At 40.1% G+C, this 144179-nt stretch overlaps 1 protein-coding gene across 1 annotated transcript; it reads right to left on the reverse strand.

Moving 5' to 3' along the window:
- Window positions 1–26229: 26229 nt before the first annotated feature.
- Window positions 26230–88630, reverse strand: LOC126176580 (uncharacterized). The gene is made up of 5 exons (XM_049923742.1): window positions 88476–88630; window positions 70502–71535; window positions 70330–70415; window positions 26399–26572; window positions 26230–26343 (listed from the first exon to the last, which is right to left on the reverse strand). The coding sequence occupies exons 1-5, from the start codon at window positions 88526–88528 to the stop codon at window positions 26230–26232; spliced, it is 1461 nt and encodes a 486-aa protein (XP_049779699.1). The 5' UTR covers window positions 88529–88630.
- Between the last annotated feature and the right edge of the window lie 55549 nt (window positions 88631–144179).

Below are 144179 nucleotides of genomic sequence, written 5' to 3' on the forward strand. Positions count from 1 at the left end.
CGGATATTCAGAGCATAGAACACATGATGTAGTCAGCCACTAGCAACATCACTGTTAAGTAACATGACCACACAAATAGGAAAAGGTAATGGTTTAAATCAATATACATAGTGTTGATTCAAGAAATAAAAAGCTTTAACGTATAATATTGGTCTCTAAGATTAATAAGCTGCAAGAGAAGCTAAGCTTCCACACATAATGTTGATCTTTTTTGCGCGTGTTACACTTTTAAGACACATCACACAAATGTGCCAGTAAATTTTTAATGATGACATAAATGTCTGATCATCTGGGCTCAAATTATTCTAAATGGTCATCCTCAAAGAGTTGATTTTTGAATGAGAATCAAACGCTCTGTGATTTAATAAATTCATCGTACACTCTCACACAGAGTTCATCTTGCAAAAAAGGAAATTTACTTTGAAAGTAACACTTTTCAAACAACCATTTGTAATATTTTCCCACGACCTGTTAGAAATAGGTTCATTTCAGCAGTTGCCAAAGAGTACCAGATTACAGGCATCACTGCACTTGCGCAGCTATGATGATGCAGGAAGCCCATACATTTGTATGTGTAAAACATTAAAAGATCTTACATTATGTCATAAAAGAAACAAGACATTAGAGGATACTCCAAGAGCATGGGAATTTTGTGAACCATACTAAAATGCATAATTCGGCTTAAAGTACACATTCGGATGCCCAGATTAAGATGTAAATTTTCCTGGAGCCCCAGTAATGTATTATCTCATGTTATTTATTATGGCATAATGCCATACATGCTAGAAGATGAAAATGTGCACTTGAAATGTAGCGAACAGTTGAAACTAGCCAATAGTGTGGAATTAAATACTTTGTTTCAAATAAATTAACTGCCTCAGCAGAAAAGATTAATAAAAGCCAAATTTCTTTAACAAACTGACAAAAATAAATTCATTGTTCTGCAAGGCGATTAATGCTTGACTGTCAGAAAAGTGGAAATAAAATAAAATCTGAAACTAATAACATATTTTAGCCTTCTGTAATTATGTGAATGTATTTTAATTCACTTGATAGCTCTCGGCCACAGCAATCTGTTTTGTATTCATTTGATGTGAGAGCAATAAACGAAGAGGAAACAGCAAAATCACTTAATGTGAACATAGGTCACGTGGACTACCACCTCCCCACTACAACTCAGACTGCTCTGTGCATCAGATCCGGATTTATGATGTTTCTGAACCGGGGCAATATTAGATAGTGGCACTCCCCCTCTCTTCAGCATTTGAGATAGGACACCAAAAATTAAAAAAAAAAATAAAAATCAACTTTTCAAAAGTATCTTCATTTTGTAGTGCACACCTTTATGAAAAGTCTGATACACAAAACATATATGTTCCAGGGAACTTAAGACATGTTATGTGGTCTTGAGTGTGCCAATGCAGTGCCACGCCTTTTTACACAGCACTCTTCCACCGCACGTCTCTGTATTTTGCTCTGTGGAATTCAAATGTGTAATATTTTGTAATGAGTGCTATCAAACTGTATTCAGGACAGTGGAAATTAAAATGCCCTGTGCAATTAATACTGGATGGGATTATTTGTAACCAGCAGGACAAGAACTCTTCAGAAAATCTGCAGTCTTTATTGCCTATTAGCGCAAAAACTTGCTGTTTTGTGTGACATAAAATGAAATATAGGATACACGAAACCAGTAAAGACAAGAGACAAGCAAGACAGTACACATTTATTCAGTACTTAAGTCCTAGCATTTTCTTCTCTGTAATCTTGTCACAGCTTTATCTGGTTAACTTTTCTTTCTGGGAAAGAATCTATTACCACATCAAAGTTTGTCAAATGCTTTGCTTCATGAAAAAAAATGAAATGTCACTGTCTAATACTAAAAAAGCTGTTAATACAAATAGTACCCAATACTGATGTGGTTTCTCAATCCGATTACGTGTATTTTGTCTCTGTCTGCTAGATAAAATGAAATAAGCCTGCCTAATATTGCAGCAAATATTGCACACCAAATAAACGAGACTGTTTTGGCACTAATGATCATTTTTATAACACGACAGAATGTAATTCATGAAGTACCAATATCAAATGCCTTTTAGGCCTACTACAAGCAAAAAGTTTTATGTTAGGAAATAGTTTCACATTTTATTCATACATTCTAGTTTCTGAAGCATGAAATCGAAAAGTAGGAGTATGAATTTTTTATATAAATTTGGAATCATCATATTCTTCCATAATTTGTGAGAGTCCCCATTTCCTCTCCTTCCTCATTCTAACAAACAATCTTGTCATCACTAATTCTGTAACTATTCCTGCCAGTATCAATACTTATTCTCTGGTTAACTTCACTAACACTGCCATAACCACCAGTTTAGTTATCCCGAGTTTATTCTCCGGTTAGGCATTATTACATGTTCGTACAATGTGTTTTCCATGCTACTTCCAGAATAGAATTTTAGCAACTGCTAGCCGGGGACTTTATAACTGGCCCTTAGTAGTGTAGCAGTCTGGCCAAAAATTTTGTCAAAATTTCATTTTCTTGGATACACGGAGAAGATCGTACGTAATCTTTGTTACTTGTTATTCCTGTTAGCCATTTATTTCCACTCTGGTAGTCTAAATCTATGGATTTTGCTAGTTATTATAACAACGCTGATCATTTTAAAACCCAGATAACCACATAAACAGCGATTGGCATGCACCCATTTGGCTTTATTCGGCTCAGCTCATATAGCCCCGTCCCCTTTTGTATGCTGGAAAGTCTATTTCTAGATGCGATGGGGAGTCCCCTGGCAGAGACATCACATACACTATGCACACATTCAAAAATCAACTTATGATTCATTCAGAAATCAACTTAGAATTTGTTCAAAAATGTTCATCGGAGGCATATTGCATAGTCTTCCTAAAGCCTACGACACATTTTGCTGTTGGCAGACACTTGTATGAGCACGCTTGTATGAGAACTGTGTTTTGTTGTTGTATATGGCGCATTTCCTTTGCAACTTAAGTTTTATTCATTTATTTTTTCCCCCCTCTCTCATTCATGTTTTATTGCTGCAGTATTATTCTGCAGTAGCGAGATACAGCAATATCCTTTGTGAAACTATTGGTTCTTACCAATCAAAGTTACAAAAATTTAACTGAAAACTAAAACAATGAAAAATTCCTGGAATTCTAAAAAATTCCCAGGTTTTTCGCAGTTTTCTCCCAGATAAAAAATTCCCGGGTTTTTCCCAGATCTCCCGGTTGTCCCAGGTCATATACACCCTGAACTAGAAAAAAGGGGACAGCCCAATAATAAAACAGACCAAAAAATGTAACATCCATTGTAAATCATCACATGTATGGAACATGACTTAGCAAGGTCAATATTACCATTAATTTTTATCACTTTTGACACTGGTTTTATCCCCTGTTCGTTCATTTTACCCATATACCCTTGCCTTGTTGCCTAAAAAGTCACATATTGTCACATGCTTGAGAGTTATTTAGCCTATCAGCATACCACAGATTGTTCATATTCTATCATGCCCTTAAATGAAGTATTGTAAGCACTTGGACCAGTCAGTACAGATTTTCTATATCATCATTGATACCGTCAGTTTACTTGCTTATACACCATTGGCACCTGCACCGCACCACACTTCCAAACCTCTGGCATGACAGTCTATTCAGTGGTGGTTGGCATTCTTACTGTGGGACTGCCCGGTGGTGGACAGTGTTGGTTCTCGGCTTCTGCTTACTGTCCCGTCCACCTGGACGTTACATGCAATGGCTGGAGCTCATGCACTGACTGGCCCCACTGCATGTTATGTGTTACCAAATACAATAAGTACAACATGCAGTGACTGGAGCTCTTGCACTGACTTCCCTGAACACATGTTACGTGTTACCAAATACAATAAGTAAGCCGCCTTGTTCCAGCAATTTGCTATTTTGGTTTTTAAACATGTATTGCATTATATTGCTTCTCTCCTCTCCTTTGTGTGTTACAGTTTTGTACACATGGATATGGGCTTTTAATATCTCGAAACTGGTCTTAGTTTTAATAATTAGTACAACTGAATCAGATCTCTTTAAATTAATAATCATGCCTCTCAGTTGTGAATGTCCTTTGAACCAAATCTTGTGTAATATGTATTGTTATATTTACATATCTAATTATTTTCATTGTGAAAGAGAATGCTCCATATTGTGATTCACATATTATGTATTGTCATTTTATTTTACAATTCATACAGTCTCATTTACTGTTCTGATATCTGTCAAAATTAATTGTATTTCTTTAATTTTCTGTATTTAATGATCATGTCATTGTAGCAAAATGTATGTAAGGGCTATTCAGAACCAATGCTGCGCACCTATTTCTGCTCAATGTTTTGAGGTGGCCTCTGTGCCAGTCTGATTCGTAAATAGGGATCAATTCTTAGAGGCAGCCTCTGTACAGCACCATAGCTTCTCTTATTGCTGGAATGACTTCAACACAGAAATAAACTATGTTGAAAAACACAATGATGTGGGCATTACTATTTGGTCAGACTTTGTTATATTAGGACTTCAACTTATTTCTTTTCTACAGCAACAACCAAAAGAGGAAACATTTTAACATAAATTATATGTTTTATTAAAATCTTATTCTCTCTAAGTGAATGTTACATTATGTATAATAACAAACTGAAGAACAGTTCCAGTTGAAAAATAAACTCATTGGTTTACTGCTTTAAAAGGTATCTTACTAACTATACAGCTTCCAGTGCCTTACAAATGGAGTTTTTTATACTGTTATTCATCCCATTCATCCAAATCATCTATCCACTCTGGGAGCCAAGGAAAATCTGGATTCTCCCAGAATCCTTCAGGAAGCTGATCATTTGGTATATATTCTCCTCTTGAAGGAAGGCACAGTGTGACAATATCAAAAATAGTCTGAGGTGGCACTTCATAAAAGGGAGGCTTAGGTTTCTCATCTTGTTGTGAAGGCATAATTTTAAATATATTACCTGCTCCCTTTTCAGTTTCTTTTGTTCTAGTGCTATCCACTGTGGTTTCATAGCATTTCTTTGTTGCATCTGGTACTGCTAAGATAGAAATGCTTTCTCCTTGTGACTGTGATTGATATTTCTGTGTTGGTGGTAACTGAGAAAAGCATTTTCCTGTCTCACTTGTCTGAGGTGCAGATCTGCTCAGTGAAGAGACATTATTTGGTGTTGACATATCACAGTTTCTCTGGCAAGATGTATGCTGAGTGTCAAATCCTGAATCTCCCAGTTGATTGTGATGGCTACAGGAAGGTAGTAAACCATCAAGTTTGTCTATCATGGGATCATAATTATTACTATAGACTTCTGTTTCATTATTATTTAAATACTTCTGATTTTCTGTTCTTTTTTGTTGTTCCACTAAAGTATTATTTTCTTTTCTTGAAGTTTTGGTGCCTTGACTAAATTCTTCAGAAGATAGTTCTTGATTGTCTGTAGGCTCCTTGTGTTGTCCAGTGTCACATAGTACGGCTGGAGATATCAAAATCTGCTGTAAATTTTGCAACTGATGTGAACTGGAAAATAGAACAGAACTGCTGTGTAATGCTGGAATACTGTCCTTTGCAGGTTCCACAGGGTGAGTAGTTTTTGCAGATTCAACTAAAACTACTGAAGCTGTGTCAACAGAATTCTTGTTACAATCATCTTCTGGCAATACAACTGCTGAAATTTTTTGTTTAGTATTATTAATCAGAATTGTTTCATTTTCTCTAGTTATGGCTTTATTGTTACTTAATGAGTCCCCATATTTCTGTAATATTATTAATTCTTTTGCATTAGATGAAGGTAGATGATGATGCCCAGCATCACCAGTTCTTCCTGTACCATCTTCACAGAAATTCTCCACTGTAACTGCCTGCCAAGAAGCAGAATTTTCTTGAGAAGTGTTGAGAATTATTTTATTTAAGGATACCTTCCTCTCAGGAAAGGCTGTTTGTATAATTTCATAAACAGTCTGTGACTGTTTCGTATCAAACACAGCACTTGTGTCACTGGTTCCAGTTCCTACACACTTACTTGTAGGTATGTTACTTGATTTATTCCTTTCAAATGTGACATGTTGTTGTTTCCCATTAACTGCTACAGATGTGGAGATTATTGAGAAATTATCTGAGTTGGAAACTTCTATATCATCCATTGGATGATCACTGTTCTCACTTTCACTGGTTTGAGTAGAGATGTTCTTGAAGAGATGTCTGCTTGTTGATGCCATAGATAATCTAGTGGTGCCCTGACTACCTCTTATTCTTTGCAGTTTTCTTGAACCAGTCTCATGAGAAAATGATGATTCAGTACCATGTGGTTTTGGATGAGAGAACTTCACTATTTCTTCATCATCAGATGATGACACATGCACTGCTTTACCAGCTATGGGTCTGTCACATGGCATCTCACAGAATTTCCCAGATCTCCTCTGTTGATAATGGGCATTGTTTGATATTTTATGACCTAAGGCATGACTCTTCTTATTGGTGGTAACATCAAGTCCTTCTACTTCATCACTAGTGGGAGAGTAAAATTCGGAAGAAGATGGATCAACAGTTGAAAAACTTGTTTGGCTGTTGCTGGTGGATGAATACTGCAGTAGGGAGCTGGAAAAAAAGAACAAGAAAGGGAAGAAATATTAATTAGTACAGACAGACAAATAACATATTCTTGTCATTAGATGAAACTCTGTTGAGATTAAAAGTTATATGAAGACTAGTGAGACAAGTAAAGTGGAACCAGTAAGAAAATAACATAACTAAAAGATGTTTGATGCGTAGGTAGATCATAAATAACTGAAAATGTTAATCCAAGGTAGTTTCATAAATAGAAGCTGGCCAATGGACATAAAGAGACAGTTGCAGTCCATCATTACTCACCATTTTGTTATTTTACAAATGTTTTATAATAATCATAATGAAAATAATTTTGTCATGCAAGTTCATAACCACCATCTTTCTGGCACTACTCTTTAACAAATATTATATCTATTATCTAACACCACAAAATATTAGATCCACCCAAACACCAGTCACCAGAATTCATCTCTGTTCTGACACCACCAACACTCCCTGCAGTCATCTTTTCCTTGCTCCAAAGTTCCATAAACCCAACTACACTGGTGTTCTTACTGGTTGCTCACTGTGGAGCATGCTGCCACAGAAAGTCTGCTGCCTTGGCTGTCTAGCATCTCCAACCAGTTATCAGTAACCTCCATTCCCACATCTAATATGATAATCACTTCCACCACCACCACCACCACCACCACCACCACCACCACAAGCGTGTTTTTGTCCCATTACCACTCGACTTTTTGACTGTCACTGTGGATGGCACATCTGTATACTATTATTTCCCATTTGTATTTTCTTGCTGTCATGGAACACGGTTTTCCCAGCATCCTTTTAACTTAGACCTACCACCATCCTCTTATTCTACTTGCCTAATCGCATTATGTTTGTAATTATTCTCCTTTGAAAATCAACTGTCATCAGTACACGCTTACATACAAGACACATTCTTGTGCCAACTTGTTCATGGACTACTTAGAGCAGGATTTTCCACCCTGAACCAAGCAAGACAGTGCAGTGGTCAGTGCACTGGACTCCATTTTAGGAGGATGATGGTTTAAATTCCTGTCCAGCTATCCAAATTTAGATTTTCCTTAATTTCTCTAAATCACTCCGTGCAAATGAAAAAAGGGCACAGCTGATTTCCTTCCCCATCCTTTCATCCTTTCCCTTGTGCTCTGCCTCTGATAAGCACACTGTCGACAGGACATTAAACTCTAATCCCCCTTCCCTTCCCAGCTTGAGTGCTTCCCCTCCCCTCCCGTCCCCCTCCCAATTTATTTAATTGAATAGATAAAAAATCTACTCGCCAAGCGGCGGCAGGACACGCACATAAAAGACTGTTGCAATTTGCAAGCTTTCAAAGCCAGTGGCTGCTTCTTCAGGCAGAAGTGTTGAAGGAAAAGGAAGAAGGGTGAAGGAAAAGGACTGGAGAGGTCTAGGAAAATGAGCAGATTTTTGGGGAAAGTCACCCTGAACTGCTGGTCAGTGGAGACTTACCATACGGGATGGGAAGGAAAGACTGATTGTTGGGGACTGCAGTCAGAGCCTTTCATCTGGTAAATGGTGTCCATCTGCTTGCTTAGTCTTTGAGGTGTTAACAAGCTACTCATATTATGTTCAACAATTTTTGTTATTATTGGCACTGTCAAAAGTAGCCAAAATAATAAGAATCAACAAGGTAATTGTGTATCTGTTACCCTAATGCTTGAGTTTGCTGTATTTGTAAGATATTATATTACGTCTACAACTTTCCTTCAGCCATTTTGCAATAGGCGACAGTAGCGGCAAGTGGGGTTCAGGTGGTTGGTCATAGGTGTAATACAATAAGCTTAGGCATCTGTAAACGTAATGCCATAAAAATATTAGTCAATTTGTGATTGCATCATATGGTTATTCTTGATTAAGTATGTCGGCATACGTTCCCATTTCTCGCCATTTGTGGGAAGTTTTAATTTTCTGCTTTAACCTGAAGAAATCTGCAGCTGTCGCTCTTAAAATGCTGGGTAAGACGAATGGTGAGGGAACTATTAGTGGAAGAACATGCAGAGAATGTTTTCAGTGCCTTAAGAATGGTGATTTTGATGTCAAAGACCAGCAAGTCGGTGGAAGACAGAACGTTTTCGTTGCTACTGAAACAAAGACAGTCACAGGACATCATTATCAAAAGCAATTGATGTGTTCGAGTCCAGCACTGAAACACAAACGACCGCACTACAGCGATAGACATGTAAAGGTAATTTTGCAGCAGTTCAGTGCTTGACTCCATGTCGCAAAACCCGTCAAAATATACATGGAAACGCTGAAACGAGAAGTCCTATCCTTCCCGTCGTATTCTCCACACATTGCTTTCTGATTACCACCTTTTTTGATCAGAGGCATACAGTCTGGCTGACCAGCACTTTGGATCATCTGAACAAGTGCAAAATTGAATTGATTCATGGATCCCCACAAAAGATGCCCAGTTCTTCCACAACGGGATTTGTATGCTGTCCAAAAGATGGGAGAATGTAGTTGCCAGTGATGGGCAATACTATGAATCATAATTTTTTTGTAAATTTTTCACAATAAGGTCCCGAACTTCAAGAAAAAATGGCAGAAGTAAAGTTGTAGACCTAGTGTGTTTACTGTGCTTATAAGCCAGGGGTTGCCTTTCACTTATTTTACATACTTATAAGGTTCATTTTACCACTAGAGTTTGCATCAATTTTAAGTCACCATATATTGAAAGATCATTAGAACCAGTCTGACCAGCTGCAGTACACATACTGTCTGTTAAATATATTATATTAGCATGGGTGATATATTATAGTCACTTTATATCTTTCTAACATATTTAGTCATTACTCTGCAGTGCAACACTAGCCAATTCTCTTGTCCCTTATTTGGTGTGATCCTCAAGAAGTGAGATTTTTTGGAAACTGGGATAAGTTCACTAACAAAGATTGCTGCCACACCAATGAATTTGCAGTTGACTGCTGTCTTTTACACTGTTTGAGTGCAAGTAATTGCATGTGCATCAGGGTGAAACAAGAAGTAACAGCTGCACTGTACATGCAGTTGCTAAATGAGCTCCATTTTTTCAGCAATGTAGATATGGTATACTGTAATGGAACATGTTGTTATGGCTTAAATTCAGTATAACAGCAAGCAAAACAGCAGATGATAGGAAGTAAAGATAATTGGAAGTGTTCTATCTATAGATATATCCATACAAATTATAAAATGTACGTGTGTATGTTGCACATCTCCTCCTACATCACTGAACCAACTTCAACCAAATTTTGTACACATATCCCTTACTATCAGCTAACAGTTGCCATGAGGATAAGAAACACCTATTTATCATAGTTCAGGAGACATGACATCACAAACACTGAGATGTGTGAAAAACTGCCCCATCATGCATGAAGTTTTAATACACTTATTCTTAACTACTAATACACTGCTGCAGTCGAGTCAACATAAGGAAATCCTTAACACCTGGCAGCACTGTTGACAGCTTTAAACTGCGAATTACAAATAGCTGTAGACAAAGACAACAAACATCTATAGAGATATGAAGAGGCATTGCCATAGAGACATTTATGAAATCCTGCTGCAGACATGTGAAGCAGTTGCGCCCAGCATACAGAAACCGTCCAGAATACTGTACTTGTACATTTATGCACATTTCTTCATATAAGTGTTTCATAATTGCAAATGTGTTTTCACAAACACATGGAAAGGGAGATTTTTTCAATATTATACTACAAACACAATTCGCTTTTTGTTTTTGTTTTTAATAGAAAATTGGCAAAATGAATACCTCGGCAATGCCAGGTTTGCCACCTAGTACACTATAAACATGGGTCCTCTGAAACCACTGGATCAATTTCAACCAAACTTGGTACTCATAACATTTATTATCCGGAAAAAAGCACCATTGGGGTGAGAACCATCTTCCTCCCATTGGAATGGAATGACATAGGAGCTGGACAGAGAGAGGGCAGAGGAGGAGACGGGCAGAGAGAGAAGGCAGGAGGAGATAGACACAGAAAAAGGGGAGGGGGAGATCGACAGATAGAGGGGCAGAGGAGATGGATGGACAGAGGTGAGGTGGAAAGGAGATGGTCAGAGAGAGGGGGCCAGGAGGAGATGGACAGGGAGAGGGGGAGGAAGAGAAAACTATTATTTTGAGTCTCATGTATATGGCAGTGAGAGCTAGTAAAGTTGCACTGTACCACTCCAGAGAGTTTGTTGAAAACAACTATGAGAGTGTAAAGTAAACAATTTTTTCTCTGGTGAATACATCCACACAAGAAATATTTATTATTAACATAGCCAACCTGTTTATTATTATGTTGTTAATGTGAGATACCACTTCAGTTCATCATGCAAAATATGAAATGATTGTCAATGTTGAGCCACATATATAACAGAAAATACATAATACTATCAAGTGAAATAATGTACATTACTTACACAATATATTTATAAATGCAACACAAATCTTTTAATTATTGGAAATACATAAATAAAATTCAAAGGAATATTTTATCAACTAAATGACATAAATCTACGTGAGCATACTTTATCTTGGCATCTAAACTCTTTAGTTGTAAATTGATGGAACGTTGAAGACTTTGGGGCAGTAGCATTGTTTATTTGGTCATTGAAAACTTCAGTTATCAAACAATACTGTGTGCTGTAGAGCATTGTAATAGCTATGGTTGAATTCTGTTTTGTAAATTTACATATAAGTTGTAGTATTACTGAATATACCACTGTATAAGACAATTTCCATTTCAGTTTCATGCACACAAAAATATTTAAATATTTGTTAGCCTAGTATGTCATCTGTCCTTTCATACACACTTGCAATGATTCAAGGAAGATACGGCATCTGTAGTGCCTGAGGGCGATCAAGCTCTCTCTCTTTCCACCACTCCTCTGTCAATGACACATTTGCCAGATTGGACAATGGTAGAAACATAGTTACAACAAGTGTTAGCATGAACAGAATTATAAAGTTATGCTACAGCTATATTATGAACATATATGCCACAATCAGATGGACGGACAATGGTAAAGGGAAAAAAATCACTGTTTCAAAAAAGAAACTATATATTAAATTTTTGGAGCTGTAGGACTCTTAGGAGGCAATATCTAACAGTTTCAGAGCAATATGTCTATAGCTTCTGTGAATGGTGTGCTCTGCTGCTCGTGATGAATACCATCACCACTTTCTGACATGCTAAATTCCAGTTCATTGCTCTTGATCCAGAGTTTTTAAGATATTGAATTAAAGCAAGTGTGTGCCTATTTCTTATGAATGAGGAAATGAAAAAATCCGTGAGGATGGCAACACACTATTAACATCACTTAGTAGAGTTCTATGGTTAGAACATGAATATTTTTGGCACACCTTCTATAAATATGTGTATAATGAAATTGACATATTTCATTAATGCTATTTACCAATGAAACCACATTTTCATGGGATGCAATCACTAGCAATTAATTATACTATTTACTCATGAAGGTACAACTGCTTGTGATGAAATAAAGAATAATTAGCCTTGCTGTCTACAGAAGAATTCTGGGACACAATGTACACAAATTCCCAAGTTTGTGTGGAAGCACAAGAATATTTTAAATCTATGGTGCAGAATGATCAGTGATACATTAATTGGTCCTTTTATTTGTGGGAATCAAATGATGTGCTACAGCTACCTGCATTTCTTTTTAAAAACGCTTTCCTCAGAAACCCCAGGACACTACACTAGCCATACAGCACCCAAAGTTCTTCCAGTATAATCAATTTCTTCTGCATAATGAAACCATTCTGCATCCTACCATACATGTAAGCCAGTATAAAAACTAATTTTTCATTTTTGGTGGGTTGATTGTAGTAATACCATTATCTGATCACAAGATCTTCGGATATAACACCATTATATTATTGTTTATATGGTTCGGAGGGAACAGAAGTATAAAAGAAAAGTATACAAAAGAAATGTAGTGATGCATTAAAACAAGCAATGCAACATGTTCCCCCGCCTCCTGAGAGTACAAAAGTATACTGAAATTGATGGTGCAATTACTCTAAATGTTTTGTGAACTGCTCTAAATTTATATTATCGTTTGCAAACATCTAACAAAATAGTGTAGTTTTGTAAACTCACAAATAAATAATAATAACTGAAATGTAATAAAGAATTAAATAAAACCATTTTGTTGTGACAATAAAAATTAAAAGAATGAATACTGGAAGCTACTGTAGAGCATATCTCTAAATACACTTTTTTTGTTCTAATGACCTTTTCTTTCACCTTCAAAAATACTGACATCACTTCCAAGACACCCTATGAACCAGACACTTGTAGGGAGAATCCAAGATGCTTTTCATTCAGATTCTTCATATTTCACACAATATTGAAATATATTTCACAGGCTTTCAATGGTAAACTGTAGTCTCCATTCTCAAGCAGTCCAGAAAAACAGCAGCTCAAACTGGTTTTGAATTTTAATGTGAAATGATTAGCATTGTCCTGCTTTGTATTAGTAACATTAATTTAATTGGCTCACATTTTGTTCTTACAATATTTTAATTTAACCCTGGTGACGCCTTCCTCATAATCATTTTCAAAATATTATTATTCAATAGTTTATCTGCATTGTTTGTAAACTAAATCCAGTTATTGCAGAAGTTCATCGCAATATCTTTCAGACTTCACCCTGAAGGAATGTACCACCTCGTTTCAGTGGTAGGTATGCAGACAGTAATTACAGATCAATTATTTGTCCTAGATAACTTGTAATGTTTTGTGAAAAACATATATTGAATTTCATGGCACAGAACTCAAATGTATAAAATCACAGGGTATTATTATAAAGCAACATCAACCCTTTGAGCTCATTTTATTAGCTGAACATTTTAGAATTCTGTATTGAGTACTTAACACAAACCAACTTACTTATTAATTGTGGACTCTTGCATAGCCTTTGAGACCTGTGAAACCAGCCAGTCGCACATTCGCTGAATCTCTTGCAGTTCTTTTTGCTGTAACAATTATTGTTTTGTCAGTTTATCCTTAGCTAATAAGTATGAGTAAAATGGAAAACCATACCAATCACAACAACATGAAATGTCATTCTGTTATTTGTTTCCATAAAAATTGTCCATAAATTTCATACATTTGACTTCAGCATGTGACCAAATGCTTCATTATCACAGAAATTGAGCCACTGCTTAGAAATGAAAGACCACATGGCTACCTCATTATTGGAAGTGGTTTTAGTGTAAAATTAAAGTCATAATACCCTGTGAACTTGGAAATATCACAGAGCATTTGTAATTTTTATGTCAGCTATTTTATGCCTACCTTATCAAGAGCTCATATGGAAACCCAGTTCTAAGCAAAGAAGGAAAAGCAGAAAGGTGGAAGGAGTATATAGAGGGTCTATAGAAGGGTGATGTTCTTGAGGACAATATTATAGAAATGGAAGAGAATGTGGATGAAGATGAAATAGGAGATACGATAGTGTGTGAAGAGTTTGACAGAGCACTGAAAGACCTGAGTCGAAACAAGGCCCTGGGAGTAGACAACATTCCATTGGAACTACTGAGGGCCTTGGGAGAGCCAGTCCTGTCAAAACTCTACCATCTGGTGAGCAAGATGTATGAGACAGACGAAATACCCTCAGACTTCAAGAAGAATATAATAATTCCAATCCCAAAGAAAGCAGGTGTTGACAGATGTGAAAATTACCGAACTATCAGTTTAATAAGTCACAGCTGCAAAATACTAACGCGAATTCTTTACAGATGAATGGAAAAACTGGTAGAAGCCGACCTCGGGGAAGATCAGTTCGGATTCCATAGAAATATGGGAACACGTGAGGCAATACTGACCCTACTACTTATCTTAGAAAATAGATTAAGGAAAGGCAAACCTATGTTTCTAGCATTTGTGGACTTAGAGAAAGCTTTTGACAATGTTGACTGGAATACTCTGTTTCAAATTCTAAGGGTGGCAGGGGTAAAATACAGGGAGCAAAAAGCTATTTACAATTTGTACAGAAACCAGATGGCAGTTATAAGAGTCGAGGGGCATGAAAGGGAAGCAGCGGTTGGGAAGGGAGTGAGACAGGGTTGTAGCTTCTCCCCGATGTTATTCAATCTGTATATTGAGCAAGCAGTAAAGGAAACAAAAGAAAAATACAGAGTAGGTATTAAAATCCATGGAGAATAAATAAAAACTTTGAGGTTCGCCGATGACATTGTAATTCTGTCAGAGACAGCAAAGGACTTGCAAGAGCAAGTTGAATGGAATGGACAGTGTCTTGAAAGGAGGATATAAGATGAACATCAACAAAAGCAAAATGAGGATAATGGAATGTAGTCGAATTAAGTCAGGTGATGCTGAGGGAATTAGATTAGGAAATGAGACACTTAAAGTAGTAAAGAAGTTTTGCTATTTGGGGAGCAAAATAACTGATGATGGTTGAAGTAGAGAGAATATAAAATGTAGACTGGCAATGGCAAGGAAAGCATTTATGAAGAAGAGAAATTTGTTAACATTGAGTATAGATTTAAGTGTCAGGAAGTCGTTTCTGAAAGTATTTGTATGGAGTGTAGCCATGTATGGAAGTGAAACATGGACGATAAATAGTTTGGACGAGAAGAGAATAGAAGCTTTCGAAATGTGGTGCTACAGAAGAATGCTGAAGATTAGATGGGTAGATCACATAACTAATGAGGAGGTATTGAATAGAATTGGGGAGAAGAGGAGTTTGTGGCACAACTTGACAAGAAGAAGGGACCGGTTGGTAGGACATGTTCTGAGGCAACAAGGGATCACAAATTTAGCATTGGAGGGCAGTGTGGAGGGTAAAAATCATAGAGGGGGACCAAGAGATGAATACACTAAGCAGATTCAGAAGGATGTAGGTTTCAGTAAGTATTGGGAGATGAAGAAGCTTGCACAGGATATAGTAGCATGGAGAGCTGCATCAAACCAGTCTCAGGACTGAAGACCACAACAACAACATTTTAACAGTCTGGTGGATATTTAGTTATGTACTCCTTCTGTCAGAAAATTCCCAGGATAGGTTTTTTTTTATTTCTGAGTTTGCAATACTAAAAAGGAACAAATGTTGTTTCTTATGTCACATGGTATGTGTGCATACTTGAAATGACCTCACCCATGCACAAACTCAGTAGGTGAATTTCAAGAAGTCATGTTTTTGAGTGACATAAAAGGTTTCGTGAAAGCAAAGATTCAGTGCAAGACAATCCCAGAGCTGGTCATCCGTCTACAGCACATACTGATACAGACGTGGAGCATGTAAGGCAGTTACTACAAGAAGACCACCATGTAACTGTGTGTGCAATATCAGAAGAACTTAATTTGAATCATGAAATGTGTCATAAGATTTTACATGATGATTTAGCAAAACAAAAACTTAATGCAAAACTTGTCCTTCTCACATTAACAGACAAACAGAATGAAGAAAGACAAACAAATTTCTGCTGAACTAATGGACTGAGACATGCATTATGTTATATTTCTGTTTAAGATTATTGCTGCAGATGAAAGTTGGTGTTACCAGTATGATCCTCACATGAGGTGTCAAAGTGTTGTTTGGCAGAGTCCTAGATCACCAGCCTCGAAAAAAGTCAAACGACAAACTTCAAGAACAAATACAATGTTGAGCTCATACTTTGACTGTAAGGGATTAGTTCACCTGAGAATGTTCCTCCAGGTCAAACAGTGAATCAAACTCTTTACATCCAACTCTTGAAATGTTTGGGACAAGCAGTTCAATGTCACCATCCTGATTTGCGGCATTCTCAGGACTGATTCTCACTGCATGACAATGAAAGACCCCACACTGCTTTATCTGTTACTGAGTATCTGCCCAGGTATTCTGTTATTACCATCCCACATTCACCATATTTGTCCAGCCTCCCACCTTGTGCTTTTCTTTTTCTTCTTCTTCTTCTTCTTCTGTGAGTGAAAAGATGACTGGAAGAAAAGTTTCAACATCCAACAAGCTGTGACAAATGAGCTTGCAAGCATTGCAGTTGAAAATTTCCCTGCTTATTTCCAAGACCTCCAGAAATATTGGCAATTGTGTATAAATACCTGAGGAGACTACTACATTAGGAGCTAGGATTGTTAACTGGTATGTGTAATTTTTTATTTTAAAAAAAAAACCTGTCCTGGGGCTTTTCTGACAAAGGGAGTATTTACATGTTCTGTTAGATCATTATTGCAATCTCTTGCTATAATGTGGGAAAGTCATTTTACAACTTCTGATTTTCTTAGTGGATAATAAGTCAACATATTGACAATTTACATGATTGTCTTTTACATTAACATTCACAGATTAGGCCTTAAGGCCATTCCATCTGGCCAACTACTGCCTACAAGGCAGTACAGAGAACAGTCTTGACTGTGGGACATGTGGTCTGTATGTTGCTAATCTCTCCACCTATTACTGCCAGACGATGAATCCTGATGATGCCGCTGCTTCTTTATTCAAGCAGCTTCTTCTTTGCCTTTACAAGGCTGAGTGGAATCTGGGGCTTCTCATACCAAAAGCAGTGACGCAAACCATTCAGCTATTGAGGCAGTCTTTTTTTCTTTTTTTCCCCCTAACTTTTGAATGCATAATAGTGTGTGTGTGTGTGTGTGTGTGTGTGTGTGTGTGTGTGTGTGTGTGTCTGTTCACTGCTTTGTAATACCAATACACTGCACCAGCCAAAATTCAGCCCCACTGTGAATGCTGTTCTCAAACATGGGATGAGTTGGTTGACATTCATATGCAGCTGGAAATCACCATGACTACTGTCAAACGATTGGCAGCTGCTGCAAATCGGTGTGTTGGAATAGCTCCTGAGAGTCATGTATCCATGATACCTGCACCCTCACGTACTATCCTCTCGTGTGGGTCCTGTCTCCTCTGCAGAAAGTACAGGATCTGTCATTACCCCTCCACGTGTCTGTGAGTGGCATGTCAATGGTAGATCTAGGTGTCCTGCACAGGGTGGACAGGGGCCAGGTAGGACTCGGGGTGTTGTACCTATCCCCCTAACCAACAAGTTCGAGGTGCTGTCTTTCACTAAAACTGAAACTGAGCCAGTGCGACCTACTTCATCTGTTTTGGGGAAACCTAGTTTGTCCGGTGTCAGGAGAAGGCAAATGCAAATATGTAGGGGTCTATTAATCGTTGGCAGTTCAAATATATGGTGAATGATGGTACCCCTTAGGGAAATGGCATCACGGGACAGGAAAGGACACCAGGTGCACTCAGTGTGCATGCCTGGGTGCCTCATTCAACATGCTGAAGAGGCCATTCTGACAGCTGTTGAGGGAACAGGATGCATCCAACTGCAGATTTTGGCACAAATGGCTCTGAGGATGTTCTTGGGTCATTCCAGCAACTGACAGAGAAGGTTGAGAAGACTAGCCTTGCATGTGGAGGTTCAACAAAGCTCACAATTTGCAGCAGTGTTCCCAGAACTGATCGTGGCCCTTTGCTTCTAAATCAGGTGGAAAGACTGAACCAGAGACTTTGTAGTTTCTGTCACAAGATAGGCTGCAACTTCCTGGACTTGCGCCGTAGGGTTGAGAGCTGTAGGGTCCCCCTAAACAGGTCAGGTGTGCACTACACATCAGAGGCTGCAAGTAGTTGACTGTGTGGGGGATGCACACAAGAGCTTTTTAGATTAGGCGACTCTCCATCCGATGCAGATGATGATAGCTGTAGGAAGCCCAGAGGTATCAGTGTAAGTTCCAAAGAAATGCCTCCAACAGGTGAGAGTATTAAAATCCTAATGGTAAACTGCCAAAGCATTTGCAACAAAGTGCCAGAGTTTGAAGCGTTCATGAAAAGCAGTGAAGCTCACATAATATTAGGTACAGAAAACTGGTTGAAACCTGAAATTGATAGCAGTGGGATTTTTAGGGAAAATTTAAGTGTGTGTCGGAAGGATAGGCAAATGGGAAATGGAGGTGGTGTATTTTTCGCAGTAGATGAGAAACTCAAAGCTGCATGTGAAATTGTTTGGGCAAGTTTCAGTATCAGCGGTGGGTATAGCATTATAACTGGATCCTTCTATCACTCACTAGACTCATCTCCCGACGTAACCAAAAACTTCAGAGAAAATCAGTTCACTTGTACATAAGTTCCCCAATCATATTGTAATCATTGACGGCAACTTTAATCATCCAACAATTAATTTGGAAAATACAGTTTTGTTAGGGGTGGGCGTGATAAGACATCCTGTGAAACTTTATTACTAAATGCCTTCTCTGAAATATACCTGAAACAGACAGTACTGGCAACAAACAAACTTGAGGATGTCCACATCGAAACTGATATCAAGTACCATGATGTGGTTGTGGCAACAGTGATTACCAAAGTGCAAAGGACAACCAAAACAACTTCCAAAGAAACAGAGATGACTGCATAATAAGTGTAATTGCTGAATGAAACGCATTTGGCTGTCAAGAGAGCAATGTGTGATGCCTTCAATGATTACCATAGCAGAATATTGCCAAATGACATTTCACGTGTAAAGGCTGTTAGTGGCACCAAAGTTGGTGTCCAGTCCCTAGTGAATGAGACAGGAAGTTAAACTGAGGGCAACACAACAAAATCTGAAATGATTAACTCCATTTTTACACGTTCATTTCTAAAAGAAAATCTAGGAGAACTGGCCCAATTTAATTTTCTTACCAGTGAAAAGATGAGTACAATAAGTGTTAGTGCCAATGGTGTTAAAAAGCAGCTAAAATTGAAAGCTCCAAGGCCCGGTGGAATTCCTGTCAGATTCTCTACTGAATTTGCAGCTGAATTAGACCCTCTTCTAACTGTAATCTGTCATAGAACCCTCAAACAAAATGACTGTGGCCAGAAGTCGGAAAGAAAGTACCAGTTACACCTGCTTACAAGAAGGGTAGTAGAAGTGATCCAAAAAACTACTGTCCAATATCCTTGATGCTAATTTGTTGTAGAATCTTAGAACATATTCTGAGAACAAACATAATGGGGGATCTCGAACAGAACAATCTCCTCCATGCCAACCAGCAAGGATTCCAAAAACATTGATCATGTGAAACCCACCTCACACTTTTCTTTCATGCCATACTGAAAGCTTTGGATGAAGCAGTCGGGTAGATACAGTGTTTCTTGATTTCTGAAAAGCAATTGACTCAGTGCCTCACCTATGCTTATGTCAAAAGTACAATTATATGTTGTATCAAATGAAATTTGTGACTTGATTGAGAACTTTTTGGTAGGAAGGACGCAGAATGTTATCTTGGATGGAGAGTTATCAAGGGTGTGGTTCAGGGAAGTGTGATGGGATGCTCACTGTTCAAGTTATATATTAATGATCTTGCAGAGAATATTAACAGTAAAATTTTTTGCAGATGATGCAGTTACCTACAATGAAGTACTATCTGAAAGAAACTGCATAGTTATTCAGTCAGATCTTATAAGATTTCAACGTGGCACAGTGATTGGCAGCTTGTTCTAAATGTTCAGGAATGTTAAATTATGCACTTCACAAATCAAAAAAAAAAGTAATATCCTATGACTATAACACCAATGAGTCACTATTGGAATCAATCAACTCACACAAATACCTGGGGTAACACTTTGTAGGGATATAAAATGGAATAATTACATAAGTTCAGTTGTGGGTGAAGCAGGTTTATTGGTAGAATACTGGGGAAATGCAATCTGTTACAGTGTAAAGTCAAGCACCGGCACACCAGTCAGGAACGAGAGAGCAGAGAGGGCTGTGAAGAAAACTTCAGCCAATTGCACGCTGACCAACCACTGTCCAGGATGACAACGTGACAGCAGCGGCCTCTATGCGAAGAGAACATAAGCACCGCATCCGACTGGTCACAGCCCAGTTCTACAAGAAACTTCAAGACCAGCAACCCGAATAGAAGTGTCAAAGCTCATTACCTTGCTCATACATTCTATGTAGCTCAATCTTAGAATCGTTATACTGGAGAACATTGATTATTTTGCATGTCGCCCACTGCTTACAACACAGCTATGTATTTCTCAAAGTTAAGAATTATCATTTACTTTTCATAATACAACTCATTAATATGATTTGTTTGAACTGTTTCTCTAGCGATCTGAAAGCAAGTTTCCTAGACACCCCAAATTTGATGAGTAGGCAGCATTCAACATTTGACGACGAGTTACAAGAAGAACCCAGTGCCTGTTGGCCATGGATTTTCCTTTGTGTATTGCTGGCACCTTAATTCTGCCTTGACTTTCTTCTTTTTTTTTTCAGTGGTGTGTGTACTTGCTCTAACAGTGTCTCTTATAGTGTTTTTTGCTAATCGGTGTTTTCAGGTGGGCGTTGCAGAAATTTTCTTTGCTTGTGTGCTTATTTTTATTGCTTGCCTTGTCTGTTTATTGCATTTCTCTCTCCTCCCAACCCACCTATTCCACCCCCTGCTCAGAAGCCACAGCTGGAAGTGATAGATGCAACTCAGCTAACACAGATGCTTCAATTTCAGACGTAACAAATAACAGTGCTGCTAAACACGGTACAGCATCTCCTGGTGAACCTATCTACCAAAACTGTGCAACAAGTGATGATGGTAGCTCCAAGTGCTATACCGCCTTATCGCCAGTTTAATGACAAAGGCGAAAATTGGCTTGAGTGGTTGAAACAGTTTGACACCCACGTAATTGCTCACTGCATACCAGGTACTGTGAAACTACATTACTTTCTGTCAACAGTAGGAAGCGCAGTGTTTTGCCTCATTCAGAAATTGTTTTCTAATGCCACACCAGGTCAACTTTCCTATGATCAGGTAGTAGATTCGCTAACTAACTATTATGACCAAAAAGTGAATGTGGTGGCAGCTAGGTAACAAGTCTTTAATTGCAGGAAAAAATCAGAACAAACTTATTGCCAATGGGTAACGGACTTGCAGAGCATGACACAGAATTGCAAATTCAAATGTGCTTGTGGTGCTTTATATTCAGATGTTATGTCGTGTGATACAACTGTGTACAATGTAACTGATGTCAGACTTAGAGAACAGGTTTTGAAACACTCCAATCCATCGTTCCAACGTGAAGTGCAAATACTAGATCAGTATGATTCAGATGCCATGTCGGCTGATAAATTTGAGCAGTCATCAATTTGTCGGGTCGAGTGGTCCCTTACTTACAACCAGCTCAGTTGACAGCAGCAGCTTGCATGCGCCACACCACATAAACAGTTCTTCACACCACATCAGCAGCTCTCTAAACAGGCGAATGGAATTAAGTCATGCCCTAGGTGCTACTCATGGCACAAATGCCAAGACTTCCTGTCCAGACAGGCACAGTGTTACGCTTGTGGCAAGAAAGGTCACATACAATCCATATGTTTGCAATGGAACAAATACAAGAATTGTGCCCACTCACAAAATTCTAGTCACAAGGTACGTCATCAATGTAGTGTATTCAAAGACTACTGCAGGCATTAGCAAAACTAGCAAGCTAAGTTTCTTCAGCCCTATGCCAGTCCAACAAACTTTTTGTACATTTGCATATTAGTGGAAAACATGTGAAATTCCAGTTGGACACAGGTGCCTCTGTTACACTGCTGAATTGTAACACATGTGAACTGTCAGGCTCCCCATGTCTGTCTAAAACTAGCACGCACCTGACAGCTTATAATGGACAAGACAATCCCATTCTCAGAAAATATACTTTGCCTGCCATGTATGTCTTACATAGTTGAACTGTGACTTTCACTGTACTAAACCACGTGACTGTGCAAACATATTTGGACTTGATTCATTTTATTTGTTTGGCTTCAAAATTTAGGACAATGTTTTGTCAGTGACTGCATCCAGTGCAAGAGACAGAGTAGCTAGCTTGCTGAAAGAATTTGCTGAACCCTTTTCTGAAGGTTTAGGCAAGGCTAAAAAGTTTGTTGTGCATGAAAGACAACGCTCAGTTGAAATTTTGCCAGGCCAGAACTGTTCCCATCGCCTTACGGGACAAAGTGGCGGCTGAACTTAAAGAATTGCAAGACAGTGGAGCTATTGTGCCCATACAAGCTGATCAATGGGTGGGCAAGTTTTACTCCCCAAACCTTCAGGTCACTATCACCTCTGTGTTGACTTTAAGTCTACAGTCAACCCACAAACTGTGATTGATACTTATCCATTGCCACACACAGAGAATCTCATGGACAAATTAGGCGCTGTTCGCTACTTTTCAAAAATTGGTTTGCGCGACACATATCTTCAAATACCACTCGATGAAGAATCTCAAAAAGTGTGTGCTGTGAACACTCATTTGGGCTTGTTTAAATATTTGCGCTTGGCTTTTGGCAGTGGTTCCACACGTGCCATTTCCAACGGTATTTGGAACAGCTGACTGTTCAAACGCCAAACTGTTCAAACTATTTGGACGATATTGTTGTAACAGGTTGTACACCTGAAGAAGACATTGCAAATTTGTGTGCTTTGTTTCGTGTGTTATCTGGTGTAGGACTAAAGTGTAGACTGGACAAGTGTGATTTTTTTAAATGTGTGTTGCAGTATCTTGGTCATGTCATAAACACTCAAGGTGTACACCCTCTTCAGTCACATTTGTTAGCCATACGCAACCTGCCAGTTCCTGGCAATGTCACAGAATTGCAGTCAGTCTTAGGGAAAATGAACTATCATGTTCGGTTTATACCGAATGCTGCTCAAATCGCAGCTCCATTGCATTACTTACATTACAAGAATGTTCCCTTTGTTTGGACAGACGAGTGCCAAGAAGCTTTTCAAAAAATCAAAGGTGCATTGCTCAGTGATTGATGCTTGTTTCACTCTGATCTGGACAAACTGGTTGTGTTGCAAGTTGACTTTTTCTTACGGAATCAGTGCAGTTGCACAGTTTTCATGATCTATTGCTTTCACATCAAAAGTGTTGTCCAAACTCAGTGTGACTATTCACAAATAGAAAAAGAGGCATTGCCTTTTGTGTATGATGTCACCAAATGCCACCACTATTTGTATGGCAGAAAATTCTACTTAGTAACAGATCACAAGCCTTTGCAGTCCTTTTACCTGACAAAGCCGGTTCCTTAATGAACTGCCCAAAAATTGCAAAGATGGGCTCTGTTATTGTCTCAATACCAATATGAGATTGTGTATCATCCAACAGTTCAACATGGTAATGGGGACACACTTTCATGTCTTCTGATTGGCCCTGATACAGACTTTGACACTTCTGCTGCATCTTGTTATCACATCTGAATTGCTTCAATCCTTTCATTTGAACTATAGGAAAAATGCTCAGGCCACGTACGCTGATTCAGATTTGAACATTTTGCTAAAATACATTTGCACATCTTGGCCTCACTCATTGCATCGCATAAAGAACCCTGTAGTGAGCTGATACTTCGCCCATCATCATAGCCTTGTTATACAGTAAGGTGTGATTCTTATTCAAAATGACAGCAGACAGTCATGTGTGTTGATCCCCAAACCTTTGCAAAAAGAAATGTAGCAGTTGCATCAGCACAGACACTGAGAAAATTGTTCATATGAAACAGTTAGGCAGGGATAGAACGGATGACGTCACAGTGTCACACATGTGCAGAAAATCAGTGTGTTCCAGCACAAAAATTCACTGCTTGGCCTAAGTCACAATCACTGTAGCAACACATGCACGTAGACTTTGTGGGACCTTTTTGGAACACTCATTGATTGATTGTGGTAGACTCTTATAGAAAGTTTCCTTTTGCTGTGCCAATGAACTCAACAAAGTCACATAGCACAATTCAGGTGTTGTCCTCTATTTCTTGTCTTGAAGCTTTACCTGAAGTCATAGTATCAGACAACGGCCCTCAGTTCATGACCAATGAATTTGAAACATTCTGTGAACGCAACGGCATACGGCACCTAACTAGTGCACCGTTCAGTCCACAGTCAAACAGTGAAGTGGAACATTTTCTCAGAACCTTCAAGCAACAGATGGTCAAACTACACAGCGCACACACCAGGGATCAAGCATTGCAACTATTTTTCACCTCTTATTGTTCACATCCATGATATGGACTATAGCCGGTGGAATTGCTTTACGGCCACAGCCTTTGGACATTGCTCCACCTGATATACCCCCTCACCTCCACTGATGGAAAGCCGCAAGTATTGCTTTAGCCACATGATATTGTGTTTTCAGGGTTTTTAGTGGCAGCAAATGCTGGATTTGAGGGAAATCTTTCATCGACTTGGCACAACCATGTATCTCATTTCAGGCCCAGTTGAATTGCAGTGCCGACATCACAATCAAATTCACCACTGTCATGTGCACAGTGATCCTTCTGTAACCCTTACCCCAGATTCACAAATCCCGAGAACAGCACAGCAACAGCAACTGCCAGAGGGTGTCATCACGACACCACAGGAGGACGCTATGGAGACAGAGCCTTTGCCTACTCCCCCTCCTCTCGTCCTACCGATGAAGATGTACCCGCCCACGTCGCAGCAGCCGACGTCTTCTACATCTGGTTATGGGCCTCAGGAGGTGGACGCGTACCCTTCTTGTCATTTTCCAGGGGCCATTTCCACCAGAGTGAAGGCCAGATGGCAGGGTATGACTGGAAGCCTATGTCCCCTGCGGCCACAGCTTCCAGTCCATCGCAGTGTCCCCACTCTTGTCTCCCCTGCCGTTGTTGAGCTCACTATACGGTGACAGTCCATTGCTTTGGGGAGGGGAGGACTGTTGCAGCATAAAGTCAAGCGCTGGCACGCCAGTCGGGAATGAGAGAGCAGAGAGGGCTATGAAGAATAAGTCAGCTAGTTGCACGCTGACCAAACTCTCTCCAGGATAAAAACACGACAGCAGCGGCCTCTATGCGAAGAGAACATAAGCATCGCACCCGATTGGTCACAGCCCAGTTCTATGAGAAGCTTCAAGACCAGCGACCTGAATAGAAGTGTCACAGCTCATTACCATGCTTGTACATTCCATGTAGTTCAATCTTGGAATTGTTGTACTGAAGAACATTGATTGGTTTGCATGTCACCCAGTGATTGCGACACATTTATGTATTTCTCAAAGTTAAGTATTATCATTTAATTTTCATAATAAATATTCATTTACAGATTTACAATCTAAACTTTATACTAGCATTCGGAGTTCCTGACCTTACTCCATGTGACTTTGCCTCATTTCCATAAGCAAAGATTAAGTAGGAATTACATTCTTGTTTCTATGGATGAATATTTTCTATAACTATTTAATAGTGAATGTGCTCAGTTGGCAGAAGATATTGCAACTGTGATAATTTCATCACAACAGGTGTCTAAAAGAGAGTGGCAGAAACGCTAAAATAGAATAGCAACAGCTCTATTTAAGCATCCTTGAGACACATATTTATACTCACTGTCTTATTACCTTTATTTTCTGGAGTCAGTCCATATTGCTGGCAAACATCACTGCTGCCACAGTCTTTTTTTTTATTAGAATGAGAAAACTTTAATTGGTGCTGTTGCAAGGTCAAATGGTATTGAACAGTACAGGTGTACACTATATGAAACACAATGAGGACTTACTGTAAAAGTATCCCTGTGCTTGTAGTGTAACCTAGATACCATAGTGCTGGTTTATTTCACAGATTTTATTAACAGAAATAACACAGTACTGTTTTTGCTACTAACATCAACACAGAGGCTGTGCACTTTCAATTTTGTAGCATATTCATCAAACTGTGTAAGTGCCTGTATATACCAAAACTGGAACAAAATCTTAATGTTACTATAGAATTATTCTTACCTTAATAGCTGACTTGGTCTCAGAAAGCAAAGTTGTGCATAATTCCTTTGCTGCTTTTGCTTCCACAAGAATTCTTCTCATTCGTGCTACGGTCATCTGACAGCTACCAGAGACCCACAGGACTAATTCTTCTTTCAGGTCAGTTACTCTATTTTTGACTCTCTGCTGCAAAGACTTGAAAACCATATCTAGTCAGAAATATTCCTTTCCAAAAATTATGTAAGTAAACCAAAAACATGAGAAAGAATTTTGTAATACCACTTGATATTTTCCGTGCATATTTTTCAAGTTTAAAATATTGGAATTATAGGAACAAGCTCACAAGAGGTACCCAAACAGATGAAGGAATATAACTTCTTATAATGAATACTGTGGCACTGGTTGGTGCAGAGGTTCTGTGTCTGATTCTCAGTGAGCATCATAAATGTTTCTAAAATGTTGTGGTTTACTAAGCTTCAGAAGTTCAAATACCCATTGGTATAAAATCTGAAATCTTGCACCAATCTCTCACCTATATGTGTTACTGTACATTCTGTGTTAAATATTTATGAGCAAATAATACTTGCTTAACTGAGCTTTGACACTGGCATCTTGAAAAGCGGACTGAATGAATCCAGTATTTATTGACAATACTAGATTGTCAAATCTTCAATACAGGGTGTTCAAAACAAAGTGTCAAATACTTTTAAAAGTGGTAGTACTCATCAAAACAAGAAAAATAAGTCCAATAAACCATGGGTCCAGAAACACATAGTTTTAGAGACAAACAAGTTTATAGGAAGGGCTGCACAACGCTTGATTGTAGATATAGCACAGTCGTTCCACTGGTGCTTCGTCAGATGTGTCGACTGGGTATTATGATGTCTTACTCACAGTATTTTACCTAACATTAGGTGGTCTGTGGTCAGTTGTGTGGTTCGAGTTGTGTTATAAGCTATGTTAGTTTTCAGATGTTTGTCTGCCTTATTGTTCATTACTGTCCACCCTAGGTACATAGGTGTTTTGCCTTCTTCCAAGCATGGATTGGCTTATGTGTTTACTGTTACTGTGCTACTTGTGTGTACAAATAGTGTACTACATTTACAATTTGTCTCTTCCACCACTTCTTAGCAATGGAAACTTTCTATTCAACAAGTGAAACGGTGGATATGATATTCTGCTATGGTTCAGCAAATGGACATAGCCTACGAGACTGTGCCATCTATGCTGAAAAATGTCGATAGCACAGAGTGCCCTCTGATAAGCTGTTCGGCAGACATTTCCAGCATCCAAGGGACGTAAGTATCCATGCACTTCAGAAGACTGACAGTGGAAGCCCTGTAACACTTATATCGATTATAAGTAGGTAGTATTATGTAACTGTGTATCTGCAATTATGGAGTGTGTATTCTTTGTTATTTAAAGTCCTTGATGTATGACAGGAAAATTAGAGTTTTGTAATGAATATATGAAAAAAGCAAAATGATTTGTTAAAATCATAAATTATTATAATACGTGTATGTTCAAAAAAAGAAAATCTTTATTGAAAGCTGGTTCATGCATAGGGCACTTGTATTCGTAATATATAAAAGATGTAGGGAAGTCCTTCCGTAATGGAAGTGGCATAGCACGATGTAAAAGGTGGTTTTGGTGGTAGAACTGAGCAGCTCCTTGGTGTGAACAGTATGCAGTATGTGGCTAGCCGTAGCACGTTACACTTTGGCGCTGCTAAGAGAGGCAATTGGAAGCTGCTTTACAATGGATTTGCCTCAGATGTGGATCTGGCTAGTATTTGGTATTCTTGAATCGTGAAAATCCGACGCCAAGAAGAGATTTTATAGAGCATTCGAACATCAAGAGCCCTGGGTACAGTTAGCCGTCATGTCGCTTTCCACCAATCTTTGTCAGTGCTTCACTAACTTCGTACATTCAGTAATGTATATGGACATGGACTACTTAATTTGTGTGTGGTTTGAATAATAATCACAAAAATAAATTTGTGTCCAGAACCATATTTTCTATCCTGATCACGAACCTATGCAGGGTCCTCGTCCTCACCTAAGTGGTTGGGTGGGAGGGGGGGGGGGGGGGGCTTGGTGCTTGGTTATGGGGACACTTGAAGGAATTTGTCAACACCATGCCAGTCAATGATGTGCAGATGCTACAGGGTTGCATCTTCAATGCGTGCCAGCAGGTATAACAACATATGGTATACTTCAAACAGTGCATCATTCCTTACACTGGAAGGCAGAGGGGTGCACTGTCATGAGTGGTCACAACAATGAACACCCCATGTGAACACGTGTTTATTGCAGAAAATATGTATTTCCACTTCCCACATTTACTGGACTTATTTTTCTTGTTTCGATGAGTACTGCCACTTTTTTTTAACACCCTGTATATTGAAATGAATCCCACATCATCAATAATACTACCAATACTGCCAGTCGGCTACACAATTTTAGAAATTTAAAATATCAGACACCCAAAAGGAAGTGTGTGCCACAATTATATTAGATGTAGCTGTTAAAAAAAAGAAATTATATCTATACTGCAATGATATGTTTAGGTAATTAATTTAACAAATATTTTTTGTGATAATGCTGATGAGGGTGACATGTAATTCACAGGCCTCTTAGTAGTCACTACATATAAATGGCATACTTTTCGAAGTACAAGCCCTTGTCTACACTGCTGTGTAATTTGTTTTGTTGTTGTTGTTGTTGTTGCAGTGCTCTTCAGTCCAAAGACTGGTTTGTTGCAGCTCTACATTTTACTCTGTCCTGTGCAAGCTTCTTCATCTTTGAATAACTACTGCAACCCACATACTTCTGAATGTGCTTACTGTATTCATCACTTGGTTTTCCTCTACAATTTTTATCCCCACATTTCCCTCGAATACTAAATTAGTGATTCCTTGATGTGTCAGAATGTGTCCTATCAACCAATCCCATCTTTTAGTCAGGTTGCACCACAAAGTTCTCCCCAATTCTATTCATTCTCATCATTAATGATATGAATATTATAGAGGGAAACATTCCACATGGGAAAAATATATCTAAAAACAACGATGATGTGACTTACCAAACAAAAGTGCTGGCAGGTCAATAGACACACAAACAAACACAAACATACACACAAAATTCAAGCTTTCGCAACCAACGGTTGCTTTGTCAGGAAAGAGGGAAGGAGAGGGAAAGACGAAAGGATGTGGGTTTTAAGGGAAAGGGTAAGGAGTCATTCCAATCCCGGGAGCAGAAAGACTTACCTTAGGGGGAAAAAAGGACAGGTATACACTCGCACACACACACATATCCATCCGCCCATACACAGACACAAGCAGACATTTGTAAAGGCCCAAATTGCCTTTACAAATGTCTGCTTGTGACCAATTTAAGGCATGCATAATTTGAGATATCTTGGCGTCCTTCTGCTCAGCAGAGAGATTCTGGTGTGCAGCAAGACAGTCACTATCTTCATCAGTCTTGATGGTACTGCACAGGGTTTCTTGAGAGACAGTCGGCATCTTTGTGTTTTCTTCCACTTTTGTACACTGTGGTAATGTCATACTCTTGAATACATAATGCTCACCTGGCAAGTTGTCCTGTTGGATCCTTAAGACCTGTCAACCAACAAAGTGAATGATGGTCTGTAACACCTCTGAATGGCCTTCCATGGAGATACTGTCGAAATTTGCACATGATCCAGATCACAGCAAGACATTCTCTTTCTGTAATTGCTGTAATTGAATAGTTTCTCTTGGCTTTTGCAAGTGTCCTAGAAGCATAGGCTATAACCTTCTCTTTTCCATCCGAAATTTGCAACAGAACATCACCGATCCCATACCTACTGGCATCTGTGTGTAGTCCTGTAGGTTCTCTCTCATCATACACACCAAGTACAGAGTCAGTTGTCAGAGCTCTTCATACCACATCGAAAGAATCTTGTTGAGCACCACCCCAGATAAATATAGCATCAGCTTTCAACAACTCTTGGAGTGGCCTGGCTTTGATACACAGTCTTTGATAAAATGACGGTAATAAGAACGTAATCTGAGGAAGCTTCTCACATCTCTAATACTTTTAGGAATAGGTCACCTTTTCTGGGTCTGGCCACACACCTTCGTTTGACACAAGGTGTCCAAGTATTTTGATTTCTTTTGCTCCAAAGAGACGCTTTCTTGGATTAAGTTTCAGTCCGCCTTGTTGGAGACACTTAAGAATGGCCCTCAGTCTTTTTATATGTTCATCAAATGTCTCTGAGAACACTATAATGTCATTTAAATAACAAAGACACATCGTCCACTTCAGGTGCCTTAGTAGATTATCCATCATCTGTTCAAAAGTTGCTGGTGCATTACACAAACCAAACGGCATTACCTTAAACTCATACAGGCCCTTAGGCCTGATGAATGCAGTTTCCTCATAATCAGTCTCATCAACTTTGATTTGCCAGTATCCTGAGTACATGTCCATGGTTGAGAAAACCTTAGACCCCAACAGACAATCTAATGTATTGTCAATTCATGGAAGAGGGTAAATGTCCTTTTCAGTTAAGCTTTCTGTAATCAACACAAAAGCGCCAACTGCCATCCATCTTCCTGACGAGGACCACCTGTGACGATCATGGGCTCTGTGAAGGCTGAATGGTGTCATTCTTCATCATTTTCTCTACCTCGTCACGAATTATTTGATGTTCCGTTGCTGACACACAGTATTCTTTTTGACTTATTGGTTGATGGTCTCCAGTGCTAATCCGGTGCTTCACCATCGATTTGTCCAATTTTCTCTTCACCTTTTGGATTGAAGGATTCAGAGAACTCTTGAAGAATGGCAAGTAGCTTCTTGTGTTGTTCCCTAGTCAGATCTGGTGATAGTTGAGCTAAAAGATCTTGTCTCATAGTGGTAGCACTAATTTTGCCCACAGACTCAGCATGGGAAGTTTCAATGATGCTCAGCTGTCCTTCAATTAATGGCTCAGCATTTGTTACACACATGCAGCTTGGAAGAATCTGCGGTTCTCAGCAACAGGTTACTATCCACAATTCACCAAATCCATTCTTAAATGAGACGACAGAGGCTGGGAAGTTATTCTTCAGTGGTATGCTTCTCTTACATTCCACTACAAGATCCATGGGTTGATGTATGGCATGACACGTGACAGTTACCTTTCTAGCACTGACTGCAGGAATGATCACTTCATCCAGCACACATAATCTCCACACACTGGGATGTGCATCTTCCTGTCCACAGAATCTCATCTCGTCTAGCGTAATCTTCGAGCAACCACAATCTATAATTGCCTGAGAAGCTTTCAAAAAGTCCCATCTGAGAATGACATCATGACTACATTCTTGTAAGACAATGAAGTCTAAGCGCTGTGTATGGCCACTTATACCCACACAAATGGTACATCTTCCTGTAGGTTTTACATATTTCTCATTAGCCACCTTCAGGAGAGATGTTTTGTTGTCGATGAATATGGTTTTCTCGACTTTTTCACTGTTTTAAAGGGAAATGAAAGACGAGAGATTGGGTTCAATGTCTGTTCCACTTCCTTCCTTATGACGTCTTGAAGCATCTCGGTTTTTTGCTTACCATGCAATCCAAGTGCCTTCTGAACTTCCTCTCTCACTATCTGACGAAGAACACTTGTGAAATCAGTTTCTTCCTCCATCACAGACATTGATACGACATTTGGAAGCCGTTCAAACTTGTTGCGTGTAATTCTTTTTTGATGTTTTGTCTCGATATATCGGCACCTGTCAAAACCTCCTTCAGGAGTAGGGCTTGATACATGTTCTCAGCAACACCCTTCATGAGATGTGCAACCTTATCTTCCTCCTTCTTTCTAGGATCCAGTATTTTACTCAGCTCCAAGACATCTTGAATGTAGGATGATGTAGTTTCTCCTGGACACTGCGCCCTGCACTTTAATTTATCTTCCGCCTTGCATTTCTGTCATCGTATGTCGCCGAAATACTTGCACAGTTCCACCTGGAATACTTCCCAGTTTGTGAACTCTTCCTCGTTGTTATCATACCATTGCTTGGCAGTGCCCTCCAAGTAGAAAAATATGTTAGCCAAACACACGGTGTCATCCCATTTGTTAAATTTGGCTATACGCTCATATACCTTCAGCCACTTGTTTGGATCTTCGCCATCATCACCAGAGAACCTGGAAGGATGTCTCATGTGGTGGCACACAGTTGCTGTCATTGTATCATCCTCTTTTTCTTCTGTCTCCGATAGATTGCGATCTGTTGAATATAGCTCAAACTCGGGTTTATCGCTATGTAAATGACAGCTCTGTCATGCCCTGATGGGAACCACTGTGTCGTTGATAATGTGCACTATCACAAGTTTCACTACCCAGTGTCTCTACCAGAATAATGTCATGAAGAAGAAGTTGTAATTAGATGAAGGACGAACACTAACTTTACTCGAAAAAGGTTTATACAGCACTTGCTCATACAAGAGCGCGGAGTGAACTGCCTCCGGCCAGAACACATACAGTATATATACAGCTACAGAACATTCCAGTACAATGATTCTTGACATTTGTGGATACTTCTAGAATGTACTCAAACCAAATATAGAAATTAAAACTGTACAGTCCAGGTGAGTTTTGAGCTCATGACCCTCCATGCAACAGTTTAGTATCATAACCACTATGCCATGGTGCTATTCAGCTTCTCCTGCAACAATATTATGAACAAGAATGACTGCTTACATGCCTCTGGACATATTGTAATTATAATATTGCTAAGGCTTCTGTGGCCACTTGTTGACAAACTGCCTGTTGGCTTCTGTCTCTGGTTCTTCAGACGACATTTGTCTGCTGATTATACTGGCATTTTGCCAGCATGAGTAGCTGGCATTGTCAAAACTTCAATGCTGGTGGCGGACTGGAGTCAAACTCATGGATGCAGATTATATGCACCTGGTCACGAATGTCCTATGGTTCTTCTGTGGGCATTTCCAGTGTGGTTCTACCATTGTTACAAACTGTAGTCATTCGCTGCAGCACAGAAATTCAGGAATCATTCACCATGAGGCTTTTTTTCTTTCTTCTTGAAACTATTCTCATGTTTGTGTATTTCTATAGCTTCTCTGAATAAGATCTTCTCTACAACAAGATCTTCCATATCGGCGAATTTTACTATGTGGCCAGTCTCTCTCCTCTACATCAAGAACTTCTGTATCGGTAAATTTTACTACCTGGTCGGTCTTACACAGAGTGTGCTCTGCCACAGCCAATTTCTCCACCTGCCCCAACCTGCAACGCCACTTATGTTCAGTGATCCCAGTGTTGATTGATCATTCAGTCATTCTGAAATGCACGTCTAACCATGTAGATGGTATGTAGTACATTCCCAACATTGGAAGTGGGTCCATTTTCTCCTTTGCCAGTCACAGATACTCTTTGATTTTTTAATCAGTTTATAAATAATCTTTACACTGTGTTCACACAATATATGGCTGATTATATCTGTCACTCTGGGGATGCATGGCAGAAAGGCTGTACCTGACATTTCTTTTTCCGATGCTGTCGGGTGTTTGATTCTGTGACACTTCTTATGCAACTAGTGAAGTACCCGTTGCTCCTCAGAACTCTTCCCAGGTGTTGCATCTCACGTCCATGGTGCTGTGGCTAACACATTCATCTTGCTCACATTACAAGCATATTAACGATGCCTCTTTTCTGGCTCAGGTGGTGATCTCACAGATTGTGTAAGTATACCCGCTACGTTCCATGTTTGCCCCATTCCTCATCATTCTTGTGATCTAGAAAGGCTAGTTGTTGGTCTTTTCCTACTTCCATGGCTATTTTTATGTTGGCACAGAGACTGTTTGGCTCTCTTAGGAAGTCACAGTGGTCAACTTCACTAAACAACAATTGAATAAAGAGGAAGAGTCTGTCCTTTAAATAGGAGGGAATTTTGCTATCATCCCAAGAACTATACCTATGGGGGACATCATTGCTAATACCGAAGTGACCATTCAGACCCTTCTTTGTGAAAGAGATCAGAAAATACACACTGAAACTGCCAGGATACTGCACCGAGAAAAACCACCAGCTTGCAAGCCAAAGAAAGAAGATTCACAAACTATCATTTGTCTGAATGCTGACAAGAGCATTTGGTACTGCCTGCCGATAACGAAAATGGTGACCATCATAACAAATATCAAACATTATGGGCAAAATATCGGGGACCTATTAGATCCGATGACATAAGAAAACTAAGTGCAGATCCAATGCAATGGATCATCTGGAACACAAATTGGTTCTTGACTGATATACAGAGGAACCTATGCAAAACAGAAGGCCTACCACCTCAGCTGTATGGATTACCAAATATTCATAAGAATAGTGTTCCATTAAGACCAATTATTAGCGCTCCTGGCTCACCGATGTATGAAATGGAAAAACATTTGGCCTCTTTGCTTCAGCCACACATGGGAAAGACTGATACATACGTAAAGAACTCAGGACATTTCACTGAGAAGCTGTAGAAACTAAAACTTGGACCAGATGACAGCCTGGTCAGCGTTAATGTTGTTTCTTTGTTTACCAAATTACCACTCAGTGACTCTCTGGAGTGCATCAGTTTCATTTTTGCGCATGACATCACTAAGATGCATATCTCACCACAAGCTATTTCATACGGAATGGCGCCTTCTATGAACAGATGGAATGCATCCCCGTGAGTAGTCCACTTAGTCCATTGGTGGCCAGCTGCTTCATGGAAAATATTGAAGCACAGGCACTGGACTTGGCACCTTGTTAACCTAAGGTTTGGTACACTATTATCTAAAGGACAGTTGCTACTCATCAAATAGCAGAAATGCTGAGTCGCAGATAGGCACAACAAACAAACTGTCAGAAAATGAGCTTTTGGCCAACAAGGGCTTTGTTGGAAATAGAACATACACACACGCACTCACGCAAATCCAACTCACACACACATGACTGCAGTCTCTGGCTGCTGAGGCCACACTTTAAGCAGCTGCACATGTGGGAGATGCAACTAAGTGGTGGGAGTAAGGAGGAGGCTGGGGCAGCGATGAGGAGGGATAGCAGAGTAGGGGTGGGGGGCCGGTAAAGTGCTAAGTGCTGCTTGTGGGAGAATACTGGGATAAGGTGGAGAGAGGGTAGGGCAGCTATGTGCAATGAGGAGGTTAGACGAAGGGCAGGAAGCAGGGTGGGGGGGAGGGGGGGGTTATTAGCGGAAAAGGAGCGAGGCAAAAAGACTGTTGGTGCATCGGTGGAACAGAGAACTGTGTAGTGCTGGAATGGGTACAGGGAAGAAGCTAGAGTGTAGGAACAAAGAATAATGAAGGTTGAGGCTAGGAGGGTTACAGGAACATAGGATATATTGCAGGGAGAGTGCCCACCTGTGCAATTCAGAAAAGGTGGTATTGGTGTGAAGGATCCACATGGTACAGACTGTGAAACAGTCATTGAAATGAAGAACATTGCATTGGGCTGCATAGTCTGCAATGGGGTGGTCCAGCTGTTTGTTGGCCACAGCTTGTCGGTGCCCATTCATGTGGACAGACAGCTTGTTGGTTGTCATGCCTACATAGAATGCAGCAGAGTGGTTGCAGCTTAGCTTGTAGATCTCACAACTGGTTTCACAGGTAGCCCTGCCTTTGATTGGGTAGGTGATGGGGTGACTGGAATGGAGTAGTTGGTGGTGGGAGGATGTACGGGACAGGTCTTGCATCTAGGTCTACTACATGGATATGAACAATATAGCAAGAGGCTGGGAGCAGGAGTTGTGAGGAGTGGAGGGGGGGGGGGGGGGTGACAAGGAGGAGGGGTGTAGGGGGGGGGGGGGGGGAAGGATATTGTGTAGGTTCAGTAGGTTGCAGAATACCACTGTGGGTAGGGTGAGAGGGATAGTGGGTAGGACAATCTCATTTCAGGGCATGACGAGAAGTAATCGAAACCCTGCTGGAGAATGTGATTCAGTTGCTCCAGTCCTGGGTGGTAATGAATCACAAGGGGAATGCTCCTCTGTGACTGGACGATGACCTTGGGAGGTTGTGTGTGACTGGACAGATAAGGCACATGAGACCTGTTTTGTACAAGGCTGGGAGGGTAATTAAGGTCTGTGAAGCCCTCACTGAGACACTTGGTGTATTTTGCTCATCGCTACAGATGTGATGGCCGTGGGTGGCTGGGATGTATGGAAGGGACTTCTTGGAATGGAATATGCAGCAACTGTTGATGTGAGGGTATTTCTGTTGGTTGATAGTTTTGATATGGGTGGAAGTACTGATGTAGCCATCTTTGAGCTGGAGGTCAACATCAAAGAAGATGGTTTATTGGGTTGAGTAGGACCTGGTGAAGCGATTGGGGGAGAAAGTGTTGAGATTCTGGGGGAATGTGGCTTCAACCCATATGACGAAGATGTCATTAGTGAATATGAAACACGCAAGAGTTTTGGGATTCTGGGTGTTAGGAATGTTATTGTAAACAGAGAGACATCAATAGTGACAAGCATGGTACCATGTGGTAAAGGAGCAGGAACTGTGGGGAGTCGGTGGAGGAAATGGTTGTTATCTCTTCTATTGGAAGGTAGGTTGCAAGTAATAGGCTGAAGGTGTTGGTCCATGAGAGCGGAGATTCTTTCAGTGGGGGCACAGTAACCAGCCCCAATGGTGCATCTTGGCTGATTGGGTTTATGGACTTTAGGAAGCACGTAGAAGCTAGGAGTGCAGGGAGTGGTTGAGGTGAAGAGAGAGATAGACTCTGTAGGGAGATTCTAGGATGGGCCTAATGATTTCAGGAGTGACTGGAGATCCTGCTGGATTTCTGGAATGGGGTCACTGTGCCAGGGATTGTAGGTGGATGAATCTGACAGCTGACAGGGTGCTTCTGCCAGGTAATCTTTGTGGTTCAAAACAACAGTGGTGGAGCCTTTGTCAGCAGGTAGGATTATAATGTTGGCATCAATGTTTGTGTGGGGGATTGCAGTTCTTTCCACGGATGCAAGATCAGTTTGCATGTTGAGGGATTTGGAAATGATGGTGAGGCAAGGTTCAAGGTTAAGAAATTCTGCAAAGTTAGCAAGGGATGATTTGGGGGTCATTGGGGGTGGATCATGGTTGAATGGAGGAGTGAACTGAGTCAGGCAAGAGTTCAACATTGGTCCTTGGTTGAGTCTGATTGGTGGCAAAAAAGTTTTTACACTGCAGTTGTGACGAAGCAAACTGGAATCTTTTTATTTCCTCTCTTGTTTTGCCATCTGCCTCCTTAAATTCATTTTTTCCATTTTTGACTAGATATCATTAATGTATGTGAGTATAATCTGTATTTTCATAAAAGAAAAAGGTTGGCTCTCAGTTTTAAAGAAGATAACACCAGATCTAGTTTTGTGTATGTCATTAATTTCCTGATTTATTTTGACTATTCCTAGTTAATATCTTTCGTTATAGGGTGAAATCAGTAATTGTTTCGTAACTTAAATTCTACCATTGACTTATAAACAAATATAAATTCTGGATTAATAATAAACATTCTTAAGTATTTATTTGGCTCTATTCGAAAACATGTTAGCAAAGCCAGCTCTTAATTAATTCCAAAGTAATTACCTGTTGCATCAAAAGTATTGTTTGTATAACTATATCTGTCAATTTCATCATTTAAACAAAAGACAGCCACAAAAAAGGATCTGACAATAAAATGGGTCACAACAGGGATACAAATATCTGTGAAGAAAAAGAGACTACTTCATGAAATATCTAGACAGCACACCACATCCCCAGAATTTGATTCCTATTTTAAGAACTACAAAAAGATTTTAACTAAAGTCATAAAAGAAGCAAAAAATGGCAAATAGTTCCTTCATAGCAAATGCACAAAATAAAATGAAAGCCATATGGGAGATTGTAAGGCATGAAACAGGAGTAAAATGGAGAGAATACCATAATATCAAACTGAATGAAAACACTTCTGTAATATCTGATCCCCAGCAGATAGCAAATAATTTTAACTCATATTTCTCTGAGGCAGCTGAGATTCTGGTGAAGCAAAACTTTCAAAATGCTGTCACTGCAAATCAGATTAAAACTATCCCTAGTAACAAGTCTCTCTTCCTACACCCAAGAGATGAACAGGAAATGCTAAAAACAATAGGGGAGCTAAAATCAAAATTTTCCTCTGGTACTGACAACATACCAGACCATATCATTAAAAAATGTGCACCCTTAGTAGTTAAGCCCATGGTAGACATATGCAATAGTTCAGTTTCTCAGGAAATCTTCCCAGAAAGGCTAAAAATAGCTAAAGTGAAGCCATTGTCAAAAAGGGTGAAAAAACAGATATAACAAATTATAGGCCAGTCTCTCTACTATCTGTTTTTTCTAAAATAATTGAAAAAAATCTTTTATAAAAGACTCTTAGATTTCATCAAAAAAAAATAAACTTTTCTCAGCTACACAGCATGGTTTCCGAAAATGTAAATCCACTGAGACAGCAATTATCGATTTCTTAAATGAAGCTTTAAATGCATTAGATAAAAAAGAACACATAGCAGCAATATTCCTAGATCTTTCAAAAGCATTTGACATCATTAACCATGGTCTTTTGCTTAGAAAGCTAGAAAATGTTGGTGTCAGAGGCGCAGCCTATGAATGGGTAAAGTCATATCTACAAAACAGACACCAAATAGTTGAAGTCTTGTAAAAAGAAGGAAAAAATTTAACTTCCTATCAATCTGAAAAACAGTGTGTTAAATACGGTGTGCCACAGTGTTCTGTACTGGGACCAATCCTGTTCTTGCTGTTTGTAAATGACCTGGAACCATCCAGCCCTAACTATAAGTACATTAAATATGCCAATGATACAAATATACTTATCAAAGGAAAGACCCAGGAAGAGCTCCAAAATGAAATAAAAAAGAGCACTACACATGTATCAAAGTGGTTCGCAATGAACAACTTAATAATAAACACACATAAAACAAACACTATGCATCTACACACAGTGCAGAATAAACAGCCTTTAACTGCAACCATAGAACTGTTAGGCAAAAGACTTGAAATTGTAAATAGCACCAAGTTTTTGGGAGTTTGGATCCAAGATGACCTAAGATGGCAGAAACACACGCAACACCTAAGTAGTAAATTAAATATCATTTGTTATAGTATAAAAATTCTTGCTGGGTACACATCTATGCAAGCCATAAAAAATGTGTACTATGCCCAAGCAGAATCATTACTAAGATATTGTTTAATTTGCTGGAGAAATTCACCACCCAACAAAAGCTGTTTTATTGCACAAAAAAGAATTATAAGAGCCATGGAAGGCTTAGCACCTCAATCTTCATGCAAACCCTCATTTAAAAAGCTTCATATTCTTCCATTACCATGCCTATATATCCTAGAAACAATAATGTTTATAAGGAAAATTGTAGATGAAAATAACAAGATTGCTCCAAAAAACCAAAATATCCATTCATACAACACAAGAAATAATCAAGATTTACATATGCAGTTTTCACATACAACACTAAAACAAAAAGGACCCTTGCAAGCAGGAAAAAAACTGTATAACAAACTACCTAAAGAAATTAAGGCAATAACTGGCTTGCATAAATTCAAAACTGCAGTGAGTGACTACTTGCTACAGAATTGTTACTATAGTGTTGATGGATTTTTATCTACAATGTAAGTATGTGAAAAATTTAAATAGTTTATGCAATTAAGGCCAAAATAAGAAATGTGTACATTAGATTTATCTGAGTATTATATGTGGTCTATTACATATATGTGTGTGTGTCTGTATAATCAAGGCCAAAAGTATGAAATGTGTGCGTGTAAAATTTATTTGTGAAATGTTATTCCCATATGTTAGAGTTATATTGCTATATACTGAAAACCATGCAACAGCTTTTTTTCTGTTAAACTTTATTGCCAATTATTTGACTTGTCCTATATCATTATGTACCCCTGTACAGTGTATGATTCACAGGATCAATAAATATACAATACAATACAATAATTTGGCTTAACCCTTGTGGTACAAGAAACTGTTAAAAAGAACCAGTTTTAAGATGTATTCAGTTAATTTAAGGAGTTATGTTTTAATTGTAATTCTACTGCTCATAGATATTCAACAGTAAGCTACTGAAGCAATATGCTGATGTTTGCCTGCAGCCTATTAATGAGGCCATAGTTAACTGGCCATATAACTGTGTAACATTGGGGGGGGGGGGGGGGGGGTTGTGAACAGTGAAAGTAAAGAACTGTGAAACACAATTGTGCAACTGTTGGCTACGTCATTAACAGTGATCGGTGTTAAACTTCCACCCCCATTTTTCAGCCAGTATCACAATGCAGTGCATCGACACCGAGGACCATCAACGAAGAAATAAAGTAGGTGAACATCACATAGTGACTGAGAGATGAATAAAGAGGCTTTAACAAGTCCTGCATGATTGAATTTGGGAGTAGAGCAAAAGACAAAGCCTTCGGAAAGGACTGATATTTCTGCAGGGCTAAGACTTCTGGAGAAAAAGTTCCTGACTGCGTTTCGAGCCTGCTTGGTTCTGTATTCTGTATGGTGATGGGATGGAGATTTTAAGGTGAGTTAAATGTAGTAGGTCTGTCAGGCAAGCTTTGTCAGCTATGAGGGGATGTGGAGGACACTAGGAGAATGTTGTAGAAGTGGTGGATAGTGGCAGTCCAAGGTGAGAGTAGAAAGTGAACAGGTTGGAGAGTTTTTTGAGATGGCATTATGCATGTTGCTCTAGTTCTTGAAGGGCAAGGGTTTCAATGTGTGATATGGAATTCAGGAATTTGGGATTGCACAGTCGGAGAATTTTACGGATGGAGAGGGAGTATTGCAAGGAGGTTTGGGATGGATTGATGTGGTTCTGCAGGTCTATGTTGGTGAGGATTAACAATGGGCAGAATCTGAAAACATGGAGGTCATTGTGAGAGGAAGGGCTGTTTGGGGGGGGGGGGGGGATTCCATGAGCCAAGCAACAACACAGGAAGAGTATATGGGATTGGGTTCTGGCTAGGGAAGTAAACTTTTCTGTCTTGACATAGATGGAAGGAGCAAAGATCCATGGTGGAGGTTGAAAATATGAAAAAATACTTATATAACATAGAAAAACATCTGAAAACTTCTGCCAGCTGTCAGAATCATCCACCTACAACCCTGCCACAGTGACCCCATTCCAGAAATCCAGCAGGATCTCCAGTCACTCCTCAATTCCTTAGACCCATCCTAGAACCTCTCTACAGAGTCTATCTCTCTCTTCACTCATACCACTCCCCACATTCCTACCTTTACATGCTTCCTAAAGTCCACAAATCCAATTGCCAAGGTGCACCATTGTAGATAGTTACTTTGCCCCCACTGAGATAATCTATACTCTCATGGACCAATACTTCAGCCTATTACTTGCAACCTACCTTCCAATATAAAAGATAACAACCATTTCCTCCACTGACTCTCCACAGTTCCTGCTCCTTTACTACATGGTATCCTACTTGTCACATTGATGCCACTCTGTTTACACTATCATCCCAAATGCCTGTGGCCTTACCACTATTGAACACTACCGTTCCCAACACCCGACGAATTCCAAACATACAATATTCTTCCTAACTGCCATGACCAACTATATCCTCACCCACAATTACTTCTCCTTTGAAGGCATTACCTACAGACAAATCCACAGTGTGGCAATGGGAGCTTGCATGGCAACATCCAATGCCAACCTATTCATGGGCCATCTAGAGGAATCCTTCCTAAACACCCAGAATCCAATCCATTCACTTGGTTCAGAGTCACTGATGACATCTCCATGATATGGATTGAGGATGAGGACACCCTATCCACATTCCTCCAGACTCGCTCAACACCTTCTCCCACATTAGATTCACTTGATCCTACTCAACCCAACAAGCCACCTCCATCCATATCAAACCTACCGACCATCAGCAATAGCCTCACTTCCACAGCTGCCACATATTCCATTCCAAGAAGTCCCTTCCATTCACCCTAGCCACCCACGGCCATCGCATCTGTAGTAACAAGTGGTCCCTCTCAAAATACACCCAAGGTCTCATTGAGTCTTCACAGACCATAATTAACCCCCTCCCCCCCCCCCCCCCCCAAAAAAAAAAAAATCTTGTATAAAAACAGATCTCCTGTGTCTTGTCTGTCCAGTCACACACAACCTCTCAAAAGTCACCACCTGGTCACAGAGGAGTACCACCCAGGACTGAAATAATGGAATCACATTCTCTGACAGGGTTTTGACTACCTCTCGTCATACCCTGAAATCCTGAAATGAGGATTGTTCTACCCACTATCCTTTCCACCCATCCCACAGTGGTATTCTGCCACCCACCGAACTTAAACAATATCCTCATTCCCCCCCCCCCCCCCTTACAACTCTGCTCCCAGCCCCTTGCCTTATGGCTCACATCCCTCTAATAGACCTAGATGCAAGACCAGTCCCATACATCCTCCCACCACCAAATACTCCATTCCAGTCACATGCATCACCTATCAAATCAAAGGCAGGGCTACCTGTGAAACCAGTCGTGAGATCTACAAGCTAAGGCATGACAACCAACAAGCTGTCTGTCTACATGGATGGGCACCAACAACCTGTGGCCAAGAAACAGCTGGATCACCCCATTGCAGACCATGCCACCCATTGCAATGTCCTTCATTTCAGTGACTCTTTCACAGCCTGTGGAATCTTGATTCCTCACACCAACACCATCTTTTCTGAATTGCACAGGTGGAAACTCTCCCTGCAATATACCCTATGTTCCTGTAACCCTCCTATCCTCAGCCTTCATTAGTTTTTGTTCTTATACTCTACCCCTTCCCTGTTCCCATTCCACCACTACACAGTTGTATGCTCCCACAAGCAGCACTTCACCGTCCCCCACTCCTACCCTGCTATCCCTCCCCATCCCTGCCCCAGCCTCCTCCTTATCCCCACCATCCGGTTGTGTCTCCCACTGCGCAGCTGCTTACAGTGTGGCCTCAGCAGCCAGAGCCTGCGGATATCTGTGTGTGAGTTGCATTTGTGTGAATGCGTGTGTGTATGTTCTATCTCTGACAAAGGCCCTGTTGGCCGATATCTCACTTTTTGACCATCTTTTTGTTGTGTCTATTTGTGACTCAACATCTCTGCTATATGACGAGTAGCAACTCTTAATATTGCTACATTCGATCCTGGATTTTCCTTTATTAAATAAGGTGTGGTATATAGATACTTCAACAATAACTTCATTGTATGGAGCCATGCTGAGGAACAGCTTGGTGACGTCCTAAGACACTTGAACTGCTTCTGCACCAACATAAAATTTACCATGGAGGAAGAAAAAGACAAACAGCTACCCTTTCTGGATGTGCTGGTCATACAGGATTGGGGACACAGTGTGTATCAAAAACCAACACACATGGACTGATGATACCTACACAAAGTGTCCAATCACCACCCAAGCCACATAAGAAGCGTGATAACACATCTGTAGTGCGAGCAAGATGAATAAGTGAGTTACAGCACCTCAGATGTGAGATGCAACATCTGAAAAGTGTTCTCAGGACCAATGGGTACTCCACCAATTACATAAAAAGTGTCCTAGATTCAAACGCTCAGTGCAGTGACACAGCAGAAAAAGAAATGAGTACGGCCTTTCTGCCGTAAATTCCCATAGTGACAGACAGAATCAGCCATATATTGCACAAAAACAGCGTGAGGACTATTTATAAACAGACAAAAGACCAAAGAGTTAAAGAGTTCCTCAGATCGACAGAGGACAAAAAGGAGCCATTTGCAGTGTCAGAAATGTACTGCATACCATGTACGTGTGGAAATGTCCATGCTGGAATTACTGGATGATCAGTCAACATCAGGATCACTGAACATATGCGGCATTGCAGATTGGGGCAGGTGAAGAAATCAGCCATGGAAATCCTTGCACAAGTGGAGCAGAAGTTGTTTGTTTTCTATTACCTTCAGTAAAGCATTTCAAGACATTTAATACCTTGAAGTCTTTGGAGTTCAAATAATTTCTTGTGGGCAATCATGAAACCTTATGTCAGTGTATTTTAAAAGCTTGGCAATACAAATTTGGCAATAGCAAGTAAAATTCAAATAGAATTTTTTCTGAGGTAAATTACATGCAGATTGTGAGCTTTGAAGAAATTCCATGAGCAAGGCTGGTCTTCTCAGCCTTCTCTGCCTGTTGCTCAAATGATATAAGTATGACTATGGAACCCAACTGTTAGATGTTGATCTAATGTGCTCCATTAGCTGCAAATAGTTGCACCCTCTTCTATCAACGGCTCGCAGAACACCAACACACACTGAGTGTACAAGGTGAACTTTCTCAACCCTTGCTGCCATTTCCCTACAAGGTGCCATTATTCACCATTTTCTGAAAGTGGTGCCAATTAATAGACCCTACACTTTTGTGCTTCCTTATAACTGACATGGGACAAAGCAGGTTTCCCAACAGATGAAGTATGTCAGCTGGAGACAGCACCTCAGAGTTGTTGCTAAAGGAATGGATTTATGAGGGGGGTTTGAAAAGTTCTCAGAATCACCACGAGAGGTCAGCACTAGCACATCGAGTTGTTCGTGTGATATTCCTTGGACTGTTGTCTGTAAACACATGCCACATCAGTGCTCTTGGAAGAGAGCTGTGGTGGTGACGTGGCTCTGTTTTTTTTCCTGCATAGTGATTTGTGAAGATGGAAAAAAATTGAGATTCGGGCAGTGATTAAGTACTTCATAAAGTCAAAGGACATTCATGCTGATTTCCAGAATACACTGGGGCACTCTGCTCCTTCCTCTTAAACTGTTGCCAAGTGGACAAATGATTTTAAATTTGGTCGAGAGAGCCTAGATGATGATCTGTGCACTGGTCGGCCAAGATGTGTCACTAATCCAGAAATCATTGCCAAAGTGCACAAAATGGTCATGGAGGATCGCCGATTGAAAGTGTATAAAATCGCTCACCTTGCCAGATGTCATCTGAAAGGATATATCACATTTTAACTGAAAAATTAGAAATTAAAAAATTATCTGCAACATGGGTGCCACGACAAGACAATGCGCACCCGCACACACGTCCCAACGCCATGGCAAAATTACACAAACTAAGGCGTGAATCATTGCCACACCTGCCTTATTCACCTGATATGGCTCCATCAGACATCCAACTCTTCCCAAAACAGAAAATGTTTCTTTGTGGATGAAGATTCACTTCAAATGAAGAACTGATAGCCAGAGTTGACAACTATTTTGCAGGCCTGGAAGAAACTCATTTTTGAGATGGGATCAAGGCACTGGAACATCGTTGGACCAAGTGCATTAATCTAAAAGGAGACTACATTGAAAAATAAAAAAGTGTCACTGCTGTAAGTACTTTTTTTTCTATTCTGTTCCGAGAACTTTTTCAAATCATCCTTGTAGCAAAACTATAGGCCTATATCTCTGACATTGATCTGTTGTAGAATTTTAGAACATTTTTTGTGCTCGCGTATCATGTCATTTCTGGAAACCCAGAATCTACTCTGTAGGAATCAACATGGATTCCGGAAACAGCGATTTCGTGAGACCCAACTCGCTTTATTTGTTCATGAGACCCAGAAAATGTTAGATACAGGCTCCCAGGTAGATGCCATTTTCCTTGACTTCTGGAAGGCGTTCAATACAGTTCCGCACTGCTGCATGATAAACAAAGTAAGAACCTATGAAATATCAGACCAGCTGTGTGGCTGGATTGAAGAGTTTTTAGCAAACAGAACACAGCATGTTGTTCTCAATGGAGAGACGTCTACAGACATTAAAGTAATCTCTGGCGTGCCACAGGGGAGTGTTATGGGACCATTGCTTTTCACAATATATATAAATGACCTAGTAGATAGAGTCAGAAGTTCCATGCGGCCTTTTGCGGATGATGCTGTAGTATACATAGAAGTTTCAGCATTACAAAATTGCAGCAAAATGCAGGAAGATCTGCAGCGAATAGGCACTTGGTGCAGGGAGTGGCAACTGACCCTTAACATGGACAAATGTAATGTATTGCGAATACATAGAAAGAAGGATCCTTTATTGTATGATTATATGATAGCGGAACAAACAATGGTAGCAGTTACTTGCGTAAAATATCTGGGAGTATGCATACGGAACAATTTGAAGTGGAATGATCATATCAAATTAATTGTTGGTAAGGCGGGTGCCAGGTTGAGATTCATTGGGAGAGTCCTTAGAAAATGTAGTCCATCAACAAAGGAGGTGGCTTACAAAACACTCATTCGACCTATACTTGAGTATTGTTCATCAGTGTGGGATCCGTACCAGGTCGGGTTGACAGAGGAGGTAGAGAAGATTCAAAGAAGAGCGGTGCATTATTTGGTAAGCATGATAGCGTTACGGAGATGTTTAGCACACAACTCAAGTGGCAGACTCTGCAAGAGAGGCGCTCTGCACCCCAGTTTAGCTTGCTGTCCAGGTTTCGAGAGGGTGCGTTTCTGGATGAGGTATCTAATATATTGCTTCCCCCTACTTATACCTCCCGAGGAGATCACGAATGTAAAATTAGAGAGATTCAAGCACGGAGGCTTTCCGGCAGTCGTTCTTCCCGCAAACCATACTTGACTGGAACAGGTAGGGGAGGTAATGACAGTGGCATGTAAAGTGCCCTCCGCCACACACCGTTGGGTGTCTTGCGGAGTATAAATGTAGATGTAGATGTAGTACCATGAGTTCTCCTTTGGTTGCTGTATAGGACCCCTAGATCTACCACCAAAGTGCCACTCTGCCACATTTGTGAGTATTGACTGGTCCTGTATTTCCTCAAGAGAAACAAGGTGAGATTAGCTTTCATGAAAGTAGTGGTAGCATTGTAAATTTTACTGCATTAAATTTAGCCTGAAGAAACACAAACCTGCCAGTGTGTCCTTAATTAATTGCTCATATTATTACGGTTGTCTGTCTTTGTTAGTGTATAATGTTACCTGTTCAACATCCTTTAAAGTTCTTCTTCATGACGGGATGTATGAAAGATGAGTGATTACTAAATGAATGAACAGATATTATAATCTCAAATGATTCTGTGCCTTTCAGTTAAGGTCCACAATTTGATTTGCCTGAGTATCACTGTACCATAGTATACCTAAGTACCAAATGGCTTCAGTGCTTGAACTCGATTTAAGATGTGTTGAAGTGTTGGAGGGCAAGCAACAGTGTTAATGCTGGTGACTGTGAGAGGGAAGTAGCTGTATGCATTTTGCACCAAGAAGAGTGTTCCCTCAACTGAGATGCTGCTGGAGATGACGCTCACCTTAACTATCTATTTGGTCTGTCTGATTCTTTCATGGTAACTGCATAACTGATTTTCAGCTCAAGTGGTTTAGTTGAGCCATAAACAAAGCCCCCACAGTTGAGACAGGCAGCAGTATGCAGATGCCTTGTACATGTGGAGAACTGGTCTGCTTTCCATTACCTTCAGTAAAGCGTTTCAAGACATTTTATATCTTGAAGCCTTTGGAGTTACAATAATTTTTTGTGGGCAATCATGAAAGCTTTTCTCCACTGAAATATGTCAGTCTATTCTAAAAGTTTGGTGATACAAATTTGGCAGTAGCAAGTAAAATTCAAATAGAATTTTTTGTAAAGGTTAATTGAAAACCTCTCCTGACTGACCTCTCCTATTATCACTTTGTCATTAGTTGCAATCTGGTAACTCAGCTGCAAAGAATGAGGAGCAGAAAATACCAGACTTGTCCATAAAGAGAGAGAGCACTGGTGAACACTGTTCACTGTGAACAATACACAATGAATTGCTTCTACATACATGTCCTGAGAGATAATTATATCTAAGATTAATATTCCAAAAATCCAAGTCCCAGTGCATAGTTGTTAAATGACAGGTTACGAATCTAAAACTAAATCAGAAGCTTTGTTTGAATTTCAGTTTCAGCTGTGAGCATAAACTAATACAATTTATGATAACTAACAAAACTTCCATTCAAGCTAACGAATAACACATGCTTTAACAAAAAGAGAAAGTGTTTTGAGTTTCACCTAATATTTAAGATGAGCTTAATTTTTTTTTTCAAATAATGCAATGATTGGCATGTTTAAGAAAAGGAGAGAGAAAATTGAGAGAGGGAGGAAAAAATCAAGAATGGGAGAGAGAGGTAGAAATCACTGAATGCATGTAAAAAGAAAACTATAAGTTAAGAAATTATCTAAATGGTGGCAAATTGCCATATTTTCTATCTACATTTACATCTACAACTATGCTCCACAAACCACAGTGAAGTGCATAGGGAGCGTGGGAAAAATGACTGTCTGAATGCCTGTGTGCATGCTGTAATTATTCTAATCTTATCCTCATGATCCCCATGTGAGTGAGATGCAGTGGATTGTAGTATATTCCTAGAGTAATCATTTACAGTCAGTTCTTGAAAGTTTGTTAGTAGATTTTCTCAGGATAGTTTATGTCTATCTTCAAGAGTCTGCCAGTTCAGTTTTTTCAGTATCTCTATGATGTTCTCCCACAGATCAAACAAATCTGTGACCATTTGTGCTGCCCTTTTGTGTCTATGTTCAATACCCCCTGTTAGTCCTATTTGGTATCGGTCCCACTCACTTGGGCAATATTCCAGGACTGGTCGCACGAGTGATTTGTAAGCAATCTGATTTGTAGACTTTTTTTTTTTTTTTTTTTTTGTTGTGGTTTTAGGGCGCAAAACTTCTATGGTCATTAGCGCCCAGCCCGTGACTTAAGACAGTAAAAAACCGAAATTTAAAACCAGCAGCAATGGGAACAAAGTCAGAAAAATGGAGAAACTAAAAATAGAAGACTGCTTAAAAATCCACTACAGAAAGGGGGTGATTGTCCCCAAAAAAGGCTTCAAATGACTGACGTCATTTCGCTGTCACTAATAAACTGTAGAACACGGTCGGCGGAGCGCGTGTCATCTGCTAAAATCGACGATAGATCAGGCGATAGCTGTAGACGGGAGCGTAACGGATTAAAATAGGGGCATTCAATTAAAAGGTGTCTTACCGTCCACAGCTGAGAGCAGCGGGGACAGAGTGGGGGAGGATCGCCGCTTAAAAGATGTCGATGGCTAAAACGACAATGTCCTATCCGGAGTCTAGCTAAAATTACCTCCTCCCGACGACGCGTTCGGGAGGAAGAGGTCCAAGCGCAAGGAAGGGCTTTCACTTCCCGCAATTTATTACAGGGAAGTGCCGACCAATGGGCATGCCATAATTGAGCAACATGGCGACATAAATCGTTCCGAAGATCGGTGAAAGGAAGCGACTGAATAGCTGGCCGAGGAAGAGAGACTGCGGCCTTGGCCGCTATATCGGCCGCCTCATTCCCACAGATACCAGCGTGTCCCGGGAGCCAGAGGAACGCCACCGAGACGCCCCTCAGGTGAAGCAAGCGCAGACAGTCCTGAATCCGGTGGACCAGAGGGTGCACAGGGTAAAGAGCTTGGAGACTGAGGAGAGAGCTGAGAGAATCGTAGCAGATAACGTATTGTATCCGCTGATGGCGGCGGATGTAGTGGACAGCCTGGAGAACAGCGTAAAGCTCCGCAGTATAAACCGAACACTGGTCGGGAAGCCGAAAGCGATTTGGGGTGTTGCCAACAATATAGGCACTCCCTACACCTAACGATGTTTTCGAGCCGTCGGTGTAAATAAATGTGGCGTCCGTCATTTCTGCACATAGAGCAGCAAATGCCCGACGATAAACAAGTGTAGGGGTACCATCTTTGGGAAATTGACAAAGGTCACGGAGCAGGCAGATCCGGGGACGGAGCCAAGGCGGTGCTGTACCCCAAGTTGTCAGGAAGGGTTTAGGAAAGCGGAAGGAAAGAGAATGGAGCAGTTGACGGAAGCGGACTCCCGGGGGTAGTAGGGAGGAGGGGCGGCCTGCATACCCTACATCAAGGGAGGCGTCGAAAAAAAGGTCGTGGGCTGGATTAGCAGGCATGGAAGACAGACGGCTAGCATAACGACTCAGGAGGACTGCTCGCCGATTGGACAGCGGAGGTTCAGCAGTCTCAGCATAAAGGCTTTCCACAGGGCTAGTGTAAAAAGCTCCAGACACTAAACGTAATCCACGGTGGTGGATAGAGTCGAGACGCCGAAGAATAGACGGCCGAGCAGAGGAGTAGACTATGCTTCCATAATCCAATTTCGAGCGCACTAAGGCGCGATAGAGGCGGAGAAGGACCACTCGGTCCGCTCCCCAGGAGGTACCATTCAGGACACGGAGGGTGTTAAGTGATCGCAGACAGCGAGCCGAAAGATAGGAAACGTGGGAGGACCAGCATAGTTTTCTGTTAAACATAAGACCCAAGAATTTAGCGACGTCTGAAAACGGAAGGTTGACAGGACCTAGATGTAAGGAGGGCGGAAGAAACTCCTTACGTCGCCAAAAATTGACACAAACGGTCTTACTGGGTGAAAAACGGAAGCCAGTTTCGATGCTCCACGAGTGGAGGCGATCGAGACATCCTTGAAGACGTCGTTCAAGAAGGCTGGTCCGTTGAGAGCTGTAGTAGATCGCAAAATCGTCCACAAAGAGGGAGCCCGAGACATCAGGAGGGAGACAATCCATAATTGGATTGATGGCGATGGCAAACAGTACAACACTCAGCACGGATCCCTGGGGTACCCCGTTTTCTTGGGAGAAAGTACGGGAGAGAGTAGTGTTCACCCGCACCCGAAAGGTGCGCTCTGCCATAAATTCGCGAAGAAAAAGGGGCAGCCGGCCTCGAAAGCCCCAAGAGAACAGTGTGCGGAGGATGCCTGTCCTCCAACAGGTATCGTATGCTCTCTCCAGATCGAAAAATATTGCTACCGTTTGGCGTTTCCGGAGAAAATTGTTCATGATATAAGTGGAGAGAGCAACAAGATGGTCAACTGCAGAACGATGCTTCCGAAATCCGCATTGGGCTGGTGTTAAAAGGCTGCGGGATTCCAGCCACCAAGCTAAACGGTAATTCACCATACGCTCCAAAACCTTACAGACACTACTCGTGAGAGAAATAGGGCGATAGCTAGAGGGAAGATGTTTGTCCTTTCCAGGTTTCGGAACGGGAACGACAATAGCTTCCCGCCACCGTCTGGGAAAGGTGCTGCCGGTCCAAATTCGATTATAAAGGCGAAGGAGGTAACGCAGACTATGGGTGGATAAATGCAGCAACATTTGGACATGGATACCATCCGGTCCTGGGGCGGAGGAGCGAGAAGATGAGAGGGCATGTTGGAGTTCCCGCGTGGAGAAAACAGTATTGTAGCTTTCGTGATTTTGGGAGGAGAAAGCAAGAGGTCGCACTTCCGCTGCACGTTTCTTCGGGAGAAACGCTGGCGGGTAATTTGAAGAGCTCGAAATCTCAGCAAAGTGCTGACCCAACGAGTTAGAAATTGCGACGGGGTCCACTAAGGTATCATGCGCGACAGTGAGCCCAGAAACCGGGGAGAAACTAGGCGCGCCTGAGAACCGTCGAAGCCGACTCCAAACTTCCGAGGAGGGAGTGAAGATGTTAAATGAGCTAATAAAGAATTTCCAGCTTGCCTTCTTGCTATCGCGGATGACGCGACGGCATCGCGCACGGAGCTGCTTATAGCGGATACAGTTGGCCAAAGTAGGATGGTGACGGAAAATGCGAAGAGCACGTCGCCGCTCACGTATTGCGTCACGGCATGCCTCGGTCCACCAAGGAACTGGGGGGCGCCGGGGCAATTCGGAGGTGCGTGGTATTGAACGTTCCGCAGCTGTAAGGATAACGTCGGTAATGTGTGTGACCTCATCGTCGACGCTGGGAAAGCGACGGTCATCGAATGTCGCGAGAGACGAAAAAAGTGTCCAATCGGCTTGGGCAAACTTCCAACGTCGCGGGCGCATATATGGCAGTTGAGGCTGCAGCCTGAGGACACATGGAAAGTGGTCACTCGAGTGTGTATCATCAAGGGCGAACCATTCGAAGCGCCGAGCTAGCGGAACAGTACCGACCGCAAGGTCCAAATGAGATAAGGTTGTCGTGGAGGCAGACAAAAATGTGGGGACCCCAGTGTTGAGGCAAACTAGATCCGCTTGGTGGAAGACGTCTAGCAATACGGAGCCACGTGGACAAGGGTGTGGAGATCCCCAAAGCGGGTGGTGGGCATTGAAGTCCCCAACCAGCAAATAGGGGGGTGGAAGCTGACCAAGAAGATGAAGGAGATCAGCTCGTGCCATTGGTGTGGACGATGGAATGTATACAGTACAAAGAGAGAACGTGTATCCGGAAAGTGAAAGACGGACGGCGACAGCTTGGAAGGAAGTGTTTAAGGGGATTGGGTGATAATGGAGAGTATCACGGAGAAGAATCATGAGTCCTCCATGGGCTGGAGAGCCTTCAACAGAGGGGAGATCATATCGGACAGACTGAAAATGAGGGAGAACAAAGCGGTCATGGGGACGCAGCTTTGTTTCCTGAAGACAGAAGATGACCGGCGAGTAGGAGCGTAAGAGGACCGACAATTCATCCCGATTGGCTCGAATGCCGCGGATATTCCAGTGGATAATGGACATGGGGTGAAAAGAGAATGGAGGAATGGGACCAAAGTTGCTGTCAACTCAAAGACTGCTCGGAGCTAGCAACCGACAGCATGGAATGGCATTCAGCCGAAGGCAGAAGATCCTGATCCATAAGTTGGTCAGGAGCAGTCCCTGCCACCAGCGATCGGCCGGTTGACCGGCCACCAGCAGTGCGCCTCGGCGACACGGAAGATGGCCGAGGGCGATTTCCGCCAGGTGGTGCTGTAGAGGGGGCACGCCTTGGCGGAGAAGGAGAGGAACTGGGTTTCTTTGTAGCCTTCTTGGAAGAATGTTGTTTAGAGGAAGGAGGAACCGATGGTTGTGAAGCTGCGGTTCGTAAAAACTCTTCACGAGTATGCTCTTTTTTCGAAGACTTGGCGTCCGACTTTTGGGCTCGAGATGTAGCAGAACCCGACGAAGGGTGAGCCATAGAGTGGGCAGGCGAAAGTGGTGAGGTTGAACGAGCGATCTTTGCGCTGGCCGATCTGACGACCGTGGTACTAAAGGTGAGGTCGCAAGTCTGCGTGGCCGCCTCCTTTGTTGGCCGAGGAGAAGCAAGGACAGTGCTGTATTTTCCTGTCTGAGGCACGGTGGGCTTGCGACTGGCGAATAATTTTCGAGCAGCAAAAGTCGACACCTTTTCCTTCACCCTTATTTCCTGGATGAGCTTCTCATCCTTAAAAACGGGGCAATCTCGAGAGGAAGCAGCGTGGTCACCCATACAGTTGATGCAGCGAGGGGATGGAGGTGGACAAGCACCCTCATGGGCATCCGTGCCACACGTAACACATTTGGCTGGATTGGAACAGGACTGGCTGGTGTGATTGAACCGCTGACATCGATAGCAACGCGTAGGGTTTGGGACGTAAGGGCGAACGGAAATTATCTCATAGCCTGCTTTGATTTTCGATGGGAGTTGAACTGTGTCAAATGTCAAGAAGACAGTGCGGGTTGGAATGATGTTCGTGTCAACCCGTTTCATTACTCTATGAACTGCCGTTACGCCCTGGTCAGACAGATAGTGCTGAATTTCTTCGTCAGACAATCCATCGAGGGAGCGTGTATAAACGACTCCACGCGAGGAATTCAAGGTACGGTGCGGTTCCACCCGGACAGGGAAGGTGTGGAGCAGAGAAGTACGCAGCAATTTTTGTGACTGAAGGGCACTGTGTGTTTCTAACAACAGGGTGCCATTCCGTAATCTGGAACAAGACTTTACAGGACCTGCTATTGCGTCGACTCCTTTCTGAATAATGAAAGGGTTGACCGTGGAGAAGTCGTGACCTTCATCAGACCGAGAAACAACAAGGAACTGTGGCAACGATGGAAGAATCGTCTGTGGCTGAGACTCAGTATGCTTACGTTTGTGACTAGACTTAGTGGAAGGTGAGGAAACCATTGCGGAAGAATCCCCCATGATTACCGGCGTCTCCGATGGCGCGCTCCTCCCTTGTGGGGGCCCTCTCTGAGGGCACTCCCGCCTTAGGTGATTGTTCACACCTCAGGTCACACCTCCCGACAAACGGACGGAGGGACCAATCGGCATTTTCGGAAGGTATCAGCTCGGGTAATCACCCCTCCCTGGGCCTGGCCGTTACCAGGGGGTACGCACGTGTCCTACCTGTCTACCCGGGGCGGGGAATTACGCGTTACCCCGTCACCGGCTACGCACGAAGGGCGTGGGTCGGCCTTCAGACACGCACAGGGAGGAAGAAAGAGAAAGGGAAGGGAAGGAAGAGAGGTCTCAAACGCCGCAGCGGAGAAAAGAGAAAGAGAAGAGGTAAGGAAAAGAGAAGGACAAAGGAAGGAAAAAGACAGAAGGACAAAGGAAGGAAGAAGACATAAAAGCAAGGGAGGCAAGAAATGCAGTACATTTACGAGCGTCCGTCTCCGGACGTAGGCACAAACCATACTCCCAGATGGGGAGAAAGAGAAGGAAAGAGCCAGAGGTGAGGGGAGGAGGGGCGAAGATAGGGATGGGGAAGGATGCGGAATGGGAAGGTATGCAGCCCGGAAAGGAAGGAAGGCCACATTAGCTCGGGGTCCCGTGCTCGCTACGCACGTATCCACAAAAGAGTTGTGGACCCCCTGGGGGGGATTTGTAGACTGATTGCATTCCCCAGTATTCTACCAATAAACTGAAGTCTACTATCTGTTTCACCCACACTGAGCCTATGTGATCATTCCATCCCTACAAAGTGTTACACCCAGATATCTGTTTGAGTTGGGTGCTTCCAACAGTGACTCGTTGATATTAGTCATAGGATACTACATTTTTTGTGAAGTGCGCAATTTTACATTTTTGAACATTTAAAGCAAGTTGCCAATCTTTGCACACTTTGAAATCTTATCAAGATCCGACTGAATATTTATGCAGCTTCTTTCAGACAGTACTTTATTACAGATAATTTCACCATCTGCAAAAGTCTGTGGTTACTATTAATATTGTCTGCAGGGTCATAAACATATAGAATGAACAGCAAGGGTCCCAATACACTTCCCTGGGACATGTCCAAAGTTACTTCTACATCTGATGATGACTCTCCACCCAGTATAACATGTTGCATCCTCCCTATCAAAAAGTCCTTAATCCAATCACAAATTTCACTTGAAACTCCATATGATTGTACTTTTGACAATAAGCATAGGTGTGGCACTAGGTCAAATGCTTTTTGGAAACCAAGAAATACTACATCTGCCTGACTGCCTTGATCCAAAACTTTCAGTATGTCATGTGAGAAAAGTGCAAGCTGGATTTCACATGAATGATGTTTTAGATACCTCATTATGTTTGAGCTCAGAATATTTTCTAAGATTCTACAATAAAATCAATGTGGATCACTCCTATTACTCTTCCTCTAGATAGGAGTGACCTGTGCTTTCTTCCAAGAACTGGGCATGGTTTTTTCTTCAAGGAATCTATAATAGATTATACTTAGAAGAGTGGCTAACTCAGCCACATATTCAGTATAGAATCTAATGACAATTCCATTGGGCCCTGGAGTTTTGTTTAATTTTAATGATTTCAGCTGTTTCTCAACACCACTGACACTAACAATTATGTCACTCATCTTTTCAGTGGTACGAGAATTAAATTGTGGCAATTCTCGTGGGTTTTCCTTTGTAAAGAAACATTTGAAAACGGAGTTAAGCATTTCAGGTTTTGCGTTGCTAACCTCAATTTTAGTTCCTGTCTCATTCTCTAGGAACTGCACACTCACTGAATGAGGTGGCACAGTGGTTAGCACACTGGACTCACATTCGGGAGGACGACGGTTCAATCCCACGTCCGGCCATCCTCATTTAGGTTTTCCATTATTTCCCTAAATCACTCCACGCAAATGCCAGGATGGTTCCTTTCAAAGGGCATGGCCGACTGCCTTCCCCATCCTTCCCTAATCTGATTAGATCGGTGACCTTGCTGTCTGGTCTCCTCCCCGAAAACAACCCCAAACCAACTGCACACAAACTTTGGTGTCACTAACAGCCTTTACAAACAACCAGAATTTCTTATAGTTTTATGAAAGATTATTTGGCAATATTCTGTTACGGTAGTCACTGAAGGCTTCACACATTGCTCTCTTGACAGTCAAATGCATTTCATTCAGCATCTCTCTGTCTATAGCCCTCTGCTTGCTTTACACCAATTATGCAGTAATCTCTGTTTCTGTACAGTGACTGTATATCACGAAGGATCCCTCCCATTATGAACTGTTCAACTGGGTAGATATCCATCCAATACATGGTTAATTATTCGTTTATACTTAACCCATAGCTCCTGTACATGCTGCTGCCCTGTGCTGAAAGTTTCAAAGTTCCTCACTGAGATACATTACTACTGATTTTTCATCTAATTTACTGAACATACATATCTTTCTGCTCACTTTAGTTGCCCTTTGTACTTGGGTAATAACTTTTTGTTGAGAGAGTGTACTATAATTACAAAAGTGATGCATTCAACACCATAACAATAAGTTGCAATTATGATCCACAGAACATGCAAATTACTAACAAGCAAGCTTCCTGTCAGAGCCTAGAACAAAATTTCAATAATAGTAACATTGTTTACAGTTTAATTTCTTAATTTCATTACAATACTCTCTCTCACCTCTTGTTAACATTCCAACATTCAGCCTTCACAGCAATTTCTCTATTGGCTAGCTCCCAAAGAGTGCCTAATCATTTATTCCGTGACACTTTGATAACTTTAATATTCAGTTGTCACACTCATCATGGGGCTGTCGAAACATAGCAAACTAAAATAGCACTTAAACTGAATGAATTTCTAATGATTTTGTCCTTTCCAGTTATATCCTGGTTCAGTTCACAGAAATGATTTAAGTTTTGCATAATGCTAATCTGCATCACAGAACTTTTGTCATGAATACTGACATTTACTTATCATTGATTTTTGTAAGCTCAGTTACAGGTCAAATAATTGTACTCACATTATGGAAAATTTGCTGTGAAAGTATTCAATTACAAATCATCACTTTTTGAGACAGGTAATTTTGTTACAGAAAAAAGTCACCTGTTCATTGTTTGGGCAATATCTTCAGGTATAAGATGAAGAGACCTCTGTTCAGTACGTGATGACTTGCTTACCTCCCAGAAATAATTTTGTTTGTTTCCCATATGTTTGTAAAGCTTTTGAAACAATCTATTTAGTCCACAAATACTTGCCATCTCCTCATGTTACCTCAATTGTTCATCATGCTTTTGAGCTCAGAATCTATAGGGAAGCAAGGTTTTTTGCAAATGGTCAATATTCAAAAAGTCAGGACATTATATATCCGACCTTAACAGCAGAGGAACATCGATAATTCTATGATGAGACAGGCTGCCTCTTAAAACACATAACATCAATGTTTGGGAAGGAATGCTATGGCTACATGATGGATCGTTCTTCCAATATAACCCATCCATACTTGGCCACTGTCTAAGTACTCAGAGACAGCCAGTTAACTGAACACCAGTTAACTGAACAGCATGTAAGTTTCTCCACTAAACATCCATCTTTTGGGCTATGTGCCACATTGAGTCAGGCACAAAAGAAGTTATTTGAATGCAAAGAACCAACAACTTAATTCCAGGCACTTTGTCTGAGGCTGTAGGAGCAGAATTAGGGGTAAAGCTGCAAATTACTTCACTGCAAAACTGAAGCAAAAAACATAGCTCTCCTCCTGACAACATGAGGCTCTCAGAAGCTTAACATTGAATTAGAAATTTGTTAAATCCCAAAGTATAAGTGGCAATCAAATGAAAACAAGAGGAGGCAAAAAGTAAGTAAACTGTTTATTATTTCAAAAGTAATCACCATAACTGTTAATACATTTATCCCACTGTGAGGCAAGACAGCCATTATCTTCATGGAAAAATGTTTGCAGGTACCTATGGAACCATGATTGTATTCAGACATGCACCCCTTCATCTGAAGCAAATTAGCTGCCACAAATTTCTTTCTTCACACCTCCGAAAATATGGAAATCACACGAGGACAGACTGGGACTGTGTGGAGAATGTGTAAGGGCTTCCCAGTGAAACCTCTGCAGCGTAGTCAAAACAACAGACATGCCAGCTCCAGGAAAATCATGATGACCTTTTTCTTTGACTGCAATGGCCTGATGCTCAGTGACTTTCTGGAACATGGTGCCACAATTAATACACAGTGGTACATGGAGCATCAAGGACAAAAGCCCAGGAATGTTGACAGATGCCATAATTCTGTTAGAATAATGCCCACCCACATGCCGATAAGGTTGTTTTGACTATGCTGCAGAAGTTTCACTGGGAGGCCCTTACACATGCTCCATACAGTCCTGATGTATCTCCATGCGACTTTCATATTTTTGGAGCACTAAAGCAAGACAGTCATTGCCATTGATTTACTTTGGACAGAGAGGTGCACACCTGAGTACTATCACTGGCAAATATTTCTCCACGAATGCATTAAACATCTTGGCTCACAATGGGATAAATGCATTAACAGTTATGGCAATTACTTTTGAAATAATAAACAGTTTCTTACTTTTTTCCATCTGTCTCACTTTCATTTGACTGATCCTTATACATTCAAGTATCCTGTAAGTAGGAATGGTTGACAGTCTCTCTTTCACAAGTCTCTTGGTGTGGCAAATTGAGAGAACAGAGTATTATCCATGATGAAATGTGCAAAACGTTTATATTTGTTATGAGACAGACAGTCTGAAGTGATGTGTTTAACTACATATACACCATGTATCAGCCAGTTATGGTTGTCCTTGCTTAACTCAGAAAAGTTCATAAATCTAAATTGTTTCATGCAAATACAAGGACATGGATCTTCCTTTCTTCACCTACTATGTAAGAGAATGTATCCCCTCTGTTATAGCTGTGAGCAATCGGTGAGCTGTGCATGGCAGGGAATGATGATGCAAAGTCACCAGGCGGGGAGCCACTTGAGGTATGGCTAACAACAAACAGACAGGACAGATGAACAAGTATGGGATAACAGACACTACGACCGACCAGAACCCATCAAGAGGCACGCAAGCAAGAACTGAGGTGATAAACACGGCGAGACAACAACAACACAGGAACGTTCCAAACCATGACAGTATGTACCTCAAAACATGGAGTTGGAACACAGTATGGCTGAGATGCACACGCTAACTATGGTGAGTACCAGACTGCCAAGATAGCGCCACGCGATCGCCTACATACATGACTGCGGGAAATGCGATTGACCATGGACTTCAGGTGGTATGGAGAGTGGCGCACTCACACAGCGAGGCTTGCAGTTCAGGTAAGTGCCAGAGCACAGAGACCCTTATTGGAATACAGGTGCATACCCTCTGGTGCACATTCAACTTCCACGTCTTCAAACAGTAGACCCTCCCACCTCTACACACATACATATGCACTTACATAAATAAACAAAACAATTAAACTATATATTTCATTTTTTACACAATACCTTATAACCTTGAAAGTGCTCTACATTATCTATTTATAAGAGGGTGTGCTGAAAAGTAATACCTTCAAATTTTTCACGTGCAAACTCTTAGAGCTTTTAAAATAAAACAATCATTATTAACATACTCCATCTCTATTCTTCATGTCTACATATTTATTTCTCAACATAGTCACCCTGGTGACAGACACATCTCTCCCAATGAGTGACCAATTTGTTGATATCATCACTGTAGAATATTTGACTTTGTTGTTGGAGCCACAACCTCACCTCTGCTTGCACTGCATCAGTACCACCAATGTGAAGGCTGCGAAAGTGTTCTTTAAGTTTTGGAAACACTCCAAGCTCTGTCACACATGCCGAGGTTATCACCACCATTTTCTTCATTACAAGCATGAACACCCCAACGTTGCACATTACTGGTGTCAATACGACATTATTGTACACAATTCCTGTGGATTTCAGTTGGAGATAATCAATTACAACACGCCGCTTCCCATGCACTAACTCAGTTCAGTGCTACAATTCAGAGCCCTCTTGTGGCAGAGGGTTGCAACTTGTGTCAGTGAAGCAGGAAAGCTGACCGAGTAATATGCATGACATGACATTCCTCAACCAATCCTGAGAACAGAATAAAAAATTTGGAGGCATTACTTTACAGCACACCCTTGTACGTAGGGCAGACTGTATATTCATAAGGATCGATTCACCTAACACAAGTATCAGCTCTGTGGGGTTTATAACTCCTACCTCCAAATGATGGGGAAATACAAGCAAACACATGTTTTCTCAGCCCTCGTCATATAGGATGCCCTTCATGACAGGAGTATGGGGGTGAATAGTATCAGTCAGCCTTATCAACCTGCATGTCAGGGGGAAAAATGGTTTTTAAGCTCTTGGCATGTAGGCTGCCCAGATGACATGCGTGTTGTGTGAGTAGTACTGGCCCACTTTACTAACTTGTTTTGCAGGGGCTATATGTGTGGATGAGCATGACTGGGAGAAGTGGGAAATGAATAGGGGAGGGATGGACAAAGGAAGGGAGCAGGATGGGATGAATAGGGAGAGAGGCAGAAGGGGTGAAGGGAGAGAGAGATAGGTAGGAGATACGGATAGGACCAGGAACCAGGAGGGGATGTTCAGACAGAGGGGTGGGGGGGGGGGGTGGGGGGGTGGCAGGAGTGGATGGACAAAGAGAGGGGCGAAGAAGAGGAGGGATAGAGAGAGGGGGGGGCAAGAGGTGAAGAGACAGGGGAGGAGGAGATCAATGAGGAGAGGGGGGAAGAGGGAGATGGATAGGGAGAGGTAGCAGAAAGAGATTAACTGAGAGAGAAAGAGGGAGAGCAGAAGATGGTCAGGATGAGGGGGCAGGATGAGATGGACAGAAAGAGAAAAGGGTGGGGGGGGGGGGGGGGGGGAGGAAATGAGCAGAGAGATCTGGAGGAAGAGAAGCAGGTGAACAGAGAGGGTAGGGAAGTGGAAATGGATACAGAGGGGGAGGAGATGGGAGGAGATGGGAGGAGAGGGGAGCAGGAGGGGGTGAGAAGAGAGAGGGGGACAGGAGGAGATGGGGAGAGATGGGCAGAGTGGGACGTAGGCAGAGAGAGGGGTGAGGAGACGGGCGGACAGGGTGGCGAGGAGAGGATGCGGAGAGGGAGTGTGGATAACATGGGTTAGAGGGTGTGAAGTAGGCAGAACTCTTTTCTTTATACTCATTCTTTTCTTAATCACTCCTATATCATCAAATCAGTGCTTCTGCATCTCCCTCTTTTATTTGCAGAAATAAAAGGAAATCACATAGAGCTAGATCAGATGAGTCAGGCGCATGGGGCAAGAGAGTCATGCTGATCTGTAATAAAACTGGCACAATGAGATGGTTGTATGAGCAGGAGCATTGTAATGATGAAAAAACGTATCCCCTCTCTCCCTCATATCGAGTCTGTTTTCGTGCACACAATCTTCACAGCACCTCCAAAAGAGAAAATTTGACCAACACTCTGATCTGGTGGAATAAACTCTGAATGAACTATCATCTTGATGTTCGATTTCAGTTGATGAGCTTTTCATGAGTGAGACATTAATGGTGTCTTCTTGGACTGACTGTTGTTTGGTTTTGGGTAGCCATAATACCATGACTCATCACCATTAATGATATCAGAAAAAAATCTGGGCAATTCTGGAGATGTTCTTTCAATGCATAGTAGGCAGCCATGCTGCAGAAATACATGAATGGCAGAAATACCGTTGTGGCGAGCATAAAGCATGCAGCATCTAACATCCGCCAACGAGCCGATTTACCATCAGGCAAAATTCTGGTAATGGGGTGGCGTGCACAGGTGTGAAGGACACATAGCAGTGCAAGCTAGACAACAGTACTGCACAGACATGTATCCCGGAGTCTGACACCACAAGCCGCAGACCACGTAGTTTTGAGCTTAAAATGAGCTCCCCACAGACACATATGGAAGTTTATTTGCCATTGTCCATTCGTTTTGCTTTCCATTTCACTGTGCCCGTAAAGCATAGGGCATCCTGCATGTCACAAAGAAACTTCACTTTGTTCCGGACATGCGACCTTTGTTTTCTGATGGTCATGCGATCGGACGATCAGCTCGTAACTGAAGAGTGTATGCCCTCCAGGATCAGTGTTTGTGTGGAACTACTGCACAAGCACCATTACACACAATCAATAATTAATACACACTACAATCAGATTTCATTTTGTCAGTTGTTTATTTACTCATTTGTGCCAAATAAATAAATTTACGGCAAGCATGTACTTTATCAATTCCCATCATCATATCGTCAATGTGGCCTCTTCCTTGAGCATAGTGCATGAATGTAGCAGTAGAACCAGCTCACTGCACAATTGACATGTAAGCAGCAATACCCACATTTCTGCTTCACTAGTGACTCGGCACAATCTGAGGGTAACACGTGGCGACAAAGTTTCATTGGTGTCAGTGACATGGAACTGTGAAAGGAAAAACAATGAAGTTTTTGGTATGAACACTTTTTTTTCTTGTTTTCTGTGTGTATTTTGCTTGTAAACCTTTTTTAAGTAGCATCTTTTGTGTGTTTCATTACTTTTTTGTGTGTTTTCCCCCTGGCATGAAAACATTGCTGCAATGCTATGTGGCTACCTTAGAGGAACTCCAAAAATTATAGAAGATATGCTAGCATCCAACCAAAGGCTGGACAACAAGTTCAGGCATGCCCTGCTAGTTCAAGAAAAATTACATGCACAAAGCACCACCACACCAACACCTTTTACTGTTGGTGGAGCAGCGATAAGCATGGGATTGTTATTGAATAGGCTGACTCCCTTTCAGCCCTGCGACCCACCCATGCGGTTCAACCAAGTGGAGATGGTTTTCCTAAGTAAAAACATTACCTGTGGCGTAAAATTTGGACATATCATGAGACAGGTTGGCCAGAACTATGCTGCTGAAGTGCACGACATAATCACCATCTCGACGTTAGAGTCTTTGTACAATTAACTGAAGGAGGAGGCAATCTGGTGCATTTCATCATCCCAGGAACGATGCATGCACCAGTTGCTGCACCAATAGGAATCCAGTGATGGGAGGCCATCTCACTTCCTGCACCACCTGCAGAACCTTGCACAGTTCGACATTGTCCCAGACTCGCTGCTGCATGCAATCTGGCTGCAAAGTCTCCCAGCCCAAGTGCAAGCAGTTATTGCAGCACAGGCAGAAATGCAGCTGGATGCTGTTACTGACTTGGCCAATTGGGTACATGATGCACTGGCAACAGCATACAATACTGAAATGCAGCAGCATATGAAGCCCTAACCCCAACAACTCCCACCCCACAGTGACACACACTTACTGTACTGTACTTCCCATCTAGTCCAGAATATGGCAACCCTGGTGGCAACACTCAGCAAGCAGGATGACACAGGTTGGTGCACTCACAGACAGGGGTCAGTTGGCACTGCAGCAGCAGCCAATCCAATCCTGGTTTATGCGACCAGCAATGCAGCACCAGACATTCTAGAGGTACTCTGGCAATGTTGGAGCAGCAGCCAAACAACTTTTGCTGGTGCCACACCTGCTTTGGCAATGATGCAGCTAAGTGCCAACCACACTGCATGCACCCAAATCCCAGTTGTAACTGGGTCTAGATGCACCTGGCTGCAGTCCTATTTGAGAGTCTCTTCATGACGGAATAGGCTGGCAGTGTACAATTCCTTGTCAATGCAGGTTCTGACCTCTCAATATTTCCAAGACACACTTGCCTGCCTGGTGCACTGAGGACATCAAACATTCAACATTCCACCACACGGGGACTAAGCTCCAGCCCACCAACTGCATGCCATCAACATCGATTCACAGTCAAGTGACAAGCTGTAGCAAAGGCTGAGTTTAAAGCCAAGCTGTGAAAGGCATTGTTCAACCATCAAGCAGCCAATGGTCCTCTGCTTTGTACTTAGTCACCAAGAAAGACAATTTGTGGCACCCATGTGGGGACTATCATGCCTTAAATGCACAAACATCACTGGATCAGTTTCCAGTATTACACCTTCAGGATTTTAGTTAGGCCTTGACAGGCTCAGTTATATTTAGTAAAATAGACTGCACAAAATCATTCACGCAAATTCCTGTGGTGCCTGATGACATATATAAAATGTCCACCATCACACCCTTTGGGCTTTTCAAGAGCACACAACTTTTGGCCTTTGGAATGCTGCCCAGACCTAGCAGTGTTTCCTGGATGGTGTCTTGCAAGGCTTACCATGATGTTTTGCAACATGTTTTCTTTGAGGTTGCCTGATATCGACTGCTGACACTTAAAAACCATCTTCCAGTGCATATACGGGGTACCTAAAACAGGATTTCTTGGGCATTTAATCTCCCATAGAGGATGGACACCAGTACTGGAGAAAGTGCAGGCAATAGTGAACATGCCACACACACAGATGCTCAAAGAATTACATTATCTTTGCATGATAAACTTTTATCAATACGATCTGCCAAATGCTGTCACTACACTAGAACTCTATACAGCCCCACCTCAAAAGCAAGCACTTCCATTATCTGGATGGACACAATGGACTGAAAGCTTTACTGGGTCCAAACAGATCCGCACAGAAGTGATGCTCCTCACTCAACTTGTACACGATGCCAAATTAGCCAGGGTTGTGGATGCCAACCAGACTGTCATAGGTGCTGTGTTTCAACATGGTGACAGCTGGCAGCCATTCAGGTTCTTCTCACATAAGCTATTAGGGTCACAATGATCTTGGAATGCTTACAACTGTAAGTTGAATACAGTATATGAGGCAGTGAAATACTTCCATCCATCTGGGGAAGCTCGTGCCTTTAATGTTTTCACTGATGGCAAGCCAATAACTCACGCATTGCAGAACAATCATAATAAGTGTTCACAGAATCAATTCTCACAGTTGGAGTATGTGTCAGTTTTCCACAGACATCTGCCATATTTCAGGATTAGGCAATTTTGTTGCCAAATGCTTGTCCAATGCTTATGCCATTATCTCTTTTCCTGCAAACTATGAGAATGTTGCCCAAGAACAGGAGAGTGATGGACAACAAGACCCCCTCTGGCAGGACACCTCCAGCAGCTCAGCCAACAAGATTTGGTGTGATGATTCGATAGTTACACATGACCCTTTCCCCCCTGGAGCAGTTCCAGTGAAGTGCTTCCGATCACGTCCATGAACTGTCACAACCCAGCATCAACACCACTGTGTCACTTGTGGCCATGCGTTTCACCTGCCCAGGGCTACAGAGAATGCCATCAATGGGTACACACTGCCCCAGCATGCCAAAGTTGGAAGACACACCCATGCACCTATTGGCAACTGCCCCTAAGTGACATGCCACTTTGCACATAACCATGCAGACATCTGGGCCCAGTTCCCTCTTCCAATGGTGTTGCTTGCTGATGATGGTGAACTGTTTCACTCACTGGCCAGAGGAAATGCCCATAGTGGATATCACCACCGAGATCGTTACCACCGCATATGTCAACACCTGGTTGGCACACTTCAGCTGCCCCAGATATGTCACAACAGACTGTGCCCACCAGTCTGACTGCACAGTGTTCACACGTCACCTGACTGTATAGTGTGCAGCTACACAGAACAACCAGCTACCACCTGGCATCTAATGGCATGGTCAAGCAGCTCCACTGAACACTGAAAGCATCCCTAACTTGCTGCAACACTGCTTGGACAGAAGTACTCCTCGGCCTGCAACACCAAAAGAAGAGATTAGTGCCACTCCTGCTGATCTCATCTATGGACAACCTATCACCATTCCTGGCGATTTCATGGAGGAAGTACTGCCACCTCATAATGTCTCGACCCCACCACTGGCAGAATGTCTGTGCACATACATGGCTGGCTTCCGAGTGCATGCACCAGTGCAGCATGGCACTGGCAAAGTATTAATACATGTCAGTCTACAGTGCTGTAGACATATCGTGTTATTGACTGGAGCAGTACTGTGACCACTTCAGCCACCCTACTTGAAGCCACACCATATCATCACCTGCAGCAATACAATGTTCAACATCAAATGCAACAGCAAGCTGATCAAGGTGTCAATCAACCGAGTCGAGCCAGCTTGCATCTTGACTGCTCTGGGTGCTATTCACTTCTTCGACCCAGCGGAAGACCTGTCAACAGACGATGTTTCCCCCGCCACTCATCAGGCAGAACCGTACCTGTAGCCGACAATGACATATACAACCCACCAGGTGTCACTGCACTGCCATGTGAGCATCAGCCCCACCCCTCCCCACTTCATTCAGCCAGACAGAACAGCCAGCCAGACCATGCCCACCACAAGCACCCAGGCCAACCCTACCACAGCCACCAGTGTCACATCCACTTCAAACACCTGAGCTGTGTCATAACACTGTCCCATAAGGTGACACAGCTTGCATGTGCCCCAGCCACCGAACGGGCTAGAACCTTGTGCCCCAGTTGCTGCCTGTTGTAGAGACCCTGTCTCCAGCAGGTGCACCTCATCAGCAAATGGTCTCCAGATGAGCTCCTGACACCACCTCTTGCATAACCAGTTGCTTGCCCATCGTAGCTCCTGGAGTCACATTTGCATCCCTACGCCCCTGCTACTTCCACACTGATTTTCATTTCTGCTTCCCTGTTGCACTCCAGGCATCGCCCTTCATGCAGCCAGGCTTGTCCCTCTCAGTTCCAGGATACACATCAGAGTTATGATGACACATACTCACCTGAGTATAGACACTTCGTGTAGTCTCTATGGCTCCACTGTGTTGAAACATTAAGGCAAGATTAAATCCCGTGCCGTGCCTCCATGACCAACTGTCAGTGAGTTCTGAACAGTGTGACTCGCGAACACTGGAACGTCGTGTTATTTTGTCTCGTTCTGATCAATGCACCTCGTAAATGCATTAGCTCATTATCTTGTGTTAACTGTGCATCTTATTATCTTGTAGTAACTATCAGTGGATAAGTGTCTTCGAGGACACATTTCCTCATGTGACTCACAACCTGGATGCCAGCCACATGTTACTAAAGACAGTTTGCAGCCAGTGCTCCCTGTCACTGTTGCCACTAGCCGCCTATGCAAGGCCATGCCTACCATGCACCCATCTGGCCCTGCGTGCTGCCACCAATCTCCACTGGCTGGCCTGCTGATGTCACTATGAAGTGTGCATCACCTGTCACACTTGTTAGCAGCAGGCTGGATGCCTGTGTTTTCTCACATCTCCTGACCTCCGCTCTCCAGGGGTGATCTGTGTGGCAGTCTTGTTGCAGAAACGCAGTAATCATGGAACTGCCATCACAGCCAGCACAAAGTATGCAACACCTGGCATCTGCCAACGAGCAAGTTTACCAATAGGCCAAATTTTGGCAATGGTGTGGCACGCACAGAAGCAAAGGACACAGAGCAGTGCAAGCTGGGCAACAGTGCAGTGCAGACGAGTATCTCAGAGTCTAATCCTTCACGTCATGGACCACTCAGGTCGAGATTAACGCAAGCTCCCCACCGATGCACACAGAAATTTATTTGGAGTTGTCCATTCATTTCACTGTCCATAGCACACAGCAACCTGTGGGTCATGAAGAAAGTTTGCTTCGTTCCCTACATGGATCCACTGTTTTCCTGCAGTGACACGATGAAGCAATTGAGGAATGTATACCCTCCGAGATCAGTGTTCATGTGGAGCTATTGTGCAAATACCATTACCATGATCGCCATTCAATAGGCATTAAAATCGGATTTCATTTTGTCAGTTGTTCATTTCTCATTTGTGCCGAATAAATTCATTTGTGGCAATCACATACTTTATCAGTTCCCATCATCATACCATCATTGTAGCCTCTTCCCTGAGCATAGCGCATGGATGCAACAGTAAAGTTGGCTCACTGCACGACTGACACGTAAGTGGCGATACCCAAACCTTCCCATTTCAACATCATGCTTCCACTTTACACTTTTTCTGGTCAGTCAGAATCCAAGATACAAATTTGCCAGAGAGTCTTCTCATTGCCAGAGTTCTTAAACTCGCTGAACTGATTTCAAGAAAATCCAGTCAATCTGCCCTGTGATATCGGTCCATTGCCGGTCTTCAGGCACAAGTTCACAAATTTACTTGGCATTCTCATATGTTTTGGCAGAGGTTTGTCTTTCTATGGAATACCAGTTTTTAAATCACATAATAATTCTACATTCAAAGTTTTCCCCCATAATGTTATCTTTTTAAGCTGTTTTCAGCATCGTAAAAGTATCTACAGTTTTTTCCTGAGCAGGAAGCAAAATTTCACACTTATGTGTTGTTCACTTAGACCCGCTGTTGTAAAAAATGAGAAGAGAAAAAAAATGCAGTGAAAAAATTCATTATGGGCAACAAACCTTCCTGGATAACACCAGATATGGTACTGTATTCACAAGAAGTTGTGTGACAAAGTCCTAGCAAGAAAGCTGTGTACTATACTAATTTCACCAAGGGCAGCACTATTCCTGTGACTTAAAGGTATGCTTTCGTATGTATTCTGAACCTGTTTGCATTCCACTGCACTGCCATTCTGCCGGAAGATTTGGTGTTGTCCATCTTTTAGCATATGTGAGGAATCTGTACAGGAAGGGGGCTACGTCAAGAGACTCTCTCACACAGAAATTGGCAACAGCATAACCCATGACATGGTGCAGGTGATGGTGTATTGTCCCTTGTGGATTTGTTCTCGTATTTTGTAGAGGTGTTCTCATTGTCTTCATTTTCAGTGTCCGTTTACTGCAAAACAAAGTACTCCTAAATACTATTTTTTTTCCTTTTTTAAGCTGTCATTATCACAGTGGATTTGTCACAGATACCATTATATGCCATGCATATAATACACGAACAATACGAGACTGGAATAGAAGGGAGAACCGATAGAGGTACTGAAGGTACCCTCCGCCACACACCGTCAGGTGGCTTGCGGAGTATGGATGTAGATGTAGATGTAGATGTAGATGCAGCTGCAATAATCATAGTGTCTATCTGGACATGGTACAGAAAATAATTTTCCTGTGACACCTACATCTGACAGTGAGCCTTCAGTGGCTCAAAAAGTAGACAACGAAACAATAAATTGCATCAAACTCAACAAGCAACTTGTTGCATATTATACCCACATAAACCATCAATTTAAATCACATTGGAGATAATGAACTTAATTTTTCCATAAAGGAGAAATGGATGAGGAGCTGAATGATGAGGCTGTTGCTACTACAAAAGTAGTTCATAACAATTTCTAGTCCTCAGTGTCACTGCATGCAACAAATAACAAGAAAAGTTACATGGCATTGCTGGTTAGGAAAGCCCAAGGGGTCAATTCAACTAACTAATTGGAAAGATTTTCTTTCTTCTTGCTCACAGACACCTTTCCTTTTTAAAAAAAACTATGGGACTGTGATAAGAAGAAGGGAGTTTTAGGTCACGTTTGTGTTGGTGATGACAGAGATAAAGAAATGGAAGAAGGTGAGTCTCAGTGCTGACTCACAGCTAATCCTCTCAAATACCAACAGGATAACATTGAGTTTAACATGCATATCTAACAGATGGGTCACCATAAAGTGTTGTATTCCCTTACTCCATGAGACACTGCACAGAGGTTTGGAATTTAATACAGGATATTAACACCAAATGTAGTAACTGGGAACTTTATGACAATAACTCTCTTTTATTGCACAGTAAATACTGCTGGTGAAAACTTACTCCACCACTAGGATTAAAATTGGGCACCACTCCACAAGCATACATTAGCAGCCTTGGCTACTAAGCAGAGTTCTGGCTACATCGACTTCTTGTTATGGCATTTACATCGTGCCCTCTGCAGTCTGTTTAGTATAAAATCAAAAATTGTTTACCTTTCTTTTTCTTTCATGATTCTTCATACCAAAATTTCTTGCAAAGGTGACACCAGCTTTTAGACTAACAATGTTCTGAGAAGCTTCTGTAAATCAAGAACATTTATGAATACATTCCCTTCACACTCCAGAAGATGAAACTATCAACAAATTATTTGCTATGCTAACACACCTTTAGAAACATTAGCAGCTGCTACTGGACCTCTCAGCTGAGCTGTCCTTAGCATATATCCACTTTCAGAGTTGTTGGGTAATGACGTATTGTGGCGCCTATATTTTCTGTCACAGGAGATTTGATTATTTTTACCCGACATTGTAACGGGATGTTTTTTGGCCTGTTTCCTCTGAGATTTTATTTTTAGTTCTTTGCATTTATTCAGAGAGGACAAGAGCTTTTTCATATTTTTTCCTCTTCCTTTAGGCTGCGAGATTGTGTATTTTGCAGTTTTCTTTGGGCGCACTTGGTTCTGCATTTTTTGTATCTGTGTAGAAACTGTAAAAGAATCATTTTGTAATTCACTCTGTGAAGCTTGGGGACTTATTATCAGAGTCTGACTTAGTCTTTCACCCATCATTTCAGTCTCATTTTCAAATAAGTCTTCCAACTTGTCTTTACATTTTGACGAACTTGGAAGCAGATTTGATTTTGCACCTTGTGGTGTTTCTTCTACTGGTAGCTGTTGTTGCACACTATCTTTATTTATTTTACAAGAAGACTGTTCTGCCTCCTGTTCCTCATCTGCTGATAATGTTAAAATTCCATTATCAATTTGTGGAACAATATCTGTTGATATCTGACTAAAATCTCTATCTTCTGCAAGCACTTCATCGATTATTTCATCCCAAGTATCTGTACACCCATTTTCCTTCAGCTGATTGGGAGGCAATGTAATTTCAGTTTCAATGTCCATAAGTGTATCATTTTCATCATGATTTTTGTTGTGATTATCACTGGTAATGGCACTGCATAGAATGTGCTCTTCAAGTGTACTCTGGTAGTTGTTCAACGCACTGAATATGTTTTTGTGAGGCCTTGTGATATTTTTAACTTCACATTTCGAAGAACATCCATGTTCCCACTTAGATTTCTCATTACCGGCTGGCTGAACATCTGTTTCATCGTCAGATGTTTCTGGTGATGATAACTTCCATGTAAGTCTTGGCACGTCATCAATATGCAGTGTATCTACTCTGCTGCCACTGTCACTGTAAAATAAGAGATTACATATATATGGATTACAGATGGTAAGAAAGAAACTATGTAATGTTAAATAGGAAAATTGAGCATTTGCACATTTAGCAATTAAACCTACTCATGTGGTCTAATGAGCAGTGGAGAAGAGAGGAAAATGAGACAGACTGCTAATGAATCAATGTTCTGGATTAACAACCATTGGCCTGGTACACCAGTCAGATTGAGTATTGCATGTAACAATTTTCTCATGTAAGTATAAGCAAATGATGGACTGGTTTCCCATCTCTCCCTCAGAATGATTGCATGATAACAGCTGGGCCTCGAAAACAGATGCAACAAGGTGTAAATGATTCATATGATTCATAGTAGGCAATGTGTTTGACTCATCCCCCTATATTGGGTTAAAATATGTATACAATAGAAAAAGTTCCCCCCATGAACCATGGATCTTGCCGTTGGTGGGGATGCTTGCAGGCCTCAATGATACAGATAGCCGTACCGTAGGTACAACCACAACGGAGGAGTATCTGTTGAGAAGCCAGACAAATGTGTGGTTCCTGAAGAGGGACACCAGCCTCTTCAGTAGTTGCAGGGGCAACAGTCTGGATGATTGACTGATCTGGCCTTGTAACACTAACCAAAACAGCCTTGCTGTGCTGGTACTGTGAACGGCTGAAAGCCCGGGGAAACTACAGTCATATGGTTAAATGATGATGACGTCCTCTTGGGTAAAATATTCTGGAGGTAAAATAGTCACCCATTCGGATCTCCGGGTAGGGACTACTCAGGAGGACGTTGTTATCAGGAGAAAGGAAACTGGCGTTCTACGGATTGGAGCGTGGAATGTCAGATCCCTTAATCGGGCAGGTAGGTCAGTAAATTTAAAAAGGGAAATGAATAGGTTAAAGTTAGATATAGTGGGAATTAGTGAAGTTCGGTGGCAGGAGGAACAATACGTTTGGTCAGGTGAATACAGGGTTATAAATACAAAATCAAATAGGGGTAATGAAGGAGTAGGTTTAATAATGAATAAAAAATAGGAAAGCAGGTAAGCTACTACAAACAGCATAGTGAACGCATTATTGTGGCCAAGATAGATACAAAGCCCATGCCTATCACAGTAGTACAAGTTTTTATCCCGACTAGCTCCACTGATGACGAACAGATTGATGAAATGTATGGTGAGATAAAAGAAATTATTCAGTTAGTCAAGGGAGACGAAAATTTAATAGTCATGGGAGACTGGAATTCGATAGTAGGAAGTGGAAGAGAAGGAAACATAGTAGGTGAATATGGAATGGGGCTAAGGAATGAAATAGGGAGCCGCCTGGTAGAATTCTGCACAGAGCATAACTTAATCATAGCTAACACTTGGTTCAAGAGTCATAAAAGAAGGTTGTATACATGGACGAAGACTGGAGATACTAGAAGGTTTCAGATAGATCATATAATCATAAGACAGTGATTTAGGAACCAGGTTTTAAATTGTAAGACATTTCCAGGGCAGATGTGGACTCTGACCACAATCTATTGGTTATGAACTGTAGATTAAAACTGAAGAAACTGCAAAAAGGTGGGAATTTAAGGAGATGGGTCCTGGATAAACTGACAGAACCAGGGGATGTAGAGAGTTTCAGGGAGAGCATTATGGAATGATTGACAAGAATGGGGGAAAGAAATACAGTAGAAGAAGAATTGGTAGCTTTGAGAGATAAAAAAGTGAAGGCAGCAGAGAATCAAGTAGGTAAAAAGACGAGGGGTAATAGAAATCCTTGGGTAACAGAAGAGGTACTGAATTTAATTGATGAAAGGAGAAAATACAAAAATGCAGTAAATGATGCAGGCAAAAAGGAATACAAACGTCTCAAAAATTAGATAGACAGGAAGTGCAAAATGACTAAGCAGGGATGGCTAGAGGACAAACGTAAGGATGTAGAGGCGTATATCACTAGGGGTAAGATAGATACTGCCTACAGGAAAATTAAAGAGACCTTTGGAGAAAAGAGAACCACTTGCATGAATATCAAGACCTCAGATGGAAACGCAGTTCTAACCAAAGATGGGAAAGCAGAAAGGTGGAAGGAGTTCATAGAGGGTCTATACAAGGACAATGTTCTTGATGACAATATTATGGAAATGGAAGAGGATGTGGATGAAGATGAAATGGGAGATATGATACTGCATGAAGAGTATGGTGGAGCACTGAAAGACCTAAGTCGAAACAAGGCCCCAGGAGTAGACAACATTCCATTAGAACTACTGATAGCCTTGGGAGAGCCAGCCCTGACAAAACTCTGGTAAGCAAGATGTATGAGACAGGTGATATACCCTCATACTTCAAGAAGAATATAATAATTCCAATCCCAAAGTAAGCAGGTGTTGACAGATGTGAAAATTAGCAAACAATCAGTTTAAGAAGCCACTAACACAAATTCTTTACAGACGAATGGAAAAACTGGTAGACACTGACCTCAGGGAAGATCACTTTGGATTCCGTACAAATGTTGGAACACGTGAGGCAATACTGACCCTACGACTCATCTTAGAAATAAATTAAAGAAAGGCAAACCTACGTTTCTAGCATTTGTAGACTTAGAGAAAGCTTTTGACAATGTTGACTGAATACTCTCTTTCAAATTCTCAAGGTTGTAGGGGTAAAATAGAGGGAGCGAAAGGCTATTTACAATTTGTACAGAAACCAGATGGAAATTATAAGAGTCAAGAGGCATGAAAGGGAAGCAGTGGTTGGGAAGGGAGTGAGACAGGGTTGTAGCAGATCCCTGATATTATTCAATCTGTATATTGAGCAAGCAGTAAAGGAAACAAAAGAAAAATTTGGAGTAGGAATTAAAATCCATGGAGAAGAAATCAAAAATTTGAGGTTCGCCGATGATGTTGTAATTCTGTCAGAGACAGCAAAGGACCTGGATGAGCAGCTGAACGGAATGGACAGTGTCTTGAAAGGAGGATATAAGATGAACATCAACAAAGCAAAACAAGGATAATGGAACATAGTCGAATTAAATTGGGTGATGCTGAGGGTATCAGATTAGGAAATGAGATGCTTAAAGTAGTAAATGAGTTTTGCTATTTTGGGAGCAAAATAACTGATGATGGTCGAAGTAGAGAGGATGTAAAATGTAGACTGGCAATGGCAAGGAAAGCATTTCTGAAAAAGAGAAATTTGTTAACATCGAGTATAGACTTAAGTGTCAGGAAGTCTTTTCTGAAAGTATTTGTATGGAGTGTAGGCATGTATGCCCGCATCTCGTGGTCGTGCGGTAGCGTTCTCGCTTCCCACGCCCGGGTTCCCGGGTTCGATTCCCGGCGGGGTCAGGGATTTTCTCTGCCTCGTGATGGCTGGGTGTTGTGTGCTGTCCTTAGGTTAGTTAGGTTTAAGTAGTTCTAAGTTCTAGGGGACTTATGACCACAGCAGTTGAGTCCCATAGTGCTCAGAGCCATTTTTTTGTAGCCATGTATGGAAGTGAAATGTGGACAATAAATAGTTTAGACAAAAAGAGAATAGAGGCTTTCAAAATGTGGTGCTACAGAAGAATGCTGAAGATTAGATGGGTAGATCACATAACTAATAAGGAAATATTGGATAGAATTGGGGAAAAGAGAAATTTGTGGCTCAGCTTGACTAGAAGAAGGGATCAGTTTGTAGGACATATTCTAAGGCATAAAGGGATCACCAATTTAGTATTGGAGGGCAGCGTGGAGGGTAAAAATCGTAGAGGGAGACCAAGAGATGAATACACTAAACAGACACAAAAGGATGTAGGTTGCAGTAGGTACTGGGAGATGAAGAAGCTTGCACAGGATAGAGTAGCATGGAGAGCTGCATCAAACCAGTCTCTGGACTGAAGACCACAACAACAACAAGAACAACAACAATAGAAAAAGTTACGTATGAATGCAGAAATAAAAAAATAGCACTAAACCCAAAAAAAATGACACCTCACACCACTTCATAATTAACTCTTGAGAAATGTTACAGTGGGATGAAGAGGCAGACAAAGATTTCTTAGTTAATGCAGGTAAATCACGTAAGATACACAATGACAACTTATTTAATCAATGAACTTGATTGAATATTGCACATTACATTTTCAAATTTATGTTAAGATCTCTGATAAGTAAAACTTACAGTCAAGTTATAAAAAGTGTTGCATGCCTAATGTACCATTTCCATTTGCAAATACACTGATATGACAAAAGTCATGGGATACTTCCTAATATCATGTCGGACCTCCTTTTGCCCAGTGTAGTGCAGCAACTCAGTGTTGCATGGACTCAACAAGCCATTGGAGGTCCCCTGCAGAAATTTGAGCCATGTTGCATCTACAGCCGTCCTTAACTGCGAAAGTGATGCCAGTGCAGAATTTTGTGCATGAACTGACCTCTCAATTATGTCCCATAAACATTCAGTGGCATTCGTGTTGGGCAAGTGGGTGGGAAAATCATTTACTCGAAATTTCCAAAATATTCTTCAAACCAATTGCAAACAATGTGCCCTGGTAACGTATCGCACTGTCATCCACAAAAATGCTATCATTGTTTGGGAACATGAAGTCCATGAATGGCTGCAGATGGTTTCAAAGTAGCCAAACATAATCAAGTCCAATCACTGATCAGTTCAGTTGAATCAGAGGATCCACTCCATACCATGTAAATACAGCCCACACCATTATGGAACTAGCACCTGCTTGCACAGTGCTTTGTTGACAACCTGTGTCCATGACTTCAGATCTGCACCACACTTGAACTGTACCATCAGCTCTTGCCATCTGAAACTGAGACTCATCTGAGCAGGCCAGTCATCTAGAATTCCACCAATGTGGTCACGAGCCCAGTAGAGTTGCTACAGGCAATGTCGTGCTGTTAGTAAAGGCATTTGCGTCGGTCGTCTGCTGCCATAGTACATTAACACCAAATTTCACTGCACTGTCCTAACAGATATGTTCATTGTACATCCAACATTTATTTCTGTGGTTACTTCTTGCAAGTTGCTTGTCTGTTAATACTGACAACTCTAGACAAATACTGCTACTCTCAGGTCTTCGGCTACCGTATTGTCCATGATGAGAAGTGATTCTCAGCACACTCTTGGTACTGTGGATCTCAGAATATTGAATTTTCTAACAGTTTCCAAAAATAAATGTTCCATGCATCTAGCTCCAACTACCATTCCACTTTCAGTCTGTTACTTTCCGTGATGTGGCCATAATCATGTCAGAAACCTTTCCACATGAACCACGTGAGTGCAAATGGCAGCTTCTTCAATGCATTGCCTTTTTATACCTTGTATACACAATATTACCACCATTTGTATGTGTGCATATGAACATATTGCTGTTTCATGACTTATGACACCTCACTGTTTACAGGAAAAGGACTCAGATAAATAGGGTATCGTATTTGATTGTTTTCTGGAAATTGTCTTAGATGATTAATTATGTCATTTTACACTCCTAACATGCTTTTTCTCCTCTTAAATTTCAGTATTCTTTTATAAAAGTGGATAAGAAATTCAAATAATTTGAATGCTCGCTAAAACAGTCCGTTTAAATTATATGATACCTGTGATGTCACTGGCTAGATCACTGCTCCTTCTGTCATAATGCTAACCCAAAGTGATGTCTTGTTTTGGAATTTACATTTCAGAAAATGTGTTATAAATGGTGTGTAGTACCATACTGTACAAATATATCTATAAAAACTCCTGATAAGTTGTTTTTGAGTGTTCCAGAGAATGAGAAGATGCTTAAAATGTGGTTGCCCTGTACCGGCAAATTGCCACCACCTTGATGCACAAGTTCACTAACTTAATTAAAAGTGTGTTGCACTGTGAATTTAACATTAACTTATCTCTAAGATATGCTCTCCCACTGTTAAAACAAAGGATAGCATCATTCAACGAAATTAAACTCCTAGTGAAAATTGTCAGTTTATCTAATACAACTCAGTTATTCAGTAGCTCAGTTGTTAGAGCAATAAACCATTGAATTTTATGAGATGATGTCCACAGATCACTGGTTCGAATCTAACCCGAAAGTACATCTTAATTTATTTGTAAAATGACTTGACACTCATCTCATGTGAAAACCAAATCACAATTACAAAACTTCAGCACACCAATCAGAAACAGAATATCATTGCATTTTCCTTGCTGTTTACATATGCTTACGATCTTACATTTGCTATTGCTGTTCACACATGTCACATTCAAAACAATATTTTCTAGTTAATGTGACCACACACTTTATTAGAAACTATATTTTTACCTTTGTACTGTCTAGCTCAGATCCTTATCGTTCAAACTTTTGGAATTTCATCATCCTACATAAAGATGGAGTAAGTCTGCTTCAGATGCTAACATTAGTTTACACTCACAAACATCACAGCCCTTACGTTTGTGTCACCTGCATGTTGTACATGCTTTATTTCTCTCTCTGTATAACCTCATCGTCCTACATCTTGTTGTACTGTGAATGTACGGCTAAGTCTTCACTACTAGCAATACCTTCCAAAACAAAGTTAATTGTTTGTTCACAAAGTAAATGCATTATCCTCTGTTGTCTGTTTCTTGGACTAAGACTAACGTGAATGTATATATAATACATCCCACAACTGAAACAACTGTTACAATCAGTAATTTTGGGCTCATCCCCAAGATCATTACTATTCGTATCAGATATAAATGATCCTGTGGATAAAACTGGAAGTTCCATGAGGTTTCCCATGGGTACACAGAGAAGTTGCAATGTTAGATAATTGTACTGAAACATAAGAAGATCTGCAGAGGAACAATACTTGATGCAGGGATTGGCAACATAAACAACTGCAACATATTGTACATAAACAGGCAGAAAGGCTGTTTTTGTGTGATTACATGACTGCAGAACAGTTATTGGAAGCAGTCACATCCATAAAAATCTGGGAATATGTGTATGTAGCAATTTAAAATGGAACTGCAGGTACAATCAGGTGTCAGACTGAGATTCAGGATATGCAGTCCACCCATGAAGGAAGTAGTTTACAAAACTTTCATTCGACTAATACTTGAATACTACTCATGAGTCTAGCACTGGTACTAGATAATAGACTGATCAGAGCGATCGTTAAGGCATTTCCCATTTACAGTCGCTCCCATCAGCCACCGCAACTTTGTTTGCACTTATAAATAAGAAGAAGATCCAAAGACGAACATCATGTTTCATTACAGGTTCATTTAGCAAGAGTGAACATGACATGGAGACACTCAACTAGCTCCTGAGGCAGAACTACAAGAGAGGCGTTCTGCATCATGTTATGGTTTAGAGTTAAAAGTGTTGGTGTGTAGGTCCCTATAATGCTTACTCCTATTTTAACTCATGAAAAGACCATGAAGGCAATATTAGAGAGATTTGAGCTCATACGGGGGCTTACCAACAATCGATCTCCCTGTAGATCACTTGCAACTGAAACAGGAAAGGTGTGAAATAACAGTTGTACACAAAGTACCCTCCCCCACACACCATAAGGTGGCTTGTGGCATAAACATGTAGATTTACTTTTTACAGACCAGTGACGTGAAAAGCATGGATTACTGCAATTTAAACTAACCTCAGCTGCCTCCTTTATAATGGAATCCCAATATGGAGACATATGAGTCAAGATCCTCATCTTTTGACATTGTATTTTATATCTGTTCTCTACGCATTGTTTTGCCACAACCAAGTTCTCCAGGTCATTTTTCTAAGTTGTGTTTTGTGTCCACTCTCCAGATAATATTCTGCATCATCTCTAACAGTAAACCTTCAAACCAGTAATGGTAAGAAATTTTGTTTGATACCTCACACTACTGCACTACTTTTGTTAATAAGTGTTGGTGTGGTACTTAATCAAATACAGCATCGACTTGAGTGCTTTGGTCCATGGGTTTCACAATACCATGTGAGAAAAATCACAAGTTGGAGTTTTCATAACAAAAGCTTTCAGGCCCCATGGCAGTTGGCATGGGGAAGGACATTCTGTTCAAGATACCTCATTACATTTGAGGTGAGAATATGTTCTATCAATGAAACCCAACACCAGTTTTATGGGTCACTTTTGCTGCTTTTATTCTAGAAGGGTGTGATCTGTGCTTTCTTCCATCTACTGGGTACCATTTATTGTTCACGGGATCTGCAGTACATTAAAGTTAAAAGACAGGCTAACTCTGTATAGAATCTGATAAGCCTGTCACTATTGCCTGGTATTTTCTTCAATATTAATAGTTTCTCTTCTGTACCCGGGCACAATTAGCCACTGAATAGTGTTACTATTATAGAGTACAACACAAATATTGACACTATTCCATCAACTTTTCTTTCTTGAGAAGGTAATTCATTCAAGGGTTATTCAGCCACCTATGCAGTAATAAGATACTTGGAAACTACAGTTTGGATGACAAACTGTCATTTTTCTGAGAAAGATATTTTTACATTCATTTTGTATATCTTGACTGTACAGTCCAGTTGCCAGTAGTGCCCTGGACCCAAGGGAATTAATAATTTTCGTTGTTTTCCTGTGGCAATAAGATTTTGTATTTGGTACCCAGTCACTCCAGCAAGGTATACGTGTTGCTGCATGCTTGCTGAATTGATGAACCAAAGCCTAAGGGCAGTATACAGCCATACTAAGATGTTGAATAGTCCAGTATACCTTGAATAACCAATCAGAGAGCACAGCAGAGAGACTATGTGACTGCCTCCTGCATCCACCTGCCAAGATACAGTGGTGAAGTTCTCTTTTGTCTGTTAGTCATCCTACAGAGCAGACAGCTTTATGTCTCAGTCTCTTTCTGCTATCCTGCAGCAGCCCTGAAATATTACCGTTCTTCGTAACATCTTATGGCCACCCATCCCATAGCCCATGCAACTGGCATGTGGGCCACTGTTCCTGGAGGATCCTTTATAAGTCATATTTGAAGTAATAACCAGACACTGTGTTGCATTTTATAACTTCCATTCACCTTGTCAAACCACTTCTCCAGCCCCACTCACATCCCACTCATGCTGTTCTGTACATAATATTTTAAAATCATATAATATTTCCAAATGGAATTTTTTTAAAGTTACCTATGCTATATTATTGTGTCAACCATAATATTCTCTTATTATTCTCTATGTTTAAGATTAATTTTTTTCTGTCCAGTGTTCACTTTTAGGTACACACACTTTCCCCCAATACCCTGGCACTTTTTTAAGCCCTTCAACATTAGGAACTGCCAAGTTTTTTTTTAATATAGAGCTACCTCTTGTCTCTGTGGTGATCACTTTATCTCAGTAGAAATCTTTAACTACAACACTTCCTTCTTCACCTTATGCAGTTCCAAGTGAGATGGTGCAGTGGGATAGCTCACTGGACTTGCATTCGGGGGGATGACGATTCAAACATGCATCTTGCCATCCTGTTTTAGGTTCTCTGTGATTTCCCTAAACGGCTTCAGGCAAATGCCAGGATGGTTCCTTTGAAAGGGCATGACTGACTTCGTTTCCCATCCTTTCCTATTCTGATGGGAGACCGATGGCCTCGCTGTTTGGTCCCCTCGCCTTTACCAGCCAACCAACCAATCCACTTAATGTGATCATGCTCCCTTAAATTGGTTATTGAAGCAGTCAGTATTTCTCTGCAGCATGTTTCAGTGACCATTTCCCTCTTTCCTTCCATCTAAAACATACTGTAACTTTCCAGGCTTTTGACTTGTGGAACATATTCACTAGAATCAAACTGCCGTTTTGATTTTCAGGATATAAAGACGGATCCTAGTCTCACTGATAGTGAGAACACAATGCGAAAAGTCATTCAGATTTGCTTCGATTTCTCCAAATTTAGAATCAAAGTTGAAAGCCACACCTCATTGTAGTCCACATCAGCAGCTGTGGCAATTATGGTACTTACAGGCCTAATAATTTTTCATACCAGCTTGTATTGTAAAGTATTAATTGCTATTCCTGTCAACAAGTTTATGACTTCTGATACTTTTTGCACTTTGTTAAATTATCAGCGAGAATCACATCCTGAATTTTTTCAATGATTTCTTCATTAAACTCATTCACCAGCTGTCCTGAGGTATTCTGATCAAACACAGATCTCAGACCACAGCCTATTTACATTTGTTGAACCAACAGGTAATTGTTGTCTTAAATGGTGAAGAGTCACCATTGGCAGCATCCAATTTTCCTTTTTCCAGTCACGTGGTTTCCCACTCTGCAAACCACACTGAGGTGCGTGGCAGAGAGTATATCCCATTGTACCAGGTATTAGGGTCTCTTTTTGTTCCAATCACGTATGTAGCGTAGGAAGAATGATTGCTTGAATGCCTTTGTGCATGCAGTAATTATTCTAATCTTATCCTCATGATCCCTATGTGAGCAACACATAGGGTGTTGTAGTATATTTCTGGAGTCATGATTTAAAGTCGGTTCTTGAAACTTTGTTAATTGACTTTCTTGGGATAATTTATGTCTGTCTTCAAGAGTCTTCCAGTTTAATTCCTTCAGTATCTCTGTGACATTCTCACACTCATTAACCAAACCTATTACCATTCTCTGTACACATTCAGTATCCCCTGTTAGTCCTATCTGCTATGGGTCTCACACACTTGAGCAATATTCTAGAACCAGTTGCATAGGTGATTTGTTAGCAATCTCCTTTGTAGATTAATTGCACTTCCTCGGTATTCTACCAATAAACCAAAGTTTGCCACCTTCTTTACCTATGTCTGAGCCTATGTGACCATTCCATTTCATATCCCTCCAGTGTTATATCAGGTATTTACATGAATTGGCCAATTCCAACTGTGACTCTCTGATGTTACAGTAATAGGATACTACATTTTTTTCGTTTTGTGAAGAGAAAACTTTAATGTTTCCGAACATAAAGACCAAGTTGCCAATCTCTGCATCGCTCTGAAATCTTATCAAGATCTGACTGAATATTTATGCATCTTCTTTCAGATAGTACTTCATTATAGATAACAATCATCTGCAAAAAGCCTCATTTTACTATTAGTACAAGGCCATTAATATACAGGGTGATTATAATTAAAATTAAACTTTCAAAATGATGTAGAAAAAAATTGCAATGGAATATTATCGGAGAAGGGGGAAAATGTATGGCAGAAGAAAAAAAATAGTGTGAAAATTGACCAACAGATGGCACTGCATGTATCACAATATGTAAATGAAAACACCTGTCATGTACACAACCCATTGAAGTTGGTATAAACATGCAGTTTTTCCTCCTTTCGCATCTGTGATGCTCACCATGACTGTCTCAATGCAGGACTGCGTCCTGCTTGTAAAGCTGTATTACAAGAATGATGACTGTGCATACCTCGCTCTGCAGAAGTTCCGGACACTGGAGGGTTTGAAAAAAGGCGTTGGTCCGATGACTGCTGTGGGTATGGAGAAAATGATTCAGAAATTCAAAATGGCGGGTTGTTTTAGTGTGCAACATAGAAGAGGGAGGAAACGAATTGATTTGATGTCAATGGAAGCAGTGGCCACAGAAATGCAGGAGGAGCCAAGTGGTGGTGTGCAAATGTGTAGTGCACGGAGAATTGCCCGAACATCAGACATACCCGTGAGCACATATGTGCATGTGCATAAAAGCCAATGAAACATCCGTCTTTGCTGTCCATTCAAAAGTACCCATGTGTACAAGTTGCTTACTGTTGACCTGGTAGCAAGAGAGACCTTTGCTTTAGTATTTCTTGCTTGCATGGAAGTGGACAATGATTGGCTGTTGAAGATTTTGTGGGCAGAAGAAGCCCACTTCCATCTGACAGAATTGTCAAATATGGGCAATGGAAAATCCACATGCAAATCAACCAGTACCACTTCATCCCAAAAAGGTGTGTGGGTTTACAGTATCATTTATCATAGGGCCATATTTTTTCGAAGACATAGGTGCTTACGGTCCTGTTACCTGTACCGTCACTGGTAAGCGCTATGAGTGTCTTTTGCACAACTACAACATTCCAGCTCTCCAATGGCATGGGTGTGTGGATGGGATCATTTTTATGCAAGATGGCTCGCCTCTGCACATTGCAAATCCAATTAAGCAGCTGCTGAAGCGCCATTTCGGAAATGCTAGAATTATCAGCCGTCATTTCCTTACAGCCTGGCTGTCCCAATCACCTGATCTTAATCTGTGTGACTTCTGGCTCTGGGGCTATCTGAAAGCTGTTGTGTTCAGTGTTATGATCGCAAACTTAGCTGCATTGAAAGCATGCATTGCACAACACATTCTGTACGTGACCCCGGAAATACTTCGATCAGTTGTGGAACATGCCGTTTCTCAATTTCAACTTGTTGCAGAAAACGGCGATCAGCAAATTAAACATGTTTTGCACCATTCACACAGAAATGAATAGTCCAATTTGATTTTGAGTGATACTTTTTAATGCTGTTTTTGACCTCAGGACAATTAAAAACCGGTTTTTCCCATCCGATGTGATATGACCTTGCTGTGATATGACCTGTACACCCATGCACAATGAGCAGTACAATTTGTTTAACATCAAACATACTCCTTAGGCATTGTTGTATGATTCATTTGTCATTTGTAGTGGACCAATATTAAATTATGATGCTTACAGTGCCATCTATTGCTACCTTTTTTTACTATTTATTTTTCTTCTGCCACACATTTTCCCCCTTCTCCGATAATATTCTGTTGCGATTTGATGTCATTCTGACCAGTGGTGTTATTTCTACAGTGGTTTGAAAGTTTAACTTTAATTATAATCATCCTGTACTATATGAACAGGAAGGGTCCCAACACACTTCCTTGGGGCACACCCCAAGTTACTACCACATCTGATGACGCATCTCCATCCAAGATAACATGCGGTATCCTCTCTACCAAAAAGTCCTCAATCCAATCACAAATTTCACTTGATACCCCATATGATCATACTTTTGACAAAAAGCACAGGTACAGTACTGAGTCAAATGCTTTCCAGAAATCAAGAAATACTGCATCTAGCTGGTTGCCTTGATCCGAAGCATTCAGTATGTCATGTGAAAAAGTGTGAGTTGGTTTTCACACGACTGATGTTTCCGAAATCCATGTTGGCTGGCATTGTGGAGCTCATTCTGTTGATGATACTTCATTATGTTTGAGCTCAGAATATGTTCAAAGATTCTACAACAGATTGATGTTAAGGATATTGGACAATAGTTTCATGGATCACTTCTACTACCCTTCTTGTAGACAGGTGAGATCTGTGCCTTTTTCCAAGAACTGGGCATGGTTTTTTGTTCAAAGATTATAGTAAGAAGAGGGGCTAACTTAGCTGCAAATTCAGTATAGAATCTGACAGGGATTCCATTGGGGCCTGGAGCTTTGACAATAATGCTTATTTCATTCATCTTTTCAGTGGTATGAGGATTAAACTGGGGCACTTCTCCTGAGATTTCCTTTGTAAAGGCACATTTGAAAACAGAGTTAAGCATTCCAGCTTTTGCTTTGCTACCCTCAATTGCAGTTCCTGTCTCTTTCGCTAGGGGCTGGGCTCTAACCTTGGTGCCACTAACAGTTTTACATATGACGAGAATTTCTTTGGGTTCTGTGCATGATCACTTGACAACATTCTGCTACGGTAGTCATCTAAAAACAAAAAATAAATTACTTAATTGTTCTGCATGCTTCATCTTAGTGAAAACTGTGTGAAACAATTTATTGAAACAGCAGCCAAATCTGGAACACAAATACTTACTGAACCACCTTTAGATGGTGTATTACATAGAAATAGCTACTGTGTGCAGTAAGAGGAAGAGCAATGGCCTTTTTTTCCATCATGTCTCATTGTTAGTATACTTTACTGAAAGTGCTCATGACAGTAGAACATGTATAGCCATCCAGCTCCAACATTTCTGAGATGAGATGCTCATTACCAGGTTCTAGGCCATAACATTTTCTGTTTGTTAAAGTTTCTTACATTAGTCAAGTTCCCTTATCATTGCAGTGGCTGACTCTGCCATTTAATGTATAATATGACTTCCTCAAGTCTCTCCTTGATGACAGGATTGACGTAACACAGTGTGTGAAGAATGAATGCATTCTTGTTCTTGCACTTTCTTAATGAGCCATCGGTTTATTTGAATAAGGAGAAATGTTAGAAATAGTACAAGTTTCCGTGTTGTGACTCAAAAGAAAACACACCAAATAAAGTTATTACAAATATTATTAACTAGTTTTGTAAAATCGGGCTCACTTCAAACTTTAATTTCAAATACATCTCATTTAGTTTTGTGGTATCAAAATTACATCTCCAATTAATGAAGCACTATAACATGTGATAATAAACAAGGTGTAAAGTTCTTCAATTGTAGGTATTCAAACTGATGACAAACTAACCTAAAAAAAATCATACAGCAGACCTACAAAATGTTTCAGCCCAGCTGTTCTCGCTATGTTAATAATTTCCATCTTCTAAACCCAGATGAAGTAAGGAAATACATTATGCTTGTATTCTGTTCTTGTGGTTCTGGAGGACCACAGTTTTCTACAATATGACGACTTTTTCTTCCTGCAACTGTATACAGTATCTGTTAGTCCACTATTGGCCAATTTCACCTACATATCCATTGTGAATTGGTAGTTAAAACAGACAAGTGCAAGTTAAAAATCATCTGCCCAAGAAAATATGACAATTAAGCATACACATCATAGAACTGGTAATTACCATACACTGACATGCAAAATGAAAAGAAAAAAAAGAAAAAAGAAAAGAAAGAAAGAAATCACTATTGCCCACTGCAAGGTTGAATGCTACTTATTGATGTTGTGGGCACCTGATGTGGTAAGGAAAGTACATAAGTGGAGCAGAGAGATGAAGAGGAAGCATTCTAGCAATGATAAGGGAACTTGACTAATGTAAGAAACTTTAACAAACAGAAAATGTTATGGCCTAGAACCTGGTAATTAGCATCTCATCTCAGAAATGTTGGAGCTGGATGGCTATACATGTTCTACTGTCATGAGCATCAAAGGAAAGTGGCTGAAGGATGGATCAACCATGAGTAGGTGACAAGGTGTTGGGCATTCACATCTCATCATGGAACATGATGGTCAGAAGTTAGCTTACAGGACAGGCAGCAATATGTGCAAATCTGATCACAGAGTACAGTGCACGCCATTCAGAGCACACTGTTGTTGCAGGATAGACAACCCTTTTGTGTTCTTATCGTGACCTAATGACATCAACTGCATGCAAATTGCAGTGGATATTGGATCATCAAAATTGGACAGTGGATCAACGGAAATACGTTACCAGGTCAGATGAACCACGTATCTGGTTACACCAGGTCAATAGTCATATTTGGGTATGCTGTTGTGGCACCAAGAACCCATGCTAGTGAGGATAGTATTTTGCTAGGACAGTCACGTGGGATTCCACCAGATCTGTGGTAGTAATCAAAAGCACTATGCCAACTGTGGACTAGTTGAACATTATTGAAGACATCCTGCATTCCTTCATGCTTTGACGTCTTACCCAGTGGTGATAGCATTTTGCAGCAGGACAGCTGTGTCACAAGGCATTAATGGTTTGAGGAGCACATGTTGATGTCCTGCTGCCAAATTCACCTGTTATGAGTTTGATGCAAAACATCTGGGAAGCCATCAGATGCCAGGTCCATACCCAAAAACCATAAGCCTGTAACTTATGTGAACCATGTGGCCTATGCTCAGACATCTGATGCCTCATATCTCCAGAAACCTACCACAGACACGCCAAATCATACCACACAGAAATGTGCTGTATTGCATTCCAACATTCAACCAACATCATTTTAAGCAAGGGTCATATTGTATTTGCTCACCACTGTATAAAAAGTAATACTTAAAAATCAGTAAACATCAAGTGTTCTTTCATGCCAAAGCATAGACTGTCAGTATGAGGAGGAAATCAATATTCCACTCACCTACCTACCTTTGCCTCCTTCCACCAATTTGCAAATTTCTAAAGAACAATTCTACACTGCACTGTTAACACGAAATAAATTAGGAGACTTATTTGTAACTATAAATACTTGACAACACAAAATTTAAAGAAAATCTCATATTCTTGGTTTAGGGGGTATCCTGCAGGTTGATATATATAACTGGTGGAAAATTTGTCTCAGCCATCTGTTGAGGACTAGGCGCACTGTGGTGTATAATATCAGTTCTGAGCTACAGGACTGACATATGGGCTTTTAATGTGAAAATCATTCAAAAGTTGATGGTTTTACAGCATCTCTCCAGGTGCACGTTGGGAATTAATGGTCCCGAGGTACAAGGAGACACATAAAGGTACAACAGATCAGGTACAAATTGATGTGGAATACGTAATTATGGGCGGGATGAAAAATGAACTGATGACAGACAGGATGCCATATGGGCCAAATACGTTCTTTGTTGGGTTTGAAGAGATAATAAAACAGATAATGCGAATTTATCATTAAAATACATACAGAAGAAACATATTCGCATTTAGCTGAAGATCGTAATGCAAGCTAAAATGTAGGAACTTTATTCAAGTTATGTGATGTAAATAATCTTAAATTGTGAATGTGAGATCTACTCGAGTTTTGACTCCGTGGTTATTAAAGCTCTAATTGGCTCACTTTAGCAAGACCTGCTGCAAGTCTGACCCCAGAATATACGTAATAGTTCATGATAAATCCTGGTTCAGCTTCATAGTGAGAAGCATTTTCTATAACAGTGACTTATGTGAACGGACAGATGGGATCTTAATGTTAATTTTGCACGTAATATTTGTTACTACTGACATTGAGAATATTTTGCTAATAACCTACGATGCTCACCCTACAAAGTTTATTTACTGAAGCAAAAAGCATGGTATCGGAAAAGTAAATGAACAATATACAATAACAGTACCCAGTATACAATAACCAACATATTTTCTTACGAAAAGTCGTCGTTTGGAGACTTCGCTGTTGACATTTCTAAAGTGCTTCTCATACAGAAATAAGACTTTTGCTGAACAATGCGTTCAGCGTATATACTTCGGCATGTCAATAATTGCCATGGGACACCACATACTTGGCATTCAAGCAGGCTTCATATATGCTAACTTACACATTTTCGTCTTAATTTCAAAATTACCGCTGGAAAAAATTTTCTCTCTGGCTATAGCCTTCTAATCATCGTTCTTGAATGTTGGCTGTAAAAAACGATTACAATTACAAGAACAGTTACATTTGATACCACAGAGACAGTGTTTGATACTTTTTAATGATTCAAAAATTGTTGTGAAGTAGAAGCCATTTAGAAGGCTGGGTTTAGTGCATCAACAACTGCAGAAGGGTTAGTGTGGTCCTATTTACACATTATAATATGTGTTGTTCCAAGGCCAATAAAATGAGACTTGTAGTGAAGACCAACAAAAAAATTATAAATAGTTATCTACAATGAGCAGTTTTGACCTTTTTAGCAATTTAGAGCATTAAAAAGAACTAACTGCATCACTGTATTTCAGTGAAACGTCTGTTCATTCGATATTAGCGTAGGGAACGCAACTTAGTCTCTAGCTCTGCTGTAATGTCAGCTATATCATGTAGAAAAACACAATTTTTCATTGAAACATACAGTAACTTATCAGTTAGTTAACTCAGATATGTTTATATAACAGCTACATGTGTTTCTTGAACGAAGTAAGTATTTTAAGTCAGTTGCTTTTATCATATAAACGAAGATCCCGTAATCGCCATTTTTTGGTGAACAACTGCGTCTTAGTAATGTGTCTAGATAAAAAAAAAAAAAAACAGAATGGACATGTATGGGAACTGCCATAGAGTATTGGGAAAAGGTCAACGCCTTTACTAACTTTAATGCTGTGAAACAACCAGCATGAATGGGCTGTAGCAGCTGTATTAGTTGTTTTTATATCTCAACGTTCGTAGTGAAACAGCAGTTGGATCTAAAATTTATAAGCTGATATGGCAGTAGCACAGGCAGAACTATGGCAGATGAGATGTCTAGTTGGCAGCAACTGTACTCCACTATAATGCATAGATTTTGCGAGAAGTAAGTCTTTTGACTATAATTTTGATTATAATCTGACTAAAACCTTGTACTCTCTTAGGAACGCCCCCATGAATTACCTTTATAACCACTCGAAGTGTCGAGGTGTATTTTGCAAAAGTAATACTCATTTTCAAAAGTGGATACAGGCAATTAACTTCTAATTATAGACCTTTCCCTCCTTCCTCTATGCTATATGGACAGACCTTTCTGAAAATTACCTTTTAACAACAGCTCACTGTGAATGCTATAACGGCTTACATACTGAGAATGCAATGTATGATCCAACAAAGTCAGTACTTTGCAGTTATGGCATTTTCTGTGAGCTTTTCAAGGTCTTCAGAGGTGTAGGTTATAAAATTCTACATTGGCAACTTCTAGCACTGATGTAGCCGGATTTCAACAACAGGAAACAAAGGTCACATTAACAAACAATATGACAGGAATAAGATAAATTAAGATTGTGGAAACATTAAGCATAGTGTCCAGCAAGGTTCAGTGTTTGCCCATCTCCTGTTCTTGACCTGCATTAATGATTTATCTGGAACATCTGAGCACTCCTCAAAAAGTGTTGTTTAGTAATGACACAAGTATACTGACAAAGGTTCTAAGCACATCCATACCACACACAGCTAGGAGAGTTACGGAACAGACTGTTTCACAGCAAAAAATTATTTCTAAATCTTACGAAAAGTCATTCCAAAAAATATTAAAGGACTTACAGGTACCACAAGTAGATCTCAATAGATACAGATGTGTCTAGGAATCAAGCTGGATTGTATTCTTGACCATCTGAGATCACCAGTCTTAGAAATTCCTCTCATAGTGTTTACCTGCGGAAGAGATTGCTAGCATACACTGTTCTTGAGTGCCGCAGTGCTCAGTGTTTATCTGGTTACGACTTGCCTCCTGAAGAGGGAGCAAAACCACTTGTGTCTGGCCCCACATGACTCTGCTTCACGACGTACTTGCTCAATATCTGATGTCTGGACTCTGGGCATGTAAATAACTGAACATGACCAGTCTTGGTTGATGTCTCACCTCATTATGCCTCACCATACTGCACTAATCCAAAGCCCACCCCATCTCTCTCTCTCTCTCTCTTTCTATTTTTAACACAAAAGTAATGTTTTAAAGAATGCTTACATGCTACAGTTAACTTCATACAGCACATGGAAAAAATAGATACTTCAGTACAATCACAGGAAAAAATAAGACTCATTTCCACACACAAGATTTATTCACCCTATCATTAATAGGAAATCACACTGAAGCGCCAAAGAAACTGCAACAGCTCCCTAATATCGCATAGGACCCCTGCAAGCAAGCACAAGTGCCGTAACATGACGTGGCATGAACTCGACTAATGTCTGAAGTAGTGCTGAAGGGAACTGACACCGTGAATCCTTCAAAGCTGTCCATAAATCCGTAAGAGTATGGGGGGCGGGGGGGAGACCTCTTCTGAACAGCACATTGCAAGGCATTCCAGATATGCTCAATAAACTTCATGTCTGGGAAGTTTTGCGGTCAGCGGAAGTGTTTAAACTGAGAACAGTGTTCCTGGAGCCACTCCATATCAGTTCTGGGCGTGTGGGGTGTTGTGTTGTCCTGCTGGAATTTCCCAAGTCTGGAATGCACAATGGACGTGAATGGATGCAAGTAATCAGACAGGATGCTTGTGTACATGTCACCTGTCAGAGTCGTATCTAGACGTCTCAGGCGCCTCATATCATTCCAACTGCACACACCCCACACCTGTACAGAGCCTCTGCCAGCTTGAATAGTCCCCTACTGACATGTGTGGTCCATGGTTTCATCAGGTTGTCTCCATACCCGTACACATCCATCCACTAGATGCAATCTGAAACGAGACTCATCCAACCAGGCAACCTGTTTCCAGTCATCAACAGCCCAATGTCAGTGTTGATGGGCCCAGGCGAGATGTAAGGCTTTGTGTTATACAGTCTTCAAGGGTACATGAGTATGCCTTCTGCTCCAAAAGCCCATATCGATCATTTTTCGTTGAATGGTTCACATGATGACACTTGTTGAATACCCAGCACTGAAATCTTCAGCAATTTGTGGAAGGGTTGCACTTCTGTCACGTTGAACGATTCTCTTCAGTCGTCATTCGTCCAGTCCTTGCAGAATCTTTTTTCCAGCCACTGCAATATCGGAGATTTGACGTTTTACCGGAAACTGATATTCACAGTACACTCAGAGATGGTGTGTCCCATCGCTCGTGCGCCGACTATAAAACTACGTTCAAACTCATTTACATCTTGGTAACTTGGCATTGTAGCAGCAGTAACCAATCTAACAACTGCACCAGATACTTGTTGTCTTACATTGGCGTTGCCGACCCCAACGCCTTATTCTGCCTGTTTACATATCTCTGTGTTTGAATATGCATTCCTGTACGAGTTTCTTTGGCGTTTCAGTGTATGTACACATTAGACGAATACAATCGCTTAAATATGGGAGACGACCGTCTTTATTAATAAAACATTTACAGCAATAATCCTCCATAATTTTCACTTGTATGCAAGAGAAGAAAATTTATAGTTTCTGTTGATCAACAGTGGATCACTGGCATATTTATTGGCTGCGATGATTTCTTAATAACATGCCAGGTTTACTAAAGCACCATTCGCTAGATGCGCTTGTTGCAGGGTTATGTCTTGCAGCTGCAGCCAGACCCAGTAGATCCTTTTCATATCTGCTCCACCATTCTAAGATGCTGTCGTCGCCTGGATGCACTAAAATAAAGACATGTACTTCATCTGTACATCTTGCAGTCTCTGAGATGATATCTCTTTTTGGCTTGCAATGACACTGCACTTGAAGATTCTGTTTAATGAACAACAGAGAGAGAAATAAGACATAACTATTGTGGAAATGATGAAAGAGTACCCAGAAAAACAGAGTTTATATTGATAAAATATTATACAAATAATAATAATTCCGTTTCACTACTCACTAGCTACACAAAAACGATTATGTATATGGTTGAATGTTGTACCTGGATAGCTTATTCACAATTGTCACACACTGCTAGGAATTTCTCGATTTTCATTTATGTCAAATGTATTGAGATTTCAGAAAGATCGTGAAAGGGATGTAGCAACTTCATGTTTAGAATTAATTACAACCTCCTCATGTAGTAAAGTCTGGGCTCGATTTTTAGTCTCTTGTAACTGCTGTTAACAAATAGATACCTTCAGTATACATCAATTACACTAGTTAATTACAGATCTATCCTTTCCTCATATCATCATAAGAAGTACTTTTAAGTGCAGTAATTAAACTCACCTTGCAGTCACTGTCTCTGGCGCTGTAGCCGGCCATTGTGGCCGAGCGCTTCTAGACGTTTCAGTCTGGAACAGCACGACTGCTACGGTCGAAGGTTTGAATCCTGCCACGGGCATGGATGTGTGTGATATCCTTAGGTTAGTTAGGTTTAAGTAGTTCTAAGTTCTAGGGGAGTTATGACCTCAGATGTTAAGTCCCATAGTGCTCAGAGCCATCTGAACCTTTTTTTTTTTTTTTTTTTTTGGAACTGTAGATTTGTTGACATTTACGTAACCAAAGAAGATCTAACCAGATTGTTGGTTATTTTTTGTTTCTAATGTTTCTGTGTCCTCTTTAAATGGTTTTGTGAAATCTACAATTCTTCCTGCAAATTCATTGTCATATCCCTGTAATCCATAAGTGGAACAATTTTCCTTTAGTAAAGCACCAACTTCGTTGTACTGAGTGTGCAAGGAATCTAGCATAGTGTATAAGTTGTTCCAGAAAGGGGAAACCACTGGTTTCAAATACAACTTCAATGAGGAGCAGAGGCCACTTTTCTTTATGTTCTGTGCAATGCATTCTTATATATTTATTGTTGCTTCAACGTTTGCTGCATCATTTAACTAGAAGCCACCTTTATTGTAAGTGTGGTTAAGTTCTGTTATACAATGTGGAGCACAAGGAAGCCTTTTGTGAATTTCCAAATGTTTTATTACATTGGCACTCTGGTCGGAGACAAAAACAAAATTATGCAACTTTTCCAGTAAAATGTTTCACTCAGTCATTGGTTCTCCTGCTTCTTTCATACTATTTATATCCGTCATCTTAACGTCCTAGAATTGTGTTATAAACAAAACATTATTGACAAGAGACCAATCTGTGTTTGTGTAAGGTGCTGTAAGCCTCAAATTATGCACATTATTGTACCAATCAACTCGCATATCAACTATCATAAAACATGTTTTGTTAATACCTTCCTTGCAGGCCGGAGTGGCCGAGCGCTTCTAGACGCTTCAGTCTGGAACCGCGCAACCGCTACAGTCGCAGGTTCGAATCCTGCCTCGGGCATGGATGTGTGTGGTGTCCTTAGGTTAGTTAGGTTTAAGTAGTTCTAAATTCTAGGGGACTGATGACCTCAGATGTTAAGTCCCATGGTGCTCAGAGCCATTTGAACTATTTTTAATACCTTCCTTAATAGCCAGAATTCTTATGCTGTTTCGAACTGTATCAGCCTGTTCTTTGACATGCCTGCTTATAGAAGAGGGATGTGGCTTGATATCTGAAACACTGACTTCTCGGTAACGTGTATCTAGATGAATTAATTCTTAGTATAGTTCTTTGAAACCCTCACCCAGAACACAATTAAAAGATCACACATCTTCAGCACTTTAGCACATGTTGGAACAAATGTCGCTGTTATAATATTTTTTACTACTGTTGGTATTCCTGAAAGAGCTGTGTCACCATGGGATTTAAGACTGTTTCTCTAAAGGAGTCATTTCCGACTGGAAATAAAATAATGTGATCAGTTTATGTGTGATACACACCCAATAGACTTTATGTTTTCATCTACAACAAACAGAAATTTATTCCACATGTGCTTTAGACACTCCCGTTTCTTCGAATGTGCATATTGGTTTCAGTTTGACTTTTTGCTGCACTGGCTTCCTCATGCTGCTTAGTCAGAAACACATCGCGAATGGGAAACCTGTGCTGTGTGCAGTCGCACACGGATAAAGATATGTTTAACGTTTCTCGAGTCAAACATTGCCAAGGATTTGGTCACAGTGTTTATTCATGGCCACAATAACAAGTGCAGGTAGACTATTTAGTTAGGCTTTGCTTGGGCCATCTCGCATTTTGTGTTCGCTTATTTAGTCATGCAGGACTCTATTCTGTACATTATCACTCACTACTACCCTGTGGCATAATCTTTTGGGGCGATATATATTATGAAAAAACATTACTTATGTAAATATGCAGTAAGAATATTGGGTAAAGTTCATATCAAAACATCTTACAAAAATCTCTTCATTACATCCCAGTACCATATTCAATGCTTGTATTAGTGGTTAAAACAAAACTGAATATATGATGATTTACCAGAATGTAATTTGCAACCCAAATAATTGTAATAAACATAATTTACATATAGACTCTGCACTCCCAATCAGGGTCAGAATGAAGTGTTATATTCTGTTGCAGAAGCATATAACACGTTACTAATAGCCAGGACACATGACACTGAAAATCCTGATTCAAAATGAAATACTGTCTCATTAAGCGCTGTTTTTCAGTTTATCACTATGCATGGATGTAAATGAAATACACTCTAAGACAAAAACACGACACACCACGAATGAATTACGAAAATGGGACAGAAATCGGTAGGGGTGATGTACATGTACAGACAAACAAATGATTACAATTTCAGAAAAAATGGATGATTTATTTAAAAGAAAGAGCTTCACAAATTGAGCAAGTCAGTAACGTGTTGGCACACCTCTGGCTCATATGCAAACAGTTATACAGTTTGGCATTGATTGATAGAGTGGTTGGGTGGGCTCCTGAGGTATATTGTGCGAATTCTGTGTTACTCTTCTTTCGTGAGCTGCAGGTAACACACACAAATGCACTGCACACCACAGTTCAAAATACAGTACATGTTTTATTTCGACATGACACACATATAGAGGTAGAGTCCTATCATTTCAACACTTCATAACAATAGCAAAGAATTATCAGAGGTCACACAAGAAAGATAGTCCACATTCCTGACACCCAGCCTGGTCCATGACTCCCATTAATTTCCGATGTGTTTTCAGATTCAAATTGTCGACTGCCTTTGTCAGTCAGCGACGTTCTTCTCGCTTGCAATATATTCCAAAGTTATGTTGTTGGCCCCACTGCCTCAGTGTTAGATCCACATGTTTAGTTCTTTCTGAAGCCTTACGATTTTGAGCAGGTTTCTTCACACTTTGATTATCGATCACAATCTTTATAGTATGACACAGTAACAATCTCGAACAATTTCAGTACGAAAACTGTTCATCCACTTCACTTCTCTTACAGTTTCACCCAGCGCAACAAATTCTGTTTCAACAGAGCTCAGAGCTACAGTTCATTGTTTCCTGCTGGCTCAACTTACAGCTGTACCCCCAAAAACTTTAACACATCCGCTAAAGGATTTACAGTTATTTGGATCAACTCCCCTGTCCGCCTCAGTATACATTTCAGTTTCCTTGCCAGTCTCCCATTAAGTTAGTGCATCTATCACTGTATCTCACAAATAATGTAGTGTATGTTTGATAGTGTGCCAGTGTTCTTCACTCAGATTGTTACTAAACTGGTTTAGATATGTCACTAGGTATACTAAATCTGGTCTTGTACCTGTTGCCAAATAGAGACTATGCATCATGTTCACTGAGCTTGTCTCCATTTGTTGGATTTTGCAGCTTTACATTCATGATGGGTGGAGTTAAATAGGTTTACAGTTTTCAATTTGGAACTTTTTAAAGATTTTATTTTGTGTGTACTGATTAGTCTAAAATCGGTGTTCCATCTTACCTCATAACTCGAATTAACTGTACATGTTGTCCTACACAAAGGCCCCTTACTTCAAATTTAGAGTCCACAATTCGTGGTTTAATGGCAAGCGTTGCTGCCTCTGAATCATGGGGCCCTGACTTTGCTTCCCAGGCAGGTTGAGGATTTCCTATGCCTGGGGGCTGGGTGTTTGTGTTGTCCTCATCATTTCATCATCATCATCATCATCATTTGTGACAGTGGCTAGATTGAACTGTGTAAAAAACATTGGACTGTAAAAAATTTGGACTTTGTACAGGTTCTGATGACTGTGCAGTTGAGCACCCCACAAACCGAACATGACCATCATTGTTAAATTCAGTAATTTAATATATTTTTCATTTTATTTACTTCAATTTTGTCTCTGTACAGAATTATATCATCTACATAAGCAATTACCATGAGTTCAGGCTTTGATCATAGTAAATGCGTAGGTCAGCTATTGATTGCAGCATCCCTTCCGTGCACAGGAACTTGTCGAGTGTTTCATTCTATGCAACCCATAGATGCACTTTTCAAGTTCGTCGACCCACCCACCATTGTGCATTTCTTCCTGATCCAGTATGCGATTGAATTTTCTTCTTAGTTGGTCAGTGGTATCTGTGAAAGCCATGGGTAGTTCTGCATAGGCTTCATCTCTTATGTCAGTCATAAAATATGCTACAACAACATGAGAGTAATGAACTTCCCAATCCCATTCATCTGCCATTCCTGGAAGTAGTAGCATAATTTTCATTTTTCAGCTGGACTGTACCATTGTTCAAAATCTATGCATGGCCTTTGCTCACTTCCTAAAGCCACCACTTGTGATCTGTGACTCTGATTTTTCCGTTTGCATTATATGTACACTTGAAGACCACTTTTTGTTTGTATGATTTTTGCGTTGTTGGTACATGGTGTAAATGTCCCTGTTCGGTTTCGCCTCAGCTTTTCCAGTTATTCTCAAATCTCTTCTTGCCATCTGTTATTATGTTAATGTAATATGGTTTCCTGTACATTTCGTGAATCTCTTTCTCTTGGTGTACTTTCATTTCCAACTGCATACCCCTTCTTACTTTCTTTTATCTCGTAGTCCATCAGGCCTTTTAGTGAACTGATTTGTTGCCCAGAACACGTTCTGTAGTTTTCATTTGTTTCAGGTTCTCGCAGTTGACAGTCAATATACTCTATTGTGGAGTAATCATTGTCAGCACCCTCATCCTCCCCTTTGGTCTTATTCTATACATCAATATTTTCGGAAGACAAGCATGTTTCCGTAGCTTCAGTTAGTTCGATTTCAGGTGCTTCTCCTGTTTCCATAATACCACGTTCTGTAATGCTACTGCATCATCTTGTGATGGTTGTGATCATCATGTCAACCACTTTTGGAACACCTTTGTTCAGTTTTTCAGGAAACATTCTTTCATCAAATACAACATTTCCGGCAATAATTATATTTCCTGTTGAGTGAAGCCACAATCGGTAAGCTTTCATGTTTTCCAAGTATCTAACCATTACATGAGGTTGTTCTTTCGTTCAAATGAGCCATATCAGTTTTTCATTTTTGCCCAAGCCCGTCATCCGAATAATTGCTGATGATAAATATTTGATTTTCGTCCATGTTATCGTTTATAGGGACTTTATCCATCATTTCCTGTTGTCAGACATCTATTTCATAAGTAAGTTGCTGTAGCTATAGCTCCACCCCAGGAACATTGTGGTAATCCGCTCCTAACAGCATACATCACACGACATTTGAAAGAGTTTGGTTGAACCATTCTGCCACATTGTTTAGTTGAGTTTTTCTAGGACAGTCAGCTGCCTCCAGATTCCTCCTTTTAGTAGAAATGTTTCGAATTATTTACTCATATATCTGCTTACTTTGTCTGAAAGCAGTGTTCTTACTCCTTTCTGTTGACGATTTTCTGCATATGCTTTTTATTCTTTAAGTCTCAAACACATCACTTTTGGCTTTTAGTAAATGTATCACGATACATCGCGAGCAATGGTCAACGAATGTGACAAGATATTTCGCTCCACCAAGTAGTTCTGAGTCAGAGGCACACGTAACATCATTGTGTATCAAACGTAGCAGTTCTTCTGGGTTTTCGGTCAGTTTGGGGAAAGGCGTAGTTTCTTCTCATTTCCAGTACACACACTGCACATTTGACTTATCTGGTCGTCAGACGCTTCAAGAGTTATTCCACTGAATTTGACTTGTATCTTTGCTAGCCCTCGGTGTGACAAATCCAGTTCCCAACTACTGTTAAGATCTGCGACATGGCCACGTCCACTGATTGAACTGCTGGAGTTATCTGCAGTAAAGTAATAGAGATTGTCTTTACTTGAACCTTTCGAAATTATTTCCTAACGTTGTTTCATTATTCTAGCTTCAGTTTTTGTTAATGATGCCAACATTACTTTTTCAGTCCCTTGGGGAACTGATATCAAATTACACATGATGTCTGGGACATACAAAGTATTGTGCAAGTCGACTGTTTACCCTGCAGGCTCTTCTGACAAGCATATACGCACAAAGCCGTAACCAGAACTCAACAAATATCCACCTCCTGCTACCTTTACTAACTCCTCACGCCCAGTGAAAGTAAGGACTTTATCACGTTGGTAAATCATGTAGTCTGTTGCTTCACTTTCCAGAATCCACGCAAAGCTTCTATCGTTTTCACGGAAAGTAGTGTATGATACATGTGGATACACAGAAATTGCCAACATGGCCCCACTTAATTCATTTGTAGAATGAAATTGTGTGTCATAGCGTTTCGCTTTCAGCAACGCACTCTTGCTAGCAGTGAACGTAACAGAATTTTAGGATGTTTTATCTGCTTCATTTCTATGGTTCGCTTGCTCGTTGATTACAGTGTTAACACAGAACAGAACAGAAGGCAATATTTTCCAATATTTCTGTACTCCTGACAACTATAACATCGTGGACCGCAGTCATGTGTTTTCTCGGAATTTCCGTGCCTGTTGTCATGCTGGCAGTTTCCGCGGCCTCGTTGCCTTTGAATACTTCTGCTACGCTTTGTTTGTGGTGTTGACTATTTCTGAACATCGAAACTTTTAATGCTGTCGCTTCACTAGCGCATTTCATGTTTGTAAGTCGTCTTTCTTATTCAAAAGACGGCTTTTTAATTTCTGAAACGAAAAATCCACCTCATCACACCACATATCTCTTGCAAAAGTCTTGTATCCAGAAGGCAGACCCACAAAGTTTGCACAGCTGCTTGCTTGTCTGATAATTCACCGCCAGAATCGCGAACTTCGAACAGCAGGGCGTTTCGTCTCGCAAGGTATTCTAACATCAATTCGTCCGCTTTATTTTATATGTTAGCGTACTTCTTCAACGTAAGCATTCCGCCACAAAAATCAAAATGTGTATGCGAATTTTCAGCGCGTCCGACATCTCTTTCAGTGTTTTTAAGTGTTGTGCATCATTAAGTGAATTATTATCTGCCTTTGTTAGTAGAATTCTCATCGCCCATTCATTTCCTTTTCTTCCGTCTGCCGTGAGTGCGTTTCCCATGCCAGGATAGATAGCACGCCAGCATTGTTTACTTATGAGAATTGCCTCTATTCTTTGCTATCAGTGATGGTAATTATCTTCATTCAATAATTCGCCTTCGTCCGCCATGTTGGTACTGAAAATACATCATGTGGTAAGAGGAAGAAAAACTTTCCGTTTGTACATTTGCCCGCTTATTTTCGAGGAATTCAGTCGTGCCTGTCACTTCCACGTTGATTTTGCAATATCATTCACAAACCCTCCTCGCAATCTACAAAATTGAAAATCTGCAGTGCACACAGCTCCTCAGCGTTTCAAAGGATTTTCCAGTCTGTCTTCATTTAGATGGTACCTTTACTCCCTGTCACAGTGGGTCGACGATCCAGGGCCGACAACCTGTTAATATTCTTTAGTGAGTGGCAGGCAACCCATTCAAATGCACAGCACCTCACAGTTGAAAAAAATATATTATATTTCGACATGGCACATATACAGAGGTAGATTCCCGCAATTTTGACACATCAAAACAAAATCAAACAAAAGTATCAATGATCACACAAGAAAGATAGCCCATATCACAGACATTCCATGCAACTGACATGTTAGATCGTCATAATCCTGAGCTGGTTGGAGGACCTTGCCCATAATGCTCCAGACATTCTCAGCTGGGGAGTGATCAGTGGCCTTTTCAACCAAGGCAGGATTCGGCAAGTTTGTAGACAAAGCAGTAGAAATGTGCTCCATGTGTGGATGGGCATTATCTTGCTGAAATGCGAGTCCAGCATGGCTTTCCATTAATGGCAACAAAATGGAGCATATAAATCGTCAGTGTACCACTGTATCGCAAGGGTGCCGTGGATGACAACCAAAGCGATCCTGCTATGAAAAGAAATGGCACCACAGACTGTCACTCCTGGTTATCAGATCTTATGGTAGGCACCAGTCTGGTTGCTATCCAATGTTTTCCAGCCTTGAAGGGCAACAAAACGGGCATGGGCAGCAGAGGGATACCAACCTGACTGTCACCTGCCATACAGCCCAACTGCCAAAAGTGATGGCCTAGGCTATCATTTCTTTTCATACTAGGACCCCTTTGGTTGCAGCAAAGCAGTAAATCAACAATATTCTATGCCCTGATTTGTTGCTTTTGTGGCAAGCTATCCTGGACTTACTTTTGAGCAAGACGATGCTAGCCTGAACACAATGAGAGTTTCTATCACATGTCTTTGTCCTTTCCTCGCCAAAAATATCGCCAGATCTCTTCCCAATGGAGAACTTTTGGAGATTATGGGCAGGCCCTCCAATCATCTCAGGAGTTTGACGACCTAACGCGCCAATCGAATGGAATTTGACGTGATCTCCCTCAGGAGGTCATCCAAGAACTCTGTCAATCAGTGCCAAACCGAATAACTGCTTGCATAAGAGGCAGAGGTAGACCAACACATTGTTGACTTACTCAATTTGTGAAGCGCTTTCTCTTGAATCAATCATCCATATATTCTGAAATTGCAATCATTTGTTTGTGTGTACATACGTATTAAATCTAACGATTTCCCATTTGCATAATTCCTTCATGATGCTTCTTTTTCTTTTTTGTATTAGAGTGTATATTTTGACTTTGCCAGCATATAGGTTGTTTCAGGAGGAATAGTAAATATTTAAGGGAATAGAAGCATAGAATAATTTGAATTAAACATTCCATGTTACATTATCCAACTTTTATTGGTTACAGAGATACTGCTGTTAGATTGTAACCCAAACACACACTTACAGAAGCTGTTAAGCAAAGGGAATTGATTAAATTCAAAATTGAATTCCATAAATTGCACCTACAACTCAAATGCACTTTCGAATTCTCTCAAAAACCTTTGCTAGTCTTTCAAGGTTATCTTGACAAGTTTTATTTATAATCTGAACAATCAATTCGTCACTTTCGTATTTTTTTCTTTTTTAGATTTACTGACAAACAAAATCATGAGTAGGAATATTGATTGTGGAAAAGTAGTGATGTTTTTAGGAACACTTCAGAGAGAATCAGACAATATCACTGTACTTTAAAATTAATGTCAGATCAAAAATTTTCCATAAAATCATATGAAGTACCTATAGTTTAATGAGCTGCTGTTGAGGAGAAACTACAAAAAACCAAGATATATGGTTATTATTGAAAGAAGTGTCAGTCCATACAACAATCCATTTGTAGTTGTGTTAAAGAAAATGGAGGGGTGAGACTAACTTTGGGTTCAACACATCTGAATAAATGACTGTGCAGAAAAGCAGATCGGACTGAAATGCCAGTTAACTATTACATAAAGTCAAAAGCATTCAGACTATCTGAAGTTCGAATTTAACATATGGTTTTCATCAGATTCCATTATCACCAAGAGTCTATGGGTGAAGATGTCACCAATATTGTATGTGGCCTTTTGGTTTGAACCCACCAGTAGCAGAAATCATTAGAGTGTTAGATCATGTAATTGGACAGGAGCTTATATGCAAATTAATAGTTTATGACAATTCAGTAATGGGGAAAAACTGGGATAAACATATTGAACTTCTGAGACAGGTATGTGAAAAACATAGAGAAGACAGAATTACACTGTAACTAGAAAAATGTAAATTTGTGGTATGGGAATTAAAATTTTTATGACATGTTATTACTGAATAAAGAATTCTTACAGACTCAGAAAAAAATGAAGCTATTTAGTGTTTCCAGCTCCTTGTAACAGAAAACAATTGAAGTCTTTCTATCTCTTATGTGGGTTTTATGGAAAATTCATAACTGTACCTTGTCTAAGCAGACTGCTTAAAAGGATCACTGTTTCGAAATGAGTAAAGAGTATGAAGCCTTTGAAATAATAAAATAACCAGAATTTGTAATATAGAACCAATATTATTTTACAATTCTTTGCTCACTGACAGTAGACATTTTCGAATGGGCTCAGCATTACTTCAGGAAAAGGAAGTTAATGGAGAAATTATACACTATAACATTTACAAGCAGAATCCATTCATAATTACTGAAAAGAATTGTTAGCAATACATTGGGCATTCACAAAATATAGAATATATTTATTTTGACACAAGGTAAAAGTTTATGCAGGTTACAAAGCCTTAATATATCTTCAGGACTGCAGACTGCACCATACAAGGTTCACTTGATGTGCAATGTATTTGCAACAGTTTTATTATGAGACCAAGTATATTAAAGGATCTGATAGTAGTGTTGCAAATGCTTTAGCGAGTCTGCCACTAGGAGGAATCAATGAAACTATTGATCAAGCTGAGGAAAAGATCATTTATCACCATAGCAACGTTCTGACAGAGATGTCAAATTTTTGAGACTATGTTAGTAAAGAATCTATTAAGATTCGAGTAAGGTAACCAGTGATCAATTGTGATAGTGGCTACATGCTTAGTAAGACCTTGGAACTCCCATTGAGTCTAAATAAGAAGAGGATGGAGATATCTGACAACCAACTGACTTCAGGGCATGGAGAGCACAGCAGAGACATAGCCAATATGCACCTTGGGCACAAGTCTTGGACATAGCAATTTATCTGTGGGGTAGGGGTGGACTGGAGGAGAAGATGCCAGACACTTGGCCATGCCTCAGCATGGTCCGCATACAGAACACTAGGTTGGGGGTTAGGCCAGCTCCTCAGCTCGTAGGTGATCAGCTCGTCTGTGCACATGATGATGCCAACATGGACATTTGCCAAAAGTACAGGCTCACATCCAGCTTTTCACTCATGAACTATTTGTGTGAAGTTCATGTACTGCCATTCGTCACAAAACCTAAATATTATTCAACTTCAGTTCTGGGTCATCCACTTTGTCACAATAGTACTATTTAGTAGAACTGAGACATCAGGAACTGTTGCTCTCATCACTCGGCTAATAATCGGCTTAATGACCACCTAATTCTTATAGCACCAATAAAGCCCTACACCAGAATTACAAGGCGTTTTGTGACTCAAATGTTCATTTTTATGATTGTTGTGATCCTAAAAGCTAATTATCTGAGTGATCCAGTGCATCAAAATAGACATTGAGGACCCTCACAGAACCTTGGTCTATTTACATAGACGTCATATTTGTAATATGCCGGTACTGACTGAACTACGCTGACATTGCGGCAGAGAGGCTAACAATATACAAAAACTAAAAGTATTTAAAAAAGTTAAAATCGAAACTGAACAGAATGTAATTTGCATTGGTATACAGTTCTCTAGACATATTGGTATTTGGTATGGGGTGCACAACTACAATAAATTTGGGTTGTTTTGAAAATCCGCCATATGCAAACATTATCTCATTATCTGCTTCTTTTTATTCACCCACACATATTTCAACACCTATGTGTCATCTTATGTCATCTTATGTCAGTCAAATTTTAATTCTGTTAAGTATAATATAAAGCTTATAATCATTTATCTATTGTAGGTCTAAAATTATAACACATGCATTTTGTTTTATTTTCTTTTTCTGATTGCTCACCTGAAAATTAGATTGCTAGTGAAACTATATTATTGTAGATGGGGTTCTGTACCTTTTTTGTCGTTTTTGACAGTATGAGATATGCAAACTACTCGTGAAGAAATTTCTTTGTGCATTTCTGAAGTACTATTTCGTGGGTAGTACTTCCATTTTCCATCCTGTTATGTAGCTCCAGTGGATATCTCTTTCTACTGCTACTATGTACACTGTTTCCATACTGTTATTTACAAAATTTCCCTCATAACTTTTCTTTCAATTTTTTTCCACAAAATGTGATAAAACGTAATTTGAGTTGACACTTCTGTCTCCATCTCATTGAGAGGTGCTATGCTTTTGCCATTGCTCACACGTTCATCATTTGCACTATGTTTAATGTGGCGTTAATTGTGACTATTTTGTGAGAACGGATGTGGAACTAATATGGGGGGAATGTGTGTGACGTGACGTACTGTGTGTGTGTGTGTGTGTGTGTGTGTGTGTGTGTGTGTGTGTGTGAGAGAGAGAGAGAGAGAGAGAGAGCTTGAAAGAGGGTGGAGAGGACTAAGAAAACATATGGAAACAGCTGGTGTTTGATATTTGTAAATCTTTGTTAGAGTTTATGTGAGGAGGTTGCTCTGTGTAGCTCACTGAGTGTTCCAAATAGTGTTTCTTTTGCACAATGTGATATTTTCATTCAACAGTTTCCTTCCTTGTAGCATTACTTTTTGTACATGATACTTCTCCTCCATTATGAGTGTTTGATAGAGACTGTTGCTTTCTCTGAGGATCTTAAGATCACTCTCAATGTTGTCTAGGTGGTGATTTTCTTGTATGAGATAATCTGCAAAAGTGGAGTGTGTACTGTCACTTTTTAAGGCTCTGAGGAGTTCAGAGTATCTCGTTTTTGAAACTGTCATACATTTTTCCAATGCACGTATGTTGGCATGAACTACAGGTTAACTGATAGATTCCAGCTTTGGAGAGTTTGTACATAGATTTACTATTAAAAACAGTCTTGATCACGATTTATTTATCAAGGTGACTGGTTTCGACCACTACTGTAGACATCTTCAGACCATTGAGTAGGAACCTCTTTCTGTTGGAGTAGTGATTCTCCAACAGAAAGAGGTTCTTACTCAATGGCCTGAAGATGACCACAGTAGTGGTCGAAACTGGTCACCTTGATAAATAAATCGTGATCAAGACTGTTTTTAATAGTAAATATTTGTAAGACATTGATCACTGCCTTTCCCATAATGTATTCAAAAGTAATTTGTACATAGAGCTCCTGGTTGAAAGTGAAGTAGTTCTGTTATAGTCTTTTAGTATGTCTTCAATTTCATGTATGTGATGTACGTGTGCATTTGTTGTGTTCTCTTGTTTCTGAGGTTGTTCTTTAAGAATACTGGTTGTTCCTCCTGCTGGCACATTTGCGTACATGGGTATGATGTCAAAAGATATCAGGTTTACTGTTGATGGTATACTTATGTCTTTCAGCATTCCTATCAATCCGTGAATGAAGAATCAAGAATTTTGTTCACCATAGATCATTTGACAATGATATTGGCTTCGTCATACAGGATGTACTAGTATATACAGAATAATAAAATAAACAGGTGTCAGAACATTATAGAATACATTTCAAGCACGACAGTGTACCAGATTACACCAGGATAGCTTCTAAAAGTTAATGAAATAAGCTACACTATAATCTAATATAATATAGTATTGTATTGTTTATTGTAGACACTGTGTAATCGTGATGACTGGGTGTTGTGTGATGTCCTTAGGTTAGTTAGTTTTAAGTAGTTTTAAGTTCTAGGGGACTGATGACCATAACTGTTAAGTCCCATAGTGCTCAGAGCCATTTGAACCATTTAAACACTGTGTAATTACACACGATTAATCACAGCACACAATGATATGTTTAACAACAGACAACTTTTAAATGCTAATATCCTATTCAAGGCATCTCAAAGAATTCTTTAATGCCATAGAATGGATGAACTGACAGCTAGCTGTACCACTTAATTTAAAAAAAAATTATATCCATAGACTGAACATGAATTGGCAGTTTATTGAACATTTTGAGTGGTTTTACTTTGTGGGAATTTCCTGTTCTTGCTAATCTGTGGCGTGGTATGTCTAAATTACACTTAACCATGGTGTTGTGTTCTTGTATTTCCCCTCTGGCAATAAATTCTGAAATATTTTTAATATAGAGTACAGACATATAGATGTATAAATTTATAATTGTGAGTATTCTGAGTTTGGAAAAAAGAGGACGACAGTGCTCCCTATGACCTCATTTGCATATTATGCATAAGACTTTTTTTGTAATTTGAAGACGTTCTTGATGTGAGGGGAGTGCCCCCATATACTCAGACTATATGAAATATGTGACTGGAATAGCCCAAAATATGTCACCCTAAGGTACTCAAAGCTCACTACCCCCCTTAGTTTCAAGATAAGTTATACCACCCGAGATATTTTTTCACGTATGTGATTGACATGTTCTTCACAATAGAGTTTAGAGTCAATGTGAATACCGACTTATTGCCTACTTCACTTGATGTTCCCATTAAAAGTTGTTGGGTTTTATCATGATTGCACAGGAGCTTATTGGCTGCAAACCAGTCCAGGGCCTTATCAAGTGTTTCTTTTGTTAGTTTATTCAGATCTGAAATGTTCTGATGTGTGGTAAGTAGTGTTGTTCGTCAGAATAACGCATGACAGGGTGGGCTATACTTTTAGGTAAATCATTAATAGCTACAATGAAGAAACAGGGTCCAAAGATAGGCCCTTGTGGTACACCTGTGCTGATTTCCATTGCGTAAGAATTTACGTTTCTGACTGAAACGAATTGTTATCGGTTACTTAAATAAGAATTTATCACAGCTAAAGTTCTCCCTCTCACCCCATAAAACTCTAGTTTCCCCAGTAGTACATCAACAGGAATGCAATCGAAATCTTTGCTTAGGTCACATAATACCAATGATACCATATCATTGTTTTCAAAGCTGTTAAAGTTTGGTCAATGATTTCCAAGATGGCCCCTGTTGTATTTTTCTCTTTGCTGCATAGGATATTGTGTTTTTCAAAGAAGCTGCTTATTTGTGTGTGTATCAGTGCCTCAAATAACTTTGAGATTATTGGAACAATGGAGACTGGTCTGTAGCTTTGGGGAAGATGTTTGTCCCCTTCTTTAAAAACTGGGACTACTTTTGATATCTTAAGTGCATCTGGCAAAACTTCAAATTCCAGACATTTATTAAAAATAAAAGCTAATGGTTTGGTGATTTAGTGTATTGTCTTTTAATTATGTTATTTGATAACCAATAACATTCCGTACTTTAAGAACCTGAAAATTTTGATACAGCTTTTATAACGTCAGCAGGTGTGACAGCCCTCCATTGAGACACCAGGTTAACAGGCACTGGTGTTCCAACAAGGTCCATTGCAGATGAATTTGTTGCTTTAATACTGTTACTTATTTGTTTAACTGAGTTTAAAAAGTATCCTCTGGTTCAAGCAGAGCTGTTTCTGTGCATTTTGATGTATTCTCTTGTTTTATTATTTGCCATGCTGCCTTGCATTTATTGGGAGCCTTTTCTACATAGTTTTCCACTGTTTGATTTTTTGCATTTCAGATATGACCTATGAATGTTCACACTCGGTTCTGCTCCTTGGTTAGCAGCTTGCTTATGCATCTGGTACAGCATATACATGTTTCCTCTAATTTCTGATAGCTCTTCTGTAAACCAGTTCAGACTTTTCTTTTTCACTTCACTTGGATATCGAATTTTTTTGCTCGTGAGCAAGAATATCATAAATCTGTGTACTTTTTAAAGAAGTTATCAAAAGTAATTTCAGCTTCCCTTTTTCCAGATTGACAATTATATATAAATATATATTTTCCCAATCTGTACTTCCTAATCTATCAACAAACATACTTACGTATTCTTCCTTTTGTAATTGTACTATACTACTGAAGGTTTTTCAGTTTTAACTGGCTGCCTCTTACAGAGTGTAAGGAGTAGTGGCTCATGATCTACAAGTCCACTTTCTGCAAGTCTGGCTGTAAAATCGTCCCTATGGAAATACACAACAATATTGTCTATGCAGGCATTCTTACATGCGGCATGATTATTTGTACAATAGAGGTCTAATGATCTTAGCATATTCAAAAATGTCCTGGCAACTGGCCTCTGCATGTTTACCATTTCTATGTTGAAATCACCGCAATAGTAATTCTTGTTTTACTATTCAATATCTTTTTAACTATTAATTCACATTTTTCAATAAACAAATTTACATCACCATCTGGCGACATATATAGACTAACTACCACTACACTTTTGTTCTTTAGTTTTACACAACTAAACTCCCTATCTACTTCTGAGGAATTCTAGAAAACTTTATTCCTTCTCTGACAAAAATTCCAACACCACCATTCTTTCTCTGTTTTCTGTTTTCTACATATCATGTCTCCCACAACACACACTTATGGAACAAACATACTTGTTTTTGGGAACTTCTTGGGAACTGCTTCACTTCAAGTAGTTCTATCTATAAATAGATAGCTTCCAATGAGCTCACCTAACAGCAGTCTACTTGCCAACATATTTCTGAACTGCAGTGAAAACAAAATTTTCAGTAAAATTATATATAAAAAAATACAAGGTACTAGGAGTGCTATGTGTATGACATCGTTTGCTTGAGAGATGATACAGGTCCCTGGATAAAACAACTACACAGTGACATTAATACAGTTCACCCAAAAATACAATTCACCATTGAGACATGAAACTTAAATTCTTAGACATCATTATATGAAGGATCAACAGTAAGCATTATTTAGCAGTTTTCAGGAACTCTACAGCGACAAATACAATCAGCCATGACCATTCCAATCACCTATAGGCACACAGACTCTCATGTTTCAGATAAATGCTACACTAGGACAACAGAACTCCACTGGATAAGCTCCGCTACACATAGGAACTAAACACAATACACCAGATAGCTAGTGAGAATGGGTACAACACACAAATGATAAAGTGAACAACAAAATTAAAAAGCAAATGAAAAAGGATTAAACTATGGACAAATCACCATACACTACAGGGAACCAGAAACACAAATGCTTGACAAACACACAGTACAAGAAACATGTGACAAAGAATTCAGCATGTGGCACACACTACCATACAGCAACAAAAACATCCATATCGAGAAAATACCCTTTAGAAACAAGAACTACAAATACCATTCCACACAAACAACACAGTACAGAAAAGATACTACAAACACTCTCGCAAACAAATTCCCCAAAGCTGGATTCTATCAGTTATACTGAAGTTCATTCCACCCTGCATATATGTGTCAAACATGCCTAAATTTCAAAATGAGATTCTCTGAACTTCTCACAACCATAAAATGTGGCAGGACACAAACCACTTTCGGAGATCATCTCACACAAGAAAATCACCACACAAACAACACTCAGACTGATCTTAGGATCCTCAGAGAAAGCAACAATCTCTATCAAAAACTCATAATGGAGGAGAAGTATCACACACAAAAAGTAATCCTACAAAGAAGGTAACTGTTGAATGAAAATGCCACATTGCGCAAAAAAATACTGTTTGAAAACTCAATGAGTTACACAAAGCAATTTCCCCATATAAACCTTAATAACCAAACATTCACAAGTATCAAACACCATCTGTTTCCATCCATTGTCTCAGCCATCCCCCCCCCTCTTTCCGGCTCTCTCTCTCTCTCTCTCTTTCACACACACACACACACACACACACACACACACACACACACACACATCACATCACATCACGTCACACACATTCCTCCCACATTAGTTCTCACAAAATAGTCACAAAATTAACGCCGCATTAAACATAGTGCAGATGATGAACAAGTGAGCAGCGACAAAAGAATAGCACCTCTCAATGAGATGGAGACAGAAGTGTCTGCTCAAATCACGTTTTATCACATTTTGTGGAAAAAAACTTGTAAAGTTGTGAGCGAAATTTTGTAAATAACAGTATGCAAACAGTGTACGTGGCAGCAGTAGAAAGAGATATCTATGCGAGATACTCAACAGGACAGAAAATGGAAGTACAGTAACATACAAATCGCTACCCATGAAATAGTACTTCAGAAATGCAGAAAGAAATTTCTTCAAGAGTAATTTCCAGATGATATAATGTCAAAACCGACAAAAAACGCACAGAAACCCATCTATAATAAAGCAGTTTCACTAAAAATCTAATTTTCAGGTGAGCAATGGGAAAAACAAACAAAATGCATGTGTTATAATTTTAGGCCTACAATAGATAAATGATTAAAACTTTATTACTTCACAGAAATAACATTTGACTGACTGAAGGTGAGACATAGGTGTCGAAATGGGTCTGGGTGAATAAAACAAATAAATAGTATTTGCATAATGCAGATTTTCAAATCAAGCCAAATTTACAATTGTAGACATGGAAAACTTAAAATAATAGTAAGATGAACTACAACAAAGTACTGTGCCCAACCAGCACACAAATTGGCGTTGGCATATGTAGACAAGACTTTTCGCATTTGTGACTTCATTACGAATAGGTAACCATAAAATCTTCCACAGTTGTGATGTTCGAAATCTATGTGGACTTGTTTACTATTGTTACTTCTTAATTTGACTGTAGAGCACCAGTTGTAGAAGTATATGCATCCACACAATTCAGAGACAGGGCTGATGCACAATAATTAGTCTTCATGATGATGTAACTTTCTCATATCGTTGATTCAATTCAGTATTTCAGGCCCTTTCCTCTCAAATAAAGAAAGCCCAGAGATCTTCCCAATGCTGGTCACATAAAATCAGCATTGTGCAAAAAGTTGCAATTTTCGTGAAACAAAATGCCATCTATATTATATCGATCTCGTAATTTTCACTCTGGTCAATAACTGATTAGTTCATTATCATCTTGCAACTTTTAAATAAATATCTTCGGTTAACCTTGGCATGTCTTGATATGGTTAAGTTTATCTGCAGCAGCAACATTAGTTAATTACGAATCGCATCAGAAATCTTCATCCTCATATAAGGCTGGTATCTACACGTAACGTTATTTCCGTTCTAAATGGATTTAAAAAAATAAGCTTCACACATTGCATTCCACGATTACTGAAAGCCAAAAGTTGTCTCAAAAGCACAGAACTATCGGTTGCTCAGCTAACAGTTCCCGTAGTACTGATGGTAATGCAATTTCAATCGAAGCGCATCACAAACTGTCTCTTAAATGTTTGAGTTCAAGAGTTACATCGATCTTCCTAATTGTCCTATTTTGTAATTCACAATTTAGGTACAGCCTATGAATTGGACTACAATCTGAAACTCATTACCTTCACTTGCAAATAAACTGTATACTGTCAGAGATATTACTGTACATAACAGCTACTTTTTCCTGTTTTTTATATTAATGACATATTCTTCTCCTTTCCTGAATGGTTAATTTTCTTCCTGTGTTGAACCAGTCCCTCCTAAATACCAGGCTCAAATTATTGAACTTTCTAATTCATATTTCCAATAACTTCTCAATATTCTTCAGAAATCGTTGTAAATGTTTTATCTTTACCAGTAGTACAAATCAAGACCGGTTAAATGAACCACACACAGTTTAATGTTCACAGCATGTTCATCTTTACAGAAATGTTTCACCAATTATTTCGACATTTTAACAATTGGCAAAATTTTCGGAGGCCTTTTCCCATCAGCTGGCTACTGGCTGGACCGCAATATCGACTGGTTCTGGACAGGCTTGTGACAGCAACACACCTCTGGAATACCTTGCCCCTCTTGTGGTTGTAGCATGAAACAAAACAAAACAGACACACTTTTCTTGGTGCAGCAACATGAAAAACAATGACAACTACAACTGACATTAACAACGTAACTGATGTCATACAGTGGAAATAGCCACATTGGGTTTTACAGTTCTTTTTGAAATACTAAAACTTCGTATGTTAAACCACCTTCGACAAAGCAGTTCTGTACCAATGTCTTTCAAACATGTACAATGGCTCTGATACTTGTTTTACGTCAGAATGCTTCTCAGATAGAGTGTAAAAAAGTAGACTGGGAAATATTCTCACCCTAGACTTTGCACGACAATTCATGCAAGCTATTCTCCATAGAGGCTATAGTGTCAATGGAAATGGAACGTTGGTCTGACTTCTGGTAAATGTTTGTAACACTGGGGATCATTTCTAAAAGGCTACTCAAATACGAAATTCTGAATCGCTCAAAGTCAACTGATAAAGTAAATACTGGTAAAAAGATTGATAAGGAAAATGCTGTATAATTTCAAGCAGTTTTATTTAGTAGCTGATAATGCCTGTTATGTCACATTGGACCCAACTTTTATTACGCGAAAATATGGTTATGATGAACAAAAGGCCTTCCTACTGAATCAGTCAATTAGAATAGAAGGAGTAATTGCAGTGGAGTTTATCACCCTTTAATTTTTACTTAAATTTTAGCAACAAACTAGTGATCCTAATTCACTGGAAGATAACTCGCTCTAAATCAAAATCTGTTCAATAATTTCCTTTATTAATTTATCAGGTAGTTTAATTTTTATTATAAACTGGAGTCCTTTATGTAATGATCTTTATTACATATCTGACTGTATATCATAGTTTTTTGTGTTACCTTACTTAAATTCTTCCTCCTATAATTCTTCTGTTGTTAAATATTATAAATTTTTCTGGAACTTTAAAGTGGAAATAAAATATATTTGGTATCTATCCTTCTTCAGGTTCTGTCCATGGACAGGCTATGAATTCTGTATTATGCTTGATACACTGACCGATCTGACAATGTTACTTCAGTTATATATCCAAACCTATTTAGATGTAATTAACTTTGTGATCAACTAATGATAAATATCTCTTCTACAATATTGTACTCAATTACCCAGATTAAATCTTAATTGAAGCTCAGCTACTGAAAACAGAAAGATGTATCCAACTCTTTCTAAAGATAATTGTTTTCCTAATACCAATCAGATTACCACATCTGCTAACTGGTACACATTGTCATTTCAAGCTCAAAGCACAACTGATATTTAAAAAAATCTGATCATCAGTCTGAACTATAAAAAAGTAAAGAAAATGCGTCTTTTGCAGTTTTTAAAAACGCTAAACTATATTTTATGATCATCCATATGTGCTACAGTGGGCAGCTTCAGTGATGACGATGTTTGTTATAGTATCCATTGCTTGTACTCCAGTATTTCTCAATTCAGACAAGTTGGGAGCTTCTTTCTCGCCATAAACTTCTATACATTGTAACAAAATTTTCACATTAATTTGCCACATATAAAAAGTATAGTTCATATCAATCAGACAACTAACCTTTAATTAGCGTTCAGCCTAATGATCCCAAACACTTCACTTACTTGTCACATTATGCTCATTCACAACCATCTTTGGAACAGAAGGGCACAGCGAGTTTACTGAAACCCAGAATAAGAAACGCTGAAGTACAAACACTATAATGGCGACTAGGTGCAGGTCCAGGATTCTGTCCTTGGGGAGGGAGGGTGGCAACAATTGGTAACTGTCCACTGGACACACAAACACACACACACACACACACACACATACACACACACACACACACACACACAAAATTACTTGCTGTCATCCACATTTTAACACACCTACAGTTTTAATAATATTAACAATAAACTGTATAAAATATTTTAACTCAACACCAATAAGCTTTGAGTGAGAGGTCAGTGAACATTCCCTTGAAAATAAAGTGCTCATGGTAATTAATGCAGTGTAGAGGACAAGGGGTTATTTTTAAGAAATATGGCGCGAAATTGTGATTAAGCGTGTTTCAGTGAGTGATGCGCCAGCCTCACGGCAGACGGCAGACGAAGGCTGGCCGGCGCGTTATGCAGGTGACACAGTTTTGTAACGAGCGTCGGTATGTGTGTTCGTGCGCGGTAGCCATCAACAGCCAGAACACAGCATTAGTAGAATTACGCAGCCCAGGGCCGCATGTGACGCGGTTCCGTTAGCCAACTCATCGAGAACATTCTAATAAACACGGAACCCTGTAACTGGCGGATTCAGCAGCGGTCTGCACTATTTAAGGGCATCAGAGGTGGGCGTCGGCATCGGTTCGACCGATTGGGCTTTCGGTCGCTGTTACGTCGTCGTCATCAGTGACGCTGTCCCCGAGGACCGGCCGGCGGAGGGCGTTGCCCGCTGCTGAACTGGGGACACCCGTCGTCGCCACGAGCCGCACCGTCTGCAGGAGGTGAGCTAGGCCGGGCCTCGCGCTGCTAACCTCCTATTGCCTGCACAGCCATTGACAGAGCACGGCGTCGCATTCCCCAGAATGCGTGCATCAGCACGTCTCCACCACGACACGAGCGGTGGGGCTGAGCTACCGGAAAATGTATTGGAAGAACCAACAATAAAAAGGAAGACTGCTAAAAACAGCCGCTTTCTTGTACCCAGCCACGTCCTACAATCTTAACCACAGTCACCCACACCAGTCATACGATTACAAGTGGTGTGAGTAGGGCAACCTGCGCATCACACACTCCTGTTACAATCTGCGACAGTAGTGGTCTTCTCCCTGGATTTGGAGGAAATTGTGGCTGGTAATCGACGAGGATATGTGGCACCTGAGAAGGGCAACAATGGATCAGCAACTCCTGCAACATGACAAGTAAGTGCCAATTTTTCGTTTGGTGGTTTGTCTGAACCTGTAGCATAGTCCGTCTTCCCTTCCTGTTCTTCTTTCTGGGCTTACTGTAGTCTTGATTCGATAGCTGGTAGTGATGGAGCAATCTGTGTCAGTCGAGGTGGCTATTCAGCACCTACTTGAGTGAGTGTCAGAATTAGAGATAAAGCTTGCTCGGTCTAAAGAAGTGAGCAAGGAACGGTGTCCTGTTAATGCAGTAATTCTTGACACTAACGCTGCGTCTTTGGTCACCCCTTTCTCGAGAATAGCTGGGGAGGATGTTATGATTATTTTTGAGAACCTTAGAACGGCCGCTTAATTGGGAAATTGGGGTACAGAAAGACTTTTGCATGTGTCTATGTTGAAAGTAACTGGGGATGCCAGAGCATACGTTACATGCCATGAAGAATTAAGGGATGCTCGGACATTTGAAGTATTCAAAAAATGGTTGCTGGAAAGGTATCGGAGGAAAAATACGTCTAGATATTATTCGGGCACAATTGAATAGAATGTATCAAAGGAATGGGGAATCAATAGAAGCTTTTATAGATCGAATACGAAAAATTAATGTTAATACCTATGAGCTAACGGATTCCGATAGGGTTAATGAAGCCATTCTCCAGGAAGCTGAGCAGAGGGCACTAGACGCATTTTTGCGGGGAATACAACCCGAAACTACCCGCAAGATTAGGATGGAATTCCCTAAGACTCTCAATGAGGCAGTCAGAATCGGTGTGGCGTTAGAGGAATTTGAAGCAGTAACAAAGATGCAGGACAGGAAAGCATTGTTTAATGCAGAAATAAAATGTTTCAGATGTGGTTGGATGGGACACATTAGACGCGATTGCAAGGAAGTGTAGTGCAGGAAATGCAGACGTTGTGGTCATCGGGAGCGTAATTGCAATGGGTCCTGGCAGAAACATGATAGGAAACTGTAAGGTGGGCCTAACGCCCCTCAGTTAAACAGGGCAAGGGGTGGTATGTCCACTGCGCAAAACCCCGGTAAGGATTAACGCTAGTGCAGAATCAGTGGCAGACTTTTTTCTGACCGACTTGGTGAGGGGCAGATCGGGCAAATTTTCATTGGATACGGGGTCTCAGGTATCCGTGGCGAGCAGAAATGTACTCGGTAAAGTAGAATTAAAACCACCACGCTGGGCGTTAACGTGGAACGGCGTATAGTATAACTGGACGGAATACAATTTCACCTACCTTCTGCGGCCGAAAAACCATTACTGTCGCGAGAAACCGCCCAGACGTCGGGTGGGCCACCTAAACTGCGTACGTCCGCCGCTCGTGGTCTCGCGGTAGCGTTCTCGCTCCCGAGCCCGGGATCCCGGGTTCGATTCCCGGCGGGGTCAGGGATTTTCACCTGCCTCGAGATGACTGGGTGTTTGTGTTGTCCTCATCATTTCATCATCATCCAGGAAAGTGGCGAAATTGGACTGAGCAAAGATTGGGAAATTGTACGGGCGCTGATAACCACGCAGTTGAGCGCCCCACAAACCAATCATCATCATCATCATCATCATAAACTGCGTACAAGGTCCCTTAGGGTTAACTCGTGGGATACTATACCGAAGGGTACAGGGAAAATAACCTGGGCAGATGTTGGAGCTAGTATGCCAGTAAATTCGTTGTGTGTCGTTGAACCTTTGTCTGAGAATGAGCCGCTGGATAAAATGAAATGTTTTACGCGCCGTAGCGTGACCTACATGCGGGAGATAGAAGGAAAAAACGTCGTGCCTGTCAGTATTGATAATTTTGGCCTTGAAAAGGTGCAGTTAGCATGGGGTACTGTAATAGCGAATCTGGAGATAACAGGGGAAGATGAACTGGATAAGGATTTCGCAGCAGATTACACAATGCCGGGAGAGTCTGTCATCTGGTCCGCACTGAGGGGTAAAGTAGCACATTTAGAAGTGCAAGACAGAGAAGTCATGGAGAACCTTTTGACGGAATATAAAGAGTTATTTAATTCTCATGGTCCACTGCCCGCCACACCGTTAGTTCAGCATTACACCCCCACTGGGAATGATGCACCAGTGTATAAACATCCATATCGTGTTCCAAAAAGTTTACAGCCTGTCATGGAAGAATTTATTAATCAACAACATCGATGATGCGCTACAAAAGAAACAAATGTTCTACACAGTGTTCATAGACTTTACCAAAGCCTTTGACCTATTGGAAAGAGAGCTCATAGTCCGAAAACTGGAAAACACAATGGGAGAAGATAGGGTATGGGCAAGAATAATCAAATCAATCCTCGAATACAATTTAATTACAATATCGGACAACCTCTCTTTTTCGAACCCCATTCTGCGATCGAACGGAGTCTTACAGGGTGACCCAATGAGCCCTTTGCTATACATTCTTGCCACTGAAGAAGTACTCCGAATTGGAGAAAATGAAGAAGATGTGTATGTATATGCATACGCTGACGACATAGCCGTAGGTTCAACAGATATACAGAAGCTGCAGATAATCATTGAGAAAATAGACAGATGGTGCAGTGAACACAAACTACACATAAACATAGCAAAGACAGAAATGGTAATTTTCAGAAAAGGAGGCAAAACACCCAAGTATGCGGAAATCAGTATCAGAGAACAAAGAATAAAAATCTCATCAGACTTTAAATACCTAGGAGTGACATTGCAACCAACAGCCAAATGCTTCACAAAACATACAACAGAACGTGCAGCCCAAGCAATAACAGCAATACAGGACATCAAAAACATCCGCCTACTCAGTCTAGAAACGGCCATGAAATTATTCAACGCAAAAATCTTGCCAATCCTGGCCTATGGGATGAAGGTTATATGGGATCACCTGACAGAAAAAAATCTAGAAACACTAGAAAAGGTAAAATCGACCTATCTAAAAAGAGCACTAGGTCTCTCAAAGACAACAAGATCTAGACTAGTCTACCTGCTAGCGAGAGAGACATTCCTAATTGAAGACATCAGACTTCGATATATGATGCCACACACCAGGGCTTCCAGAAAGCAACTGAAAATCATGGAGGACAAACGAGAAAAAATATGGCCGGAGTTTTATGGCACCGAAGCAATGACAAACCGCTCATGGAGAGCACCAAACTTCGAACAGCGACATGTTGTAACTAGACTCTCTACTCACGGCTTTCATCATCTAATCTGCAAAAACAAAACTTATCACGACCCAACCGCAACATGTGTATGTGAACTGTGTAACGAAGCCTGTGAACGATATCACATAGAACAGTGCAGTAAAAGAGTGAAATCGATAAATGAATATGCAAAAATGTAAAATGTAAATGTAAAATGTTAAGCAAAGTAACTGTATATGGCTATTTGGCTGCAATTTTATTAAATAAAATTAATCAACAGCTTAGAGATGGGATAATAGAAAGCAGTAGTAGTCCCTGGTCCGCTCCTGTCGTAATAGTGGGTAAAAAATCACCTGATGGGGGCAAGGCATATCGTTTCTTTGTGATGATCGTTTCCTGAAACAAACAACTGTACCGGATGCATACCCAATGCCTAATATCACTGAAACTCTGGATAATATGGGTCAGTGTTGGGACTTCACGACCTTGGAGGTCGCCCCAGAAAACCAACCGAAGACAGCTTTTTCAACACCTACAGGTCATTTTCAGTATCAGCGAATGCCTTTCGGACTCAAAAATGCTCAGGCAACCTTCCAACGGTTACTAGATAGCGTGTTACGAGAGCTGTAACCTAATCAGTGTATGGTATATTAGGATGACATAATTGTTTTCTCAAAGAACGTGCAAGAACATGTGCGCCATTTGCACGAAGTTTTCGATCGTCTGAAAGCAGTGCGGTTAACTCTTCATATGGAAAAAGTCATTTTCTGTTGCAAGAAATCCGTTATTTAGGTCATATTATAGGACAGGAGGGTGTCTCCACGAATCCAAAACTTGTAGAGGCGCTAATGAGTTTTCCGACACCTACAAAAGTAAAAGAGTTGCAGTCTTATTTAGCTCTCGCATACCCAATGCCTAATATCACTGAAACTCTGGATAATATGGGTCAGTGTTGGGACTTCACGACCTTGGAGGTCGCCCCAGAAAACCAACCGAAGACAGCTTTTTCAACACCTACAGGTCATTTTCAGTATCAGCGAATGCCTTTCGGACTCAAAAATGCTCAGGCAACCTTCCAACGGTTACTAGATAGCGTGTTACGAGATTCCAAAATCTGCAGAAATTGCGAGGCCCCTCACGCAGTTGTTGAAGAAGGGAGCAAACTTTCACTGGTCAGCAGAATGCAAAGAGACTTTTCAAAAGTGAAAAAATTTGTTAATATCTAGTCCAGTTTTGGCTTTTCCAGATTTTAGTAAACAGTTTATATTATCTTGTGACTCTAGCAATTTTTTCTTTGAGTATTGTATTATCTCAGGAAATAGATGGGCAGGAACACCTGATAGCGTATGATTCCAGACAGCTAAACAATGCAGAAAAAAATTATTCAACAACTGAGAAGGAGTTATTGGCATTAATTTTCGGAATAACCTATTTCCGGTGTTATTCGTATGGACGACGTTTCAAGGTGATTACTAACCATGCAGCACTTAAGTGGTTGTTACGGCTTAAAGACCCAATGAGCAGATTAACTAAGTGGGCTTTGCATCTTAGTGAGTACGATTTTGAAGTGATTCATCGACCAGATAAATCGTACGGAAACGCTGATGGTCTGAGTCGTAAAATATGCGCGATGGAATGCACAGGAATAAATTAGAATGAATGGGAGAAGGCACAAACCGCCAACACAGATTGTCAATGGCTTACCTTGCAGTGACAGTTCGTCGTGGAAGACGGAATATTGTACCGTAAAACTAGGAACGGTCCACGCATAGTCGTATCAGAAAAATTGCAATGCAAAATTTTAAGGCAAACACATGATTCAATGTTTTCTGGTCATTCGGGTCGAAGAGCAACAGAAAGGAGGGTAGCACAGAGTTATTGGTGGTCAATGCGTAGGCAAGATGTCGATCAGTACGTAAAGAATTGCATTCCATGTGCTCAATTGGCGGAATTGAGTCATCAGAAAATTGTGCTGCAACGACTACTGGAAGTGGATAGACCTTTTCAATTACTTGGCATAGACGTCTTGGGACCGTTTGTGCAAACACCAGCGGGTAATCGCTATGTTTTAACAATAATAGATCATTTTTCGTGCTATGTGTCTATGACAAATATTCCGGACCAACAAGCCAAAATTGTGGCTCACGCCATGGTACATCAATGGATACTGAAATTCGGAACACCTGAAACTATAATTACAGATCAAGGGACAAACTTTATGTCCAATTTGATTAAACAGTTATGCACGTTATTGTATCTAAAGAAATTGAGAACGAGCGCGTTACACCCACTGGCTAATTGTTAAGTTATTATGTAAATTCTCAACACAACAATTGGAATACCCTATTGGCGTTTGTAACCGCAGCGTATAACTCAAAAGTGCATGAAAGTACAGGATAGTCTCTGTATGAAGTACTGTTCGATTGGAGATGCCATCTCTGTTTGAATTGATCAAGACACCACCAGGAACCGATATTTCGGCTGTTAAGGATTTATCCACAAAGTTGAAAACAATCTGACGGCAGGTGAAAAAAATGAACACTAAAGCGTTAGAGAGACAGGACAAAGTTCACAATAGGAAGGCGGCTTTACCCAAATATCATGTAGGACAATGGGTGCTGATGACTAATCCGTATGTGCCAAAAGGCAAAACGAAAAAATTTGTATCCTGTTATCAACGTCCTTTCCAGGTGATCGAGATGACATCGCTGGTGAATGTAAAATTACAGCTTCCAACTCGTCCTACTATTGTGCATGTGAGCCGAGTTAGGCCTTTCAAGGGGAATTTTGAAGAACTTTCTTCATTGTCTGCAGTAACTTCTGGTGTTGAGAAAGATGAATCTAAGAAAGAGAATAAGAAAGGAGCAGATAAACAAGAGAACCAAGTTAATTGTGGAAGCGATCAAGTGGTGTTATGTTCTCGCGACAAGGGGACGTAATTATGTCCGGACATGAATAGACCTTAAGGGTGGACTGTAATATTTGGGCGGTTGAAGACGAAGTCCGTAAATTAGAGGATACTTTTAATGAACTTCATTCCATGATAGCTAATCAGTCAAGGTTTAATGACACACAGGGGGAATATCAGCTACTACGATCAGCTTTTGCATGCTTACAAGCACAGTTGTGGCAAACTGCAGGGTTAATCCCGCACGTCCGTAGGAAAAGACGATGGTTAGACGCAGGTGACCGTATCCTAAACTCTGTTTTTGGAACCGTTGACGTGGACGATATTAAAAGTATTAATGAAACTCTACAGCAGGTACATGATAATGTGAATAGCAACCAGGGAATGCTAGATCTTCACACAACCCAATTAGAGAGTTTGGAGAAAGATGTAGTTAATAATACGAGCCAATTAAGAGCTTTGGCCACGACCTTGATGTCCCACATTAAGGCCACAGTCGACACAACCAATCACGACTTGGGTGTAATCAAGTACCAGTTGGATAACATCGATTCACAGCTGATAATCGCTAAGCTGCTCCGTTTTCTTTCTGATAGTATTATGGAAGCACGCATAGGAGCCATGGAACTACAGGAGGCTTTGTTGTACACAATGTGCGGGCACCTAACCCCAGAATTGCCTGCATCCCTGAAGCTACTGACGACATTAACAGACGAACACTTATCTCTGTACTACAAAATGGCCACTGTTACCAGTACGCAGATGGGTACCTTGCTGAGAATGCATATCATAAAACCATTAACATGTAAGGATTATAAATTTGAATCTTACGACTTGCATACGTACCCAGTGAAGTGGGAAATTTTGCAAAAATTCGTACAATTAACTGTACGGGAAATACTGTCAGTGGCATGTAACAGACAAGCTCATGCGTTCCTCATTGCACAAGACTTGCTGCGTTGTCGAACAGGTCCAGTTACCATCTGCCCCTCGAAATTGTTACACACTGTTCCCAAATCTAGTGAGTATTCTCTATTCCGCTCTCAAGAACCAGTCGCAGAGTGCCCTAAGGAAATTATAGCAGGCACGGTGCAGTTCTTTCATCAAGTGGGTCCACATTGGCTATTTTCAGTAATGGAAAACACAGTCGTTATTTGCGTTTGTTACGAGCAGGGTAGGCATTGGAGTACGCAAAGAATAAAATTGCAGAGGCAGGGACTGTTAATTAACAGCACACAGTGTGACATTTCAGGGCCAACTTTCCGTTTACCAGCCGTGATTACTGGAGCTACAGTCATGAACATAACACGCACATTGATCTATGTACCGAATCAATCGGTGCAATTCGTCACAAAAGAAAATCTCACTCTTTTGAATAGCACATTAGACTCGACTTTGCTCGCCTCTTTGAACCGGATGCTAACAGTTCAGGATGGACGTATAACTATGGAACATCTTTTTCAACGTGTACGTGAGTACCGTAATGAGCATAAGCAACGCTTACTAGTTATTGGATCATCAACCACTGCCACCTGTATTTTTATTTTTGTCGTAGGATTAGTGTACTATTGGCTCAAGAGGAAGGTAGCTCAAATCCCGCCCCTTCCAACCTTTAACCTAAGGGTCCAGACAAAATCACTGAACAGTTGAGGCACTGCAGCAGAACACTGAGTAATGTTTATGAAGAAAGATTAGACTGACGATAGAAGTGAATGAACACGGTGTAAATAGTGAATCAATCGCATTTTGTAGTGTTTGTGAAGTCCGCAGCTCGTGGTCGTGCGGTAGCGTCCTCGCTTCCCACGCCCGGGTTCCCGGGTTCGATTCCCGGCGGGGTCAGGGATTTTCTCTGCCTTGTGATGAGTGAGTGTTGTGTGATTTCCTTAGGTTAGTTGGGTTTAAGTGGTTCTAAGTTCTAGGGGACTGATGACCATAGATGTTAAGTCCCATTTCATCCATTAAAAAAAAAAAAAAAAAAAAAAAAAAAAAAGAAGGTAATGAGAAAATAGAAACGATAAATGGAATGTGAAGTGAACTGTTGTTGTTTTGACTATTTGGCTGAATTCGGGGACGAATACTTTTCGTACGAGGGAGGAATTGCAGAGGACAAGGGGTTATTTTTAGGAAATATAGTGCGAAATTGTGATTTAGAGTGTTTCAGTGCGCGATGCGCCAGCCTCACGGCAGACGGCAGACGAAGGCTGGCCGGCGCGTTATGCAGGTGACACAGTTTTGCAACGAGCTTCGGTATGTGTGTACGTGCGCGGCAGCCATCAACAGACAGAATGCAACATTAGCAAAATTACGCAGGCGCGCGCCGCTTGTGGCGCGGTTGCGTTAGCCAACTCATCGAGAACGTTCTAATAAACACTGTGCAGCGTAACCGTCGGATTCAGCAGCGTTCTGCACTATTTAAGGGCATCAGAGGTGGGCGTCCGTATCGGTTCGACCGATTGGACGTTCAGTCGCTGTAACGTCGTCGTCATCAGTGACGCTGTCCCCAAGGACTGGCTGGCGGAGGGCTTTGCCAGCTGCTGCACCGGCGACTCCTGACGTCGTCAGGAGCCGCAGTGTCTCCAGGGTGCAAGCTAGGCCGAGTCTCGTGTTGCTAACCTCCTACCACCTGCGCAATCACTGACAGAGCACGGCGTCGCGTTCGCTGGGCTGTGCGCATCAGCACATCTCCACCACGACACGACCGGTGGGGTTGAGCTACAGTAAAATGTATTGGAAGAACCAACAATAAAGAGGAAGATTGCTAAAAACAGCCACCTTCTTATACCCAGCCATGCCCTACAACCCCGACCACATCACCCACTCCTGTCATCCTATTACAGCAGACATACAAACAAAACAATAAATTAGAGCCCATAAAGTATATAAATCATAAAAGTGATAGGAAATATAATCTTCAAAAATTAACAAAATCTAGTGAAAATTAGAATGGCTGACTATAATTAACAGTTATGGAAACAGAGAAAATTCAGGAAAAATCATTAATGAGCTGCCTGCATGCAAGTGGAAGATTTAAAAATCACAAATCAGAAAACATGGTGGTTATCCAACAAGAATAATGGTGAATTCCCAATTGGTCATGTCACAATCTTATATTCACAAATAAGGGAGACAGTAAATGTTCAAGTGTGCAAGGGAGCAATTATCGACACCGATGACCACATAACCAAAGTGAAAATAAATTTTAGGCCCCAAAACTTAAATGCAAGATGTCAGTAGTCCTTAAATCCGTTTCTAGTAAACTCCAAACACTACTATTAGCAAAAGCAGTCGACAAAATACAAACACAAAATAGGGAACAAAGCAAAGACAAGTTAATAAAAATTACCAAAAACCAAATTATATGAATGCATGGTGTCTGCTCTTTCAGACATGTTGGAAAGAACAGACATCAAGCATTCATGTAACTGATCTTCTGGATGGACATTGAATCCACTTTCTTCAATGTGTATACGTAAGACAGTTTGATCTCCTGTAGAAATCTCAGAGCAGCAAGTATGGAAGAAATGCGAAAGAGACTGTAGACAGATCGAGCTCAGTGGGAGTGTGGGTTGGCCGTGAGGCATGCTGAGAAAATCAGCCTAGTTGCGATAACACAGCGTCCAGATGATGCAGTGGTTAATGCACCTGGCTGGTAAGCAGGAATCCTGGGTTCAGTTCCTGGGCGGGCACACATTTTCACACATCACTGCTGATTTCATCTAGTCTCTCGATAGAGCTGTTATCAGTAATTCCTTCATCTTCCTTTCCTTTCTCCCATCTCCACTTTCAATTTACAAACAATGGAAACCAAATTCCTTCAAAAAGATACAAAAAATTCCTTTGGTGGAATGAGGATTGTGAATAGCCAGTAAAATCTCAATACAAGGCATACAGAATAATAATCAATCAAGAAACATATGAGATATTCCTGGCAACTAGGAAGAAGTTTCAAAATTAACTAGACAAAGAAATATGCAATATGAGAACAATAAACTCAAGGAAAAAACAGAAGAACATTTTATGACATGTTTGAAACTAAGGATATACCACTTCAAGAAGAAATGTAAAGAATTGGCACCTTACATTCAATAAACCTGCAGAGAATTTTGCAGCTATTTAAAAAACTTCAAATTTGTCTTAGACCCACAGAAAGGTTTCCAACAGAAATGCCCCTGAAAAGTAACCTAGATTCACAAGCATCAAACGAAAAAGAAATTTTTAGAGAAGTTAAAACATCGAAAAATAATAAAGCATCTACTGAAGACAGAATTATTGGAGAACTTCTGAAAATATCTGGCCCAAAAACCTTAAGATAAATGAAACTGATCATGCAAAATATTTGGTGAACTGAAGAAATTAGAGATGAGTACAAAACTGCTTTAATACATCCACTGTATATGAAGAGAGACAGAACTGATGTTAATAACTGTAGAAGAATCTCCCTTTTTCCTATCCAATATAAAAATTGTATTTCAGTTTCCTGTCAACTGAGCTCAACAACAACGTGAAAGCAAAACTGATGTATATAAAGCAGATTTCAGATCAAATAGTTCTTTTTAGGAACAATAAGAGAGTAATCTGTGCCTCTGTAGATCCTTTAAAAAAGCTTATGACTTACTAGACCTTAAGTACCTCTTACAAATTCTGAAAAAATAAAGTGTGGACCTCTAAAGTATTGCAGCTATTAGTGAAATGGTAAACTGCACAATATGTAAAGCAAAATTCAGTCAAGAAATTTCAAAAAATTTTCAAGATACAACAGGAGTGAGACAAAGTAATGTAATTTCCCCATTCCATTTCAACTCTATCTTAGAAAAAATTTAGTAAGAATGGCAAAAACCAAAATAGGCGTTTAAAATTGACATGCTAATCAAAACAAGGGAGGACAGATAACTGGATCGACTGATTAGCTTTTGCAGATGACCTGGTGATTCTGTATCAGAACATTCAAACATCATAAAAACAAATGGATATTCTTAAAGAAACATCAGAAATATTAGGTTTCCAAATGCCATTTGCTTAACAACAACACAGCGCCCAAAAATAAAAAAATAAAAAGCTCAAAAATTAGAAACTAAACAGATTAACTTGAAAGAATCTCGCACTTCAGGTACTTACGTGAAACCATTCGGGAGACTAGGCTGGAAAAGATTGGTTATCATATTCGTTAGCATAAAATCGAAACATCCTTCAGGCTTATAAAAGATTCCTATAATAGAAAACACTTCTCAAATAAGCAATACTAAGTCACAGTCATCGACAATGTCTACATGAAAAACTTATTTTAAGCAGACAGAGAAGTAGTGAAGAAATTCGAAACATGAATCAAATGGTAATCAGAAAACTTTTAGAACTCTATTCCACCCAATAAAAAATATGAAGACTAGAAGCAAATTGTTGTTGTTGTGGTCTTCAGTCCAGAGACTGGTTTGATGCCGCTCTACATGCTACTTTATCCTATGCAAGCTTCTTTATCTTGAAGGAACTACTGCAACCTACATCCCACTGAATCTGCTTAGTGTATTCATCTCTTGGTCTCCCTCTACGACTTTTACCCTCCACACTGCTCTACAATACTATACTGGTGATTCCTTGATGCCTCAGAACATGTCCTACTAACTGATCCCTTCTTCTGGTCAGGTTGTGCCACAAATTTCTCTTCTCCTCGATTCTGTTTGGTACCTCCTCATTAGTTATGTGATCTACCCATCTAATCTTCAGCATTCTTCTGTAGCACCACATTTCGAAAGCTTCGATTCTCTTCTTGTCTAAACTATTTATCGTCCATGTGCCACTTCCATACATTACTACATTCCACACAAATACTTTCATAAAAGACTTCCTAACACTTAAATCCATACTTCATGTTAACAAATGTCTCTTCTTCAGAAACGCTTTCCTTGCCATTGCCAGTCTACATTTTATATCCTCTGTACTTCGATCATCATCAGTTATTTTGCTCCCCAAATAGCAAAACTCATTTATTACTTTAAGTGTCTCATTTCCTAATGTAATACCCTCAGCATCACCCGATTTTATTCGACTACATGACATTATCCTCGTTTTACTTTTTTTGATGTTCATCTTATATCCTCCTTTCAAGACACTGTGCAACCCATTCAATTGCTCTTCCAGGTCCTTTGCTGTCTCTGAAAGAATTGATGTCACTGGAAAAACTCAATGTTTTTATTTCTTCTCCACGGATTTTAATTCCTACTCCAAATTTGTCTTTTGTTGCATTTATGGATTGCTCAATATACAGATTCAATAACATCAGGATAGACTATAACCCTGTCTCACTCCTTTCCCAACCACTGCTTCCCTTTCATACCCCTCGACTCAACTCCCATCTGGTTTCTGTACAAATTTTAAATAGCCTTTCGCTACCTGTATTTTACCCCTGCCACCCTTAGAATTTGAAAGAGAGTATTCCAGTCAACATTGTCAAAAGCTTTCTTTAAGTCTACAAATGCTAGAAACATATGTTTGCCTTTCCTTAATCTATCTTCTAAGATAAGATGTAGGGGCAGTACTACCTTGTGCTCCAATATTTCTACAGAATCCAAACTGATCTTCACTGAGGTCGGCTTCTACCAGTTCTTCTATTTGTCTGTGAAGAATTCGTGTTAGCATTTTGTAGCCATGACTTATTAAACTAATAGCTCAGTAATTTTCACATCTGTCAATACCTGCTTTCTTTGGGACTGGAATTATTGTATTCTTCTTGAAGTCTGAGGTTTTTCGCCTGTCTCATACATCTTGCTCACCAAATGGAAGAGTTTTGTCAGGACTGGTTCTACCAAGGCTATCAGTAGATCTAATGGAATGTTGTCTTCTCTCGGGGCCTTCTTTCAACTCATATCTTTCAGTGGTCTGTCAAACTCGTCATGCAGTATCATATCTCCCATTTCAGCCTCATCTACATCCTCTTCCATTTCCATAAAACTGCTCTCCAGTACACTGCCCTTGTATAGATCCTGTATGTCTCTTTCCACCTTTCTGCTTTCCCTTCTTTGCTTAGAAATGGTTTTCCATCTGAGCTCCTGATATTTATACAAGCGGTTTGCTCTTCTCCAAAGGTGTCTTTTTTTTCCTGTAGGCAGTATCTACCTTACACCTAGTGATACATACCTCTACACCCTTACATTTGTCCTCTAGCCATCCCTCCTTAGCCATGTCCCAACTTTTTGCAGTTTCTTCAGTTTTAATATACAGTTCATAACCCTGGAAATGTTTTACAATTTAAAATCTGGTTCCTAAATCTCTGTCTTACCATTATACAATCTATCTGAAACCTTCCAGTGTCTCTAGGCCTCTTCCACATATACAACCTTCTTTCATGATTCTTGAACCAAGTGTTAGCTATAATTAAGTTATGCTCTGTGCAAAATTCTATCAGGCAGCTTCCTCTTTCATTCCTTACCCCTATTGCATATTCACCTACTACTTTTCCTTCTGTTCCTTTTCCTACCATCGAATTCCAGTCCGCCATGACTATTAAATTTTCGTCTCCCTTCACTGTCTGAATAATTTCTTTTATCTCATAATGCATTTCTTCCTCTCTTCGTCATCCATATAAACGTACACTAATGTGGTAGGCGTGGGCTTCATGTCTGTTTTGGCTACAATAATGCATTCACTATGCTGTTTGTAGTTGCAAACAAAGAAACTGAAAAGTATTTCAAAGTTTGCTCGGATATGAAAAGATGCACACTAATATTCTATGGGATATTAAATTAATGTAACTGTCAGATTACCTAGACAAGTTGTGAATCGATACAAAAGTTGCAGTAGAGGTGACAATAAAATGCATCGATCCTGTAAAAAACGTCCTGAAGGAAAGAAGGAAAAGCTTGTTAAACAAGTAAGAAAACGTTTTAGGCATAAACTGCATGATTCAATAGGTGACCTGGCAGAAACATCCAAGAAGACTGGAAGAGGTCAGCCTAACTAGTGGAAAAAGGCTCCTTCTGAGATAACGATGGTAATATGAGCAAAAAGAAAAGATGAAATAAATCCCTGAAAGTGTGGTCCAGAAGAGTCAAAATGCGAATAATAGTAGTACAATTATTATTGTTATTCTTTGTTTTCTCAGACGTTATGTCTGGTCAAAAATGGAAAGTGACACAGACCTTGATCAAGCGTGACTTCCTTTTAACTGTACGGTACATGTTACATTGCATTTAGGAACTTTCAGGTAATTGAACATGTATCAATAATTACTGATTTCTGTAGTTGTATATGTAAGTTTGGATGTAGCTGCATTGCATTGATGTAGTGGTGGATATTGTGTGGTATGACTCCTATAGTTGATAGTATAATTGGTATAATGTCAACTTTATCCTGATGCCATATGTCCTTGACTTCCTCAGCCAGTTGGATGTATTTTTCAATTTTTTCTCCTATTTTCTTCTGTATATTTGTAGTATTGTGTATGGATATTTCGATTAGTTGTGTTAATTTCTTTTTTTTGGTGAGTATGATGTCAGGTTTGTTATGTGGTGTTGTCTTACCTGTTATAATGGTTCTGTTCCAGTATAATTTGTATACATCATTCTCCAGTACATTTTGCGGTGCATACTTGTATGTGGGATCGTGTTGTTTTATTAGTTTATGTTGTATGGCAAGCTGTTGATGTATTATTTTTGCTACATTGTCATGTCTTCTGGGGTATTCTGTATTTGCTAGTATTGTACGTCCACTTGTGATGTGATCTACTGTTTCTATTTGTTGTTTGCAAAGCCTGCATTTATCTGTTGTGGTATTGGGATCTTTAATAATATGCTTGCTGTAATATCTGGTGTTTATTGTTTGATCCTGTATTGCAATCATGAATCGTTCCATCTCACTGTATATATTGCCTTTTCTTAGCCATGTGTTGGATGCGTCTTGATCGATGTGTGGCTGTGTTAGATGATACGGGTGCTTGCCATGTAGTGTTTTTATTTTCCAATTTACTTTCTTCGTATCTGTTGATGTTATGTGATCTAGAGGGTTGTAGAAGTGGTTATGAAATTGCAGTGGTGTAGCCGATGTATTTATATGAGTGATTTCTTTGTGTATTTTGCTAGTTTCTGCTCGTTCTAGAAAGAATTTTCTTAAATTGTCTACCTGTCCATAATGTAGGTTTTTTATATCGATAAATCCCCTTCCTCCTTACTTTCTGCTTAATGTGAATCTTTCTGTTGCTGAATGTATGTGATGTATTCTATATTTGCGGCATTGTGAACGTGTAAATGTATTGAGTGCTTCCATTTCACTATGCCAAATGGGTAGGTCAATATTGGTATAGCATAAGTATTTATAGCTTTTGTCTTGTTTCTTGCTGTCAATTCCGTTTTCAGTATTTTTGTTAGTCTTTGTCTATATTTTTCTTTTAGTTCTTCTTTAATATTTGTATTATCTATTCCTATTTTTTGTCTGTATCCTAGATATTTATAGGCATCTGTTTTTTCCATCGCTTCTATGCAATCGCTGTGGTTATCCAATATGTAATCTTCTTGTTTAGTGTGTTTTCCCTTGACTATGCTATTTTTCTTACATTTGTCTGTTCCAGAAGCCATATTTATATCATTGCTGAATACTTCTGTTATATTTAGTAATTGGTTGAGTTGTTGATTTGTTGCTGCCAGTAGTTTTAGATCATCCATGTATAGCAAATGTGTGATTTTGTGTTGGTATGTTCCAGTAATATTGTATCCATAATTTGTATTATTTAGCATGTTGGATAGTGGGTTCACAGCAAGGCAGAACCAGAAAGGACTTAATGAGTCTCCTTGTATTGGCTGTGATGTCATATTATTTGAATTTGTTTTTTGATATTAAGTGTGGTTTTCCAATTTTTCATTACTATGTTTAGGAACTATATCAATTTAGGATCTACTTTGTATATTTCCAATATTTGTAGTAACCATGAGTGGGGTATACTATCAAAAGCTTTTTGGTAATCAATGTATGCGTAGTGTAGCGACCTTTGTTTAGTTTTAGCTTGATATGTCACCTCTGCATCTATTATCTGTTGCTCTTTACATCCCCATGCTCCTTTGCAACAGCCTTTTTGTTCTTCATTTATAAATTTGTTCTGTGTTGTATGTGTCATTAATTTCTGTATAATGACTGATGTTAATAATTTGTATATTGTTGGTAAGCATGTTATGGGGCGATTTGCTGCGTCTGTTTAATCTTTAGGTTTCAGATAAGTTATTCCATGTGTAAGTGTATCAGGGAATGTGTATGGGTCTGCAATGTAACTGTTAAATAATTTAGTTAAATGTGAATGTGTTGAGGTGAATTTCTTTAGCCAGAAATTTGCTATTTTATGTTTTCCAGGGGCTTTCCAATTGTGCGTAGAATTAATTGCTCGGGTGACTTCATGTTACAAAATTATCACTTCAGGCATTTGTGGTATCAGCTTGTATGTGTCTGTTTCTGCTTGTATCCACCGTGCATGTCTGTTATGTTGTACCGGGTTTAACCATATGTTGCTCCAGAAGTGTTCCATGTCTGTTATGTCTGGTGGATTGTCTATTTTAATGTGTGTGTTATCTATTGTCTGGTAAAATTTCTTTTGGTTTGTGTTGAATGTTTGGTTTGGTTTCCTTCTATTTTCACTTTTTTTGTATCTTCTAAGTCGTTTGGCCAATGCTTGTAATTTCTACTTCTTTTCATCTAATTGCTCTATCGCTTCTTGTTGTGAGATTTTACCTAACCTTCTTCGTTTTTTGTCTGATATTTCATTTCTTATAAATTGTGTTAGCTGTCCGATGTCTTTTCTCAGTTTTTCTATTCTGATCTGTAGCCTGTGTTGCCATGCTGGTTTTGCGGGTTTCTTCTGTGTGTTGGTTGGTTCTGATCTCTGCCTAGTGTGTATATTTAGTGTAGTGATTGCTCCTATATAAACCAGTAGTTGTAACTCTTCCATAGTTGTATTTTCATTTATTTTGTTGTGTATGATTGTATTGATAGTTTGAAACACCCCCTTAGAACATTTTGACATATGAAATGTCCACTTAGAATAATTGTACAAGACTGTGCTTAACCTGACACACAATAATTTTAGCGCAACGCAATCTGACTATCAAAAATCCCTGCAAAAGAATGGCCCTGAGTAACATTAAACTGTACCTTTCAGAAATCACTTACCTCACAAAAATCTTCGTTGCTCGAACTACTGCAATACAGCGAGCGCCACTACTGCCAGCTAAATAAAAGATTCAAACTACTGAAGGCACTAACTACTGATAGGGATGGTTAGCAAATGAAAGATATTAATAGAGAACAAACAATGTATTTACCTTAATATTCATAATTGACATCCAGTATTACAAATTATCAAAACTCCGCCATCTCTCTGCCCACATCCACCACTGCTGGCGGCTCACCTCCAACTGCCCAGCGCTACGCGCTGTTCGCATCCAGCTATAGCAGTTCATGACAACAATGGCAGACAACAATTCAAACTTTTCCTATAGAGAGTGCTACGTAACGTTGCCAATAAAAAAACATAAACAGCAAACTTACATAAAGAAAACATAAACAGCCTACTTACATAAAAACATAAACAGCAAACTTACATAGCCCCCATGCTCCCCACAAAAAATTTTTACAAATGGTGTTGGGCACTGGCCAATACAGATTTGAAAAAATTTTTCATAATTACAATCACAAAGATATCAAATGCACACACTTATTAATACAATGTTGGTCAACAGCTAAAATTTTCTCACAGTCCATAAAGACAGTCCAGATTGTTCATCATAATAGTAATTACAGTTTCTCATTAGTAAAAGAAATTGCACACAGAAGTAGTGGATTTCCATGTAGTATTGAAGAAGTAGTGTTGTCCTTCCAACGGAAAGACAGTGCTGACTCTTGAAATGCTGACAGGTAATGGGCCACAATGGAGCAAACCCACAGCAGAGTCATTCGAAGTTCTGACGAATATTGGTAGATAGGTCATCACAGAGCAGACCAACTGCAGTCCTGGTAGAGAGTATGGTATTGGTGGGCCACCAGAGGTGCAGACCCACTGCAGTCCTTGTAGAAACTGTGGTACTGGTGAGTCAGCAAAGGTGTAGACCCACTGTAGTCCTTGTAGAAACTGTGGTACTGGTGAGTCAGCAAAGGTGTAGACCCACTGTAGTCCTGGTAGAGATGGCCAGCAGCCATCTGCTGCGACTGTGCAGGTGCACAATCACCATCGAAGAGTCTTGCAGAGAAGATAGCAAGTCCATAAACCACCACTTGTGCACGCACAAAGTTTTTGGGAATTGTCCTTAGAACCAGCAATGCTGTTATCCAGTCCCTTGCTGAATTAGTAACACACGTGCAAACACTAACAGTCCCTACTTCTCACATATTGTCCATATACTATGACCAACAGAATGTGTGCAGTGAAATGAATGCTTACAAGTTAATAATATGATGAACTGGTGTCAATTACAATTATATAACATAAGAATACAATTACAAAGATACAAAATACATCATTAAAAACATAACAATACAGATAATATTTGTAGTAATAGGGGCTTTACAAAACAATAGAAATAAACATATACATCAGTGTTACAGGAATGATGACATGAGTACATACATAAAAGATCAGAATCACTTTTGAAACGTCAACTTCACACATGAGCATTAAAACAAAACAGAATAAATAATGTCTAAGCATCTTTACAAAGTAAATAACATATTATTAGAAAAAGTCTACAACAGAGCTCTCATCAGCTAAACACATAAAGACAGGAAAAACACAAATACACAAGGGTACCCAAACACATAGTGGGATAACACAAAAGGAAAGGACAGGGTTTGTTTTCAGTGTAACATTTGGTACTGCAGTCCACCCCACAACTTCATTCGATAGATCTTTCGTTTTATTTCAACATTTGTTTCCACCAAAAAAATCCTATCCAAGCATGCTTTCTGTATTTATATGTTCACACATTGCTTACCTCATCATTTATTTACAAGAAAATCCTACCTATACCTCGTTCCTGTATTCTATTCATATTTCTTTCAAAATAATTATTTCTGATTGTACAATACTCATTGGGGCCCAAATCTTTCTTCGCAATGCATTCTTTACCTATTCTCCATAGTCAGTTTCTTATATAGTCTACCCCCTCTTAAGCTAACTTAAATCTACTGAGCTCAGATATATATACCAAGGGACGAGGCAATGCAGCAAAAAAATAATTAACACAAACATCAATGACAAAAAATAGAAATGGCAAAGCAAGCAGCATAAATTAGCAAAGCAAGTGCAATATTACAACTAATATAAGGCAATGCAGGAAACAAGAAAAACTAGCTTAGAAGAGTAACACAAAGTCAAATTCAGTAACACTATGCCTGACAAACAGCAGCAACCTATACCTAAACATGATATAGCTCAAGCAGAAAAAATATTACAGTAAAAACAACAATGCAGACAAGGGAAATGCATATTCACATCTTAATGTCTATGTAATTAAAGTGGTGCACCATAACAACTTATTGTAAAAAAATATTACCATGTACCTGAAAAGAAAATTAAGTGTTACTGTTACGAGTTGCTTCGTATTGTTCTTTCCTTTCCAAGTGCTCCTTCTTTAAAGAATGTGGATTACAAAATTATCATTTAATAGATCTGTTGACAGAAAGAGTTCACATTAGCAAATGCATCTCATTTTATAAAAGCAATGCTGCAACACAGCTGGAAACCAGATATCAAATGAAATAAGCAATTACACAAACCAAAGCATAAAAATATCATTCAGTAGTCATGTGACATTTCATTTCATAAGTTAATGGCTCTCAACTCTCGTACAAAGACTCTTGTCATAATCAGGTGTGCAGATGTAAAAATATTTCTTGTCATTTTGTTAGGCATTTCAGTAAATATCATAAATTTTTAAGTAACGAGGGTGTCGCATTAGCGATGAAAGGCACATCCTAATGGCTTATTCTCCAGGTGTTTGACACAGCTGTGTGCCCCCAACGCATTACAAAAATCATATGTTTTCAAGTAACGAGCGTGTCGCATTAGCGATGCCCTCTACAAAGGATTGTCAATAGCATTGGTTAACCCCTTTTTTGTTTTTCTACCTGTGCTTCCGGAAAGGCCCTCACTCTAATGGTTTGTTCTCCAGGTGTCTGACACAGCTGTGTGCCGACGACGCACGTGCAGGTGGTCACTTAACTTTCTTATGGAAATATTTACGACATTTTTCCGCTACAGAGACAGTCTCATATAAAAACATTTCATAGGTCAAGAATTTTATTGACATAAACATACCTCAACAGCATAATACACATCGTCGTCGTAAAAATAACATCATAACACCTCAGTCAAATGTCAAAAACGTCGTAGCTTCCTCCAATGATTTCAAAACCTAAAGAAAATTCTCTGCTCATTTCAGTAGTGTCATCTACCTCAAACGTACTTTAAAAATCATGATCTCATACCAAATACATCATTCAAAGCTCTCATAGTATCACAATGGTTCCGAAAAAATATGAACAGTTCACAAAGTATAGACAAAGTACAATTTCTTAAGTGTGAAGTAATCCAACTCTGTAATTGCGTAAACATGTGTCACTGACGTAGAAAAAAAATGTTTGTTTCTCTGTTAAATGATCAGATAGCTGTGTAATTTATGTGTTAGAGAAATATGGTACCGATGTGTAAAGTTGTATAAGCAAATACCATATTAGCTAGGGCTCCTTGTGCTTGCCAAACACATGGTACACAAAGTAGGCGTGTACCCCCCTGAGGTTTATTGTAATTACACCCTCAGGTGTTACAGATTACAGCTATGGAATGAAATGTATCACGAAAAACCTTCTTTGTAATTCAAAAATCTTTAAAAATAAATGTTTTAAGTACAAAATTAATCACTCAAATACGTGTCCTTTAGCGCTAAATATGCGTCTTGCTGTAAGATAATCTCTGGGAAGTGTCGTAGTTATTGTCCTCCGAAAGCTAAGTTCTGCAGAAGTCAATGTACTTACCTCATGATACACAAAAGTGAAATGCTTTGCGTATAGATAACTTAGTTATTACGCTTATTGCCGTGATGAAGAAAGTACTGTGCTGTAACGTATTGTTGTCCTACGGAAAAGGCTGTCTCCTTGTAGCAATAGCACAAAAGTCACCACTAAAACATGTCTCACTTTATAGAAGAATTCAGAAAAAACTGTGCAGATATAAAACAGATACACCGCAAAAGCAACATTGTAGATTGTCACTCATTAGTAACATCGTGATATAATCGTGTAGCTGTCAAAGAAACCAAATACTAAGTCATCTTGAATCTCACAGAAAGTACTTCAAATCCTGAATCCACTCTCAAGCAAACCAAAATGTTGCATGAAAATTTCATTAGCAGTGCTGGTAAATGTTCTAATCGTGCAACTAACAAGCAAGAATGTACACACACAATTACACTGTGTCGTCTGTTCGCAATAACAATGCATTCGTAATTTCTGTTTAAATAATTTCTCTTGGTTCTTGACTGGATGGTTAGTTAGCTTTAAAACATAGTTGCATGTTAACAGTTTCTCAGTGTGACAAATTGTACAAGTAGCGTGAAGTGAAAATTGCAAAGACTAAGTTAAAAAGCAGATTATCTGTCAATAAATGGTTTTACATGAGAAATGTGGTGTAAACCTTTACTCTTCCTAGTACGCAGAGTTTCAACTTCAACGCAATTATCATGTGGTATACGTCGGATTCTGTAAGGTCCATTGTAAACTAGAAAGAATTTGTGACTCAAGTGTTTCTTCTTATGTGACAATGAATGAGCTTTAATGAGAACTTTCTGACCAATACATAATTTCTTTGCATTTGCTTTACCGTGTAGTTTTCTCCTTTTGTCTGCTGCAGATTTTATATTTTTAAGAGCCAAATCAATTATGTCTTTGTGGCGAAGTTTACGTGTATTCGGGAAAGGTACAAGCTCTCTGATTCTGTTCGGAGGTTCTACATTCTTCAGTACAAGAGTAGGTGGTAAAGCAGTGGAATCATGAGGCATTTCATTCAGCACATTTTGAAATAAGTGTAAATATCTGTCCCAATGCTGATGCTTTCTGTGACAATAAAGTCTGCAAAGCTTATTGATTTCTTTCATAATCCGTTCAGACGGGTTACAATGTGGTGAATACAATGAAATAAAAACAGGTTTGATTTTATGATTCCGAAGCATGCGTGACCAAACAGCAGATCTGAATTGCGGTCCGTTATCTGAAATGACTTTACTAACGTGTCCAACTTCACGTAAGAAATTTTTAACAAAGGCGTTGGATACAGACCGTCCAGTGGCTTTACGTAACGGAGTGAAAGAAACAAATTTTGAAGTAAGTTCAACAGCGACTAGAACGTACGAAAATCCATTCGATGTTCTGACAAGGGGTCCCAAGAGATCAACAGCAGCAAATTCTTTTAATTTAGAAGGAATAATAGGAAATAACGGAGCACGATGTGAGATAGTAGATGGTTTCGCCTTTTGACAAAGTTTACAAATAGACAAGACTCTTCGAATTCTCTTTTCCATATTGTTAAAATAACAAGTCGTTCGAAGAATATGATAACATTTTCGTGGGCCAAAATGTGCGTAGCTGAAATGAATGTACCAAATGAGCTTATTAACAAAATCGTCTGGAATGCACAGTACCCATAGCTTGTCATCAACAGTGCAGCGTTTGAAGAGTATGTTGTTTCTAACCAGGTAATAATGCCGAATCTGAGTGTGTGTCTTTTCATGCCATTTACTTTTGATATCTTTCCAAATCGGATCTTTATCTTGTTCATGAGCAATGTCCTTTAAAGATGTGGTGATGAAGTTTTCAAAGGCGACTTTCTGAATGTAAAGAATACTGAAATTTTTCTCGAGGTTGCCTTCTGTGTTACTTTTCTCAAGCCCAGCCGGTGCGCGTGACAGCGCGTCCGCAACAATGTTCTCCTTGCCGGGAATGTAGACTATTGTGAAGCGGAATTCTTGCAGAAACAATGCCCAACGTTTTAACCTATCATGATTTAATTTTGAAGACATAAGAAATTGTAATGCACGATGATCACTGTATACTTTTACGTGCTTACCAGAAAGAAAGAAACGGAATTTGTTAAATGCCCAAACGATAGCTAAAGCTTCTAATTCAGTAACGGAATAATTTTTTTCAGATTTTGTTAGCACTCGGCTAGCAAAAGCAATGGTTTTCTGAACAGTAGTGTCATTTTCTATGGCTTCTTGAAATAAGTGGGCACCAAGACCGACTTTAGAAGAATCCGTGCTAAGGCAGAAATCTTGTGACAGATCTGGATGAGCTAGTATTGGCGCGTGAAGTAACGCTTCTTTCAAAGAATTGAATTCCAACTGTGCTTGTTCGTCCCAGTTCCAACTAGTATTTTTTCCAGTGAGAGAACAAAGTTTTGGTGTAACTAGAATTTGCATATTCAGAAAACGACGGTAAAAATTTACGAGACCTAGAAAACTGCGGACTTGTCTTTTTGTGGATGGAACTGGAATGGCTCTGATTGCTTCTAACTTTTCTGGATCCGGCTGAATGCCTTCAGAAGAAATAATATGTCCCAAAAACTTCACCTTTGACCTACCGAATTCTGACTTTTCCAAGTTAACTGTAATTCCAGATTCTGCAAAAATACGTAACAAACTGTTGAGGATGCGGTTATGTTGTTCCCATGAAGCTTCTGCTATTAGAATATCGTCCACATATAAAGTGATGTGACGTTTTAAGAACTCAGGTAATATGGAATTTAACCCACGAATGAATGCTGCCGAAGAAATGTTCAAACCAAAAGGAAGTTTCCGAAACTGATAACAAACGCCGAAACAAAGGAAAGCTGTGTATTTTCTGCATTCTGGATGAAGTTCGATCTGATAAAAGCTGGATCTGAGATCAATGGAAGACAACACTTTTACACCATTAAAATTTTGAAGAAGTTCTTCCATCGTCTGCGGCCTGTCTGTTTCAGGAATAATGATAGTATTGATTTGTCTCGAATCTAAGACAAGCCTGATCGATCCATTTTTCTTCTCAACAACATGTAATGGATTGTTGTATGAGCTTACTGCAGGCTCAATAATGCCCTCGTCAAGCATAGATTGTATTTCTGTTCTAACACGGTCCCTATAATGTGCCGGAATTACGTATGGTCTAACACAAAATTTAGTATGCTCACGAACACGAAATTGGTATTGAAATCCCTTGATTGTTCCTGTTTTGTGAGTAAAAACTGTGGAATGTGCTTGTAAAATCTCAAAAAGGTCCTGCCTATCAGTGTCATTACAATTCTCAATTGTTTGAATTTTATTCTGAATTAACTCATTAATTTCAAATATGCCGTCGATATCATCCCTTTCAGTACTTGCAGAGTGATTGTTGGTGTCTACTTCCGTAGAAAATTCCGAACTGTTGTCTAACAGAACATAAAGCCGATTAATTTCCTCATCATGGTTTGAGAGCCAGTCTTCAAATTTCAAAGCTATTGACTTACCTTCTTTCTCTAAACTTATTTCAGCATCGTGAAAACTTAAGATTGCTTTATATTCATTCAAAAAGTCTACTCCCAGTATAATTTCCGTCGACAATAATGGAACAATAAGGAAGTTCATAGAGAAGCTGTGGCTTTGACAAAAGAATTCTAAATTGGTTTGTTGGCGTACATCTACACTTTTTCCAAAGATTGCACCTTGTAATTTAATCTTACGTAACGGAAGTGTGGGGCAATTGTTCGATTTGTTGCATTTGCTAAAAGCTGTTTCACTAATTACTGAAATGGGACTGCCAGAGTCAAGTACTGCCGTAAATTTTACGTCATTTACAGTAATGTGAATCACAGGATATGCAATGGTGTTACGTGTTACGTCGTGTTCCTGGAGTAAGATGTCCCTAATGTCTTCCATTTTTACGTAATTACTAGCTACGGCAGCTGCGTCATCAGTTTCATAAGTACGTCTTGTGGCTGCCAGTGGTGTGAGTCATCGCCTATTGTCTCTTTGTTGGCGCGCGTCGTTATTGGGATTTGGAGACCTAACTTCTACAAATTCATCGTGACGAGAGTGCTCTGCTCTGTTTAAATCTCGCCAGTTCTGATGCAATTCAGGTCTGTCGTTACGATCATATCGTCTGTCGTCATGTCGGTAGTTTCCATAGTTTCTTTCTTGTCGGTCACATGGTGGAGAATTTCTCCTTGAATCGTAACTGCGTGCTGGACCGTTGCGTCTAAAGTTATTCTGTCTCCCTTGATAATAATTATTTTGGTTCCCATATTGTCTGTTTCTCTGATTGTCTCTGTGATAGTCATTACTGCGGAGAGGTGATCTTTCCCTGTAATTATTACTCCTCTGCCAACGGTTGTCATACGGGTGGTGTCGATTTTGGTCACGATTTGTGTGGTGAGAATAGCCTTGTCGCGTCCAGTTATCGTTTCTGTCGTCACGGAATTGTGACAGATGTGACCTGTAATTGTTGTACTCCTGTTTTCGCGTTCCGCGATTGTCAGTGTCAATTTCCAGTTCTTGTAACAGTCCCTGAAAAGCTTCAATGTCGTCTTTGCAACGTCCTGCTAAAATAATATGTCGTAAATGTTCAGGCAGTTTGATTAAACAAATGCAGATGAGTTCTGAGGGGCTGTATGGGTTTGACAGGTACTGATTCTTGTGCAACATGTCTTCAAAATATTTCACAAGACTGGAAAATTCAGATTGTTCGAAATGTTTCATCATTATGATGTTATGTTTTACACGGTCCTGTGTAGCTTGAGACCAATATGCTGAGAGGAAGGCATGATAAAAATCTCCTTCACTGTGACAATCGTGAATGACCGATCGCATTCTTACAGCTGGTTCATTCTCCAAATAGCCACACATAAATTCTAATCTGTGCTCCAATGACCAGTTGGGAGGAAAACAATGAGAGAATTGATGGAGCCACGCTTGTGGATGAATGTCGTTGGCAGAATTCTTAAATGTTTTGAATTTACGTGTAGTAATGAACAGCTTATAATCAAAATCATCGTGTCGGCGAGTAGCATATCGGTCATTGTTACGTCGTGTCGGCGATTCCATCTCAAAATTCGGTGTACCTTGCCAATTTCTTTCATAATTACCGAAAAGCCCTGTGTTATTATTTTGTGGCTGTTCCGTATTTCTATGTCCCTCTTCCCTTATTGGGGCGCGAGTGTCCTCTGAAATACGTAATTCTTGTATTACCTGTGTCAGCTGATCTTGTACTTCCCGCATTTCTCTTTTGTATTGCGTATTAATTTGATTCTGATTTTGTTTGAATTTTCTTATTTGTTCATACTCTTCTGTGTCAGTGAAGGCTACGGGTCTTGTGTCATTCAGATCATCATCTACCTTTGTAGATAAGTTAGTGACCTGATCCGAAAGTTCAGCTACTTTCTCCGATAGTGAACACATTTCCTCAGTGTGTTTTTCTGAACCAAGTTTCAGAGTGTCCAATTGTGTTGAAATCGAATCTACTGTGTTCTTTAAGTTTTCCTGAGTTTTTTGCCAGTTGCGTAACCGAATCGGTAGATGCAACTGAGTCAATTTTAGCCCACAAGGTCTCATGATTTTCATGAACAATGGTTTGCAGCGCTTTTATGGCTGCTTCGTGATTCTGTAATGCATTTTCATGCCGCGAAAAAATAGGTTGGAAATGCTCACAAATTTGTATTTTTACGTCATTACAGACTTTTTGACATTTCGATTCGATGTTATGTAACTCAGTAGTTAAATCTTCACGTGTTTGTTCAAGTGTGGTGTCTAACTTCCGAAGATTTTGTTCCATTGTGTCTAACTTTTGAAGCTTTTGCTGTGTTTGTCTCTGATTTTGTTCCATTTGTTGCATTAGTTGTAATAACAATGCATTAGTGTCTGGAATCTGTTCCTCTACTCTTTTCGGCAGTGCATTTGCACCAGCAACATTCACATTTTGACAAGCTGAAAATGTGTCTTGACTTATTTGAGAAAACGGTGAGGACGCAAAACCAGAATCTACAGTATTTGCAAAATTGTGTCCTATCATTTCGGATTCCTGAGGCGAGCTGTTGCCGACCGATCGATCGACAATGCTTCCCTGTTCACTACCTGTTTCACTGCCTACGCCATTGTCTGACGCCCGCTCCATTTCCCTATGCACAGTTACCAAATTACTACTTTGAATATTAGTTAACTCATTACATGGTGGGGCCAACACACTGCTTTCGTCTTCACTGTCATTTCTTAGTTTACTTTGGAGCCGAGTGTTACGTTTTTCACACGCCATTATTGTCACAATATTTCACACAATGACACAGAAAAGCACAATTTGAATAGCAAAAATAAGAGAACACATTAACATAGCACTGAAAATAATATCTAGTTAATTTACATCCATGCCACAACTGTTTTACTGTACAACAATGAAAGACTGCAACTACCAAGGAGATTCTCTCTACAATTACGCGCTAAAGCTACACTAAATACACAAACAACAAGAAAAAATCAGAAGATTCCAGTGAGGTATCCTAGGCTGAGGGTCGACATATGAAACGCCCCCTTAGAACATTTTGACATATGAAATGTCCACTTAGAATAATTGTACAAGACTGTGCTTAACCTGACACACAATAATTTTAGCGCAACGCAATCTGACTATCAAAAATCCCTGCAAAAGAATGGCCCTGAGTAACATTAAACTGTACCTTTCAGAAATCACTTACCTCACAAAAATCTTCGTTGCTCGAACTACTGCAATACAGCGAGCGCCACTACTGCCAGCTAAATAAAAGATTCAAACTACTGAAGGCACTAACTACTGATAGGGATGGTTAGCAAATGAAAGATATTAATAGAGAACAAACAATGTATTTACCTTAATATTCATAATTGACATCCAGTATTACAAATTATCAAAACTCCGCCATCTCTCTGCCCACATCCACCACTGCTGGCGGCTCACCTCCAACTGCCCAGCGCTACGCGCTGTTCGCATCCAGCTATAGCAGTTCATGACAACAATGGCAGACAACAATTCAAACTTTTCCTATAGAGAGTGCTACGTAACGTTGCCAATAAAAAAACATAAACAGCAAACTTACATAAAGAAAACATAAACAGCCTACTTACATAAAAACATAAACAGCAAACTTACAAGTTGTTGTTATTGTTTCGACTTGTGGGTTATTTGGGGGTCTATGCAAGAATGGTCTAATATTTGTATTTGTGTCTTTGTATTCTATATATGTCAGCTGAAATTTTTCTTCTATATCTATATCTAACGTGTTCTATTTGTGCTTGTTCTGGTGGCTGTCTTAAGATTTCGTTTTCCTCTGATTGTTTAATTGATGCGTGTTGTTCTTTGTTTGTTTGCACTGGGATGTTTGAGTCCATTACTGTATTTTCTTCTTCTTCTGATTGCACAGTATTTTGTTTGAGTATTTGTTGTACTTGTTGTTCGATGTTTTCTAATTCTGACTGGGGTATCCTGCTATTTTTGATTATTACATGGATCTGATCAGCTAGTCGTTGTTCTGTTAAAAATTTTGATTTTGGGTATCTGGTAATAAATGTTGGGTATACTTGTGATCTGTATCCAGTTGTGTTGGTTCCTAAGTTTGTTGCTTGGTAATAACAGAATATGAGGTGTCTGTTAACTTCATTTGACCATCTCATCCTCTGTCTTTGTTTTTCTTCTAGAGTGGTTGGAGGAAGCATATCCTGCAAAACACCTCTATTTGGATTTAAATCATTTTCCATCTGGTTAGCAGTGTTGTTACTATTGTGGTCCGGCATAGGGTTCAAGCGTCGTCGCGGAACATGACGGTGCTTGTCTGAGGCTTCATTAGTTCTGTCCTGAACCAACTAATCGCACTAAAAGGGGGGGGGGGGTTAGCCCTATTAGTGGTTTGTTGTTTTGTCGCCTTTTACGACTGGCAGAACATACCAGAGGCCTATTCTTTTC

This window comes from Schistocerca cancellata, chromosome 3 (assembly GCF_023864275.1).
Source record: "Schistocerca cancellata isolate TAMUIC-IGC-003103 chromosome 3, iqSchCanc2.1, whole genome shotgun sequence".
NCBI classification, from domain to species: Eukaryota; Metazoa; Arthropoda; class Insecta; order Orthoptera; family Acrididae; genus Schistocerca; species Schistocerca cancellata.

What these genes read in the sequence shown, in the direction of transcription:
- LOC126176580 (XM_049923742.1), bottom strand. Translation starts at nt 88,528, where the DNA reads ATGAGAAGCACTTTAGAAATGTCAACAGCGAAGTCTCCAAACGACGAC. An exon ending in TCTCCAAACGACGACTTTTC is followed by an intron (nt 71,536 to 88,475) that starts GTAAGAAAATAT and finishes CTTATTTTACAG; the next exon opens with TGACAGTGGCAGCAGAGTAG. An exon ending in ATCATGAAAGAAAAAGAAAG is followed by an intron (nt 26,573 to 70,329) that starts GTAAACAATTTT and finishes ATGGTTTTCAAG; the next exon opens with TCTTTGCAGCAGAGAGTCAA.